At 33.6% G+C, this 144,179-nt stretch overlaps 8 protein-coding genes, 1 long non-coding RNA gene and 3 other non-coding genes across 21 annotated transcripts in view; 6 read left to right on the top strand and 6 right to left on the bottom strand.

Moving 5' to 3' along the window:
• Window positions 1-333, top strand: part of LOC131622859 (uncharacterized) — a 1,794-nt gene extending 1,461 nt beyond the window's left edge. The window contains exon 3 of the mRNA XM_058893880.1: window positions 1-333. This exon is cut by the window's left edge and continues 211 nt beyond it. Coding sequence (XP_058749863.1) covers window positions 1-333 — 333 coding nt within the window.
• Window positions 334-7,918: 7,585 nt separating this feature from the next.
• Window positions 7,919-9,338, top strand: LOC131622858 (uncharacterized). The gene is made up of 4 exons (XM_058893879.1): window positions 7,919-8,244; window positions 8,362-8,444; window positions 9,009-9,136; window positions 9,282-9,338. The coding sequence occupies exons 1-4, from the start codon at window positions 7,919-7,921 to the stop codon at window positions 9,336-9,338; spliced, it is 594 nt and encodes a 197-aa protein (XP_058749862.1).
• Window positions 9,339-12,053: 2,715 nt separating this feature from the next.
• Window positions 12,054-13,053, bottom strand: LOC131622895 (gibberellin-regulated protein 13-like). The gene is made up of 4 exons (XM_058893910.1): window positions 12,896-13,053; window positions 12,727-12,804; window positions 12,591-12,624; window positions 12,054-12,509 (listed from the first exon to the last, which is right to left on the bottom strand). The coding sequence occupies exons 1-4, from the start codon at window positions 12,962-12,964 to the stop codon at window positions 12,328-12,330; spliced, it is 363 nt and encodes a 120-aa protein (XP_058749893.1). The 5' UTR covers window positions 12,965-13,053; the 3' UTR covers window positions 12,054-12,327.
• Window positions 13,054-30,461: 17,408 nt separating this feature from the next.
• LOC131622929 (uncharacterized) lies at window positions 30,462-38,032 on the bottom strand. 2 transcript variants are annotated; one of them, XM_058893941.1, is made up of 10 exons: window positions 37,899-38,032; window positions 36,819-37,037; window positions 35,839-36,222; window positions 35,589-35,729; window positions 35,400-35,503; window positions 35,102-35,326; window positions 33,365-33,856; window positions 32,074-32,501; window positions 31,515-31,608; window positions 30,462-31,392 (listed from the first exon to the last, which is right to left on the bottom strand). In XM_058893941.1, exons 2-10 carry the CDS (start codon window positions 36,993-36,995, stop codon window positions 31,278-31,280), a joined length of 2,160 nt encoding a protein of 719 aa, XP_058749924.1. In that variant the 5' UTR covers window positions 36,996-37,037; window positions 37,899-38,032; the 3' UTR covers window positions 30,462-31,277. The 2 variants fall into 2 exon arrangements, with proteins under 2 accessions (XP_058749924.1, XP_058749923.1); XM_058893940.1 differs by having other exon boundaries at window positions 30,463-31,392; window positions 36,819-37,042.
• Window positions 38,033-72,699: 34,667 nt separating this feature from the next.
• Window positions 72,700-74,063, top strand: LOC131622928 (protein EARLY RESPONSIVE TO DEHYDRATION 15-like). The gene is made up of 2 exons (XM_058893939.1): window positions 72,700-72,928; window positions 73,418-74,063. The coding sequence occupies exon 2, from the start codon at window positions 73,437-73,439 to the stop codon at window positions 73,773-73,775; it is 339 nt and encodes a 112-aa protein (XP_058749922.1). The 5' UTR covers window positions 72,700-72,928; window positions 73,418-73,436; the 3' UTR covers window positions 73,776-74,063.
• A 1,360-nt stretch (window positions 74,064-75,423) lies between these two features.
• On the bottom strand, window positions 75,424-79,208 carry LOC131622927 (GTP-binding protein BRASSINAZOLE INSENSITIVE PALE GREEN 2, chloroplastic-like). Its single transcript, XM_058893938.1, has 4 exons — window positions 79,007-79,208; window positions 77,673-78,934; window positions 77,018-77,185; window positions 75,424-76,146 (listed from the first exon to the last, which is right to left on the bottom strand). The coding sequence occupies exons 1-4, from the start codon at window positions 79,110-79,112 to the stop codon at window positions 75,778-75,780; spliced, it is 1,905 nt and encodes a 634-aa protein (XP_058749921.1). The 5' UTR covers window positions 79,113-79,208; the 3' UTR covers window positions 75,424-75,777.
• On the bottom strand, window positions 76,756-76,828 carry TRNAK-CUU (transfer RNA lysine (anticodon CUU)). Its single transcript has one exon. It is a non-coding gene; the product is annotated as a tRNA-Lys (tRNA).
• Window positions 79,209-83,755: 4,547 nt separating the features above from the next.
• On the top strand, window positions 83,756-90,010 carry LOC131622894 (uncharacterized). 2 transcript variants are annotated; one of them, XM_058893909.1, is made up of 14 exons: window positions 83,756-83,859; window positions 83,955-84,056; window positions 84,149-84,202; window positions 84,291-84,352; window positions 84,498-84,595; window positions 84,821-84,872; window positions 85,378-85,470; window positions 85,809-85,919; window positions 86,417-86,756; window positions 86,927-87,303; window positions 87,519-87,628; window positions 88,868-88,926; window positions 89,036-89,223; window positions 89,607-90,010. In XM_058893909.1, exons 1-14 carry the CDS (start codon window positions 83,823-83,825, stop codon window positions 89,793-89,795), a joined length of 1,872 nt encoding a protein of 623 aa, XP_058749892.1. In that variant the 5' UTR covers window positions 83,756-83,822; the 3' UTR covers window positions 89,796-90,010. The 2 variants fall into 2 exon arrangements, with proteins under 2 accessions (XP_058749892.1, XP_058749891.1); XM_058893908.1 differs by having other exon boundaries at window positions 84,146-84,202.
• Window positions 90,011-99,401: 9,391 nt separating this feature from the next.
• On the bottom strand, window positions 99,402-103,348 carry LOC131622926 (uncharacterized). 8 transcript variants are annotated; one of them, XR_009290045.1, is made up of 5 exons: window positions 103,084-103,348; window positions 102,652-102,769; window positions 100,315-102,566; window positions 99,944-100,030; window positions 99,402-99,651 (listed from the first exon to the last, which is right to left on the bottom strand). It is a non-coding gene; the product is annotated as an uncharacterized LOC131622926 (long non-coding RNA). The 8 variants fall into 8 exon arrangements; XR_009290047.1 differs by having other exon boundaries at window positions 99,944-100,021; XR_009290048.1 differs by having other exon boundaries at window positions 99,402-99,633; window positions 103,084-103,347.
• Window positions 103,349-106,383: 3,035 nt separating this feature from the next.
• Window positions 106,384-136,236, bottom strand: LOC131622857 (disease resistance protein RUN1-like). The gene is made up of 10 exons (XM_058893878.1): window positions 136,068-136,236; window positions 134,539-134,685; window positions 132,966-133,042; window positions 130,059-130,198; window positions 129,835-129,913; window positions 129,731-129,735; window positions 110,461-111,553; window positions 110,094-110,378; window positions 108,865-109,890; window positions 106,384-108,779 (listed from the first exon to the last, which is right to left on the bottom strand). The coding sequence occupies exons 1-10, from the start codon at window positions 136,234-136,236 to the stop codon at window positions 107,265-107,267; spliced, it is 4,536 nt and encodes a 1,511-aa protein (XP_058749861.1). The 3' UTR covers window positions 106,384-107,264.
• On the top strand, window positions 107,032-107,105 carry TRNAI-AAU (transfer RNA isoleucine (anticodon AAU)). The gene has a single exon. It is a non-coding gene; the product is annotated as a tRNA-Ile (tRNA).
• LOC131622943 (small nucleolar RNA U3) lies at window positions 112,684-112,908 on the top strand. Its single transcript, XR_009290052.1, has one exon. It is a non-coding gene; the product is annotated as a small nucleolar RNA U3 (small nucleolar RNA).
• Window positions 136,237-144,179: the final 7,943 nt, after the last annotated feature.

Here is a 144,179-nt window from a genome sequence, read left to right as displayed (position 1 = left end):
ATTCCTAGGACGGATAATCCGCAAGACATTGATGAGTTTAGGCCTATTTGTCTTGTGGGTTGTTTGTATCGTCTCATTTCTAAGCTTTTGGTAGCTAGATTAAAAGTGGTTATTAAGAAGTTGGTTTCTCCTTCTCAAACGGCATTCATTGAAGGGAGGCAAATGGTGGATGGGGTTTTGGTTTTGAATGAGGTGTTGGATTATGCTAAAAGGTTCAAGAAGGAATGTTTAGTGGTGAAGGTGGACTTTGAAAAGGATTTTGATTGTGTGTCTTGGGATTACTTGTGTTACATTCTTTCTATAATGGGTTTTGGTCTTAAGTGGTTGTTCTAAATGGAAGCGACGATTTTTTCTAGTTTGTTATCGGTTTTGGTGAATGGTAGTTCTACGGGTGATTTTATGGCATCTAGAGGTGTAACACCCCTCTAATACCCCACGGTAATTAACAAAATTAAATCAGAGTAAACATGCAAAGGGTGTCACAATTCAAAAATAAAAGAAAACATACGTTCGGCATATGCCATGCATTCACTGAAACATCTGAATTATAACTCATTATATAAAAATCATGTTTACACAGCGGAATCAAATCATCAAGTCAACATTACATTGTTAATGTATTAGACTTCAAATAAAATAAACAATAGAGTTAAAATCGAAACTCAAAACATCGCGTTCCCAGTGTTACATCTATCAGAGCATGACACCGACACAACAACTAAACCGACTTATGAGCTAATCCTCACCAAGTCGAAAGCAGCTATCCTCAATCTGAAAATGTCAACAGTAAGGGTGAGTCTCATCACAGTTAACAAATGTTATTGCATCTTAAATAACAACACATCATAGTTATATTATTCACCCAATTTCATCATATTCAGATTATCAGGAACATCTATCATTTACACAAACGTCAACAAAACACATCTTTCAAACAGACAATCATACTCAACATTAATTCAACAAAACATACAACCAACACGTCATCAATATTTATAACACTGGAATACTTCCAATCATGTTATAAAAGTATGCATATGTATGAACTGACACTATGCATGTGGTACCAACCTCATCAAATGGGAATAACCCATGACCGATCCAACATCATCAAGATACGGCCCTGCCAGCACAGATTCCACACAATGGGAATCATGCCCTTCACTGATCCAACACACCCTTATGGATACAGTATCATCAATGCACATGAATGAATGCAACATATACAACATACTTATACCATCGTCAAGTCTAATGAGTAACATCATCAAATACTCATTTCATCATCATCATTAACATCATCATCATCATCAAAGTATGTTTATATACATTAGCATCATTCAATACAATCAATCATCATCATCATCATCATCATTATTAAAGAACACACATGTACCCACATCATTCCAAAACAAATCAATCAACATCATACAATTCTCTACAAATCATCACATCATAATATTTTCAAAACAACATCTTATATTGTCACATTTCATCATATATGTCAACAATACATCGTCCAATCAAACAAATCGTCACATGATTAATATTTCAACATAGCATGTATTTAACACATCTCATCACATATATGTACAATACATCATTCATCAAGAAATAAAATCATATTTAAAAATTATTGAATTCACACCTCATTTCATCATTTAAACACGTAGGCTATCTTATAAGATTCATCGTGCTCGAAACGGCACTAAAAACGGACCTACGGTTCGAAAGTTACACATCATTTAACTCTTCCAAGAAAACAACTAACGCTACAGCACGCGGCGCAACCAAAGCTCGCGGCGCGACCTGAACCACAAAAACACGTTCGCGGTGCCAACCTATGCACGCGGCGCGGAACGAGAAAAAGTTACGCCTTCGCGGCGCCAACACGAGGACGCGGCGCGAACTGGCGATTTCGCAGACTATCGGGTCTGCGTCAGATCCTGCGATCTGACTCAATCTGAGTCCAAAACTGACTCTAAACATCATATGCAGGCAGTTAATCATCAATTGCATCACTATTCATCATCACACACCAAAACAACACATAATCAACCAATAATCCATGCAATTTTCATCAATTCATAACCTCCTTAAACCTAACATATGATCCAATTGACTCAACAACATCCCTAATCAATATTATTATCTAAAAACACGATAATAGATGATAACCAGAGAGTCCCCCCTTACCTTAGCCAAGAGTTCTTGATCTTTGGTCCTCTTCCTCTTTGGTTCCTCTTTACGTTCCTCATCCCTTCTCTTCCACTTCTCATTTTTCACGTTCTGACTCCTTTTCTCATTTCTCAATTTTCCTTATTTTATGAAGCATAACATTTTAATTAGTAAAGGCTTTACTAACATAGTACCCCCTCTTTACTAACACCACACTTGGCCCAATAGCCTATCTCATATTTCTTTCCAAATAATTCCACAAAATACTGAATAATTCTAAATAATAATTTAATTTCCAATTAAATTAAATTTAGAAAATATGGGGTGTTACAACTCTCCCCCACTAAAAGAGTTTTCGTCCTCGAAAACATACCTCAAGTAACCAGCTCGTATAAGAGTCCTTCACCTGACTCTCCAGCTCCCAATTAACAGTACCATCAGTCAAACCTCAAAATCCATCCAACATAACCAACAGGAAACATGTTTCATACATTCCAATCCCAGTTCTTACGTCACATTTGACCATCCCAAAAGTATACCACTCGATATAGCTCCAAAAGGTTAACAACAACAGAACATTGAGATACAACCTATACAATACGCTCAACAGCCGATTAATACAATTTCACAATCTATAGTATGATCACACTGATCAACACTGCAGTAATGCATACCATCTACCAAACACACCAACCTTAGGCATACTCTTCCATTTGAGCGATAAAATAATACTTACACTTTTCACCAACCGCTTCCTTCAAGAAACTCAATACTCATATTCCTATACCATTGAATTCCAATTATCTGTCTCCTCTTAAGTCACACCAGCAATTATCCAACTCGTTGCATTCCGCTTTTTCCGCACTACTCTGATTACTCATCACAATCATCTATACCAAATAGATTTCTGAGTTTCACCCGATTCCGACTCTCCCTTTACTAATTCGTTCAAGAATCATTCTTCATCATTCATGGTACCAATTTACCACTTAGCAATACTTACTCGTACTCAAAAACAAATTCTTGAATTACTACATCTATCAAAACATTCTAACCATCAGAACGAGTATACACAAGCAATTATAATCACACTCATCAGCTTCAATACACGATTTCTTACAAAACAACTCAAATTGAGTTTCGCTCTTTTCTAAGAATCAAATCAACTTCGTCCTTCATAGAGTGTAATTACTCATTATATCTGGAATCTACAATAACCCCTTAACAACAACACAAAATTATTACAACGTCATATAGCATCAACTCTTCGTTTTAATTTCGCCGAATACATACTCGTTAACTACGTACAACCGTAATAACATATTCATCATCTCGACAATTATTCAAAAGAGTCATAATTCTTCGACACGACATCCTTACATCCATTGGATTTTAATTCCAGCAGATAGATCAATACATATTCTCTATGTAGGCTTCCGACATATTAATTCCTTACTTCCCGCGAGTAGTACTCATAACACTACTTCACATCACACTTTCGCTGCGCGACCCTGATTACCCATCTTAAGTCATCATCCACCATGTTGCACTCTTTCCTATTCACTTCTTCATAAGTTCACACAACATAGTGAGTGATTATTCTCACGGCTTAGTATTCATCACATCTTAAACCATTAAGGTAACAAAACAAGCTTATCTCTTCTATATGATTCCATCTACTACCAACAAGAGATTTAGGGTGATCAAGTCCTAAATTTGTCAATATTAGTTGAAAATCATATTTAAGCATAAACCGTCGTTACTACATAATAGTGTCCATTTCCGAGTTTGCACCCAAACTCATTAACATCGTCATAGTTCAATAATCCACTACGGTGTCCTTCTTCTAGAATATTCTTCCGAAGTTCGAACATCAGTCACACAAATCCAATCACTCAACCTCATTAAATTATTCCCGTCGATTCTGAATCCACCGCCTTTACCTTGGTAATTCAAAGTCAACCTATCGATCGACTCAACATCATATTTCTGACCTCCTCTAATCTCGTCAAGAACACCACTAGTCATCTTCTAGCATACCCAATCTAACATTGTTACGAGTGCCTCCACATACCAACTCAAGTCTGAAAATTGTCTAATTAATTCCAACTCATTCATCATTAGCACCGACATATTTGAAGACTCCCTACGCAACACAGTAGCACAACATTTTCCTTACCAGGATGGTAATTCAAACCAAAATTACAATCCTAGAAAAATACTCTAATCATCTCTGCCGCCTCATATTAGGCCCTTTATGATCAAGAGGTACTTCAACTCTTATAATCCCAAAACACTTCGAATCTTAAACCATACAATTAACCTGCAAGACCAAGAAACATTCATAACTCGTGGTCCTACTCCAAATCCTATGACATCCTTCGTGCTCAAATACCATCCCACTCGACATTTCAACAAAGTCTTCCTTAACCGACTCCACAATATCTCCTTATAGGATCAATCTACTGTATTTATAACTCTCCCAATAGGTAGAACATAATTACACCTCTTCGTAGGTTCAAACGGCACATTAATCCGACACTCGGAACTCAAGATATGAATTTTCCAGTCGTTGCCGGAAAAATGCAACACCGACATCATGCAGCGACACTCTATACGACATATCCAAAACTCTTCAAATGCTACATTCAATTCATAAGATTACTCTTCAACAAACCTTCTAATTATTCCTTCGATCCATTCAACACTGACACTGACATCCCGTGCAGCACCAATAAACAAGTCTAGTTATAAGAACAAGAGTAACCGTAACTTCACCTCTTTCCAACGTCATCCTGTCACAATGGATTATGTTACAGCTGCTGCAACCTTTTTTATAACAAAGTTCATCTCGTTAGCTTTCCGACGCTTCAAACGGAACTCAAATCGGATGCCCGGAACTCCAGTTATGAATTTTCGAAGTTCTGGAGCTATTCAGCAATTTTCCTGCGTTTTGCTTACGAAAATCTCACTCCAAAACTCATTTTCTTCAACTCGATCACATTCCAAACAGCTCCTTATCATATCTCTTCACTCCCAAACATTCTTACAACTTGAGCAACACATCCTATCGCCGAAGTGCGATTTCCAGAACATTACGACAGTAATCCTCTTCGCAAACTTGCAACTCATTCTCTTCCAAGACCCAAGACTACTCAACTGACAACTTCGCAGCACATCAGCAGAGCTGACGCATCGCAAATTTCCAATTTTCCTCTCCTACAAATGATCACCAAATACCTCTAATCATCTTCCTTCAAGATGTTCCAACTCAATTACCAGTCAAATCTTAATTCCAAGTCACCTTCGATGCGGAAACAACAATCTCCAACAACGCTCGCACTGTTGCCAACAACAGCCTACTGAATCAATCTTCTTACAACTGAAGCATAACCGATAAGCCAAGATTCTTCCCCACTTGTCTCAATCCAACACCGTAACAAACAACCAAGTACCGACAGTGATTCACTCACATGTCGCATACCAAGGAATAAAAATGCCGACAGTATTCAACCGTCGTGCAACTCAACTGACTCAACAATTGGCCGGACGGACCGACCTGCTCTGATACCACTATTGTAACACCCCTCTAATACCCCACGGTAATTAACAAAATTAAATCAGAGTAAACATGCAAAGGGTGTCACAATTCAAAAATAAAAGAAAACATACGTTCGGCATATGTCATGCATTCACTGAAACATCTGAATTATAACTCATTATATAAAAATCATGTTTACACAGCGGAATCAAATCATCAAGTCAACATTACATTGTTAATGTATTAGACTTCAAATAAAATAAACAATAGAGTTAAAATCGAAACTCAAAACATCGCGTTCCCAGTGTTACATCTATCAGAGCATGACACCGACACAACAACTAAACCGACTTATGAGCTAATCCTCACCAAGTCGAAAGCAGCTATCCTCAATCTGAAAATGTCAACAGTAAGGGTGAGTCTCATCACAGTTAACAAATGTTATTGCATCTTAAATAACAACACATCATAGTTATATTATTCACCCAATTTCATCATATTCAGATTATCAGGAACATCTATCATTTACACAAACGTCAACAAAACACATCTTTCAAACAGACAATCATACTCAACATTAATTCAACAAAACATACAACCAACACGTCATCAATATTTATAACACTGGAATACTTCCAATCATGTTATAAAAGTATGCATATGTATGAACTGACACTATGCATGTGGTACCAACCTCATCAAATGGGAATAACCCATGACCGATCCAACATCATCAAGATACGGCCCTGCCAGCACAGATTCCACACAATGGGAATCATGCCCTTCACTGATCCAACACACCCTTATGGATACAGTATCATCAATGCACATGAATGAATGCAACATATACAACATACTTATACCATCGTCAAGTCTAATGAGTAAAATCATCAAATACTCATTTCATCATCATCATTAACATCATCATCATCATCAAAGTATGTTTATATACATTAGCATCATTCAATACAATCAATCATCATCATCATCATTATTAAAGAACACACATGTACCCACATCATTCCAAAACAAATCAATCAACATCATACAATTCTCTACAAATCATCACATCATAATATTTTCAAAACAACATCTTATATTGTCACATTTCATCATATATGTCAACAATACATCGTCCAATCAAACAAATCGTCACATGATTAATATTTCAACATAGCATGTATTTAACACATCTCATCACATATATGTACAATACATCATTCATCAAGAAATAAAATCATATTTAAAAATTATTAAATTCACACCTCATTTCATCATTTAAACACGTAGGCTATCTTATAAGATTCATCGTGCTCGAAACGGCACTAAAAACGGACCTACGGTTCGAAAGTTACACATCATTTAACTCTTCCAAGAAAACAACTAACGCTACAGCACGCGGCGCAACCAAAGCTCGCGGCGCGACCTGAACCACAAAAACACGTTCGCGGCGCCAACCTATGCACGCGGCGCGGAACGAGAAAAAGTTACGCCTTCGCGGCGCCAACACGAGGACGCGGCGCGAACTGGCGATTTCGCAGACTATCGGGTCTGCGTCAGATCCTGCGATCTGACTCAATCTGAGTCCAAAACTGACTCTAAACATCATATGCAGGCAGTTAATCATCAATTGCATCACTATTCATCATCACACACCAAAACAACACATAATCAACCAATAATCCATGCAATTTTCATCAATTCATAACCTCCTTAAACCTAACATATGATCCAATTGACTCAACAACATCCCTAATCAATATTATTATCTAAAAACACGATAATAGATGATAACCAGAGAGTCCCCCCTTACCTTAGCCAAGAGTTCTTGATCTTTGGTCCTCTTCCTCTTTGGTTCCTCTTTACGTTCCTCATCCCTTCTCTTCCACTTCTCATTTTTCACGTTCTGACTCCTTTTCTCATTTCTCAATTTTCCTTATTTTATGAAGCATAACATTTTAATTAGTAAAGGCTTTACTAACATAGTACCCCCTCTTTACTAACACCACACTTGGCCCAATAGCCTATCTCATATTTCTTTCCAAATAATTCCACAAAATACTGAATAATTCTAAATAATAATTTAATTTCCAATTAAATTAAATTTAGAAAATATGGGGTGTTACCAGAGGGATTAGACAAGGTGATATGTTATCTCCATTTTTATTCTTGCTAGTGGCGGAGGGGTTGGCAGGGTTAATGAGGAATGCGTGTGAGTGTGGGAGTTTTAGAGGTTTTCATTTCAAAGATCTTATTCACTTTGAAATGTTACAATTTGCAGATGATACTGTGCTTATTTGTGACGGTTCGTGGTCGAATTTATGGTGCATTAACGAAATTCTTCGAGGTTTTAAGTTTGCATCTGGTTTATGTATTAATTTGTGCAAGAGTAGTATATTTGGTTTGAATTTGAAAGACGCCTTTCTTGATGCCGCTTCGGGTGTTTTGACTCCTGAAATCAGAAAAGTGTTGTTTCTTTTTCTCGGTATTCCGGTGGGAACTAATCATAGACGCAAAGCTACTTGGTATTTAGTGATTTCCAAATTGAGGAGTAGGATCTCTTCATGAAATGGGAAGAACCTTTATTTGGGTGGCAAGGCAACGCTCTTGAATTCTACTCTTAATAACATTCTCATCTTTAGGTTTTCCTTTCACAAAGCGCCCTTATGCATTTTGGAGGAGATTATGAGTATTCAAAGAAACTTTTTATGGGGGAATGGTGATGGTAAGAGAAATATGTGTTAGGTTAGTTGGGATAAAGTGTGTTTGTCTAAAGAGGAGGGGGGTTTGGGAGTTAAAAGTGTGGTGAATTTTAATCTTTCGTTGATGTATAAATGGGGGTGGCGGTTGATGTCGAAAAAGGAAGCTTTATGGTCTAATATTCTAAAGTTTAGATATGGGAGTTATTTTGTCAATCTTCTCTGGGGAAAGGTTCACCATAATGTTTTGAAATATTCGCTTTGGTGGAGGGATGTGGTTGGAGTATGCAATCTTTGGGTAGGAGAGGAGGCTTAGTTTCACAAGAACTTTTCTTGTAAGTTAGGGAATGGGGTGCAAATTAATTTTTGGGATCATTGTTGGTTGGGCCCGAGGCCCTTGAAGGAGCTTTTTTCAAACGTCTATGAAGTTTATGAGCCGTGTAGGAGTAAGGTGGGTGAGGTGGGGTTTTGATTGGACAGTGTTTGGCATTGGGATGTGGGGGTGGTTGATTTTCATATTTCCGAGGATTTTAGGGAGGAATGGATGGAGTTGTTATCCATTTAACATGACATTTAACCTAATATGGAAGAGTTGGATAAAGTGGCGTGGTGGAGGAATGTGGATGGCTTTTCGGTGAAAATTAGTTTTAAGCGGCTTTATGAGTTAAAAGCTCATAATTCGATTGTGAGTGATAGGTGTCTTCTTGAATTGGGTGAGGTTTGGAAAGCACTTGTCTCAAGTAAAGTCAAACTTTTTGGTTGAGAGGTATGTCTAACCCTTTGTTGAATAATTTGTGTTTGTTGTGTGCTTATTTTGAAGAATATAGTGGGCATTTGCATTTTTATTCTTGCCTTTTTTCTAGTTCAGTGTAGTAAGCAGTGTTTCGTTGGTTGGGAGTGGTGATAGGGGAGGCTTTTAAGGTTGGTGGTGTGGTGGATGCTTTATTGACGATTGACTTTTTGTTGAATCTTAAGGATATGTTTCGTGGTTTCATTCTTACTTCCTTTTATTCTTTTCTTTGGTTGCTTGTTTATTGGAGCTTGTGGTTATTTAGAAACTAAGTGGTGTTCAATGCAAAAGTTTGGAAGTGTGATGAAGTTTTATCTTTTATTAAAAATCTTGGTTGGGATTGGTTGTTTTTTTATAAATAAAGGGTGATTGAGTTTTGCTAAGGAGGTTTGGTTTTCCACTCCTTGGGTGTATGTTGGTTTGTAGTACTTGTTGGTTGGGTGGGCTTTTTTTCTTTGTTGTTGGATAGTTTTGGTGTTGTTTTGGATTCCTTTGTTCTTCTTGTATTTTTTTGCACTTTTTGTGCTTATTAATACATGTTGCTTATAAAAAAACCAGAATAGCCAACCTTACACACCTTATATATGCAAAGTAGGCAATCCTCATCTCAAGCCCTTTAAGAGTAAGAGTTGTTCATCAAATTTCCATATATTCACATCTCTGGTTAGCATTTAACAATAGTCACTCCTTGCTCAACATTCAACATTTTTTAGAAAAAGAATAAAGTTATTACGGGCCTTACAGATATACTATATAACTTAATACCATATCATAATCAAACCAATCTTAGATCTTTTTAATCACATTGACTAAATATTATACAAAATATCTAAGGAAAAACAAGTCGAAAACAAATAGTGTGTTGATTATATCTGAGTTGCAAAAAACACAGTAGAAAGCATTTGGGTCAATGATTACTCTTTGACTAAATAAATTTAATCTCTATTGAGTAGAAGTTCAATTGAGGAGAAAAGTGACGCACTTTCTATGACATCCTTCATTATCTCTACCATCAAACTAAGGTAAAACTCCTTTTTCAACCGGGGTAAAAACCTAAGCATTTGGATCTTACTAAGGAAGAGATTTAATCGTGAAATGTACATATTATATTGTTGATAAAAAAGAAAGAATATTTTTTTAGTTTAGATTTATGTGAACCATATTATATTCAGTTCTACTAATGAGTCTTTGTGTAGAGAATTTCTAGCATAATGCAGGGTGAATTTAAGATACCTCTGAAGGGAGAACTCAATTAATTTTTGGGCTTAAAAATAAATAAAAAATTAATAAAGGTGCATTCATTCATTAGCCAAACAAAATACACAAAATAATGCTTGAAGTTGCTATAAAAGTATGACATGAACCAAGTGCTTGGGCTCGAGTGGCAAACGAGTCTCTGCGAAGGACGATATTCAGGGAATACCGAGTTCGATTCCTGGCAGAAACAACGCTTGGCCAGTGCACGTGCCTCCGTAGCACGAGCCGGATTAGTCGATCTACTAAGTAGGTCGGAACCGGTGCGAAAGCAAAAAAAAAAGTATGACATGAAATATTTAAAATATATCTCTACCGAATGGCTTCAAGTCTTCAAATTTGATAAGGATGAATAATGATTGGAGATTGATATTACAAAATGCAAAGGTATTATAGAATCTTTACTTTATTTAATTGTAAGTCGACCAAATATAACGTTTAGTATGTGTATGTGCACTCGATTTCAAGCTTTTCCGAAGAAATCTCATTGTAAACCTGCTAAACACATTTTAATATATCTTAACGAAACCTCAAACCATAGTCTTTGCAGGCTACCAAAATTTTCAAGATTATGTGAAAAATCTGATAATCTCTAGCGTGTTTGAAAAAGAGTGATAAATCTTTACTCGCATCGATTTTGTAAAAAAATGGTTAAAAAGCATTCTAAATTTTATTATTGACCCACTAAAAATGGTTAAAATGCATTCAATTAATTGGGAAAATCTCAAATTAATTTCTCAATTAATTGAGAAAATCTCAAGTTCCGTACATGCATCTACGGAACACTCTATTTTCAAACCCTATCAAACCTTTCCGTAGATGTATATACAGAACATTCTGATTTTCCTAATTAATTGGGAAAATCTCACGTTTCACTATGTTTTAAGGGATTCCGTAAATGCATCTAAAAACATTTTTTTTAAAATGGTGTTTCTGGAGATACATTTACGGAAGCACGGAGACAGTTTTATCAATTCGGTGGTACGCCAAATACCTATGAGGTGGGGTACCCCAAATACCTACGGGTGGGGTGAGAAATTTTAAATTTTAATGGTGAGAGGACCAATCTACCCTTTACGAAATTGATGTGTATGTTAACCCACCCTACATCTAAAGTTTCTATGCATTATCCAAGCCCCACGCCCCCACCACCTCCTCTCTCAACCAACATTTGTTGTATATACTATTCTATGTTTTATTAAATATTAAATTTGTTATTTATTTTAAGAGTCTCTTTTTAACATTTCCCTTATTAAAGAAAATCTATGTTTTTCGGTATTTTTCATGTAAATATTTTTTTATTTTTTAGGGTGAACACTCAGTATTTTGAATTCAGTTAGATATCGACACCTTCAAACAATTAAATATTATAACTTAATGCCATGTTATTTTTTAATTTAATTTTATTTTAAAATAATTTAAAATTTTAAAACATTTTGTAATAAAGGTATATCCAACTTAACTTTATGGGTATCAAAAAACTTCCCTTTTTTTTTTATTATTATTGAATCACTTAAAGGCTATTGTGATTTTGTTAGGGTGCATCATACATTAAAAGCTAAAAATTGTAAGGAAACAAAGAGAAACATAATAAAATTAAGTGTTTTTTAAATATCATGGATATATAATAATATATTATAGTGCATGTACATACATTGAGTGGTAGTAACTAGTAAGACATTTTTTATCAATAGTACTCAAGCTCCATGCTCTAGACTTTACAATATTTTTCCATAAATGCGATCGGGAGGAGGCTGAATCCACTTAATGTTGGAACTGACTCCGAACCAGAAGAAAAGAAAAGAAAAAAAAACAAAAAAGAGTTTACAATATTTATCATATAGACTTAGACAATATTACAACTTTTAAGGGCATTTGGGTCCTCCTCTTTTGGTCTTCCAATTGTTATAGCAAGGACAAACCTGCTTATTTCCATAAGTTCCAGGAGGCACACACAAACATTTAGCACAACACTTTTGACAGAAGAACAAACATGGTTTCTTGTATTGTGTGTTTGAGCATCTATCACTGCAACGTGGTCCACATTCTGAAAATTCATGCATTAAAACATTAACAACATGTTTCAATATTAACTTAATCATCAAAATTCTATTAGATCATTTGTTACCTTGTGGTTGAAGACTTCCTTCAGTGATTCCTTGCTGAAATTCATAAAAGCAAGCAAGAAATTAACATTAATTTTTTATTTTAATTTTGGAAAAAAAACTGAAAATTTTCAAGTTGAGTCCAAAATATGAACTAACATTGGGAAATTGAGTAGTGTTACTGTTTTTGCTAGGTTGTGGAGCTGGAACCTCAACAGTGGATACAATAATCTCTGCCTGAAAGCATGATGTCAAAAACAATAGTTACAACAACTACTAAAGCTTAGAAAAAATGAGGAAAAGAGTTATAAGACATTGTTTGGCTTACATGGTTTTGTAGAGGAAGAAGTAGCATTTGAACTAGGAAGAGTAAAACAATGCACATTTTTGTTGCCATTGCTCAAAAGAGAAGAAGATATCACAAGTGTGGTCTTCAAGTTATGAGATTTATGTCTTTTTATAGATGAAATGTAGGGCATTGTAATTTGTAGCTAAGTTGGATTTTATTTTAGATTGTAAAAAAAATCTAATTTTTGTCTTCCCCAAGAAAGAGACATAAAGTTATATACAAGACAATTGCATGTTACTAGTTTGTCCTTCCCTAACCGTTTACATCATTAGCGTAGTTTGGCCTTCCCCGAGAGAGTTGGTCAGTTGGTGAAATTTTAATATTTACGAGTGTGTTTCTCGATCAAGATTTTAATTTAGAATTTTGTAAGTGAACTTTGCATTGATTTTAATTAAACCTCTATTATCAGACGATAGAATTGATCTATTGGACTATAAATTCTAGAATCAGATATCGAGTTTTCCAAAAGAAATAATCTTAAGAATAAGAATTATTTTCATATGACCACAAAAAAATCTTCCTCTAAATATGATTGTATACTAAAGAATTTTTTTCAGTCCATTTCTTTAACTCTCTCGAGTCTCGATTCACTAAAATTAGGTATAATTGATCATGTGATTTTGATTCAACGACTATTGTTTGTAAGAGAATTAAGTTAAAGATTAAAGAATTAAAAGGATGATACTGAATATTTGATCAATCTTAAAACTATTCTTCATGTGATTGAGAATTGTTATAATGAAAATGACATGTGGCCACCTCACATGTGCATTCCCATGTGAATTCTTTGGAGTAACTAACTTAGAGAGTGACAAAAGAACATTGAAACACCATACACTAACCTATCATCCTAGCTCTTAATTGTCTTTTACACACACTATGCAGTATTGTATAGTATACATTCCCGTGAACTCGTTCATATATCTTTTATTTATTTTGCTCTTTAATCTCAAAAGTGTTTCAAATTTTCACACTTTTTATATGGAATACATATTAGTATTTGATATGATGCATAGAAAATGGGGGAGAGGAGTTAGCCGTCCATTTCAGCCAGTGAGAAAGAATGTGTTCAGTTAATTCAGTTGGATTTGATTGCTCCCGTGAAGAAAGTATTTGTTTGTATTCAGCACGGTTCCTAATGTTTTGACTTATGCCCAAATATGTCACAAGATTTCATTTCTTAATTAATGCTTTAAATAATGCAATCACAAATTTGGCACCTAACTTATTACATACAAGAACAACAAATTTTACACCTTGTTGTTTTAAGATCTGTGCACTGTGCTATATTTACACAAGATTTCTACACCTATCCAATTTACATAGTAAGAATACAATGGATTGCTTTACACAGATTTCAAAGTAGAAGAGAAAATTATTTAAAAAATGAAGAGTATTTATTTATGGTATAAAATACAATGTAAATGTAAGTTTGCGTGTCAAAGAAGCATTTCTCTTGTTTTACTCCATAATGGTAGAGAATTTCGCTCTGTATATTTATTCACTTTTGTGAGAGTAAAAAATAATTTTAATTTTTAACAATAAGTCACTTTAAGTGGTAGCTCTGAAGATTCATCTGATATAACAAGTTTGAATATTTAACATTCTATTTAACTTTGATTATTAGGTTATTAGAAAAAGTAAACTTAATTCTTTGATATGTTTAGAATTTTTTATTAGAAATAATTATGTTGCTGGAAATTATTCTAACTCCAAGTGACATGTTGCTTCTTAGTACGCCAAGATTTTGTTGCATCATTGTACTTGAACACATACTTTAAAGTGTCCCTGCTATCAATTAGGTTTCCACATTAGTTGGAATTTGATTTACATAACCATGGTTAATAATAACAAACCAAGCTTCATAGCGTCTTTTATGTATCTAAGATTCCTCTTTGCATTTGATAAATAAGGTTTCCTAAGTTTATTCATAAATCTACTAATGATGCTTTCTGCTTAGGAGATGTCGGGTATGCTATTGCATAATTATTTTAATGAACATATAATCTTCTTGAACATGGTTTCCTCTACATTCTATTGATCCCTACATTCACGAAGCTTTGCAATTGTTTCCGGTGGGTAAGCGATTATGTTATAATTAGTCATTTGAAACCTACCTATAGTAACTCCTTTATATAGTTTAATTTATTCATCAGTATGTCTTCCTTGACTTTCACAAATTCCGTGCCAAAAAAGTATGAAAGCTTACCTAAGTCAGTCACCTCAAAATTCAGCCTTCACTTTTCCTTCTAAGGTCTTAATCCCAGTTGAATTGTTGCTAGTGATGAGCAAGTCACGCATATACAAACTTATCATCATTATGCTCGAGTTGCTTGAACTTTGAACTTTGAACATAGACATCAATACTCAACTGTACATTTTTAAATCCAATATGGATTAAAGACTAGGCAATCCTTTTGTTCCATGTTCTAGGGGCTTGCTTTAACCCATATAAAGTTTTGTAAAACTTGTACACCATGTGTTCTTTTCCTTTCACTTCAAATTTAGGTGGTTCATTAAAAATACCATTTCTTCTAATGGTCCATTTAAAAAGGCAAACTTGACATCTAAGTGATCATAGAACCAATTCCTACTACTACCTAGTGTCGCAACTAGCCTTACTGTCTCAAGTCTTGCCACAATGAAATACAATTCACTATAATTAATTACATATCTCTACAAGAATCCTCTAGACACTAATCTTTCCTTATGTTTTGTGATAGTACTATATTCTTCTTTACCTTAAAATCCACTTTACAAAAATGGTTTTCTTCTTTTCAAATAAATCAACCAACTATAAAGTGTGATTACTTTATATTGATATGAGTGCATCAATAATAGCCCTCCTTCACACACCATTCTTCATTGCATCTTTGTAATTGATTAGATCAACATCAACTAATAATGAAAAGTGAATGATTTCTCCGTCATCAATCACTATGATATTAAGTAACACCTTGTTGATAAGTGTCAAGGTGTAGTTATTCTTGTATATAGTTTTACGGCACTTATCATCTCTTTTTTCTCAACTTGTGCGTGAATGCATACATTTTCGTTATATTTGTATATATTATGTATTCTTGGAGTTTTCAATTCATTTATGTACCATTTGATAGTTTTCTATTTATTTTGTAGGTATTAATGCGTATTTGGAGAATGAGCAATAAAGTGTCAAAGATACCGCTTCAAATACGCGATTTTGAGCAATTCATCAACAAAAAGGCTCAAAACAAATATGATAAAAATCATAAATATTTTATATATTTAGTCATTTTTAGATAGGAAATTGAATAAGCTTTCCAACGCTTCGAACCGAACGCAAATCAGAGTTACGGTTCTCAAGTTATGGCAAAAACACGAGTGCTGATTTTTTCATGACAGCATAAACCGCGCGAAGCGCACTTTGAAGACGCGAAGCATGGCCTGCAACTTTGGAATTCAATAAATAGGGGAAAGATCAGATTTTTTAGGTATGGGTAGGTATTTTTGAGTCCAACACCATCACAACCATTTTTTAGTAGAGATAGCTTGAAAACAACAATGGAGCTTTCATTTTGATGATCCGGAGTCAGATTGCTCATCAATCGGAGTTAACAAACCAGGAGATTTGTGATTCTTCTTCTCTTATCTCTATGTATTCTCCATTTGTTTGGTTTTTTTGTAAGTTTACTCTGAACCTATGTATATTTGTTACTCTATTGTTGTATAAAGTTTACTTTACAAATCTTTATCGGTGTTTACTTGATCTTTTTGCTTAAATGCTTTGGATTTGTATTGTTATAGACATATAGCTCATGAATCTTGATTAGGGGGATATCTTTTAGCTTTAGATTCTATAGATAGGTTTGGGATTAACATCCACATAATATTGGAGTTTAATACCTATGTGTTGTTCGACCGGTTGAGACATCGTCGAAAGAGCAATATGGTTGAACTCTCAACGGTGTTTTAGAAATGGACATTGATGTGAGGGATATGTGGTGATTCTGACGAGTATTGTAAGTTGAGTGCAACGGAGTGATAGGTTTAAGTTTATGACAAGTAGTTTACATTTGTGCCTAATTAGTTTCTCCTCTCGAAAGTGCATTTATTTTCTGTTTATAATTTACTTTTATGCACTTTACGTTAAAACTCATTTAACCCGAACTCAAGAACTAAGAATCCGTCGAAGGACAATTATTTCCATCCAGTCCCTGTGGAGACAATAATATCCCAAATAAATATTTCCAAATCTTTTGTTACTTGCGGCTTTACCGCTTCAGCACTTATACTCTGCAACTGTGATAAGAACTTGCTTTATTTAATGTGGCCTAGAATGTGTTCTAATGTCTTCTAGTCTATCATGACTACTTTAGTACCTTTTGCATCATTATTTTTATCTAACTATTTACTTTGATTGGGTTCAACGAAATTGGTTGAGATCACTTCTTTTCTCTAGTGTATCCTACCATGACTCATTGACAATTACATATATGCTAATATGCACCTTTTAAGTTATAGGATTGTATATCTTATAGGCTTATATTGAATGGTATCTTATGAACATCACGATTTCAATTTTATATTTAAGTTTACTCCTTCTAGCATTGGGTATATGTTTGGAACATAGTGAGCCAAGCACTTTTTGGTGTTTCACACTTGATTTTATTTCACTTCATGCTTCTTCTTGCCCTTTCATATTCAATTTCTTGGCATAATGCTTATAAGAATATAGGAAGATTTGTTGACTGACTCTGTTCAAAACCTATGTGACACATTCTTATACTTTAGCATGCTTCTGGCCACATCAAGTATGGTTTTGTTTCTTATTTATGCTAAATCATTGTGTTGAGGAGTGTAAGGTGAGGTGACTTCATGAATTATGCCTTTATTTGCACAAAATGGATTAAACTCTTTTGGTTTAATCTCTCCTCCACCATTAATTCCAAAAATCTTAATTGATTTTCTACTCTTTTCCCAAATGATGATTTTGAATTTCTTGAACACATTAAGAGTCGCACTTATAGGTTTGATGGTATATAGCCACAAAATTATGGTATGCTCATCAACAAATGTGATAAAGTACTTGTTTCCACCTAGCCATGGTACTTCAAATGGTCTTAATATATGAGATTATAGAACTTCATGTGCAACATATCTGAGGAAAATGACAATCAACTTTGTTTGCCTCTCAAACATGCTTCACATGACACATCTTTGTTTGAATTCAGTTTTGGTAGGCTCGATACTAAATTTTTAGACGTCAATTAACTTAAGCTTCTAAAGCTCACTTAGGATTCACCACAGGCTTTCATTTGATTCACCACAAAAAATAGCTTAGAGAAGTAATCATTTATATCTTCTAAACTTCTTCCATCAAAACTTCTTCCATCAGCATCACCTCATGTTTTCTTCTCAAAGATTGAAGCTTTAGTTGTTTCAACTTCTCTCCACCATCATGATAATTCTCCAAGATATAGATATCTCATGCCTCCTTTGATATTTCTCAAAATGATGAGAATACAATTTTGTTTAATGCATAACAAATTTTTGCAATCAATTTTGTCTGAATCTTTGAAGGTTGCCTTTTGTGTATCTATTGAATTTTCCCCTAAATCCTCATAGTCATCCTGAACGGTTTCCAGCACTTCTGAAGCACCAAAAATCAATTTCATAAAAGCACTTCATTATCAATTTGCTTCCATCAATAACTAAGATGTTTGATGGAAAACCATCATATTTATATTCATGATTGCTTAGCAAGAACACTACACCCTACTCAGTGTTTCTTAATTATTTACCTCATCACTTTTCTCTAGCATTTATCAATGATTTAGCCCCTCATTTTCTCTTGCATTTCCCAAAATCAAAATTAAACTCTTGATGTCAATTGTTAGTACATCAATTGATTTTTTGTTTTACAAGCAATCTATGAACACTCATACTAAAAGAATGGTATTCTACTTCATTTCATCTATTTATCAACAATTCAAACAACTTAATGAAAACTTGTTTCATTATGTATCATTTCATTCTATTCCATCTATCTAAATATTATTTTAGGAATTTAATTGGACCTTACGGCAAATTGTTAATATATTTAAATCATTTTCAGGACTTGAATCTTGTACCTACAATTTCTTTTAACGTTTACTCAATTGTTTTAAGCCAGTTGAACTACTCTTCTCACCCATAGACCTCAATTTTTATTATTATTTAATATTAGGTATTAATATCTTGTGAAAAAAGTCACTTGTGTGACTATGAAGAAAGAAATACTAATTTTGGTGACAATAATTAGGTTTTACTATTCTGCTATTTTCTCATTTAGTTTTGAATATAATAATTTTGTTATATCTTCATATATATATATATATATATATATTACTTATTAAAAAAAACGAATATCTACATATAGTAATTTAATAAATAATAATTTATAACATAGAAAAAATTTTAAAAAATAAATAAATAAAAATTTATAACTTTACTAAATTACTATTAATTTTAGTTACATTTTTATTTAAAAATAATAGAATTAAAATCAATTTTAACAACTGTAAAACCGAACATTTGAGTTAAAAATTGAGGGTGATAGAACACGTTGTGGCCAATAATGATGGCTATTTTATTTGGCCATATTCTCGTTTCAGGCAAAAGGAAACAGAAGAATAGATAAGTGAAGAGATAAAGAGATAAACATTAAGTGATTGGCAATAAACTACTAGAGTGGCATGCCAATAACACCAACTTGTTATCTTTAAAGCATCAAGTGATGTTGTTTACTTATACCAACATCATTTTCGTCCCTGCAACTTCTTAAAGGGTCCAAAATTATGAGGGTGTTCCCTCACATGGTTTAAGTTCTTCCTTCAAAAATAGCATCACTATTTGACAATTGACACAAGCTTGTGATTGACATTGAGATAATACAAAATGAGGCAAAGGTAATTTGAGATAAAAACTTGTTATTCTAACTTACAAAGACTAAGAATAATATTCTTTTCTTGGTTGGTAACTTGATACCCAACTTACAACGACTAAGTTTTCTTAGTTGATAACGGTGTTACAATGATACAGTTAGTTAATTATATAATAGTATACTTTTAGGCTTTGTTTGCAAGTTTGGAGAAGAATAGAGGGGAAGATTTTAGAAAATAGGAAAGATTGGGTGAAAAGAATAAAAACATTTCGAGTAGGAGGATTTTTTGAGGGTTTGATTTTATTTATAACACCAAAAACCCACTAAAATGAGGGAACTCAAAAATTATATTGAATGAGGGTTTTGAAGGATTTTGAAGGATTTTGGAGGGTTTATATAAATTTTTCAAAAATCTTTTAGGTTGTTATAGTATTCTGAAAATTAAAATTTTAGTAATGATACTGACTCTTTTATCATTCTAAACGAAATCATTTTTTCAAAAAATATCAAATATTTTTCTATATTTTTTAAAAATTTTGTTTGCGAAAACCTTCCGCTCCCATCCCCTCCAAACTCGCAAACAAAGTCTTAAGATAGAAGAGAAATTGGTAAAAATAATGAACAAATTGATAAAGAATAAAACTATAAAATAAAATAAATCAGTGAAACTTCGATAAAAGAAACTTTTCAAGAAAATTTTGTAAAAGAATGTGGAAGATTATATATTTGATATCATCTTACTATTCTTGATCCAGAATAAAACTTTATTTTCCACACGTTGTTGGTGAAGGAAAATCTAGTGAGAAACTTTGGAACAATCTTTTGCTCTAGTTCGACGGCGGTGGAGTACCTATAAACACTCTAATACTCAAGTCAGTGACGATCGTAAATGTAATTTTTTATATTAGAATTTTGTGTAGCTAAGACTAATTCACCAATAATTTGTTTATAATGAGGTCTATGGTTTTAGATGACTTAAAACCTCTTTTTTTCACAATCTTTTCATATAACAGAAGTCAAGAGATCCCCTGAAGTATGATCTGACTATTATTATCCTCTTGCCAACTATAGTCATGTATATGTAACACCCGAGACTAACAAGGGCGGGGAATGGTTGTCTGTGCATGAAGTATGACAATGAGACACGCCCGAGGTATAAGAGGGCGAGGATTGGTCGTCGAATTCACATCGGAATGAGAGGGATCCTAAGGCTATGCAAGTATAGGATTGCATGGTTGAAGGAAGGCTTATAAGGATTGATTGGTACTACCTATACCAGCAAGATGCATCCTCTTTTTGGTAGCCTAACAGATAAGAACTCCATAGTTAAGCATGCTTTACTTGGAGTAGTATTTGGATGGGTGACCTTCTGGGAAGTTTCCAAGAAAGAAAGCAGTCTGGGGCATTATAGTATACGTCTAGGACATGTCCATGTCAAGGTTTTGTAGTGATTGAACCTTTTTTGTGGGTACATGCATTAGAGGACTAATGTTAGTAGGTCTAACTATCTTCCCGATCTAATAGTCCTTCGGCGCTTGGTTGGTCTATATCCAATATGATAATTGGTTGGCCTATACCAGCAAGATGCATCTTCTTTTCGGTAGCCTAACATATAGGAACTCCATAGTTAAGCATGTTTTACTTGGAGTAGTATTTGGATGGGTGACCTTCTGGGAAAATTTTCAAGAAAGCATGTGAGTAAGGATAAAGTATGCTAAAAAGAATCAAGTGAAAGCAGTCTGGGCATCACATTATACGTCTAGGACATTTCCATCTCAAGGTTCTGTAGTGCTTGAACCTATTTTGTGGGTACATGCATTAGAGGACTGATGTTAGTAGGTCTAACTATCTTCCAAATGTAATAGTCCTTGGGCGCTTGGTTGGCCTATATCTAGTATGATATTTGGTTGGCCTATACCAGCAAGATGCGTCTTCTTTTCGGTAGCCTAACAGATAAGAACTTCATAGTTAAGCATGCTTTACTTGGAATAGTATTTGGATGAGTGACCTTCTGGGAAGTTTCCAAGAAAGCATGTGAGTGAGGACAAAGCATGCTAAAAAGACTGATGTGAAAGTAGTCTAGGGCATTACAGTATACGTCTAAGACATGTCCATCTCAAGGTTTTGTAGTGCTTAAACCTTTTGTGTGGGTACATGCATTAGAGGAGTGATGTTAGTAGGTCTAACTATCTTCCAGATCTAATAGTCCTTGGGCGCTTGGTTGGCCTATATCCAGTATGATACTTGGTTTGCATATACCAGCAAGATGCATCTTCTTTTCGATAGTCTAACAGATAAGAACTCCATAGTTAAGCATGCTTTACTTGGAGTAGTATTTGGATTGGTGACCTTCTGAGAAGTTTCCAAGAAAGCATGTGAGTGAGGACAAAGCATGCTAAAAAGACTCATGTGAAAGTAGTTTGGGGCATTACAGTATACGTCTAGGACATGTCCATCTCAAGGTTTTGTAGTGCTTGAACCTTTTTGTGGGTACATGCATTAGAGGATTGATGTTAGTAGGTCTAACTATCTTCCAGATCTAATAGTCCTTGGGCGCTTGGTTGGTCTAGATCGAGTATGATACTAGGGCACGATCATTTTTGTGGACTTATGGACCTTAAGTAGTCCATCGAATATGGATGTTGAGCAAGTGTCTCTTAGGAGCGTTTATTATATCTCATAGTTTAGGTACTTAGGTGTTTACTAGATGTTAGTTTTTGTTTGGAAACATGTGGATTGTGCCTTATCCAGAACCAAAATATCCCTACCAGTGTATTCTGCATATATTGGCTTATGAATACAAGGTTTAATTCAAAATGTAAATTGCTACATTACCTATGATTCATATTTAATTGTAACAAATGTAATATACTTCCTCTTAAATGTTGCAACATCTAACAATTATTGGAATCCAAGTGTTACAACACTTCTACTTAAGACTTGGATCATCTGTTGTAGTTGCTTCCCCAAATTTTATGTAGTAGGTAATCCCAGTCGTACATATGTAATTCAATGGTCCTACTTTACTCTAAGATAACTTCCTACTTTAAAGTTCAGTTGACCTCCTCCTAGTTGGATATTCTCGCCCTCACAGCATACAATGGTGAGATAGTCAATAAGACTCAGGGTTAGCTTCACCTCTCCTAGGCTATTTTTAAATATTTGCTCTAGAGAAAATGTGTATGCGTCTTTTGATATTAAGTGGGTTTAGTCCCTTAGAGACATATTGGTCCACAGTTCTTCAAGCATGAGGCATATAAAAACGAAGTGATTAAGTAAAATATACGGCGATTCACAATTTCTCAAGCATGAGGCTTGCAATGGCAACATGATTAAGTAAAATATTTTATGATTCATAGTCCCTCAGGCACGAGGCTTGTGGGGATAAGTGATTAAATAAGAAATTTTATAGTTCTCAGTCTCTCAAGCATGAGGCATAGAGGGATGAAGGGATTGTGGAAGTTGAGTTTACAAGATTGTTGGTCTTATAAGAATAAAGACATGGTCAATATAAATCTTCTAATTCAAGAGAGATTATTTAATTTAGTAAGTGAAAATATTTGGAAAACCATTTGAACTTCATATAAGGTAGTGGTGGTAAAGTTTATCTTGGTAATGACCACTCGATCTTGTCCATTCATTAATATGCATGTCTGCAAGTCGAGTCATTGATGTTCTATCATGATAATGATGACTACTAAGCTAGAGGAGTGTACTTATGATTTATAAATATTAACAAAATGGGTTAAATATATCAGTTCCCCTGTAATGTTAGCGAGTTTTGTTAATCTCCCTCTTGCAATATTCAGATTCCTTCAAATACCCCCTAACTGCCACAATGCAACAAAGATTCTCTCTAGCTGCCTACGTGGCAGTCTACGTGGTATTTTCTTTTATTTTTTAATTCCACGTGGAATAAATATTTTTTAATTTTTAAAAAAAAAGAGTGAAGGTCCATTTTAGTCCCTCACAAAAACTGCAGAGGTCAGATTAGTCCCTGATAAAAAAAGTCTCTATTAAATCCCTTACAAAATTTAACCGAGCCATGTTAGCCCCTCTATTAATATGTTTTTCAAACTCATTTTTTCTTACTTTTGAACCATGACTGCACTGTCAATGAAGACTCATTTTAGTCCCTCACAAAAATGAGAGAGTCAAAATCAGTCCCTAAGAAAAAATGTCCCTATTTAATCCCTTACAAAATTTAACTGAGTCATGTTAGTCTCTCTTTTAATATTTTTTTCAAATGATTTTTTTCCTATTTTTAAACCGTGACTGGACTTGACAAGATATATCTGCTTTCAGAAATTGAGCACGGGTCAGAGGTTAAGTTCCTTTGCACATTGTCTTCAGAGTCTGAGTTTCCACCGGAAACTGGGTTACATAGTTGTGAAACATCAAAATCTTATCATTCAGAATTTGAGTCATCAGATTCTAATATTTCATAATCTGAGTCTCAAGATTCTCTTCATATGTTCCAATCAAAGTCAGAGCCCGATAAATTCTTCGACTAATGATCCTGCACACTTGAACATATGTTAGTACACCTAATTGTTCATTAAATACTTTATTATCATCAAAACCTAAGGAATATGGTATAAACCTATTTTCTTCCAACATTTCATGTGTATTATTTTTGCCACAAGTATTATTTACAAAAGTAAGAAATTAGCCTAAATCACTCCTGTAGTAGAACTAAACCTTCCTAAAAGATCATTAACAACTGAAACAATAATAACACCTAATACACAAGAATACATAACAAGAAAAATCGTAGTCACCCATCCATAAGCCTGATAATAAACCTAACAAAAAATAAAATCATGGTATCGCGATGATTTATCTACAATCCCTTCACAGATAATTTCAAATCAACGGTCTTAAAATAAGAGTTTAGTCACGGTTTAAAAATAAGAAAAAATCGTTTGAAAAAATATAAAAAGAGGAACTAACATGCTTCAATTAAATTTTGTAAGGGATTAAGTAAGGTTTTTTTTTCAGGGACTAATTTGGACTCTCTCTTTTTTGTGAGGGACTAAAATGGATCTTCACTGGCAGTCCAGTCACGGTTCAAAAGTAAGAAAAAAAATCAGTTTGAAAAAAATATTAGAAGAAAGACTAATATGACTCAGTTAAATTTTGTTAGGGATTTAATAGGGACTTTTTTTTCTTAAGGACTAATATGACCTCTGCAGTTTTTGTGAGGGACTAAAAAGGACTTTCACTCTAACATTATAAAAAAAATTCAAGAAAAAAGTTTAAAATTAAAAAGTTAAAAAAATATTTTTTAAAAAAATAAATATTTCCGCGTGAATTTAAAAAATAAATAAAAATTAAAAGAAAATGCCACGTAGACAGCAAGAGAGAATCTTTGCTGCAATGTGGCAGTCAAGGGGTATTTGAAGGAATATGGAAATTGCAAGGGAGAGATTACAAAAAAAACTTTACCATAGACTAAAAACAAAACTCGCTAACATTATAGAAGGAATTTGTATATTTAACCCTAAAAAATTTATCTCCGTTTTCACCATTCACTTTTATAATAACTGCTTCCTTTTTAAACCATTACCCCTTATTATTAGTTCATATTTACAAGTTCAATTTCCTTTATGTACTCACAAAAGCCTAACTACAAGTATGCCCTTCTTCCATGTCTTTATATTTTCTATTTCATATTAATAGGATGGTATTCATTAGGCATTATGAGACTAGCAGTAAAGTAGTTGAGCCAAATACTCACAAAGAGAGATGAGAGTTATGACACAATTGATAGTTTGAGGCAAGTATGGGTAAAGTGGATTGGAAATTTGATGAAATGGAGATGTTAGGGAGTTACGATTATAACTATATTAGTTATTATACCGGAAAAAGTAGATATACTGACGTTGTTTTGGAATCTTCTTATCCAAGATCGACGAGATCTTTTGAGGAGACTTCGGATAGAAGTACGGATGCCTTTTTGTAAAGCGGTTGTAAACAATAACTCTTTTGTGAGGGCTCCAATAAGATATCTTCTTCATATCTCTCTCTCTCTCTCTCTCTATATATATATATATATATATATATATATATATATATATATATATATATATATATATATATATATATATATATATATATATATATGGAGCATATCAAGTGAGAGCATTTTATAATGAGAGATGAGAGAAATAAATATTAACCATTGGATTCATCAAGAGAGAGAATGTTAATACATTAATGTGGCTATTAATTTCTCTCTCTTAATGAATCAAATTGTTGATATTTATTCCTCTCATCTCTCATTTAAAAATGCTCTCACTTGATATGCTCCATATATATATATATATATATATATATATATATATATATATATATATATATATATATATATATATATATATATATATATATATATATATATATATATATATATAGAGAGAGAGAGAGAGAGAGAGAGAGAGACGAAGAAGATATCTTATTGGAGCCTTGCATGGAAGGCGAGAAAGCATGTATGATGCGGCCTCCAAAAGTGGAGAAGGAGAAAGCCATAAGAGGTGAAGTGGGGGATCGTAACTAGAAAAGAGACCTTATTGGTGTGTTAACTAGAGTTTCCAAGAAGAGGAAGGTAGAGGCAGATATTTTTGGCATCCATGCCACACGCGTCTTTGTTGTGAAGCCATCCCCACCCTCTCCCAAGGCCAAAAAGCACAAGGTTGATTTGGGGATGGTTCCAATTGACTTGAAGGCAACTGCCTCAATATATTAAGAGGGAATAACTTTTCTTGAAGGTGGTATGGCGGGTTCCTCCCATGGTGTTTCTTCTATAGTTCCTTGAGAAGATTAGTAAGAGCTCTCTTTCTAAGGTAAAAACTTTGATGGAATGGATTTTGTTTATGACAACTTGGAAACGCCCAGTAATGCATAGAGGGTAAAAAATATAAGTATAAAGGAGATGTTTCAAATTCTAGGGACCTATATGATAAGAAGTGATGGGCTAGGCAAGGCAATGTTCAAAGAGTTTAACTTTGTGAAGAAGAATAAGGAACGTTAGAAATCCGACCTCGTCAAAATGAAGGATGGTTTTGAGTTGAGTCAAACCCTACTAATTTCAGAAAATGAGAGTTTGTCTTCTCTTGAGAAGAAATATAAAAAATACTTAGCTTTTAATATTTGGAAAAGTAGAAGTAGAAAATGCAGGAGGAAAAGAAACAATGGAGGAAACTTATAAAAAATAAGGTGATGCACTGTCTTGGCTAAGGTTGAACTATAAAGTCTCAAGGAGGCATCTAAAAGTCATACCTCTACTGTGGAAACGCTTAGGGTGTTTGTTGGTGCAGTTCGATCTGCGAACCCACAGATCCAAACTGAACCAACCTACAAATTACATGAACCCCATTTATTTACTGGTATACCCGATCCAACATGCATAGTTTTGATTCGATTATCGGGTTTGAGTTTCTCAACTTGTGGGCCCGTTGAATTGACATTACTGATTTCCTATTTTTTTTAGGCTTAACTATAGTCTTAGTCTCTCTATTTTAACTTATTCATGAAATTAGTCTCTGTTTTTTAAATTCAACCAGGTTTGATCTCCCTCTTACATTTTTGCACTTAGATTTGACGATATGTCCATTTTTAAATGATGTGTAACTTGTGAAAATAGACAACTCGTGATATAGAAACATTTTGTGAAACTTTATTGATAAAAAATATAAGTTAAAAAATGGATGCATCGTCGATTTTCAGAGTAAAAAGTGAGAGGGGACCAAAATTGTTTCAATTTTAAAATAGAATGACAAATTTCATGAACCAGATAGGGGGATCATATGGGTAATTAAGCATATTTTTTATTATTATTTTAAATGAAATACAAAAGTAATATATCACTACAAACTATTATTCTTCCCAAATATTTTATTCTCCACCAATACTACTACTAGACGAATGAGTTTATTTAATTTTAAGACTAAGTGTTGTTTCTTATTTTATTTTGTATCATTTTCAACTAACGTATTTTATAAAAATTATTTGTTTTGTGGGTTTTTTTTAATCTTATTAAGTGCTATGGGTGAATTTTATTAGACAATATATGATGCATTTCATCAAATTTAAGTGTTGGAAATATGTGTAAGTGTATTGAATTATATTACAATTTTCTATAGTTGAAAGAAATTATCAAAAAATAGTTTTTAATTTGAAATACAACTCGTGAACACAACTCAACTCAATTCATAAATGAACGGGTCAGTTTAGTTCGATTTTGGCTAAGAAATTATGGGTTGGGCGATGAATCCAACCGATTGAAATTTGAACGGGTTAGGTCAAATCCAATTCAACACAACTCGTGTACACCTCTAGAAATATTGCAAGCCGACTTTGAGGAATTACGCATGGAATCTCTTCTTTCTTCTAACCAATCCTTCGAAAAAGCAAATGACCAAGTGCTATGAAAATTATTAGACAATCCTTCGAAATGGCAAATGACCAAGTGCTATGGAATATCTTCTTTCTTCTAACCAATCCTTCGAAAAGGCAAATGACTAACGTATTTTATAGAAATTATTTGTTTTGTGGGATCTTTTTAATCTTATTAAGTGCTATGGATGAATTTTATTAGACAAATGCATTTCATCAAATTTAAGTGTTGGAAATATGTGCAATTGTATTGAATTATATTACAATTTTTTATAGTTGAAAGAAATTATCAAAAAATAGTTTTTAATTTGAAATACAACTCGTGCACGCAACTCAACCCAATCCATAAATGAACGGGTCAGTTTAATTTAAAATACAACTCGTGCACGCAACTCAACCCAATCCATAAATAAACTGGTCAGTTTAGTTTGATTTTGGCTGAGAAATTGTGGGTTTGGCAATGAACCCAACCGATTGAAATTTGAACAGGTTAGGTCAAATCCAATTTAACACAACATGTGTACACCTCTATAAATATTGCAAGCCAACTTTGAGGAATTACGCATGGAATCTCTTCTTTCTTTTAACCAATCCTTCGAAAAGGAAAATGACCAAGTCTTTTTCTTGTACCCCGACCTCGACCTTGATAAGATTAGGTTATTCAAGATTATCTAGGGGAAGCTAGCGGAGGAACTTCACGAGAAGGATAATGAGAAGTTTGTTCCAATGTATGAAGTGAATAACCCCAACAAAGAAATGATGTCATCTCCAAAAATTAACGCTAACTCCATGTCAGATAGAGTGATCATTCCTATAGGTCAGAAAATCGATATTGTTGTGTATTATTTGATTATGTGATTGCTTTAATTTTTTTTGTATTTTTTATTATTCTTGTAATTGCACCCTTTTAAGGGTTTTTTAATGATTTTTTGTCATGTTCACCCCTAAATTATGTTTGCCCAAATTTGGAGATTGCATATTTTTGTTTTTGGAAGGTTAGTTTCATGTTTACACATTGATTGTTTTAGGAGAGATATTCATCTAAATTTTAAGGTTCCATTGAGGGTGTAGTGATACCTCGAAGGGTGCAACGAACCCCTAAAGGAAAATAATACTCTCAAAGGATACAATAATACTCCGAAAAGTGCAATGATTACACGAATGATGCAATAATATCCTAGAGGATGCAATAATATCCTAGAGGATGTAACTTGGATACTTCAAAACAAAAAGAGATAATTTTAATAAATAAAGTGTCTCCTTAAAAACCCTTGTCTTTGGTGGGAAAAAGATTGTCACCTTATCATTTTATTAATATTGATGAGTCAAGAATACAACTTTAAATACATCGTTGAAAGATTAATATGAAAAGACAACATTAATAAACCTATCAAAATTATTATCCATATTTTTGTATTGATATAGGTTATACGCATACATACACTTATCAAACTCAACAAAAAAAAAGGTCTAGTTTAATCTCAACTCAAGATATAAGTGAAATATCTCATGTCCGGAGATTAATATCCTAATGGGATATGCAAATAACACTGCAGACAGTTGTAAACCATACTTTGCAGACTCCCGAATCTTAAATTTTTTTTTTTTTTTTAAGTAAGATGGAATTAAAAGAGAACTAAGAGTTCTCAAAGCCTGTTTACACAATATGGCGGACACATACAAAAAAAAACCCGCCGAAAAGAAATTACAAACCAAATACAGTTATGAGAGAAAATACAAAAGATCTTTTGTAAACTCATAAAAACTATATATTGGGTGCGTAATTTCTCCAAAAAACGACCACTTCCATAACAAATCTTAACCTCTAAATCAAACAAAATCAAAAGAAAATTAATTCAGAAACTAAAAATGTCGTAGATGAAATATAATGTATAGTAATTCAAAACTAAAAAAACATTATTATATCATATTAATGTTTTGAAATGGATTAACGTAGTTTGAATGAATAAGAGTATGAATTAAGAGATTTTGATGCACAAAGAGGAGAGTTAGAGTATTTGGTCTTTGTCTTTAAACGTTTCTGAAGGGGTGGGAAAATGAACTGTGTATTTTTAAGGTGTCTTTATATTTAACTATCTTGATGGTTAGTCTAAATGTTAATATTTGAACTCACTCATTTAATCATTTGATTTGATGCGTATTAAACACAATGGTATACACTATATAATTAATATGTCCAGACTGTATTAACAGCAAAAGGGTCATTTTAAAATTTCATAGAATTTATGAGAAATACTAATGGTGTATTTTTTATAAAAAAAAAATAAAAGCTGAAATTTTAGTAATCATCTTTCAAAGAATTTATTGTTTTTAATGACATGCGTACAGAAGTTACAAAGCGCACACCCCATGCGTAAAGCTTTCAGCTTTAATTTTACTTTAGATTTGCATTATTTCTGCTACGTAGTTTATGCATAGTAGTTGAGCAGAATATGTATATGGAAGTGGATTTGACGCAGTTCTATAGGTTTTAAACAACATATAGCAATGCAGGTTCTTAAAAATATATTGCACCAATACTACTGGTTCCAGACCTGAGATTTTACTCCAATTTAAGATGCATTAAGAGTATTTGACCCCAAAATAACGATACAGTTACAGTAAAGAAGATGCAGTAGCAGTAAGAAAGCTATAATTTTCATCCCAATAACAAGCAAAATAAATAATGGCCAGTGACTCAATCAAAAAATCAATGGATAGTAACACTTATATGCTCAGCATGAAAGATCGTTAATACATTTACAAAAAACGCTACTTTTTTCTAGTAGAATAAAAATGCTACTTTTATGGAGCTGGGACTGGGATCATACTCAATATGGGTGGGGCAAACCCCCTGGAAAAAGAAAAAAAAACAAGCCACTCCTATAACGAAGAATTCTCAATATTACCCGTTGAAAAGAGTAAAAGTCACCATTTGTCTAAAAAAAAAGACTAAAAGCCACCAACATGAGAGAAAGGCAAGTTGGATGAAATCTGTGGGGGAAATAAATCCCAGAACTAATGCCTGATTGTACACCACCAAAAAAATCCGATCTAAAGCGACTATGATCTGAAGCAGGCAATAACTGAATCATGACAGAGGCGCCAATACTCTTTGTAGGGCAGGGACATCCATGGCATTGGTGAAGGAAGAAGAGTTCCATGGATATATGGCATTCTGGCAATGAGGAAATAAAAGCAAAATTGAAAAAAGAAATGGAAAAGAGTAATTAAATTAAAACAACTGAAGAATCATAAAAATTACAAGAGAAACTAGCACTAGTCACTACAATATCTTACCTTTGCCCAATGAGAATTCCATAAGCTACTGTGGAGATGGATGACCCAGAAACTCCCAAAAATGCATTTCTGAAGTGAGGCAAAACAACTTCTCCTGAAATATAATCCATTGAAGTAAGCACGTAATGTTCTCCCTTGCAAACACAGCGGCACATAATGCAAATTCATACTGCTCCCATATCAGTTATCACAATTGATATTTCAATCAAGCCTTCAAATTCATTTTCAATAAATGTTTGAAAATATTGTTGTCTCTCATTTATATATATGTTTATTTTCAATAAAAAAACAATTAAAAATATCACTGCCTGGTTTACTAACGTACAGATCGACAAGGATAATTCACAAAAATATTATACATCCAAATTCTTCCAGTAAAAGCAAAAGCCTAAGACATTAATAGAGAAAATCTACAGAGATAGAACATATTTTCGGATTCACCACATAAAGTGTTAAATTTCATTACTTTACCAACATATAGACATATTTTGATAACCAAAAGGAAAAAACCAAATAGAAGAATCAATCTGAACCCTAACGTAATAGTTTCAGGCCTCACCTATGCTCAAATAGTTGCTGTGGAGAATTGAAACCAACGTACTAGATTTTTCTCTATTGAAATCCTTTGGATGCAATGATTCCTTAGATGAGTTTATTTTATCAGTAAAATCCTGATTTGTAGATGCGGTATGATTACTCTGACAACCGAAAATTTCAAGCCATATTCCACAAGGGAATCTTCCTCGTCTCATCAACCAAAGTAATATCTTGATATAAGGTGTAGCATAAATTACCGAAATAGCAACTTCAATAAGTATGCAGATGAGGTTAATGGTCGTGTCAACAATACTAAAGAATATGTAGAAAACCGAAGTAGTTGGTAACAGAAGTAAAAGTGGTGTGAATATAAGTGATCCAACAATATGCTGCTTCACAGTGTAGTCAAAGCTATCCAACCTCTGGCGAAGAGGATTCCACTTTCGACCCCTGCCAAAACATTTAGCAACTTATAATTTAAAAATATGAGAAAGCAAAGCAAGTATTATGCAAAATGTTTGTGCATCTATGACAAATATTCTTTAAAGGGATGCTGAATCACAAATGAAGTAGTTCAGCAAATATAAAGGCTTTCAAAAAATATAACAGATATAATGATCCACATTTCTAAAGTAAGTTATCTTCATTTTTTACAAATCCCTCGAGTTCTTAACAGCTAACAATAATTGGCTCTTGCTCCCGCAATTCACTGTCAATGTTCAGACATTATTAGTTTAACAAATCAAGGATTATCAACATATCATAGTAAAAAGGACAAATATGACATACGAGGCCAGTAAATATTCAAAACAAATATTTGGTTTAAAACGAATAGTGCTAGGTCTCAACTCACTGTCACTGTTCTTATTTTGGTGAGTATAATATGTCTTTGCACCTTTTAATTGTTTCAAAACAAATAGTGCCAAACAGTCAAAGACCCATAGGTTAACAACTTATAAAATTTACAAAACAAACTATAAATATAATACTAGAATGTTCCATTTATGAAACAAATACTAGATTACGATGTTCAGTTCTCATTCAAATCAATGCCTTACTTTCAGCCTATCATGTCAAAGAGAACCAATATTGTTACTCCCCGCACCCCATCTCATTATAATTGTCTCTTTAGCAATATTTATATCTCAAATTATTTGTCACTTTCGAATATCAAGATAATATTTATTAATTTATTCCATTAAATACTCTTATTTATTGTATCTCAATTCACCTAATCATTTTATCACTGAAATCAACACAACTAATCATTTTCCTAAAAATTGTGCACAACTCAAATGAGAAGGAGGAAGAACCTGAAAAGCCGCCACAAAGCTGCTAGTGCCTGTATTTGTGATGAATATACTAGCGAAATAAACCAATGAAGAGTTGAAACATGCAAGGTTCCCAACACAATCATATCTATGATCAAAGAAGCGGGTATAGTAAATCCACAAAGAATTCCTAATATAGAAAGGCCTCGAATAAAATATTTGAAGATGAAACCCACAAAGATCCAGAGTGTTGACCATACTTGAATTGCATTCAAAGAAAGTAAACCAAGTACACTTGCCAGTTCGGCATTCAATTTGAAGCCCGCAGGGTTTCCCATTAACCAAACACACCCGGAGCGCAAAAAAGTAGCAAACCAATGAATAAAGTTCAAACCAGACAAGCAAATTGATTCTTCGTGATATAACAGTGACCAGCCAACCAAGTTTCCCAGGAGAATATCAACAACCAAAGATGACCACATAGAATGTCTATGCATTGCAGCTTTCTCTGCATATTCAACACATGTTTGAGACCTAGCACACAAGAACAGTGTTAAACATAGAGGAATATTCAATCAATATCAAAATTCACAGATTGTTATGAACAGTGAATAATTGAACATCAAAAAAAAATTAAAGCATTTAATTTTATAACTTAAATTTATGTTACATATATAAAAAATATCTCTAACGTAAGTTGAAAGAAGAAAAGATACTAAGTGATAACAACAAAATGTCAAATATCATTTTCAACTTCAACCAAAGAAAAATTGTTTAAAAGTAAACATTAGTGTATTGAAAACTAGGGTGTTCCTGGTCAAGTTCAGTTTGACAACTTGTTATGTTCAGCTGCAAGGTTAACCTTTCTTCACAGCTCACAAATTTAAAAAACGAGACCAAACAACGGGTTCTCAAGGCATTACATGAATAAAAACACTGTTCAAAAATTGTTAGATTCAAACCATAGTTCATTGGTGTTTCTGGTCACACGAGTATCTTATTATTTCTTAATACACTCATTTTAAAAACAATAAACATAAATCTAATATTTCAATATAAATAAGCAACATTAAGCAAGCAACTCCAATATTATATTTGTAATATAAAATAAAACCATGTGTTTCTAACATATTGATGAGAAGCAAATTATAAGAGAAGAATGTGGGAAAAGCAAAGTGGAAGAAACTAACAAGGGAAGTAGACTTGGAGAGAGAAAACACAATAGCGTTTCTCAATTCAATCACAGATTCAAATCAATAAATTTCCCATTATGTAACAATCCTGAAGTAGGCAAACCAAACTTGACAAACAATTAGACGACTATCCTAAATTTCTAAAAACCTAAAATACGATTTTATAAAAATACTTCACCCAAAAGACACTGAAAGTCAAAAAATTACAATAAGTTTTCAATACATATTTCTCTAGACTGCACTTAACTGTGGAAATACCAATATTCTATATTATGTTATTCTAATCCCATAATATCAGGTGAAATTTCTATATACAAGATTACTGAGCCCATCTGGTTCAATCTAACCTCTCATATTTATTTTGGGTATACAGTACAGTAAAGAAGCTGAACTGAATTACAGTTGGATTTCATTTAACCATGTTAGTTAGATTTGTTTTCTTGAACACCCTTGACAAAATATCTCCTTTATATGAAACTGAAGTGTATGAATTGCATATATTTACACATGTGATATGTCCAAATTATGAAACAAGCCACAAATCATATAGCTCAAATTAATACTTTACCAAAAAAAATCTTATTACCTAAGGTCATTCTCCTGAAGAAGAATTGGCCAATACAATATCTGACAACAACGGATTCGGATGTTTATCCATGCCGTCTTCTTGAATACATTTTCTGATGTCACATACAACCATGATTCTGATTCATGATTAAAATGTGATTGGAAAAACTGAAGAACAATATAGAACATGGTGGAGAACGAAGCCAAAAACTTGCAAAACAGATGCCCTATGATAACAAAAAACCTGAAAAATCACAAAATCGTCAAAGCTTGAATAAGAGAGCACGAGATGGTTCATTGGTATTTGAAGTGTGTACATTGAAAATAGGGATAGCTGGCCCAAGAATCTTCTTGGGAGCACATGTCTGTCAAATATTCTTTTAGCAGCAGATGTGCAATTAATTGCCAGAATAACTGTATCCTGAGGTGAAATTCAAAAGGCGCGTTATGTTAGCATATAGAACAAAATCTGCATACATAAATATGAATAAGGCAAAAGTTATTACCAAATCTGTGAATTTCTGCTTTTTATGAAGCTCATCAACCCACTTAGGATTCTTAATGGGTGCTTTCACTTGCTCATTTGAACCAAAACGACATAACGAGAAATGATGAGCACCATAAGAAGGTGTTTCATAAACTATTACCTACAATTGTACAAATATGATACATCTCTATTAGAGAAATGGAAAAGGTTTAGACAACAGCTACAAGCAGAAAGGCAAGATGTAAAAGAAGAAATTGTGACTTACATACGTGAACATCATGTTCTGACAGAGTTAGTCCATTGCAATGAATGTGGTGCAATTTAGGAAGCCTGTAAATTCCTACATCATTCTGTTTAGAAGAATCAAACATCAGCACGACCCAATTACTTTTTCCAATAAAAGATTGGGTACTTTTCCTCAATGATCCATCTAACTGGAGGAAACTGCAACTCCTACAGTTATTATTTTTGTGTACACTTGTACTTCCCTCTGCCCATGCATTGCCACAATCAGAGAACTTTTTTTTATCAGCTTTTGCTTCAGCTGTCGAACTATTGCTAGTACTGTCAGTGATACACAGACCAAGTACAGAGAACACAGACCTATCCTGAAGAATTGCGGGCATGCTCCCGTGTGTGTCATGAACGATCCCCTGATACAAAGCAGCAGTTCATGATGTTAGTTATTCTCTTTACACCATACCATTTCAGAAACCATATGGGATAACTTGTATTGAAGAATCATTAGAAGACTTGACAGCAGGATTTATCCCACAACTACCACAAATGTGAAGCAGTCAAAGAACCGAGATTTTTACGACTAACAAAAAAAAATCAGTAAAACAACATTTCATGTAGGAAATGTACCCAAGAGCACATCCTAATCAATTTCTTGTCCCAACAAACATTATCTATTTTTCTCGACAAATTTCCAATAAGCTGGCATAAATTACATTTGTACCTTATATTTAGGTGAGAATCTTTCAAGATTTAAGAAAATGATTCCTTACTAAATATCCTAAAATTTTTAATCTTTATTCAAACATGACATTGACAGCTATTGCAAGATCTTGTATAGTATAAAATTTATAAATATCACAAAAAAGGAAAGCAAAATTTCATCCGCAATTAATGGTTGCAAAAAAAGAAAGACATATAATCAATTCATTGCTTTGATTGTTATTTTAGTTTTTTCGCTCTAAACTGCATGCAAGAGATTGTGAAGTCGAATATATTAATATTGATATACCTCAATGGCAGGACTAGAACTAGAAATCAAAGCTTCACTAGAAGTAAAGGCTACAACAATGTCAATGGATGACGGTGAACAGGTGACAAACCACCCGAATAAAATACTGGAAGAGGATTCTTGGTTTGATAAGAGCTGCCTTGGCCACCAAAGTCTACAATGTTTTTTCATCTTCATCTTATGATCTTCATGTAAACTAAACTACTAATCATGAAGTCCCTGCACTGTCGGAAAAAAGCATGATTTCACTTGATTATAAATTCTCAGACAAAATATTGATGCAAAATAAAAATAAGAAGATTTACATGGAAAAATAAAATGACAGAATTAAAAACCAGAGCCATAAATCCATAAGTCATCAACAGGTAGAATTAAAAACATATAAACAACCAATCCGCAGTTTCCAATTACGACATACTTACTTATTACGTACTCTCCAATCCCTACATTTCCATTCTAAACCAACATCAGCTTAATTTGCCGGATATGCGACCGTTAGAGTGTTCAAATTGAACTTGATCTTAATTTATTTTTTTTAAAATTATTGCGTAGCATTTTTCTTTAACCGGTAAGCTCATTTGAGAGTACATACGGGTGATATTACTGTCGCGCAGAATAAGCTATGATATTTGTTACTTAAAATTAAATACTCTCAGAAAAAGAGGTCAAAATTTTTTCATACCTATTCAACAGCATATCCATCCAAATCGAAATAACCTTATGCGTGTTAACCTTCTTTGAATATAATATAATGACAAACCTATGAGTTTCTAATTACTTTATAGCATCATCAATTCCTAATTAAAACATAGTTAACTAAAAAAGTTTGAATAATTGAACAGAACTAGGGTAATTAGTAATTACTGAAGCTGTGTTAGTTAAAACTCGACGAAGGATCTGCAATTTTCCTATTTAGGGTTTGGAGATTCATAATTGAAGTCGATAGTAGCGAAGCAAGAGGATATGCGTTTCCCACTACTCATAGATGAACCTTAAACACAGAAAGAAAAGGCAAAATCTCTATAACATCGACTAAACATAGAGAAGAGAGAGGGAGAGAGATTAGTTGCGAAGATGTACCGGCGGCGGAGATGGCGAAGCAACGATCGACGGCAGCGAAGGCGATGACGTGCGAAGGGCGACTAGCGCGAGGCAGAGTGAGAGTGTAAGAGACGAACATTCGAAGACACAGGTGAAAAGTTAAAGCTAAATGAGTGTGCTGTCAAAATGGTATTTATTTTATTTTTTTGCATTTCGAATTTTATATACTATTTTTTTACTCAACTCAAATTTTTTATTTTTTATTTTATATAAAACACAAATATATATATATTTTTTCTCTATATTAAAGTAAAGTAAATAAAATTAATATATATATATATATATATATATATATATATATATATATATATATATATATTAAATCCTAATAAATAATTATTCCAAAACCCTAATTAACATAAATTTTAAAATTTCTTTTTTGACCTGCTTATTGGTTTTCACAACAATTTTAAATTAAATTGAATTCTTCTATAATATAAAATTATTTGCTATTAATATATGAATTTAATTGATATACACAGATGGTGCAGAGTAGTTTTTCACCGTCATTTAATTGTAACTGTCCGATTTTTATAACTATTTGATTTTTGTTTTAATCACATCTAAAGTATTATATATAAATGATTGTGATGCATTAATGGTGTAAAAAAATTTACACTAACAGTCCATATCAATTAATCTCTCAATATATTAAAATATCATTTTACTTTTATTGTTTATTGAATTTCTATTAATTTAATTTATATTTTTTTCATTATTTCTTTCTCTTTCAAACTATTTACACATATTGTACTTTAAATTATTTAAATAATTTATTTATAATACTTTAAAAAATTAATTAAATCTATAAAAATTTCATTTCTTCATTATTTTTTTTATTTCATATAATAAATTTATATTCATATTTTTTATCAAATATATGTTATTATAAAATTATTTAATTTTAATAGAAATATCATCTAAATACAATAATATATTGTGACTATATTAAAAATGTCATTTAATTATAATAATATATCATGACTAAGAATAAATTTTAATTAATGTATTTATTGTTCAATTTTTGGCAAAAATTTACATTAATATTTATCTTTTAATTACAACTTTTTATTATTAATTACTAATAATACCTTACTTTAAGTTATATTTAAATTTTTTTAAATCTAATTTGATAATCTTACAATAAAACACAAAAAATATTACAGATAAAAATTACAATTTTATTGTTCTAAGAGTGAAGGTTCATTTTAGTCCCTCATAAAAACTGCAGAAATCATATTAGTCCCTGAGAAAAAAAATCCTTATTAAATCTCTTACAAAATTTAACAGAGTCATGTTAGTCCCCTATATGCATAAACTGACAAATAAAAAGCCAAAGTATTAAGTACTAAAAATTGAAAGGAATTTAATTTGTTTAAACATTTCAGAAAACAAAACCAACGTATAAGATATATATATATATATATATATATATATATATATATATATATATATATATATATATATATATATATATAGGACGACTCAAGCGAGAACAGTTGGTTATTATGAGGAAATGAGAACAATGAATCACGACCATCAAATTTGTATTTATTGATTATAATGGACTGGATTGGCTTCTCTTTCTATGATCCTTAATAAAAATTTAATGGCCGTGATTCATTATTCTCATTTCCTCATAATAACCAACTGTTCTCACTTGAGTCGTCCTATATATATATATATATATATATATATATATATATATATATATATATGAGAATGTGAGAATAAATACTTACTCTTGGAGTAAATATATCCCTCCTAATAAAGAGGAGGATATATTTACTCCAAGAGTAAGTGTTAAAGACTTACTTCAAATCTTAACCATTGGTTAACATTAATTTAACAGTTTTAATTGATCATTTAATCTAATTATTTTTAGAAATATTTTTCTATATAAAAAATTAATTAAAGTCGTTAGATTAATGTTAATCAATGGTTAAGATTTGGAGTAAGTCTTTAACACTTACTCTGGGAGTAAATATATTCCTCCTCATATATATATATATATATATATATATATATATATATATATATATATATATATATATATATATATATATATATATATATATATATATATATATATATATATATATATATATATATATATATATATATATATTGATAATGTACTGAATATGATTGTCTCTAGTAAATGTTCCCTATAAAATATCAAAAGTATAAAACTCTATCACTTTCATGTTAAAAAAAAAGTGAATTTAATTTTTTTTAGAAATTGCTCTAAAAATTGTGAAAAAAATCAGCATATTAGATACTATGCACATATAAAAAAGTGAATTTAATTTATTTTTATGAGAAAGCATTAAACATTATTATCCTCAATATGATTATATCATATAAATGTAATATACAAAATATAAAAATGGCTAAATTACAATTTTAGTCTTCCTATTTTTGTTTTTTCATCATTTTAATCTTTTGTTTTGTTTTTAAATATTTTTGGTCCACTACCCCCACTTTAGTTAAAAAAAATGTTTATGTGTCACATTTTAAAATACATTTTTTTTGTCTCCACTCTCATTTTTGGTTCCCCATCCCCACTTGAGGAGGAGCTTCATATTTTAAAAAGTGACACATAGGCATTTTTTGTAGTTGATAGACCAAAAGTGTTTAAAAACAAAATAAAATGACTAAAATCGTGAAAACACAAAAATAGAATAATCAAAACTATAATTTAACCTACAAAAATTCATTATATTAGATATTATGTGCATAAAAAGTGAATTTAATTTATTTTATACAATGTATTAAACAACATTTTTTCCTAACTACGATTATCTCCAATAAAATAATTTACAAAAAACAAAAAAAGAAATATAACAGTTCTACATATTTTTCTGTGATTTAAATATATATTTTCCCTTTATGTATAATATACTATCTTTTTTATAAAAAATATTTTTATTTTATTTTAAACTTCAATACAAAAGAATTAGTATACACCCACATATTACATGGCCATAGTCTAGTTTATGATAATAAAATATAAGTATTTGATTATAATTTTTTTGTCTACATAGTTTTTTTAAAGGTTAATAAGTTGAATGTCACGTATTCAAATAAACTTTAAAAATATTATATAGATTAAAATAGAATTAAAAAAAGTAGTTATAGCTACTAACATTTTATTTAAACAATAATTAATAGAGGCTAGTTTGATAAATATGACAAGGTAAAACTTTTTGTGAATCATTAATGGGAAGAAATAAAAAGAGAAATATATAAAATTAAATAATTAGTTAAATCGCCAAACATATTTCACTTTATTATATTTTTATATATTTATATAAGATTTTTGGGTTTTGGCTAATATGCATAAGGATTTACTTATGCACCATGCATAAGCCTACATAAGTCATTGGATCATGTTTTTAATTCAGTATTGAGTATTGAATATTGAGTATTGAGTGGTGAGTATTGAGTTTTAAGTAATAATAATTGATGTCTAGAATTTAATCCAAGGGTCTATAATAATCTATGCATGGTGCATAGATTTTTATCTATGCACGGTAACTGCACCCAGATTTTTGTATTTAATCTATCTATTTAGTATATTTGTATATGAAATTAGTTTCTTTGATGATTTAAATATAAAGTTTTAAGTTTTTTATTTTACTATTTACTGAGAGATTTGAAATTATCAATGAATGGAAATGTTATTTTAATTTTCTGAGATAGTTTTAGTGTTTATCTCATTTTTACCGATTGTGAAACAAGATACTCACTGCTCGAGAAAACTTGTTGTGCCTTGGCATGGGCGGCTCGCCGACTAAGACAGTATATGCTAAACCATACCACTTTGCTGATCTCCAAAATGGATCCTATCAAATATGTGTTGCTCTCTCTGGAAGAATAGCAAGATGGCAAATGATCTTAACAGAGTATGACATCAAGTACACTTCGCAAAAGGCAATCAAAGGAAGTGTGGTAGCTAATCATCTGGCTCATCAAGCAGTGGATGATTATCAAGCGTTGAACTTTGACTTCCCAGATGAAGACATTATGCTAGTTACTGACTACGAACAACCCGGACCAGAGGAAGGACCCGAGCCAGGGTCCCGATGGACTATGGTTTTTGATGGAGCCTCTAATGCGCTTGGCAATGGCATCGGAGTTGTGATCATTTCTCCTGCAGGAGGACATACACCATTCGTGCCAGACTATGTTTCGACTGCACTAACAATATAGCCGAGTACGAAGCATGTATTTTGGGTCTCAAAGCTGCAATCGATCTGAGAATCAAGTTCCTGGAGGTATACGGGGACTCGGCCCTTGTAATTTATCAAGTTAAAGGAGAATGGGACACAAAGCACCCGAATCTAATTCCTTACAAAAAACATGTGCTGAGTTTGATTCCTTACTTCGAAGAAATCACTTTTGAACATATCCCGCGCGAAGAAAATCAACTGGCTAATGCTTTAGCTACCATGTCATCTATGTTCAAAGTCAGGTGGGACAATGAGGCGCCTATGATCACCATTTACAGACAGGATGAACCAGCCTATTGCAACGAGATCAATACCGAAGGAGTGGAAGAAAAACCATGGTTCCATGAAGTAAAAAGATATCTCGAAGCTCAGGAGTATCCTGAAGGGGCATCCATTAATGACAGAAAGTTTCTAAGAAGATTTGCTGCCAAATTCTTTCTAAGTAATGGAACCCTGTACAAACGCAATCATGACTCGACTCTGCTTCGTTGTGTGAACAAGAAGGAAGCGGAACAGATTATGGAAGATATACACGACGGTACCTTTGGTACTCATTCAAGTGGACATACAATGGCTAAAAAGATTTTGAGAGCAGGTTACTATTGGTCTACCATGGAGACAGACTGTCATCATCACTCCAGAACTTGTCACAAATGCCAGATATACGCCGACAAAGTACATGTACCTCCAGTCCCATTAAACGTTCTGACGGCTCCTTGGCCTTTTGTAATGTGGGGCATCGATATGATTGGAGAAATCAAGCCTACGACTTCCAACGGACATCGTTTTATCCTGGTCGCTATTGATTACTTCACCAAATGGGTAGAGGCAGCCTCGTTTGCTTCTGTCACCAAGAATGTTGTGGCCCAATTTATCAAGCACAATCTCATTTGTCGGTATGGCATCCCTGAAAGGATCATCACAGACAATGGCACAAATTTAAACAACAGGATGATTACTGAACTCTGCACGCAGTTCAAGATTAAACATCATAATTCCTCCCATATCGGCTAAAGATGAATGGTGTCGTGGAAGCTGCCAACAAGAACATCAAGAAGATCATACAGAAGATGACAGTAACCTACAAAGACTGCCATGAGATGTTACCTTTTGCTCTTCACGGTTATCGCACTTCAACACGTACCTCAACAGGGGCAACTCCATTCTCCTTAGTCTATGGTATGGAGGCAGTTCTTCCAATTGAAATTCAGATTCCTTCCCTAAGGATTATGAAAGAAGCCGATCTAGACGAAGACGATTGGATTCATACTCGGTTGGACTAGATAAACTTGATTGATGAGAAGAGGCTTACGGCTATTTGTCATGGTCAGTTGTACCAGAAACGTATGATCAAAGCTTTCAACAGAAAAGTCAAAAGTCAAGCATATCAAACCGTTAATTTGGTTGTCAAACGTATCATCATACCACAGGGTGATCCCAGGGGCAAGTGGACTCCCACTTATGAGGGACCATTTGTAATCAAGAAAGTATTCTCCGGCGGAGCCATGTTGCTTACCACTATGGATGGCAAGGATTTCCCACACCCTGTGAATGCGGACATAGTCAAAAGGTACTTCGCTTAAAGAAATAAAAGCTCGCTAAGTTGAAAACCCGAAAGGGCGACTTAGGCAAAAAATGGGCGTCTCGGTGGATTGAAAACCTGAAAGGGCGATCCAGACAAAAATTAGAGACTAAAAAAATATTTAAAAATTATCCCGGTAGGCTGAAAACCTGAAAAGGCGGCCTAGGCAAAAGTTAGGGAATAAAGCGTACGACTATGTCCCATTTGACTACTGATTCACATTCAAGGTTCAACACATCAAATTCCGAAAGGCACCAATCAGTCCAATCATTTTCTTCCAACAAGTGAGGGATGAGATACTCGAAGACAGATTGGCAATAGCACAGTTGAAACTTGACGGGATTGTTTTCACATAGCTATTTTCCTTTATAAATGCTTTTCAAAAGATTTATGACAACTTCCTACTACTAGGATTTTTGTCTCCTTGTACTAATCAGCCTATTACGGCTATCTTTCAAATCAATACAATTCACGCTCAAAATCAATGTTTTTTACTTTCTCTGTTTTGAATGCGTAAACGTCCCAATGATAATTTTGAATGAACATATGCATTTAAATATGATTGATGTTTATCAAAAACATGAAAACAGGAATAACATTCAGGTAATGTCCCAATCATCCGGACGTTATCCCGAAACCGGCAACATGGGAATATCCCCCACAAAGCAATCTTCAAGAGGTCAGCTCCAGATAAGCAGGGCCTAATTAATTCCCCAACGGAGTGTTTCATCTTCGACACTGAGTACGAGCATCAGAAGATTATAAGCGAGTTTTCAACGCTTGTAGTGTGCATTCACGATGATCACACTGTCAAAATAAATCCTCTAATATGTTTCATCTGTCAACGGAAGCACTTCTCCAACAGAGATACATTCCTCAGCAAGAACCTCGACATGATTCTTTTCTCCAACAACATTATTCAAGGGACCCAATCCCCAAGCTCGGACAAGATGTTACATCGAAGGATTGTTCATCTCCTTCACCCCCCCAGCAGGGCTGTTCAAGATCACTATCTCCAGAAGGTCGAATCCTCCACAAAAACCTGATCAAATAGTGCATTGGAGGATTATCCATCTCTCTCATCCTCAATCAGGGTGCATCAAGATTAGATCCTTCAAGTTAATCTCATCCCCAAGTGGTAATCAATAATCCTCAACGGAACATCCTGGTTCGTAAGGAAGATTCCCCAGCTGGGTACGCTCTAACAAGATAGCAAAGATCATCAACGGTCATAATGCCATCATCTCCAAGCAGCATACAGAGATTTACTTTCTCAAAATTGATAGACAAAATCATTGACACGCTTCCATCACATAGTCGTATCCATACATCATACAATTGCATACATGTTCATACATAATACATAATGTATCGCGACAAATGCGTACATAACATGAAAGGTTCTCATTTATTTTGAGAATCCCGTCACATAAACGCATTACATGCATCATGACATTGCATGTCACTAACTTGGCTTTTCAGGTGGACGAATATCCTAAGCAAGTTATTCTCAATCACATGCAATGTTCTCCCGGGTTCTGTCCGGACAAGCATTCCTCTCAGATATAATCGAACCAAAGATTTCTTCTGAAGAGTTCTCCCTTTCCAAATAACTTATCAACTCTAAACAAGCAAAACAGATATGGTCTAATGGTGACTCATTCTGACATTTCCAGGCTATCCCACAGTCAAATAAAGAACTTCAAACCCTTCACATCTAAGTCGATACCTTGGACGGTTCCTTAATGATCTACCTTCGGATCTAAGTCGATACCTTGGACGGTTCCTTAATGATCTACCTTCGGATTTAAGTCGATACCTCAGACGGTTCCTTAAACGATCAACATTCAAAATCTAAAGCGGAAACCTCGGACGGTTCCGTAACGATCAACATTCAAAATCTAAAACGGAAACCTCGGACGGTTCCGTAACGATCAACATTCAAAATCTAAAACAGAAACCTCGGACGGTTCCGTGACGATCAACCTTCAAGATTTAAAGCGGAAACCTCGGACGGTTCCGTAACGATCAAACATTCAAAATCTAAAGCGGACACCTCGGACGGTTCCATAACGATCAATTTTCAAAAATCTAAAAGCGGTAACCTCGGACGGTTCCGTAACGGTCAACACAGAAGTTTAAATCCTTCATCAAGATATAATCAATGGATTTATTCTGATGAACAAACCATCAACACATCCACTAGATGACATCTGAAAGCCCGTCTCAGGTAATGTCTTGATTCGCCAAACGGTATTTCTCAAGCCGCACTCAATACAATTTCCAACATCACTTCTGGTGGAGGTAAGTGCAAATTTCAGGGCATCTAAATATTCAATCATCTTCTACCTTCAGATTCCAATCGGCCTCTTCAGGTTTAAGAAGATTGAGTAGGGCAATTGTTATACCCCAAAATTTGCCTGCGTCTTTTTTTCAAAGAGAAGTCAATAGACTTCTGTCTAAAAATTTGGAGTTTTATACAATCTTGGATTTTTATTTCATAAATATCCTGATTTTATGAATACTCAATTTTTAGAATTTTTTATACAGTATTTTGGTTCGCTGTTGAATTTATTCTTACATAAACGTCAAATACTGTTTATCACTTCATACACTGTTTATTTGAGATTTATTTTCAGATAAATAATGCTGACACAGTTGGTACATAATTAAAATTTGCAGGCGCAGAGTTCGGGGTTTCAGATTATACTGGTAACAATTAAATTATTATTGTTTTGTTTCCCACTAATTTTTATTTTATACTATATTATTTTTCAAAATCTCTTTCTTTCTTTTCAAATATCTTCTTTTCTTTTCAAATCTCCTTCTTTCAAATCAAATCTTAACTTTATTCTATACCTCTTTTTTCAAAACCTACCATATTTTTTTCAAATCCTACTACTATTCAAATTTTCCCTTTTTACGGTGCCACTCTATTCCCCAACGTCTCTATCTCTCTTTTCACTCTATAGATACTCCTCATTTTTTCCGTAATTTCTCACATCAAATTTCACCCATCTCCCAAATTTCTATCATATTATCTCCTAATCATTTTCTCTTCTTCCTCGGCAAAAAAAATGGCAAAGTGGGTGGATACGTTTCTTCTTGTGGTCATCACTGTTTTTGTGGTGATCATGTCCTTTTTCTGTCCGCATAGTCCTGAAAAATGCGGACCTGGGATGTTTACACTCCCGTACATCTATATACTGTTGTTTATAGCATGGATCTTTAATCGTCATACTTAAAGTTTGTCGTATCTGTCGCTTTCAAATAATGTACCGTTCATTATATTTGTCGTACTGTTCGTTATATTTTTTGTTATGTAATATTTGTATTGTCAGTATTAAATATTGTATTATCTGTTGTACCGTCGTTTAATTATTGAGATGATATTATGCGTGTTTATTGCTAGTTAAATTTTTATTTCTATGCATTAAATCCTTTTCAATGTTATTATCGATAATTTTATTCGCGTACAGTATATATTTTTATGTTTTTGTTTTTCTAACAAACCATGTAAATAATTTTTCACCATTAACACAACAAAAACAAAAAGAAAAATTAACTTTAACTGTTAAGTTTTCACTTTAACTGTTACGTTAATACCCGGACAGCCAGTTACCAATCAAACCCGCTATCAGCGCAATTCTCCGTGTTTGTACCATCAGTCAAATCAATCTTTCGCACTTCAAATTTCCAAGATTTTTGTTCTAGAAGTCTTCTGATAATCACGTGATCAACAGAGACTCAACACTGCACAAAAATCAGGTACGCCTAACTGTCTCCTACACAAATAGTCCCTAACTAGGGTTTTTGTTTTTTTTCAGGAGAACGAGTTTTTGAGACCTCAAATGGATTTCATGGATCTCCATATGTCTCAAAGTACCACCAGACAAATTTTCAAACTTCGATTCGCTCGGACGCACAGTCAACAGCTCAAACAGTCAACAGACGACCAGTTTGACCAAAAAGTCAACAGACAGTCAAAAATACAACTTTTTGTCAACATCCATATTTTTTCAAAAGATTCATCATTTGATCAATGGTTGATCATAATTCATCAAGAAAAGTTCAGAAATCGACAAAATTCCAAGTTTCAAAATTAGGGCTCTCTCCTAAAAAGTCAACTCAACTTTGACCGGCCATAACTCTCTCCTCGTTCATTGGATTTACCATTTGGGAGATATGGGCCAAGACATTACAGGTTATTTTCAAAGTCAACAAAAAGCAGTTTTTTGTCAAAACCCATAACATCAAGATAACTTCTCCAAATGCAAAAAAGCTTCCAAAGTGGCTTGTAGAGGACATCTTGAGGATTCTAAAAAGTACACGAACTCCTTCATATGATCAAAATTGAGAGAGTTATTCCTTGTTGAAGTTGGCCATTTTTTGGGAAAATACATGAAACCAACATTGACCAAACTTGTTTTTTTCCAAAAGGGCCCAATCTTTTGTGATCCAAACATGTTTCTAAGATTGCTTAAGGCCATCCACGACCAATCTTAGGCCCATGACCTTTTTATTTCATTTTTGATTTAATTTTATTTCATTTAAAATTAAATTAAAAAAGAAATAATCAAAGATATTATCTAAGGCTCTTGTTTCTAGTGTGAGTTGCCAAGATTGATTCAAAGATGGTGCAGAGAGTACAGAGTGACTTATTGGCAAGAGTGGTTGAAGAAATTTGGAGCCATGGCCATTTTTTTCAAAGTTCCATCCATGAAAGTCAAAGTACTCAAGTATGCAAGACTAGGCTTGTTTGCTTGAGTTTATCTGCTTCAAATCATTGCTTATATATACATAAGCTTATCAGCATCAAAGGAGGACGAATTCAGAGCCAAAGGGATACCATTTTCACACTTGAAATTTTCAAAGAAACTCAAAATTCGAATTCTGAGTTTAAGCTCAATTCAAGTCCAAATAAATATCCAAACACGATCCTTAAACATCATTGAACCTATCCCGACCATAATCAAGCATTGAAACACCCTAAACTAAGCTATATTGCTCACGGTTTGTTCAAACAAAAACTGACAAAAATCCATTTGTACATGCATATTTAACACGATGTAATTGTATATTTAAGTTTGGTTTGATGTTCTGATCATTTCTGGAAGTTTAATTGATGTTTGGACTCTTGTACGAGCACTTACCATTTTAGGGTTCTTGAGCTCAAAAATAGGGCTTCATGATTTAGGTAAAATTGCAGGGTTTAATTGGTACCATCGCACTCGTATGAACGAGACGAATCGATTTGTGGCCTCGCGCCAAATTTATGTTGCGTTTTACCCTTATTCGCGAAGCACAAGTGTAATAGAGTGGAAGTTTTTACAGCTCTCTATAAAAGAGCATTGTAAAAAGCTTCTTGATGAAGAAGATGAAGACGTGGCTCCCTCCCATTGGCCGGAGGGACGCGCGCGTTTTGGTTTCAAATCCTTGGATCCTGTGCTTTGCAGTCCAAGCTCTTGCCATGTGCCTCACTCCATTCACCATCAGATGCATCTGATCCTCCATCCAACACACGTGAGCATGCAGTCCACCATGCTCCCTCAGAGGAGCACCACACAGGATCCTTTTATTTAATTTTTCTATATTTCTTTTAATTAATTTAATTTCTCTTTTAAATTGATTAAAAATAGTTTTAAAAATCAGAAAATTATTTTAATTTCAATTTTAGGTTGATAAAATGTTTAATTAATTTTTTACATGAAAATATTTTATTTTTCTTCACAATTAATTTATTTTAATTAATTAATTAGTAATTATGTAAATATTTGCTATTAATTAATTTTCAGCCAATCAAAAACTCAAAACAATAATTTTCTCTTTTATATTTAGGTTTAGATCTTTATAATCTAATTTTTGGACATAATAAAGCATATTTTTCTTATTAGGTTAATTATTTGTATAATTATTTGTTTAATTAACTTAAAAACAATTTCAAAAATCACAAAAATTAATTTTATTTTAAAATTAATTAACAAACAATTTGGACATATTTTAGACTTAATTTTTTAGGTTTAAATTTTATTTCAAATTGTTGACCTTTTAATTAGATTAATTATGCCTTTAATTTTAATTAAAACACCATCCAAAAAATCCAAAAAAAAAAACCTTTTCCCTTTAACTTATTGCAATTTAAATTCTTAGATAAGTGTATTAGGTTTCAAATTTCATGTAAATAGCGTAGTTTACATTTCTCGCACAATCGATGTAATAGCGTAGATTTACTTTCCGCACTTTACATTCCGCATTTTAATTCCTGTACATATAAAACTGCGTGTATAACAAGAATAAAACTGAAGCGCTAGATCACTAATCTCAAAGATAATATATCTGAAAACAAAACACAATCACACTTGCACCTCTTAGGGTAATCCCTCTAATACTCTTTTCAAATTACCTGATTACAAATTCAAATTCCTGTTTGTATCCAGTTAGAGAAAATTTTATAAAAGAAATGGGAAAGGACCTTACAAATTTAGGGTAGACCTCCTAATTGCTTGCTCAAACAAAACAAAACAACAAATGTTTCACACACCACTGTTTTTCCAAAACAAACTTTCAAAAGACTATACTTTGTATATATCCAAACAAGGATTATTACGAAGTTAAAAAATCTTTTTTTCAAACCATCAAAACATCTTTCAAAAGATAAACACTTTGCATACATCCGCAAAAGGATCATTACAAAGTTAATTCTTTACAAAAGGTTTTAAAACTACATACAAGCATTTCAAGCAAATCAAACGATTCAAACAAGTGAGCTAAGCAATTAAGAGCTCATGGATAACCATGGATACAAAGGGTGTTAACACCTTCCCTTTGTATAACCTACCCCCCGAACCCAAAATCTCTTTAAGGTCTTTTTCTGTTTCTAAACCTTTCCTTAATTGGATAAAATAAAAGTCGGTGGCGACTCTCTGCTTTTTGCAATTCAAAAAATAAAAAGAAGAGTCCGTTCACGTCCAAAAACCGAGGTGACAGATACCTAGTTGTTGCTATATTCCTTTTCTTTGACAAAAGTTAAGAGTCTATAACTGCATTCATAAGTTGGTATTGTTGTTATTCGTGGTGGTTGTTCAAAGGCAACCTTGTTCAACATTGGAATATCATCAAAGCCATTTAATATTCCTTTAATAGTGAGGACAATATTACTTTCTGAGGTATTGGTAACAATATGACAAGAGTGCAAAAAACATTGTTGGAGGAGAAGATACGCAAGATATTTACTATATTATTTTTGCATCACTATATGAAATTAACCCCAATATTATAATGTCATTCATTGAATAACTCAGCGCATGGATCGTATCATACCCATCACTTTTTCTCAACTTCTTACTTGAAATATCTTCGGTGGATGCTGAATGACAAAAATGTTGGTGTAAGAAAGACTTCAATATAAACACTACAAAATCCTTATGATATGCATGATAATGTACTGACATTTAATATATTTATTGAGATATTTTTTGGCTGGAGGATTGAGCTTGCTAATGACATTGATGTCGTTATGGTTGTTTCGGTCATAGGCCTTGTCAAACAATTGTTTAAACATTAAGTTAATCCTAAAGATGATTTAGTTCCTTTATATGATTTCTTGATTGAAGATCCTCCAAAAATTATGCTTGTCATTAAAGAATTAGTATATGATCACTTGATTGCTCAAAAGTTTAATAGCTTAAATCATGATTAAAAGGTGAAAATGACAATCTTTTGAGATCCATCTTAACAGAATATTGTAAATTTTGGATGAGTTTCCACCCTTTCCAATTTTGAAAAATTATGTTATTGATAACATGTGCAATTACATGAAAGCTATGAAGGATTTGAAGTGCATCATATACATGCTCCTTGATGAAAAATCATCAATCTTTGAGAAAAGTGCAACAAACTTTGTTTGAATTTTGTATGCATTAATAAAAAGGTTGTAGGAAATAACATAAAGTAGTATTACAACAAAGCCCCTAAAGAAGTATTTGAAAATATTAAATAAGATATAATTGTTGCCAAGATGAAGAGTTACCCATCACTCTTATAGAAATTTGTTTCAACCAAAGTTAAAGTGTCATTACTGGTTGAGATTGTTTTGCCTATGAACCGTGAGTTTTAATGTCTTTTATCTTATGAAAGAGACACTTCTCAATCATGGTGACATGGACCCTCTACGAGCATGTGTGAAGGTAATTAATTTTTGTTGCATAGAAAATTAAGGGGGAATTGCAAGATTTTGCTCAAAGTAAGTTAATGGAACTTAAAGATGAATTATTTTTTAGTTGGACTATGCAATTAAAGAAGTAGTGGATAAAGGGTGATAAATATTCTCTTGTATATTTGAGAAGGTTGTGTGAATTCTAATTGTATAGATATGTGCCTATTGATGATATATATATATATGAAGAAATTGTAATTGTGTTATGTGATTTTAAGAATATGGAGGATGAGTCTGTTGGTTTCCTTCTTCAGATCATGTATTTTTCTCTGATTTGGTGATTGCATTCCATAATAGGTGGAGAAAGTATTTCAGCAACATCGGTAACTTCTCTTTTGTCTAAGTGTGATACATAGTTGGAAGAAATTTGTTGGATCACATCAAAGGAATGAATGTTAATGGTAACACAATTTATTGTGAGCACTACCCTTGCTTGCACAATTATTGGAGAATTTAGTGTGGGATGTCCATCTATTACAATTAATGCATCAAGTTTTGCTAATTTGATAAATTCATTTGAACTTGTAATGTTTCTCGTTGTTGATGGTAGTGAATATTGTGAAAGGTGAAAATTTAGTGTTTAAAGTCCATAATAGGTGGAAGAAATTATGCATTTTTCACCTATGGTGAGAATTTGAATTTTTCTAAAGTAATTAAATGGTCCTCTTCTAAATAATGGGATCCAAGGAGATTTATTTAAGAGTGTGAATTTAATGAGTAAACCATAAGGACGGGGTTCAACGTGAATCGGACGACAATGAAAGAGTATGTAATTAATTTTTAAACAATTTAAATATCTAAGTTAGAAGGAGGATTTATCTTAGTTGAACTTTTAATTTAAATATTGTTTAGTTGGACTTTTTAGCTTTTCAAAATTTTTATTTTACTATTTACTAGTAACACCATATATGTACTCTCATCTAGAGATTTGAGATTATCAATGAATGAAAATTTTATTTCAACTCTCTTAGATAGTTTTAGCGTTCTTCTTATTTTTAATATAGAAACTCTAATTTCATTTGGTAGGAAAAACTTCATACCCCATTCATTTTATATTAAAAACAGAGAATATTTTAACTTAAGTATATCGATGTTTTAGATTAGGCCTTTTTTGGCATTCTCAATATCGATTGACACTTTAATTTTGCTCAATAATTATGGAGATATCTCTGTATAACGAGTTAGCAAATAAGTTAATTTAATCTAAACCATTGAAATCATTAATTATTACATGGCAAAGATCTATTAAAGAAACTAGATTAAATGAAAGCTAAGCAAATGGAAGGGATACATACTCTTGTATTACTACCTCCATCCTTTAATATAAAAATCTATAGAGAAAGTTATAAGAATTAAAAAAGTTGGTTGAAGTAATGAATTTGTTGACTATTTGTATAATTTTACAAATATATCTTTAGGAGAGAGAATCATTTAATATTTATATAAGAATATTTAGTGTGAATTGTAGAAAAAAATGCAACTTTATAAGGGATATATGGATAGAAAAGTCATTAATGCAGCTTAAAATTTAAAGAGAGTCTTATAAAAAGATATCAAGAAAAAAAATATAAAAGGGTATTATATCTAGAGACAAATTAGTATTATTTTGTTCAACAAAATATTGTACTTCATTTGGTCTTAAATATAAACAAAACTAACTAATTGCACATTAAAGTAATGGCATTCAACAAATTACTATTTCTTTTTATTTAATTTTGTATTGAAATTAGTTCCATTAAAAGATTTTTTAGAATAATATTATTAATTAAGTTGAATGTAGTTAATTTTTACTTATATTTTGAATAATAAAATATGATTTTATTTTTATTTTAATTAAAACTGAAGTGATTGAAGTTGCATGACTCTTATATATTATGGGAGAGAACCCCAATACATTTTGTTACTTGTCTCATAAGCTTTCATTTTGTTTATTATTGAGTCTCATTTTTCAATTGCATGTCTTTGAATTAAATTTTGAATTCATTCGTTTTAGAATGCATAATTAAAGTGTTTGTATTTGAGTATGACCGTTATGTTATAAGTCAATTGCTTGTTAAGGGAACAAGAACCGTATTAGGTGTTGGTTATAGTTATGTGATAAGTGAAATCTCAAACTATTTTGAAAATTTGAGATTTATTGTGTGTGATTCGAGTCACTCACAATCTATGACTCGAATCAAATCAAATAGATGAGAACAAGAAAATTTTGGTTTCAGTTACTCCAATCATAGTTTACACATGATTCAAATCATGCAACCTTGTGACTCAAATCAAAGATTGCACAAGATTCAAATCACACAACTCCTGTTAGCCACTGTCTCATTTGACTTAAATCACACTCTATACATGACTCGAATCACAAAGTTGTTCATGTTTCCTGTTTGGTTCTGACCAATTTCATTCGAATCAAGCTTTGTACATGACTTGAATCATGAGCCTTTACGACTCAAATTAGAATTACAACATGACTCGAGTCATGGGAAATGGGTCACTTTTCTATATGTCGATCTTATTCTATTGTACTTGCTCATTTGACTCAAATCAACAAATGCTCATGAGTCGAATATAACATCCTTTTTTCCACCTATTTTTGTGCATAATCTCCAACACATATAAATTCGTTTTATCATTTCATTCCCCATAAGCAACATAACATTAATCAAAGTGATTGTGTAAAATCAACAACCTCTCATTTTTGAGACGTGTCTTGAAACTAACATTCCTTGAAGGTTTGGTAAAGATTTTCAAGAAGCTTGCAAGATTGTGGTTGTTGTGACTTGTGGTGACTAATTCCAGTGAAAAAAAGGGAGGTTCTTCTCTCCAAGTTGACCTTGGTAGTGCTGTGTGGAAGCCTATAGACTGGGTAGAAGTCCTTCTCAATCTTCGGACAATTCAACGCTCAAGAAATAGGTGGGATCAAGGGTGATTGCCACACATGAAGACTTGGAGCAGATTGGTGAAGCTGGAAGATTCAAGAAGCGAGAATCGAGTAAAGATTTCTTAGAGTTTGGCATAAAGGCTGTATACGAGTCAATCTCTAGATAGGAGATTTATTTTTCTCAATATTATTGTGGATTGGTAATTGTATGAAATCGTGTAATATTTGTCGAAACATAGTGGGAGGAAAAATTTCAATGGGAAACCATTTTAGAGTGGAGAAGGCGCATGCAAGGACGATAGAGCCAGACCACCATACTCCCACTCCTCTCTCTCTCTCTCTCTCTTGCATTTTAATTTTCGTAGATTATTGTATGTTTAGATAACATTACCTCTAATTTCTGTTGGTATATATTTATCACATAAGTTTAAGTTTTGTTAGAAGTGGAACCTAATTGTGTTTTCATGTTGATTTAAATCTGCGGACTAGTGATATTAGAATCATGTAGCAGTTGTCAGTTTTTAAAGAACACATCTTGTGTAATTTATGAATGGTCAATTCTATGTAATTTATAACTCTTTGATTATAATCTCTAATTGATCTAAGATATTTGTGAATTATGTAAATTATATTCGTGATTGATTTCCAATACAAGCATAAAGTATCTATTTTCGCTTTAAAACTTCCGCATTTGAAAAACTCTGATATTTTTATTTGGAAATCGGTCAATTTTTAAAAAGGGTATATTCACCCCATCTAGATTGTTCCCCTACTTCATATTTCTATCCAACAATTTGCCTCAGAGCTGGTCTTTTAATCGGGTCTAAACAACTCAAAAGTTTGGGAATATGGCTTATGATGACAATCCAAATAAAACATATAATAAAGTACCAACTTTTAAAATCGAGAATTATGCTTATTTGAAGAAAAAAACATGTACGTACATTTACTATTAGTTGACAAAAATCTATGGGTTGCGGTTATCGATGGACCTTTTATTCCTAAAGGTAAGGAAGATGCTATTAAATGTTAGATTAATTATTTTAATTAATCAAATATGGATTGACACAATTAATTATTAGTAAATTATATTATGGTCAATGGATATTAAACACTAATTGTATATGAATTATTTAATTGGGCTTTATGCCTTAATGGACCGTGATGGGTTGGACCATTCAGTTAAGCCCAATGAGAGGTCCCTGCCCTCAACCGCTTAGCTATTTAAGCGTTGCCCCATTAGACGATTAATATACAGTGAAAACCATATACGGCAATGAGGGTAGTAATCCTTTCATACTCACTATTTGACGGCAATCTCATCAATCCTACAAGGTACACCGTTCTTCTTATTATTCTTAATAATTGATTGATGAAATAATATGCTATAATTTGTATCTATTCGATTAAGCCAATTTTTTTGTCTTCCTTTATTATATGATAAATCTATTTTTTTTTAATTTCAATCTTGAACCTATTACAATGAAACTGAATATATTTTGAGGGAATACTTGAAAAGTTGTTCGATCACACACACACACACACGCACGCACGCACGCACGCACGCACGCACGCACGCACGCACGCACGCACGCACGCACGCACGCACGCACACACACACACACACACACACACAGATATATATATATATATATATATATATATATATATATATATATATATATATATATATATATATATATATATATATATATATATATATATATATATATAATTCTGGGATCGCATACATTAATTTTTTATTGAGTTTCATAAAAGGTCTTCATAATTTGCCGAATAATAGTCAACTATTATCCGAAAATTTTGGAGCTGAATTTAAAAAAAAAAATTGTATTTGATTGTATAATGTGATTCAAATGGGTCATGTTGTGGAAATCACTAATTTTTCACAATCGTTTTTAATAATGATATTGTAATTATATTATATTGATTTATTTTAAGAATAAATTGTATTTTAATATCACATTCTCAAAATTGTGTCAAATGTTTTGTAGAGATTTTTTACTCTTATTGTGACATCTTGATATTATGTGTCATTAAAGATATCAATTTATTTTGATTATATAATAAATCGATTTGATATTTCATTTTATTTATGGAATAAAATTATGATTTTATTTATGACCGGAATATCTTTTCAATTATCAGTAATTTAAAATTGAGATAAGGGGGTTGAAAAATTACTCTACCACACTTATAACATATGCATTGTTGTGTACATCTGACATTTAATTAGATTGTGCACATAAAAATCAGTTATACTCGACAACTATTTTTTGGTATGTTATAATAGAAATTGGTGTTATTCCATGTTGATACATTAATTTAATATACTAATATTATTTAAAATAAAATAAAATTATGATTTATTGATAATCTGGATATAATATCCTTGTATTGTATGAATTTTTTATTATCATAATTTATTTTGTTATTATGGTTTGTATTGATATGTGGACCATTTGAGATGATATTGTAATTCTTTAAAAATCATCAAAAAGTCATTAAAGTTTACTAATTCTATTTACAAGAATAAATGTCACATTCTCGTTGAGGTTAGTCATGATTTGATTTTGAATCTCTTATTACTTATTATACAATTGCATTTAAGGAGAAATTTGTTTTTAATATTATCTACTCCTTTGAAAATAATAAAATGTGTATTTATATAAAGTTATTATTTTTCTAGAATATTATGAAAATTAAAACTCTCTATTTACTATCATAAATTGATTTTTTTTTATACTCAAATAAGTAAAATTTAATCTTATGAGTATATTTGAAATCTTATTAATTTGAGAGTTTTATTCTAGAAAATATCACTTCATTTATATAATTGTAATCTCACCTATCGTGGATACAATTATACAAATTTTTCTATTTTGAATAAAATATAATCAATATTAATTTACATGATTGTAACTCACCTATCGTGGGTACAATTGTATAAATTTTGTTTACTAAAATAATTAAAATTATTTTAATTTTAATTATAATAAATATTATATTTATTATATTTATATCCTATTGGATTTGTTATTATTAATATAATTTATTTTATTCAATGTACTTGTGATTTATGATTATGTAAGTTATGGTTCGAATACCCTATCGGTATTAGAATTTTGGTGACATAATATTTGTATATTGTTGTTATATTTCCTTTTAAAGACATATAATATTTTGATTTATGAAATTCAATAATTTATTTTAAATTTTTTTATTCAAATGAATTTCAATTTTTTTTTGTATTATGTAAGTGATGGATATACTCTATCGGTATGACGCTGCTTGACATGATAATTGTGTGATAGATAAAATAGTTGAATATATGTTTAAAACATTTTATAAACTCTTGAGTTAACAATTCAACTATTATTATCTATCAAGTGGGAGAATTTAACATGTCAATTGTATAGAAATGAAAAACAAATATTATTTTATAGAGACTTATATATATTATAGTCTTGTATTAGTAATATAAATTTATGACTACTTGTGTTATATCCTCAATATTAATTGAATTAAAGTCTCGTATCTTTCCGTTGCGTATAACATAATATGTTTCTCGAATGTGTGTAGTTATATTTGTAGTATTTGAGTTTTGAGTGAGTGATTAAGATGTTGTATATAATCCTATATTTAAAATTATAGGGATTTGATGTCACTCAAATGATGGTAAACCTTTTATATGGCCATCATACTATACTGTTTCATGTGAAATTATATCTCTAATGATATATTCTGTTTACATGCAAAATATGTGGTTGAGTTTGTTAAACTCTAATGATGATATATTATACAACCACTTCCCTCTCTTTAGTTTTACACTAAAACTAAAAATAAAATTAGTATCCCATTGTAAAATCAAAGTATTTAATACTAGTAGACTCTGATAAATCTTTATCCTATTTATTCATGTTGGATCAATGGGAGTGCATGTGTACACAATTACAAAATCTGAAAAAATTTAGATTATTATTCTCATATTGTCATATATTCTTGTGCGCACTGTAAATTGACATATTCTAAGAAGACTTCAAAATATACAATAACTCTAAGAAGTCTTATTCTAGTATATTGAGATATATATTATTCTCTTCATCTCGGGAAACATCAAAACTTGATGTTTAGGTCGCTATTGAAAATACACAATAATTCTTTGACATGCAATAATATTGTGTTATTCTATCTTCAATAATCCACTTTTGTCAGGTCATAATATGAAAGTACAAGTAAATATCAATACTCCTATCGAGTATGATATTGTATTATGAAGGTACTTATGGTTAAATGTAATTACTCTTGTAATAGGATATGCCTATATGTAATTACTATTCGTAGACCTATGTGGATATTCTATGACCTATAATTTAAAACTCATTAGTATAATCACTACCCAAAGACTTATACACATGAGTAAGTTTTATGATATTTTGGGTTAGTGGGAGTTTATTATTAGCATATTCATATGCTTGGGCCATTCTTTATAACATATTTTTCTTGACTTAAATATGTTATTCTAAATTCATCATTGTTTAAATAAATTTGAGTCTTTAATATGTATAATTTGTTTTCCCTATCGGATACAATTTCTGCACTGTTGAAGCTTATTTATCTTTTTGATTGATTAGTGTTTTAACCATTATTGATATTCTAATATTGAAATTAATATTAGAATAATTAATTAGTGTCATCCAAATGGGAGATTGTTAGATCAATTATTTTAATTAATCAAATATGGATTGACACAATTAATTATTAGTAAATTATATTATGGTCAATTGATATTAAACACTAATTGTATATGAATTATTTAATTGGACTTTATGCCTGAATGGACCGTGATGGGTTGGACCATTCAGTTAAGCCCAATGAGAGGTCTCTGCCCTCAACCGTTTAGCTATTTAAGCGTTGCCCCATTAGACGATTAATATACAGTGAAAACCCTATACGGCAATCAGAATACTAATCCTTCCATACTCACTATTTGACGACAATCTCATCAATCCTACAAGGTACACCGTTCTTATTATTCTTAATAATTGATTGATGAAATAATATGCTATAATTTGTATCTATTCGATTCAGTTAAATCTATTATTAAACACCAAAAGGATAGATAGATGATGAAACCAAAAAGACTTCATATAATATGAAAGCAAGGAACATGCATATCTCAGCTTTAAGCGTGAAGGTATTCTACTCAACTTTACATCATAAGAGAGCACAAGCTATGTGGAACGCTCTTTAGACCCTTTATAAGGGAACTGAAGATGTTAAGGATTCTAAAATCAACATGTTAATAGAGGAGTTTGAACTTTTCCGTATGGAACAAGGAGAATTTGTGGATTCCATGCAGATTCAGTTCCTCCACTTAATTAACAAACTAAACAACTTAAAAAATTTATTTTCTAACAAAAATTGTGCTAACAAAAAATTATAGTTTCTGGTGTCTTTTCTTTTAATTTTTAATGAAAGGATATAGAAATCGTCATATTTTTTAAAAAATAACAACTATCTGACTTATTTAAATACAATTATAAGAAGTTAATTTCACATTCATTTCTTTTATTTATAATACTGTATCATTTTCTGGACAAACATTGTATATGAATAACGTAATATTATACTTTGATTCTAAATATAGAATTCTCTAAAAAAATCTTAGCTATTTTTATGAGATATACTTTCTATTTTAAAGTTCATTAATTATTTTTATTAAGATATTCATAATTATATTATATTTTTTATAATAATTTATAATAAATATTTTTATATAAATATTAATTAATTTTCTCATTAGATATAAATTTGTAAGATTTTAATATTGCAAATAGGTTTAAATTTTTATAATTTATTCCAAAAAAAATTATAGTTATGAGCGGGTGGAATATTTTTTTCAATTTTCTAAGAGCAACTACAAATGAAACTACTTAGTTTATTTTAAACTCCACATCAAAAGATGAAAATTTCTTTAGCCACCTCACTATGGGGTCACCCCCAGCGAAAATCCCAAAATATCCCTGCTTCGGAAATGAACTTCCGAAGCGCTTTTTTTTTAAAAAAAATTTCCATAATTCGGAAGTTCATCTCCGAAAACACCTCATGGGGGGTGTCTTCGGAGATGAACTTCCGAAAACACCTCATGGGTGAATTCGAAAGTTTATTTTCGAATTATGCAGAAACTGTGTTTTTTTTTTATGTTATTTCTTAAACAGTCTCGCATTTTAATTAAACGCAAACGCCAAATAAAATAAGCAACAGATAAACAGAAAATACTAATACGATAAATAAAATCCAAATAATATATACAAGCCGAACCAAATAGTAATAGTGTGCGCAATATACAATCCGAAAACAAAAAATAAATAAAGCCGACCACTACTGGGTGTGCCTAACCCTCTCACCCTGAGCCCTCCTCTGCCGCCTGTACCCCGCCGCACGGCCCGCATCAGTGACGATCGCCTCCATCACGGCGACTGCATCTGGACCGCCCTGAAGAACGACACCCCGATCCAAAGCGTCCCGCCCAAGCATCTCTATCCGCTGGCAGATCGGCAGGAGATCAATGGCGTGGTCATCCTCGGCCTGCTGGTTCTCCAGGATCTCCTCATGTGCTGGCCTAGGAGCGCCGGGAACGTCGGGTCTCAGTAGAGGATGGGACACCCGGTAGAACCATGTGACGTACCCCTCCTCACTGTGCCAGTCCTGTGTGACCCGAGTGAGACGGTACTCCTGCGGTACCACATGATGCTGCCAGTCCTCCCATATGGCAGTGAGCTGCACTCGGGTCACTGTGTCGGGAGCTGCCTCAAAGGGTGACCTGGGTATCCGCTGCACGAATCCGAACTGACGCATGCACCGCTCAGGGAGATACCGGACCATGATGTCGGTCCCGCATGCCAACCAGCCTGAATATAGAGCAATGTCGTCAAAGGGGACAATCTGAGCGTAGTCGACGAACGGCCTCCAGGTGACGTCGTCGTGCATCGTGCGGTCCAAGTACAGACGGTATGGTCCCACCGCATCGTTCCCCCTCTAGAGAGCGTATCTGGCGGCCCTGGGCATGGCGTCCACGTACGCAGGATCGATGTGAAAGCCGTGGATGCGGGAGAAGTAGGAGATGATCCAGCTCTGAAACAGAAACACGATAATGTATTAGAAATAAATACGAAACATAAATAAATAAATAAATACGATAATGTATTAAAATAAAACGTACCGTAAGCAGTGTGCAGGATCCGACCAACTGCCTCGTCCTCTAGTTGGAGGCCTCATTCAGCTTCTGGTAGAGATATGCCAGAGTAGCTGCCCCCCAGTTCCACTGGTGAACGGTATCCAGGTCCATGAAGTAGCGGAGGTAGGTCACGTCGACGTACCTGACACTCTTATCCACAAAGCATGCAGCGCCTACCACATGCATGTACCAACACCAGAGAGCGCAGCCGCGGTGATACTCTGTGAACAGCTGGTTACCCTCACCCTCAGCATCGGCAGCCGCGTCCAGATGGTGGTCAAAATAAGTGCTCAGTGTGGTGAACCGGACATGAGGCCCAGAAGTCGTGGCGCACTCATAGTGAGCAACCTCGTGCTCCATGCCCAAGTAAAGCATCATCCACTCAATGGCCTCCACCCTCTGGATCTTGGAGTGGGTCAACAGCGACCCCCTAATCGGCAGGTGGAGAAGACACTGCACGTCGTGCAAGGTGATCGTCATCTCCCCAACCGGCAAGTGGAAAGAGGACGTCTCCTTGTGCCAGCGCTCCACAAATGCCCCCTGCATGCCGGTGCTGATCGTGGTGTACCCCGTCATGCAGAGCCCGCTGAGCCCTGAACCTCGCACATGATCGTTAAACCACTCAGCTGCTGGTTTAAACAGACCGAAAATCTTGCGGGCGTGGTTGACCATTTTCAGCGGCTCTCTCTCCTGTTACAAAAAAAAAACAAATAAGCGACATATATTAAATAAGCGGACATATATTAAATAAGCGACAAATAAACGGTTAGATTATAAAAAATGGTGACAAATAAACGGTTAAATTAAAAAAATACCTCTCCCTCCCAGATCCGCCGAGCGACGTGATCGTGGTAGTGAATCAGCACGGAAGTGTCAAAGGACCCTCCCGGATAGCCATCCTCCTGCTCATCCTCCTCTCCGGCTGGAGGGTCAACATCCGGTACACCCTCCGGCTCGTGGTATGGCACTGGCACCTCCTTCTCCTCCTCCTCTCGCTGGCGGGAAGAAGATACCCGAGCCAGCCGACTCCTAGATCCTGAAGCAGATGTACCCTCTCCCACGTCCACAGGAACTCGCACGGCGTCCCCGGTCCTGCCCCCGTCCCTGGGTCGACGCCAGCTGCGCCGCCGCCCGCTCGCGTCTAGCCGACGCAGTCTGAGACTCTCTCCCCTGTCTGATGCGTGCTGGTTGGTTGCCTGACATGTTCCTGTAAACAATTGAAATCGATTAATATGCGAGACAAAAGAAGAAACAAAAATAATTGAAATTCTGATACAGTTCGGAAGTTCATTTCCGAAAACTAGGATGGAGGTGTTTTCGGAAATGAACTTTCGAAACACCCCTGCGATGGAGTTTTCTGCAACTCCCTTGGCAGACCCCAAAACCAAACATCAAACCTATGTCTACACATTCTAAACATCCTAAATATCAGTATAAACCTAACCTAATACATTTTTTGCTATTTGTAAACACCCTAATATACATTTTAATCATAGATCTTAAAATCAAAATGCTTACCGATTGAATGGATTTGAGGACTTTTGAATGTAATAGAGCAAGTAGTTGGAGCCTTTGAGGTAGCTTGGAACTGGTTTGCACAAAAATCTCTTGGGGTGTGAGTTTGGAAGAAGATTAGGGTAAATGATTAGGGGGAGGGGGCTGTTTTGCTTAATCTGCAAAACGCGCAGTATTTCGGAAATGAACTTCCGAAATGGTGTTTTCGGAAGTGCATTTCCGAAATAAGTCAAATTTTTTTAAAAAAAAAAGCGCTTTCGGAGATGCATCTCCGAAAACACCTTTTTCTTGCATTTCGGAAGTTCATTTCCGAAGTCAGGGGTATTCTAGGTTTTTCACCAGAGGTGAGCTAGAAGGTTGGGAGGTGGCCAAAGAAATTCTCCAAAAGATTGATAATTGAACGACATGTGCATATTTATGATATTTGTAAGCATAACATTTATAGTTTGTTTAAATATCTATATTATAATTGTTTTTTTAATATTATAATTGTCGAGAATGACATATTGTTTGATCATGGTGTCTAAGTGTCTTAATTTGGTGGCCAAGAGCAACATGGCATGTGCAATGAACAAATTATTAGGAGATTTTGGATCGATGCTTCCCAATTGTTCCCACATAATCAAGACATAGAATTAACTTAGTTGAGCATTCGTAACATCAAATATAATTGAACATGTAATAAGATATTAAGAAACAAGTAATTGAAGGTGTCTTTCAATACTTATCAATTAAAGAAACTCTTATAAGAAACATTTTTGGCTTAATTATAACTTTGGTCCCCTTATTTTGTCTTTTTCTTGATTTTGATCCCTCCATTTTAAAAACCATTATTTTAGTCCCCTTTTGAATTTTCTGTTGAAAAAGAGACTAAAATAGGGACTAAAATTGCAGAAAAAACCAGAATAGAGGGATGAAAATTGCACAAAACACTTAATAAGGGGACTAAAATAGTGATTTATAAAATGGAGGGATCAAAATCAAGAAAAAGACAAAACATGAGGACCGAAGTTGCAATTAAGCCAACATTTTATTATTGAAAAATAATGATTTTTTATTTGGGCCGACCAAATATCCAATAAAATAAAAACTTAATATCAGTTCAAGACTATTCTGCCAATGCCAAAACGAGGAATGTATAGTCCAAGCATGATGCAAAGTCTCACACCTGATTCAGACCATGAATATCATATCACTGTTGGATATAATTTAATGGTCTCCTGCATTTTAAGTCGTGAAGCATGAGATACATGAACTAATTTTTAATATAAGGTGTCCCACGTGAAGTGAAAAGTATGATTCTAACCATAACTCATTATGTTTTTTGAGCTCATCAAGATTTTAATTTTAGAAATTTTCCACCATTATCAGAGAAAAGAGAGACAATAGGCAAGTTAAACTTTTTTCAACAATGGACTAATTAAATTGAACAAAGATGGTAAAGACATCTGATTTATGTTTCATTGGATACAACCAAACATATTTGGAAAAATAATCTACAATGATTAAATAGTACAATTAACCATCAAAAGACCTAACGGGAGCTGGTCCCCAAACATCAGAGTACAAAAGTTCCAATGGTTTTCTACTTGTGAGATGGTGATTTGAGAAAGGAAGTTTGTGACTTTTTGCACAATGACATGAACTACACTCATGAGATGTTGGAAGCTTTATTGGTAGATGATGATTGTTAATCAGATGCTTTATTATTTTGAAAGAAGGATGATCTAACTTATGATGCCATGTAGATGCAGAGTAGATGCTTGTATGCAGTGCTTGAGGTGGACGTGATGACATGATAGCGGCACGTAGTTGATTGATATCTTGTTTAAGTGGACCTTGGAGTAGTGCTTGACCGGAATTCAAGTCCTTAACAACAAAATCGTTTGGAAAAAATTCAACAGAACAAGAATTAGATTGACATAGTTTGGAAAAAGATAATAAATTGGACTGAATTTTAGGAACACACAGGACTTGTTTGAGATAAAGGGGCTTAACAAGGGTGTGAATGATAGAGTTACCAGTATGAGTAATTTTCAAACCTGTTTCATTGCCGACAATGACCTGATCTTCTCCAGGATATGAATAAGCTAATGTAACTTGTTGTAGATCTTGTGAAATATGATAAGTTGCTCCAATATCCATGATCCAGCTGGGCCGCTGATTCTGAGCCAAGTTTGCAGTCGGTTTTGTGACATTCCTTTTTGGAAAGCCCTTACTTTTGTAGCAGTTCTTCGCAACATGTCCTGGCTTGTCACAAAACTAACATATACTTTTTTTCACCATTGCGTTAAGTAGGGGAAGAGTCGCAGTTGTTGTTGGTCCTATATTGATATCCTTTATTTCTTGTCATAACATTAGCTGTGGAAACAATATCAGCAGCCGTTTGATTTGCACGAAGATGAATGGTTTCAAAGTCCATAAGCTTCTCATGTAGTTTAGCAAAATTTCACGATACTCATAGGGTAGCCGAAATTTCACGATACTCATCGGGCAAGCCATTAAGCGTGTGAATCACAAGATCAATCTCATCAAAGGGGTGATCTATGATTGATAATTCATTTGAGATGACTTTAATTCCTTAAAGGTATTTAGCTATAGATTGATTTCCTTTTGTGAAATTGGAAATCTTTTGTTTGAGTGCCATTATACGCACGCGAGAGCGACCAACATACATAGTTTTCAGAATCTCCCACGCTTGATTGGAGGTTTTGACGGTGCCTAAGTGTGTGACCACTGTTGCAGCCACAGAGGAAGTGATGTTGTGTAGAATGAGTTGATCTTGTCTAACCCAATGCGTAAAGACCGGATTAACAGTTGTAGTATTGTTCTCCAATACTTTTGATGTACATGGTTTACTTCCATCAACATAGCCCATGAGATCATAGCCTATTAAAAGAGCCATGAACTGAATTCTCCATGCGGAATAATTGTCTCCATCAAGCTTGATGCAGAGTTGAGAACCAGCATTCAAAATAATTAACTTGTCAGTCGGTGATGACATAATGGGTGTCCCTTGGGGAGTTTCGACATCAGAATCTGGTGATGCCATGAATGAAGGATCGAGAAAAAAAGCTTTTAAGTTAATTTGCTCTAATACCATGAAAGGGATGATCGTTTGATGATTATAATTGCTCGTACCCATTTTTTGAGTTTTTATCCTATTTGTTGTAGATAATTTTTTACGGGTATCCACTGAAAATGGGTCAAGTTATCCTCCCTACTTTGTGATTTATCCATATTAGCATGGCATAAGGTTTTTAGGTATCTAGGTTGGGAGTTGGTCATGGAACTTGTCATGTTTAGTTTTCTCTGTTTTTGTTTCTTTAGTGAGGGCTAGTCATTGTTAAGAAATGTGGTTGGGCCTAACTCAATCCTACAAAACCTGCTAGTAGGGTGAGGATTGTCCCTACTTATAAGCATATGTTCAGGCCATATATTATCTGATGTGAGACCCTTAACACACATCCCTCACGTCCTGGACTAGACAATTGGAGCGTAGAAATAAGTGATGGGTGACCCGATATCGAAAACCTGATAGTAGGTGGTCAACCAGATCTTAAACAAGACTCTGATACCATGTTAAGAAATGTGGTTGGGCCTAACTCAATCCTACAAAACCGGCTAATAAGATGGGGATTGCCCCCCTTATAAACACATGTTCAGACCATATATTATCTGATGTGAGACTCTTAATCGTGATAAACAAGGATGGTCAATGTTTTGGTATTAAGTTGTGTTGTCATGTTTAGAAGCACCATTCCAATTTTTATATTTTTTAATCAATTTCGAATATAGAGTTCAAAATATCAAAATAACTTTTGTTTATATTTTTAAATACTATTTAAAAATTACTAATCCAAAACATGCATTCGGAATCATGATTGGTTGGCTTATTCTATGACATATGTAACAACATAATAGTATGTCGTAAACTATTTTAATTATTGATAAAGCTAATTTATATCGTTATATTATTTAGAAAATATGAAAACCTATAAATTTGTAAAAAAGAAATGTTAGAAAATTTTCTTGACTTACGATAATTAGATTATTTAGAGGTTTCTAAGATATTTAGTTTAATTTTGGAGGAAAATGTATAAATAAATACTAATAAAAGTTTATATTCATATATTTGAGCGTATACATTCTCCTTGGACTAGCTTTGACTTGAGTTAAAAATTCAAAATTGATCGTTTATTCTTTTTTATAAGAGGAAACTCATTTTTTAGGTTTATTGAATAATCAATATATCTAGTTTATAAATCAATCAAATACATTAATTATTCAATAAATTTAAAAAATAAATAAATTATCTCTTATATAAAAGAAACAAAAATAATATATTACATGTTATTTTTATTGTAAATCAACATTAAGGTTAGCGATCTCTCTAATCTCTATCTTTACGTGGAGTGTGCATAACATAAATTTTATTATTAATATATATATATATATATATATATATATATATATATATATATATATATATATATATATATATATATATATATATATATATATATATATATATATATATATATATATATATATATATATATATATATATATATATATATATATATATAAAATATGGAAATGCACACAACTATACTCGAAACGTTGACAACATTTAAAAATATATGTGATTTTCAAGTATATGAAAACACTCACATAAAAATGTTCATGTTACAATAATTTATTCCTTAAACTAGTCCTTATCGTAAATATTCATATTCAAGTGATTTGTTTTGGGAAGTAATTCGGTGGACATTGATTGTTTTACCTCTACAAATAACAATTTGAACTTCCTTTATTAAAATTCTTCCAATTCTTCTCCTTCAATCCATATTGATTCACCCGTGCAAGCCTACTTGATAGTTGATGATGGCTATGGAGAAATGGAGATGATCACAAGCAAGTTGGACTTGCAATCACTCCATATTATTCCTTTGTCTTTTTTCTTGGCGAGGAGGGTGGGGAAGGAGAGAGAAAATGAGAGAACATAAAGGTGTGGAGAAAGAAGAGAGGGAGTGGATGCATTTTTTATATGAGATTGTGAGAATGAATCTGAACCATTAGATTTTAAAATAAATGGTGGAGATTATGTGTGAATCCTTTTTTTCCTCTCGTTCAACTAGTAAGATCAATGGCGCTGTCTGTGGGAAGTTATGTTCTCCCCATCTTTTTTTCCCCGAAAACCAAAGATCGAAACACTTTTTCAAGATTTCAACCATAGCCAGTCACAACAACGACTGCAATGTTCACCCCTCCATCATCTCCCCGAGCACCGGACCAACTTCGGCGGCATGGATCCCTTTCTGGAGGATGTAGTTCCCCGGAAAAGGGACGAAGCCACCGCATCCCCCTCTCCGAACGACGCACATGATCTTGGCGCTCAATTTGCTGACACTGGCAAGATCAAGAAAGTTCTGAAGGATGCGCCTGAAACATCCCAGCAGATTCCTGTCCCGACCAACGCTGACCATATCCTAGCAATCTTGGTCGAAGCACTCAACAAGACAAACTCTCTGATCCTCCAACAGAACGAGAGGATCAGGGCGTCGGAGAAAGAACTCCTTTCAAGATCTTCTCCGCGGAGGCATCAAAGAGAATCCCGAAATCCCAAGCTAGGCTTTGCCAAGTCTGAGCCTGGCCTGCTAAAAATTACAAAGCCTAAGTCTGGCCTGTGGCTTATCATATGCTTATTTTTAGGCTTGAGACTGACCTTTTCGAAGGCCTGTTTGGCCCATTAGCCTACATAAAAGCCTATTTTATTTGAACATTTATAAATAAGTAATTCAACTAATGTTTAAATAGACTAACAAATTAAAATATCAATGAGAATAAATGTTTATTTGCATTTACTTATTCAAGTTTACCTATTAATATAAGTTTTACGATAGTATTCGTTTAAGAGAACTTATGAAAACAACTAATGACATTGTTCATAAGCTTTTTCAACCCAAGATAACCAAGATTTATTTTTGTATTTTATTTCAAAGTACAAATAAAATATAATAATAATAAATTTATTCTTATTTATTTAAATAGGCCGATCTATTAGACTTTAAAGGCTTTTTTACGGCCCGTAGTCTAGCCTTTTTAACTATATGGGCTTATAAAAAAGCTTAGGTCTTTTCTATTAAAAAAAGTCTGGCCTGACATGAGCCTGTGTAGGTTAGGCCGTAGGACCTTGTTAGTCGGCCTGACCTATTTCCACCCCTACTCCTATATGCGAGCATATACTCTTTTGTTCTCTTTAAATACCTCATAACCTTTTTGGTTCCTTTCAAATAACCCATTCTTAGACTGCTCTACTATTTTCCTAACACCCCAACTATGAACGCAATATCAGGACGCATACAAACTTGGACATACATTAGACTCCCTATAGCTGACGTGTAAGGAATATTATGCATTTCTTGAATTTCTAAGTTTCTTTTTGGGCACTGATTGAGACTAAATTTGTCTCCCTTAGCAATTGGAGTTTCCCCCGCTTTACACTCTTGCATGCCAAACCTTTTAAGTACCTTTTTGATATAGCTTCTATGTGGTAATCCTATAATACCTCGAGATCAGTCTCGGTGTATCTGAATTCCTAATACGAAGGAGGCGTCACCAATATCTTTCATTTTGAATTTTTTTGATAGGAATTTCTTGGTTTCGTGAATCATGCCAATATCATTGGCGACAAGCAATATGTCATCAAAATACAAGATCAAGAATATGTACTTGCTCCCACTGGATTTGTGATACACACAATCTTCAACAACATCCACCTCAAAACCAAATGAGAGAATTACTTCATGAAACTTGTGGTACCATTAACGATTCGTCTACTTTAGTCCATAAATAGATTTTATCAATTTGCAAACCATATTATTTGACTCTCCCAACACAAAGTTTTATGGTTACACCATATAGATTGTTTCATCAACATTGCCATTGAGAAATGTCGTCTTGATATCCATTTGATGGAGTTCATAATCATAATGTGCAATAAGAGCCATGATTGGCCTAAAAGATTATTTCGATGAAACCGGAAAGAAATTGTCTTTAAATTCAATCCCTTTCTTTTGAGTATAACCCTTAGCCACAAGACGAGCCTTATACCTCTCCATATTACAATTATAATCCCACTTGGTCTTAAAAATTCATTTGCAACCAATGGTTTTCACACCTTTTGGTAACGGTACAAGTTCCCAAACTTTACTGTCTTGCATGGACTTATACTCATCCTTCATTGCTTTAATCCACGTTTTTAGAGTTGGAATACTGCATGGCTTGGCATAATTTGATTGGATCATCTTCATCATACCATTATTCTCCTCGTGTTCTTGGATAAAGACTATGTAATCATCCAGAATAGCATTTTTCCTTTCTCTAGTGGATCTCCGTAAAGGTATTGGTTCTTGTAACACTTGTTCTTGAGGATTTTGAGTTTGTTATTCATGAATTACAAAATCATCTCGAGTTGGAGAAAATTCAATAATGTCTTTTGGAGGTTCCATACTTACTTGATCAAAAGCAATTGTATGAATTGATTATGGAATTGTTATTAATTCTTCCTCTAAAACAAAGTCTCCAACCTTATTGTTCCCCTAAACTCAATATCCTCAAAGAATGTGGTTGTGTCCATTTCAAAAATTAAGTTTAATTCGGGATTGTAAAATTTGTAGCCCCTAGGTCTTCCAGAATAACCAATAAAGTAGTTGCTCACTATTCAGGACAATTTATTTTCATTTGGCCTATAAGGCCTTGGCTCAGCTAGAAATCCCCATACGTGAAAATGTTTCAGACTAGGTTTTCATTCAATCTAAAGCTCATAAGGTATTTTGGCATCTGCCTTTGTTGGTACTCTATTTAGAATGTAAGTTGCAGTATTTAGTGTCTCTCCCCCGAGTGACTATGGCAAGGTAGAATGACAAATCATACTCCTTACCATATCATTTATCCTAGGTGACCTTGTTGTGGTGTACTCTGGGTTGATTCCACATTCTTCTAGGTAAAGACCCCTCTTAGGGGCCAAATTGTTTCAAAAGTCAAGGAATCAACCTTGTTGCTTGTTCATCTTTCTTGTGAATCAAGCTACCATGTTTATGGATAGCTAAACTCTTAATGTCCGGATTGGATGTAGTCGATCTTGATCGTATATATTTTTTTTATCCTTATTTTGTGAACTAGTTATGAATTAATATAGATGTTAATCTTTGTTTTCATGTTAATTTTATGGTTTGATTTACTATTGACAAATATGTAATTTTCTTCTACAAGTAATACATTTCTTTTTATAAGTAATATATAATTTATTCTAATAATCAAAGCACCCTACACATTATTGTTAATTTTGTTATTCATAAACATATAAAATACTCATAAACATATAAAATACTCGAAGATTGATTGTTACCACACCCGAAAAAGAAATCCAGCTAATTTGATGAGGTTGATTTTATCGTTTAATTTCCAAATTTAAAATGATAAATGTCTATCATATTCTAGTTATATCACTCGCATTTCTAGCATTCTTTCACACTCATTGAAATTCAGTGTTACTTTTTCAGTGTTACCCATTCATACATTTATATACCTTCTAGACATTTTACTCATCCCCTTTTCATACCAAACTAGTTCACTCACAACCCATGTTCAATAATTATCCATGGGAAACATAGAACATGCATCACACTATGTGGGATCCAAAACGGACACGCATGCATGTGTATTTTCTAATTAAGACATATCATTCTCTTTTTTTAATACCTTAGCTTATACAATTATTATTTTTCAAAATCAAAACAAAAACATAATTACTAAAAAAAACTAATAAATCATAATTCAAACACTAAAATAAGGTTGATAACAATAATCTATGGATGGCATAATGAATGACGAGTTGAGTTATGAATGTTAATCACTCCTCTCATGTTTAATTTAGCTAATGTTTATAAAGCATTAGATAATAAACCAGTTTAGTAAATTACATGCTAAATTTTGGGAAATAACCTTTAATTAACCTAGAAGCAATTAATAACCATAGAACAAGAAACGCAAACGAGAAATTTATGAATATTAAAGATTTGAAAATGGTCAAGAAATCAATAAGATAACGCGCACAGTTACATTGACTTTAGAAAGAAGCCACCACCACGTTGCGTCCGAACCAAGACGCACACTGGACGGTGTTTTCACCTAACCTAACGGTGGGTCCCATTTCATTCCCGAACCGAATTAGGTTCGGAGTTCGCTTTCCCCTTCTATAAATTCACGTTTGCGATTTCGTTCAACGCGTAACTCTCTCGCTAAAGAAAATTTCTCAGGTGAGTAATCCCTTTTTCTTCGTTCTTTCGTAAATTTGATTAGTTTCTGTTCTTTGTAGTTGCGTGAAAATTGAATTTGTGATTTGTTGAATTAATCGCTTAATTTCATAATCGATTATCAGAAACTATTCGAATTCAACTTTTCATGTTTGAATTTTAAGATTCGCGATTTTTTATTTGTGATTATTTTATTGCTTGAATTTAACCGATTTTTACTCCGATAAGTCAAAAGAGAGAGGAATTTGAACTTTTATATCTCAGATCTAGCTTTTTTGTGATCTAATTTTAATCACAATTTTCGATTATAATCGGTGAATCATCAAGATTTTTGAAATTAACGGAAATTGAATGATGATGATGATCTTGACATAAATTTTATCTAACAATTTGTTCATAATCAATGATTATGATTGAAATTTGGTGTTGTTTTGTTAGGTTTGATTTTTAGGGTTCTTGATTGTTTATTAACATTGTTGATTTGTGGTGCAGACAAAGGAACAAGATCAAGATGGCATTAGTTTCTGGAGGAAGATCAACCCTAAACCCCAATGCACCTCTTTACATTCCGGCTGCTTTTCGTCAAGTGGAGGATTTTTCTCCGGAATGGTGGCAGCTGGTGACAACACTGACATGGTACCATGACTACTGGCTTAACCAGCAGCATGATGATGAAGGATTCTACGCCGAAGAAGATGAATTTGATGGAAATGATGTGGTTGATTTGCTTCCTGATGCATTTGATCTTGATGTGGATGATGATGATCTTTCTATTGAAGCTCAGCTTGAAGAGTTTATCAAGTCTTCTGAAGCTCAAGAAGAAGCTTATGCGAAGAAATTTACTGGATGAGGCGAAGATGGAGGTTCCAACATTTCTAGTACCAAAGAGGCTGAATGCGTTTGGCTTTCGGTCATTTAGATAATGTACCATGTCAGTTTTAACTTTCTGTAACTTTTGTATAGGCAAAGTTTCGACGTTCCTTCTTTAGTTACCCAAATCTATGGTAAAATAGAGAGAAGGAAAAGAGAGAGAAAAATGTAAAAAATATTTCAAGTATTGTTGTAAGTGCTGCTATTAGTAATATGACAAAATGAAAAGAAAAAAAAAATCAAAAATGAAATCTGGATTTGTTATTCACTTATAATTTTTTCTTGTTTCAAATTTCGTTTGACTGCACCATACCAGCTATGTCTAGAAGCAATCAATTGACCAATAATAATTCGATACAGATCATAGGGACTCAAACATAATATTGTATTATTGAACCCTTGCTATTATGTATCAAGAAGCTGCTTGGGCAAATTGTGTAATTTTTATTATCATATATAAAAATAAAGCCATAAATATTAAAATTATAAGAATTTAATGTATCATCTAACTTGTAGAGAGAATTATATTAATGTTCCTTTGAGACCAAAAAAAAAGAGTGTTTAATAGCTATGCACTACATCCATTCAAATGAGAGCAGATCCTCTTATCCTTGTGTGTGAGAAACACTCTCAATTAGACACAAGACCAATGTCAATTACAGCTTTGCTGAATGATTTCTCGCGAGCAAAGGCGGAAACAGTTTCTAAAATCTCCAAATTTATCCAATTCTCGAAATACCTTTATCAGCCTTCTTGGCTGAATTTGATATGATAACCATGATTATTTTTATGTTGCGAATGAGTGCAGGTACGACGTGGTAAGCAGGTGATTTTAGAACCTCTAAAAAGTTGAACAAAGGCCAAAGAAAATTTTGGAATTCATAACTTAGAGGAAAGAGCCACCAAACATGCAAGACCAACACCAATCCACAAAATCGGCTGAATTTGATCTTACATTTGAACAAAAAACATTTTCAAAAAAGAATGAAAAAAGAAGCAAAAATATTTTGAAGATAAAATGACGCTTTAGAAACCGTATATATCATATTTCAGAATCGCAGAACATAAGATCACCCGCACAAACCTTATATATCATATTTGAGAATCGCAGACCATAAGATCACCCGCACTATCAACTATTGAGCACTCTAAATTAAGAGAGACGTCTTGACCAGCACAATGAGATAAATTAATCATGCCTAACACCACAATACATCTTGATAGAAAACCATTTAACGTGCTCATTTTTTAGAGCGATGACGTTCTATCAATGTCCTCCACGTCCTCAAAACCCTTGGCTGTACACAAGCATTTTTTAGAGCGATGACGTTCTATCAATGTCCTCCACGTCCTCAAAACCCTTGGCTGTACACAAGCACATGCTGCAAACCTCGCCCACAAAGCAAAGACGGAGACTTGAGGGACATTTGTTTAGGGTTGCTCATAATGCTCAAAGATACAAAAACCCAATAACAGCATGGAGAAAGTTCAGCAAAGAGCCTCTTCTCCCTCCAAACAAACAATATCAAAGACATGTCTCAAACTTTACTTTCAGTCGAAATATTTCAAAATGAAAACTTGAGCAGAGAGTACAAAATTTTAAAGATCATAATGGGACCTCAAAAAAATATTTTTAAAAACCTACAATTAAAACGAACTATAGTGAGTAAAATACACTACATCCTAAAGTCTAGGCGTTACTTTACCACTATAACTGTACATGAAAGACATAACAAGTCTTATAACTCATCCCAAAACTGCATACAGTCACAGACTGTGACATCTAAACAACAATGAGTGTATTCATTCTCTATTCTCTTTGCATACGTTGGAGGACTCAATCACATTCACACCAACTTGGTGGAAAAAAATGGACACAAAACCCTCCAATTGCAAACAAATTATTGCCTCTACAACAAGTCACAGTTCAGTTACAGCTTCTACCATCCTTTTCAATGAAAGCTATATGAAACCAATTCAATTCATTTTGATGCAGATATCTCTGTCCTTGCCCCTATGTATTCTTCATCTTCGTCTTCAAGCTTTTTCTTTCTTTGAGCTTCAAGTTTAGTTTGGTTGCCAATAGCTTCAGATAGAGTTTTTGGTAACCAAAAACCTGGTTTCTCCAAAGACGGGGCCCGGTCAAGGACCAATGGTTCTCTTAAAGTTATTTCAATTCCATCATAGGTCGATAATTTCATGGTTGCTTCACCTTGGATACATACAGAGAACCAACCTAAACCAGATATTGCTATGTCAATGCAGTTGACATCCCAACTAGATCCAGATACTTTTATTTCTCTTTCTTTCCATGTACCTAGTTCAGCTCCGCGCTCATTACCAATGGGAGGCTGAAATAATAACAAAATGAAAACAAAATTAGGGAAAACATAGCATTGGAGTAGAAAACCTGGCTCTAAAGTAAATAAATGAATAAACGCACAGAAGACACAAACAACTGATCATGAAGTTTGGTCAAATGTGACTATGTAGTAGAGTGATTGCTGTCATTTTTTATTATGAAATGCTTATAGTGATTGCGGTCTCAATTGCAGGCAGAACACTGCTTACGCTCGAGCACTAGCCATACTCAATCTATAGATGAATTTAATTTCAGAATAGAGAAATAATTTGTTTTATTCCACGCAAGCTTGGCACAAATTTGCTAAGCAATGCATATATGCCTTAAAACCAAGTCAGCCTACATCTCCATCAATGAATCACAGATACATCAAAATCTCTGCTGTATGATATTCAGTTCGAGCATGTCAATCAAATGGATTGACAGAAGACTTTGTGTAGACTTTGTTCATTTTCTAAATTATGTATAAAACATAAAATTAATTGATAAGTATGTCATTTTTGAAAATAAAATAAAAAGTGTAACGCTAGAAGTCCGCGTCTTCAAATTTCCCGTTGAATTAAGGAAAAAAAATATGCAATGAAAGATTAAAAAACAACGCCCACCGTGGGGCTCGAACCCACGACCACAAGGTTAAGAGCCTTGCGCTCTACCAACTGAGCTAGACGGGCATCTTGCCCTGGCATCTCAACGGCAACATTATATTCTTATAACTCTTTTCAGCCTTTGGTCTCACGAGCATCTTTTATTGCTAACTTTACCATAATATAATTTTATAATAAAACAAAATATGACTGCATAAAACTATTGATACTGATGGAAGAATATTTAGTTTTGTATGAGAACAGGAAAAGGCTTACCTGCAGCCTGACGCCAACGTGATTATTCCAAATCTCATTAGCATTTTCTGTCTTTCCCATGTGTAAAGAAACATTTGGTGAAGCCCAGACTGTGACATATAGTGTTGTAATGTTGGCTTCAATGAGGTCAAGTCTTGCCAACCCACCAACATGTATAGCTTGTCCAGCCTGCAAATTAAAACCAGCATATAAGATTCAAATAGCATCTTTTTGAAACATATATTAGTGTTGTCGATCATAGATTGCAAAAATATATCTTAGTGTTGTCAATCACGGATCCGCTACGCTACAATGCTATAGTATATAGTGCCGCTATTTGACAAACTTTGTGCTAAAAAGCATATCACTGAACTATGGCAATTTGTACAAAACTACGCTACATTGTAGCCGATATTTGACAACACTTATTTACATACTAATGCACATAAAACCTAACAATCTCATCTCATTTCAATTCAATACAAATATCCATGGTTCATAATCTCCAAAAAGCAAAAACCATAATTGCTCGAGTTTTTAAGCAGTAAACGAAACAAAACACTTAAATAAGAACTATACTCATTTGTTTGCTATTAACCGATGGGCATGCAAAAAAAAAAACACATATAAATGTATAATCCAGGCAAGAGAATGACAGTAGCAAAAAATAACTCACCTTAATTCTATAGGACCGAGGACGAAGTTCCTTCCGTATCTCAACCATCTTTTGTTCCTCCCGATTCAATCTCATTGACAACAAATATGGATGCAATAGCCCTGGTGTATCAAACATCTTAGCCTTAGCCGACAAAATTCCTGCAATCCTCAAGATCCCAAGTGTTGTTCCAGGAACCGGAGCTTCCGTGAGCTTCGTAACTTTAGCTCCTTCTTTCTTCGCAAACGCATTGATTAAAGTAGACTTCCCAGCATTTTGAGCCCCAATCACCCAAACATTCCCACGAGGACCAGCCAAAGTCTTCACAAAGGACAACACATTCCTCACACCTAAATCCTTCCGAGAACTAACCAAATAAACCGCGCTTAACTTAGGCGCTCCTCCAGCACTCGCACGATGTCGAACCCATCTGTCCAACCTCGTAGGAGAAACCTGAGACGGAAGAAGATCAACCTTCGTAGCCACAAGAACAAGCTTCGGCAGTTTCTTACCCTTCTTCGAATTCTCCTGCATTCCCTCCAACGCCTTAAACAACGACTTCACAGCCGTTCTCGGGAACGAACCGTCAAAATCAACACAATCCACAACCATGACAACAACAGTAGCACTGCCACTACCAGCAGGATTCATTAACCTAGTAGAAATCAACCTATCGAAATCAAAATCCGGTATCAAATTCTCAGCCGAGTGATTCTTCACCTGCCCATAGTTTCTCAAGGAATGACACCTAGCACAAACAGTAACCTCTTCTTTCACCTTCTCAGCTTCCCTAGCCATTCTCTTCTTCTCCGCCTTCGAAACCTTCTTCCTCTTCGCCCTCTCCAAAACCTCTTCAGTAATATTACCATATCCAACCCCTGGAAGTGTAAACCCATTCAAATCAACCTTATCATCCTTTTCTTCACCAAGTAACATAGCTTCTAACTCATCAGAATCCAAATCAAACTCATTAGCTTCTTCAACATCATCATTTTCTTCATCTTCTTCATCATCCTCATCCTCATCAACCCCATAATCCTCTTCTGTAAAAATCTCAACTTTAACCTCTCTTTGTTGGTAAAACCCAGGAAGATTCTGATCTTTATCTTGCATGAAAATTCCACAACCAGGGCAAATGGGTCCAAGAGCTTCATCTTCATCTCTCCCTTCACTCAAAAGCGGGTTTCTACTATCTCTTCTGGGAGTGGTTTTTCTAATGGCGGGTTTACCATTCACGGCAAAAGCAATAAAGGATGAACCTTTGTGAAACCGTATAGCAGTATCTATAATGGAATCATGTTAAAACATTAATGGGTATGAGAAAAAAAAAAGAAGAAAAATAGAAAAGGAGTTACCTGAGAAATGGCGGAGAGCGTGATAATGGGGAGTGTTGTTGAAGATGGGGAATTTGGAAGTGAGGTTAGTGGAAGGAAGTGGAATTGTAGAGAACAGAATAGACATGGCTTTGATGTGTAGGGAGAATGAATGAGATAAAGTGGTTCGGGGCAGAGCAGAGGCACCAACACAGTGTGCTAATTAGCGGTTGTCTCTAATGTAATTGAGTAAGGTTGTCTTCAATGGAAAAATTCATTAAATTTCATTAAGTAAAAAAACATTTAGTTTAACTCAAAATAAAATAAAAAATTAGGTAAATTTTTATGTTTAGTTTAACTAAAATAAAATAAAATGAACTAAAAAATAAGATAAATTCTTAAGTAAATGTATTAAAAAAATTTAATTTTTAAAATAAATTATCATAAAAAAAATTGACATTTCATAAAAGAATCATATTTTATATTAAAAGAAAACTGAGTTTCGAAACGCTAACATTCAACTTCAAAACCAAAGACTAAGTTGTTAGGTTGGACATAATGAAGTATTTATTATTTTCGCTAATATACATTTTAGTATTTTAGTATTATAATTTCTTTAGGCCCTAGGTTGTGGACTTGCTTGTCTGGGTCCAGGGTCAGCCATGATAGTTATGTTATTAGCAACAACTTTTGAATAATAGAGAAGTTTTTGCATGGAGTCTTTTGTTTTCGTCGCTTCCACACCGTTGTCGATGGTCCCCACCGGATTGAGGTGCATCTAAGCCTCTTAGACAAACATTTTAGGATATTTTCGCAGAAGGGCAAGAAGCCATTATTGTAACGAAGAGAGTGAACTTAATTGAAAATAGACTTATAAATGTCTCTTTTGAAGAAGAAAATTGATTGCTGCCAAAAGTCGCGATCAATGAAGAGCTTTTTCAGAAACTTTGCAATCCTTGGAAGGAGGTGCTAGTCATAAAACTCTTTGGAAAGAATGTGAATTATCATTTGGTGAAGGATATGTTGAAGAAGATGTGGAAACTTACCGGAGCTAACTTGTGATTTTATTGATAGGATGGCTAGAATTTTTTTGTCGAAAGGTAATTTAAACTCTAGTGTGCATCTCGTTGGCTGAAATAAAATCACTAAGTCCGAAAAGTTGAGTGGTCTTGGGATTCAAAAAGCAAGAGATATAATACTTTTATATTGGATAAGCGGATTTGGGGTCTCCATCAAAGTTGTAATTCTCTACGACTTTGTTTAGGAGTTTAGGGGAAATGGAAATGTAGGATTTTGAAAAATCATTTTTTTTAATAATATAAAAAACTTTAATAATTATGAGAAAACAAAATTGATATAGAATGATAAGATAATACTTATCATCAACTTATTTTTAATTTCTCTAAATTAAAATTTTTTATACTATTAATAAAAACAAATCATCTACAACTCACTCAACCAAAATTCTTATATTTTTTTACTAAAAAAACTAATTTAATAACTATTTACTACTCTCTCTAATAAGAAAGTTAATTTTTTAAATCATTCAATAATTAAACGTGGTTGGCTGACAGCGATATCAAAGCAAAAGTGATTCGCTGACAGCGATAGAAACACTAAATTTTACCATATCAAAGCGGTGCAAAGACGGTGGAGAAAGATCATTCGGTGCATAAAAAATGAGCAAGGTGTGTGGGCTGAAGATGCAGAGGAAATCAAGAGCATTTTTAAGAATTTCTTCTGCAACCTTTACACTACTAAAACTGAAGTTGCTAACTGGACTCCCACAGTATGCACTTATTCAGCCCTTGAAGATAGTGTCGTGCATAATCTGTCAAAGGAGCTAAATGATGAGGAGATTAAGCAAGCGTTTCTGGACATGGCACCATGGAAATCACCAGGACCAGATGGCTATCCTGCTGGATTTTACCAAAAATCTTGGAAGGTGGTGGGAGAAAGCACCTGTCACTTTATTCGACAACTATGGAATCAACCAGACAGGATAGAGGAGATTAAACAAACCGAACTATGCCTTATTCCTAAAGTCCCAATTCCTGAACATGTCAGTCAATTTAGGCCCATAGCCCTATGCAACACCATCTACAAAGCTATTGGCAGAATCATAGTTAACAAGATGAAAGCGTGTATGAACAAGGTTGTCACGCCAAATCAGACTGGCTTTATCCCAAACAAGAACATTCATGAAAACATTGTGGTGGACCAAGAAACTCTCCACAGTATACATAAACTTAAAGGCAAGAAAGGTTGTTTCGCCATTAAAGTGGACTTAGCCGAATCCTATGACAAAATGAGCTGGCAATTTGTTGAAAAAGTACTTACAGAACTTAGACTGCCGCAAAACTTGAAATAGGTTATTCTGGCAAACATCATGACAATACACATGAGAACCGTATGGAAAGGTAAAAAAGGCGAGTACTTTAGATGCAAGAAAGTACTTAGGCAAGGTGATCCTCTATCACCCTACCTCTTTGTCCTGTGCATAGACAAACTATCTCACGTGATCATGGATGCAATAAACAACAAGGATTGGGTGGGTGTGAAGATGGGGAGGAAAAGGCCTCGAATTTCCCACCTCATGTTTGCAGATGACCTGTTACTGTTTGGTGAAGCCAGTCTCCAGCAAATCAATAACATCATCAAAATTTTAACCATGTTCTATGATGCATCTGGACAAAGGGTAAGTGTTGAAAAATCCAGTATCTTGTTCTCAAAAAATACTCCAAATCACATCAGGGGCCAAATTATTCAAGCTTCTGGACTTAAAGAGACATAGGATCTTGGAATGTATCTAGGTGTGCCACTAACAGGTCAACAAACTAAAGCCAAGTACTATCACTATCTGATTGACAAGGTAAGATCCAAACTTACTAGTTGGAAAAGTAATCAATTATCATTCGCTGGAAGAGTCACCTTGACAAAATCAGTTTTGGAGGCCCTTCCCACTTATGCAATGATGAGCAACAAGATCCCCACCATTTGCCTAAAGGAAATACAGAAGGTCCAACAAAAATTCATTTGGGGGCATAATGAAGAGGACAAGAAAATGCATACCGTCAGTTGGAAAGAGATCACTAAACCTAAGAAGAATGGTGGCTTGGGGCTGCATAAACTTAAAGATATGAACAAAGCTTGTATAGCCAAACTCGGCTGGCAGATAAAAACTGGTGATGAGGCTCTGTGGTGCAAAGTGATGCGTGGCAAATATGACAGAAAGAACCTAAGTAAGAATGAAGTCCAACATCAAATATATGATTCAAGCTTGTGGAAACAAATTATGAAACTATGGCCTATCGTCGATCAAATGACAGTGGGAAGTAGGAAATGGCCAAAATATCAATGTATGGTTGGATTGTTGGATAGAACCTGGTATCAAACTCATTGACTATCTGGACTCGAATACTGTCAATATGGAAAATACCACTCAGAAAAGTATAATGACAGATTATGGAAAATGGAATTGGGCTTTGCTGCGAAATAACCTTCCTCATGAACTAGTGGAAAGAATACGCGCTATTAATCCTCCTAACTTGGACAGTACCGAACCAGACTTGTGCACATGGGGAGGAACCAATTCAGGATACTTCACCATTTCTACTGTCTATGATATCTGTGCAGGTACGGCAACACCGGACAACACAGAACCTTGGCGAGAGATCTGGAAATTGAGGGTGCCTGAGAGAATTCGTAGTCTAATATGGATGATGCAACACGAAGGACTCAAAACCAACAAATATCTTAGCCGGCTTAACATAACCGATCCTTTTTGTGCAAACTGTTATAGAGAAGAAGAGAGAATTATTCATGTTATGAGGGACTGTCAACAATCAAAGTGCGTGTGGCTGCAACTACTATCTTCTACCGCAAGCAACTCCTTCTTTGATGTGCAGATCCAGGACTGGATAAATCTAAACTTGAGAATGTAGGTTGATGGTGTGGAGAACTGGCAGTCAACTTGGGCCACCGCTTGCCATCAACTATGGTACTGGAGAAACCAAAGGCGGTTCGTGCTAGAGTTTGTTGCTCAGAGAAATCTTACTGAAGACATCAAACATCTAGTGAAGGATTACAACCAAAGCATGGCTTTGCAACATATGGTGATTAGCACAGGAAACAACACAAGTGCGACAACTTGGAATGGCCTGAGAAAGACTGGATCTGTCTCAACACTTATGGTGCCGTAGCTAGGAACGCCAAAGTAGGATGCGGTGGGCTGCTAAGGAATAGCGAGGGACATTGGGAGGGAGGTTTCGCCAATCATGTGGGGAAGTGTAACGTCCTAACTGCGAAGTTGTGGGGTATCCGGGAAGGTTTACGCTTGGCCCAAACAAAAGGCTACACTCAGGTAGAACTCCAGGTGGATAATCATGAGGCTGTTAACATTATAAAGGGCAAGAAGGTTAAGCTAAAGGACATGAACTTAATTCGCAAGTGAGAACATTTTTAAATGAGAGATGAGAGAAAAAAATATCAACCATTGAATTCATCAAGAGAGAGAATGTTACTACATTAATGAGACTATTAATTTTTCTCTCTTGATGAATCCAATGGTTGATATTTCTTCCTCCCACCTCTCATTTAAAAATGCTCTCACTTGATATGCTCTCATATATATATATATATATATATATATATATATATATATATATATATATATATATATATATATATATATATATATGTATATATATATATAAAACAAAACTCTAAAAGATAAAATTCCTACTAGAGGGAGTAATATTCACCCATAAAGAATAACTTAAACAAAAAAAAAATAAAACCCTCCCGCTTCTATAAAGTTGAACAAGCAAACCCAAATTAACACCAAAAACAAAAAAACATGGCGCCAAAAAGAAAACATTCCTCAATCTTCATCGGTGAATCTTCAAACCCTAACAATCCTTCATCACCCGCTTCTTGATTCACGACTCAAGTCCTAATATCTAGTTTCTGTATTCTTCTCATTTTACAGGTAATTGTGAGGTTACTGTCGAAGCCAGCACTTTCACATGCAATTCCAGTTCCAACAACCTCTTAATCTCTCTTCCTCAAAGCGGAAATATTAAAGTATCTGGTAAATTATTTTCAACAAATAACTCTTCTCTTTGAGTTCACTTTATTCGATTTACAATTAACCGTTTTACTATGTTTCTTTGATTCCAGTAGCGGCACAGGACATTTCTGCAAACCACAAAAACACTTCTGAGTCTGAAAAAACAGGTAAAACCTCACGCGATTTGATATATCATTCATTTTAGTGTTGGCTATTGTGATTATAATGCTTGCTCATTGGTTAATATATTTGTAGAACACGAGTTCCAGCTGCTTAATCCGAAAGATGTTGACGATATTAGCAAATCCTACCTCCAGGTAACACCCATTGGTTTGGAAAAATTCATGCTTGTATAAATGTAGAAATTTCTGTTGGTTTGGTACTACGAAGATATTTAATCCTTATATAAATTGTAGGCATTTTAAATAACTAATGTTTGAGTGTAAATTGTTCGGTTTACAGGAAGTATTGCAGATGTATATGACAGAGCTACCTGGAATGAATTATGCTGCAAATACTGGAAAGCAATCAAAGTTTCTTGAGAGATGTGTGACTAATGGGTATTAGATACTTACTTTTCAATTTCTTTGCTTCTCCTGTGTGATAATTATCTGCAACAAGATAGCCCACTAACTATGGTGATTTTGGTATATTATTTACTTACAGTCTTTTTGTGTGAATATTGTTTGATCATATTTTACCGTAGGTTTCATTTTGTATTGGTACTTTTGTGGCTACTTAAAATTTGTAAGAAGCTTTGATTTATTCGTTGGTTAATCCTGCAGGAAATATCGAACACTACTTCTGAAATCCAGTTTGGCTAGAGATTCAGGAAAGGTATTTGTTCAATGACTATACTTCTGTCACAAATCGAAAGGCTCCTCTTGTATTGGTCTTTTATTTGTATAACTTAATTTTTACCGTGCTGCCATAAGCAACGTATGCTGTACTATTGTATAAGTTAGTTCTTAGGACAATGCTTTTAGTCACAGTGCATTTCCAAATTAAGCAGGGCTTGTGCCTATTTCTTAAACTGAAAACCTAACATTTTTAGCCCCAAGATATTTAAGCCCTTTTGACTGTGTATAAAATTACAACATGTATTTAGTCATCATTTGATGGAGTGATAGTTTTACAAGTGGGTCGATATTGTGTCTATAATAGTATTGGTTGCTCTCTTTTTTCATCTATGACCATCTGGTTTAGAAATAAAAGAAAGTTATAATTTTGTGCTGTCATATCATTTTCAATACAACAATGCATAGGAGTGGAAATTAAATAAATATAATAACAATGTGCATTACAACATCTTAAATTACAATTCACTTTCATCATTTTACAGGTTATAGCTGCAATCACTTATCAAATCATCCCTGCAGATACAGAATATGCAGAGATCCCACTTGCAGCTGTCAATGCAATCTATCAACGGAAGGTCTGCATATATTTTTAAATGATCCTTTTTATTCCAGTTTAAAGTTTTTTTTACTAGTAAATGTCACATTTTAATCCAATTTCAAGAAATAAACTTGCAAATGTTAATCACGGTAACATTTTTTTGGTTTTATTTATAAGATTTTATATAAATCTTATGCTTTAGATTCAATTATTTTGAGCTGCAACTACTTATACGAAATGTTAAGCCTTTCCAAATTCTCCTACTCATGTAATTTGTTGTCCTTTTGTGTATATTTTTAGGTGCTCACGATAAATAACTATTATTTACGCTCTTAAATAAGGTTTCTTAGTTGATTATTGGTTAATATCCCGCAGGGTTTTGGTCATCTATTGTTTATAGAGCTGAAGAGGAGACTTCAAAATGTTGGCATTCGCTCTATTTTCTGTTGGGGAGACAAAGAATCTGAAGGATTTTGGCTTAAACAGGTAACTTTTAAACCAAAATTAAACCAAAATTCTTTGGAGTCTTGAATAGATCATATAATTACTACAAGTATAGAAGCTGAGGGAATTCATAGTGTAGATCTGAAAATCTTCTATGTATTGACATAATGAAAGGAATCTGCTGGGTGGGTGGGGTAGCTCAACTGACACTTGTTAGTTGAGTTAAGGGTGTTGTTGGTCCAGGGCTCAATACCGATCCTTGGGCTCCGCACAACTCGCCCTCTACCACACAACCGAATCTATATTACAAACAATACAATGTATTCCTAATACATAGCTTTGATTATGGTTGTTTATTATATGCATGATTGTCATTCATTTTTGAGTTTAGAATATTCTACAAATTTGTGAACACCCTTCAATTTACATTTGTGCAAAGAGGCAATTAATATAGTAAGATAAATATTCAATGATATTAGTTTGCGAATAAAAGAAGCTTCTTTAGTTCTGATGCTACAACTTTTCCCCCACAAATGTAGGGTTTTTCATCAATAGCAGAGGTGGATACCAGAGGTAGAGCCCGCAGGTTACCTATAAAAGCTGATATTCGCAAAACATTATGCTTACCCGGTGGTTCAACACTGATGGTTTGCCACTTAAAGAAGGAATTGCTAGATGACAATACTAACTCTGGGAAGCGTCTCCTCTCACAGCCTCATCAGAACTCATCTCCACCTGCAATTATTGAAAATGAGCAGTGTGAAGTTTCAGATGAGCTACTCATTGATTTTATATCATCCCATAGAAGAGACACAGCTCAAAGTAAACCTAAGGCTTTGGCAAAAGACGGATCTTCACGGGGACATGGAAAACTGAGTGGTAATCTGTCAATCTGTCTTCTCCCATACTCCCAATTAAGATTATTTTCAAAATTTTAAATTTTTTTTCTGGAATTAGGAAAAGGTAAATAAAATATTTTATAAAAACTATTTGTTATTTTATTGTATATTTATTGTGAGTTGTGATCTCTTGCACAATGGATTTTGAAGGCCACAACTCTAAGAGCTGCTGCAATGACACTGTTCCCTCTAACACAACAAATTGTTCTCAATCTACAAAAGTTGAGAAGAGGGCCTGGGAAGCCTCTTTATCCTCGTTGAAGTCAAAGAGAGTGAAGGGAAGCCAGTTAGTTGACTGTCGATCAGATTCTAGCTGGGGTTTTATGCCGGAGGCTGAAAGGGCCAATCCTTGTTATGTAGAAGCCTCTCATGGTGATACTTTAATTACAAAGAAGTCTGAAAAATGTATTGGAGACCATATGCATTTTGAAGCTCCGATCAACCTAGAACCGCCATCAACTAAACAATGCTTTAGAATCATGTTGATGAATATCAATGATGATGCTAAGAAAACACAGCTTGCAAAGGTTTGTTTAATTACCCATGCATTTTATAAATCCTTTAGTAAACTGATGAGTAACATTTTTTTTAATTGTAACTTTTTATTTAGAGACCCAGTCTCTACTTTTTGAATGTAACACTGTTTGTTTATACGGTTTGGTGTATTACAAATTGTAGGAAAAATAATAGGGGTCTAATTTTGTGCTTCATAGTTTTTCTCAGACATTTGTGTTACGTATAGGTGATTGAAGACCTTGGTGGAACTGTTGCCGCTGATGGAAGCACAACCACACATGTTGTCACAGGAAAAGTGAGAAAAACTCTGAATTTCTGCACCGCTCTCTGTTCAGGGTAGGTTCAAAACTTCCAAAATGTCAGCAAGCCTAATTTTAAAATTGCAATTTTATTTGTAGCTGAAATCAAGTTAATTGTCTACAAATTTGCAGTTAATTGAAATCTTGTCATCTCTTGGTTAAATAATTTTTTTGAAGTGCATTTCCCAAATCTCTTGAGTGTTACGAATTTTACTCACGTTTCTCTACTACTACTGCCACATGTGCTCATCTTCTTTCACTTTCTCTTTCTATATTATTTGTAATTTATAAAGAATATTATTTTTGTGCCATTAAAACCTAACTAACTCACCATCTTTGCCAGAGTCATTATTTATTGCTAACCTTCATATTTTTGAACTATCCGTTTTTCTCCAAATTTCAGTTGTATTCAATCTGTCAAACTCTTGATTTTTAAGCAGATAAATTTTGGTCATTTGAGAATTCATTTGAAGTTGGGAAAAATATTATACCAGTTTAATATTATACGAGTTTTTGAATTTCAAATTTATTGTTGGAATGTCCCGTAGGTAAGTGGTTCATACTTAGAATTGAAGATGTTCTTTAGTGTTGCTGGTTCCATAGGACGTGATTAGTGTAAGTATAGTACTATTTTTACTGTCTAATTCAACAGGATTGATGTCATCTACCAATTTATCACATTTGGTATCCATTACTCCTTTTATCCAAGTTGAATAAGTAAAATCAAGTATCACTAGTGGAGGTTGTAACTTGGAGTATTGGTCATTAGATGGAAACTATCGGCTAGTTGTATTCTTTGGAGTGTCCAGCTATTGAGGGATGGGGTGATGGTGCAGTGCATGTGCTAACAGATGGAATAAGTAACTAGTGAAGACCATTTATAACTTTATGTTGAGCTAGGGTGCATGACAATGAAGTAGGAAGAGGGATACTTACATAAAGCTTAACCTTTTTTCTAGTGTTACTAATGGCTGCTTTCAAATGAATCCTTTTTCTGGGGTGGTATCTTGTGTTCATTTTCCACTAACCATGAAATTATTTCATATGAAACACCACACCAACTCCGTGAAATGCAGACACATCATCCTTTGGATGATTAGTTGATCCTTTCAGTGGGGAAGTATATCAGAGCACAATGCAACTAAGTAGTCTTAATGCATTTTAAAAATATTTTAGTATCATGCTTGTGTTATTGTTTATTAATGGCTGCTTTCAAATAAATGCATTGTGGTGATTATTTATAATTTATAACAAGGAGATATTGTTAACTACGCAGTGCCTGGGTGGTCTCATCAAGTTGGTTAAAAGAGAGTTTTCGTACAGGCAGATTTGTTGGTAAGATGGACCGCACTATCTTTGTGTATATTGATTGAATTATTATTCAGGATATCGCTTACACAATCTTAAAAATATTGCTTACACAATCTTAAAAATGAATATGCAGATGAATCGCCTCACATACTGAATGATGAGGATTATTTGTTGAAGTACAAATTGGATTTAAGAAGTGCAGTTTTCCGAGCAAAAGCTTGTCCCCATGCTTTATTCAAGGGGTATAATATTTGTATTGCAGCTAATGTTCAAACTCCTGCAGAAACTCTGTCTGCTATTGTTAGCTCTGCTGGTGGTAATGTAAGTTCCATTATTTTACTTGAATTTAAACTTCTAGCACCCCTTTAATAAGAATCCAAGAGATTAACATTTTCAATTTTTTGTTCTTCATTATTTGTCAAAAAACTTATCAATTTTTGTATTATAAATATCATAACTATCTCTGGTGTTTGGTCAAAGTATTGTAATACAAGTGACTAAATGCTTTTAAGAGTGCCTAATTTCAAGATAGATATATATATATATATATATATATATATATATATATATATATATATATATATATATATATATATATATGTTATTCACATCACTGTTAATACTTCTATGAACATTCTGCTTTCTATTTTCCTTCTGAGGAACTGAACCTTGCTGTTAACAAATTTCACTATTTCTTGTATTAGGTTATTAGTGGACTTGAAAAAGTAACTGAAGTATCAACAACGATCTTTGTGACATGTGAAGAAGATATAAACGAAGCAATGATGGCTTCAAAGAAAGGTATAAGAACTTTCAATAGTGAGTGGTTTATGAACTGTGTCATGAGACAAGAGCTTGACTTGGAAGCCCCTCAATTTGTAGAGTCCTTATAAGTATGTTTACATGCCTTTTTGATATTTGGTATATGGGTATATCTGTATTTAACAGTTTATATTTCATTTCTATAAATGACTAATTTTAAGACTTACCGATCTAAATCTCAAACGAGGCTTCAAAAGATATTGTAATTATGCATATGTTGGCTACAGCCTACAGCAGTGATTTTAGGAATTACTTGCAAAGGTGTTCTTTTTATTTGGTGCAAATATTAGGCTTTTCTATGTGTTTTTGATCATTCTTTGCAATTTCACTTTTTTTTTTTTTTGTTTATTGAAAAAATGACAATTATCTTAGACTCTCAACATAGATATTTATCGGTTAAAAAAGGGTAATAATTAATAGACATAAAAAAGCTGTGAGTAGTTATGAAAAGTTGAAGCAATTTTTCATAGTTTTATATAAAGTCCATTTTTATTTAGAACATTGTTGCACTGAATATTTATGGCTATTGCTAACTTGTGGCACATGCTAAGAAATCGAATATGAAATATTCAATTTAAAAATCATGCATTCAATTATTAAAAAATAAAGAATATTAAATTATTCAATATTAACATTTTTACTTTTAAATTTTTTAAATGTGTTTTTAACACATAATTTAACATAACTAAAAATTTATTTATTTGCAAGTTAATTGTAATATTAACATAATAATATGTAGTATTGTCTTTAACAGTCCGCTAATATGTTGTACATAAAATTAAATAAATTTTGTGTTCAGATATGAAAGATTTTTTTTTCTTATTTTATGATTAAATATAATATATTTTTAATTTTCTCTTTCAAGTATCTAGTAAATGATACACACATTCAATATGAATTTGGCTTAAGCGAAATTTGAATTTGAATGACTTTGTAACTTACTCTCTACAAAAAAATTAATCAGTATCTCTTAACAAATAATTTATTTTAATTATTTTTTTCATCTCTCAAATACAGTCAAATATACTAAAGTTACAAAGTCAACATAAAAGCAAAATCATTCATTTCTCTTCCAAATTGATTTTATTTTTTACAAATTAAGTGACAATGAAATATTCATGTTTAAATTTTATAGAACTTATATTCAATTGGCTAATACGTTGACAAACATGGATAGATTTGATGACTTGAAGAAATTTATTAGAATGGAGAGATTTTTTTTTGACTAAATAAAATATTCATACATTCCAATCGTTAGAGTACATTGTTGCAATACAAATTAAAAATCGCCAAAAATAAAAAAGGATGAATCTGCAAACAAACTCACAACATCCATGTTAATAGCATAAAACGGCAAATTGCATATGCCTACGAATATAACTATGACTATATTGAAATGTCTGAAATATTCATGCCTCCAGATCTGTAGCGTTATTGGCACCAAAGTCATAGATAGGATCTGCACTAGATCGAAACTCATCTTTCAACCTGAAACAAATGAACACTGCGCACAACGACAGAAAAACAAAATACACCGCACAAAGACGGAAAATCAAAACAAACAACGACGCACTAAAATGACGAAATCACAAAAAAAAACACTAAATATATGTGAAAACCACTTATTTAACTAATAGAGAAACAAGAACGATTTAGGAGGTGATTTTGGATCAAAATCGATCCTAAATCACCCCTCTATAAGGGATAAAGAAGAAGAAAAGTGACGACGGCTTGATTTTTTTAATATACCAAATACACTAGAATGGAGAGACTTTTAAACAGGAATGAAATGGTGTACTATTGTAATTATTTTTTGAAAAATCATAACTAATTAAGTGTTGGATAATAACTTTGATTGGAACGTTTATAACTAACTGTGTTGAGTTGTAGTTTTCCTCTCAAAATTTATAAATGTGCGTTGAATTAAAATTTAATCAAAAAGTTTGTGATTAATTTTGTGTTCGGCATTGACTTTAATTTGAAAGTTAGTAACTAGGGCTTGTAGAAAGTAAGTTATTTGACTTAATTAGATTTTGTTGAAAAACTTGGTATACAAGTTATATGTATCTTATATATAAATGCAAGGTTGTCATGATGGTAACCCTAGCCACATGTCAACCTGATAACAACTCTAAGCACAAACCCTAATTTCAATTTTACTAATTTGACCTTACACTTTATTTTAATTTTACTAATTTAACCCTACATTAAGAATAAATATAATAATAATATTAAAACCAATAATAATAAATAAAATAATAATAGCATAAACCCTAATTTCAATTTTACTATTTTGACCTTACCTTTAATTTTAATTTTACTAATTTAACCCTATATTAAAAATAAATATAATAATAATATCAAAACTGATAATAATAATAATAATAATATAAATAATAAATAATATTATAAATAAGTATTCAGTGTTATTTTTTTCATTATAGATAATGTCAGATTTAATTCACTTTATATTTTATATTTTTGTCTTCAAACTTCTAATTACATTTTTTAATTTCAATTTTGGAAATTAATTTTTTTTTACAGTTTTACAAGTCTTAACGTGTTTGATTGCATGAATTGCAAATAAATTTGTTTGTTCAATTGATTTATTACAAATTATATTTAATTAAATTATTTTTTTATATTATTATTATTATTATTATTATTATTATTATTAATATTTTGTCAGGTGTCTATGCAAGTGTGCTGAAGAAATTGTTTCATGTTTTATCATTTTGCCTCGACTTATCTTTATGATATTTAACTTCATAATAGTTATTTTCTTTTTGTATTTTTGTCTTCAACTTATAATTGCACTTATGTTATCAATTTTGAGAACTAAAATACTTTCTTTCCTTTTTTTTATTTATAAATTTTGCAAACATTTGATTTATCTGATTGCACATAAGCAAAATGAATTTCTTAGTTCAATCAAGGGTTAGAGGGGTTATATTCAATTAATTTATTTTTTATATTATTTTTGTTAATTTTTTAAGGTAGATAGTTTTTTAATTCTTATCATTCATTCAAGACTATGTCTCCTATCATTCATTTAAGATTTTATAATCGATAATATTTGTTCTTTAAGACAATGTTTATAAAGTCTGAAATTTTAATCAAAACCATCGTAACCTTTGTGCTCTATAAAAATATTATATTTTTATTTATTTACAAGTTTATTATGTGATTGAATAAAATCAATTAGTAGAGATCCAAATAATTGAAATTTAATTGTACTTATATCTACTTAATCTAAATGCAAGGTTGTCATGATGACAACTTTTGCAACAACCCTAGACCTAAAAATGATGTGTCATTCTAATATAACACTAATGCTGAGGTGTCAATCTCTTAAAATTTCTAATATTAATTAACTATTTGTATTATAATATTTTGGAATAGAAAAAATAATAATAATAATAATAATATTCTATAAATCCACCTCTTAAGTAACCTACGTAACCTCTCCTATAGTAACCCCTTCCCAAATATATCCTTCTAATGAATTAATAACTTTAAGTAAATTCCTATAAACCCACCTTTTAATATACGTAACTTCTCCAATTAATTAAATGATAATGATAAATAGCATAATTAAAATAATAATAATATTCTATAAATCCACCTCTTAAGTAACCTACGTAACCTCTCCTATAGTAACCCCTTCCCAAATATATCATTCTATGAATTAATAACTTTAAGTAAATTCCTATAAATCTACCTCTTAATATACGTAACTTCTCCAATTAATTAAATGATAATGATAAATAGTATAATTAAATGATAATGATAAATAGCAACAATAATTCATTAATTAATTAATTATATATAAATTCACCTTTTCAGATAACTTCCACGTATAAACTCCTCCAAAATATATCTGTCTAATGAATAAAATATTATTATTTATTAATTATTTATAATTAATCAAAATAATTAAAGAGATTGGGTTTAGTGGAAAATTATTAATAAATAGGTTTAGTAAAAGGTTAGTAGGATACATAGCAATGGTACTAACAAATTGGAATCTCTTATACTTTATAAATGACTTACTTGATAAAAGAATAAGAGATGCTCTCATTTCCTCTTAATTTTACACTCTTCTCATTTGCTTTATTTTTTATTTATAATTATTAACTTGAAAGTTTTTCATGTCTTTAAATTCATCTATATATTTCATACATTTTAACAGGAAATGATTGTACTTTTGATGCAGAGAAATGAAGACATGGAAAATAAAGACATGTTAGCACAATACTATAGTATTTAATAGTTTATTGTTTATTCTCTTTTGTTTTACTTTATTTAGAACAAGTAGTTTATTGTAGAATCAATCTCACACTTCCACTATTTTCAATCTTCCAGCCACTTTTGAGGCTCTTAACTATCTATTATAAAACCAATGAACATATTTTTCTTAACAAAGAGATTGTAATTGATAAAACATGTCATGAAACACCAAAAATATATGTTCCATTAACAAACATATATGTTCCTCTCTCTTTCTCTTATTTTTATTTATTCACATATTTTTATGTATTATTTTAATTAAAAATCTAATTCATCAATTTAATTTATTAATTTTATATTGCAGGTATCTTCATTTTAATGATCGAAGAATTTCACACAAAATTAAGATCTTCACTATACATGTTTTTTATACTTTACAATTAATTATAATATTGTTTTATTTTCTTTTTTAAAATAATTCAGAAAAACTTACTCATGCCTACCATGTCTTCTACTAAATATTCTCCTCAAAATTAATAATAATAATTTATTTTAATGATATTATTAATTAATATCAAAATCATTAATTCAAAATAATATTTAATTCATTAAATCAATATAATTAATTAAATTAAATTGAAACACTTTCTTTTTTATTTATTTAAGGCACCTTAATTGCATACCAACTATCATGTCATTATCCACTAATACATTATATAAAATATTTATTTTTTCATTATTTAATAAATCGATAATTTATAATTTATCTTAACGTAATCAATTAACAAATAATATATTCACTCTTTTATGTAATGGTGAGTTTCTTATTTTATGTTTTTATTTTGCATATAAATACTTAAAAAAATAATATTTCTAAATTTATAATTTATATTTTTTCACTCAATTTTTAATTTTTATTATGATTAGTTTTTCTTCTATCTCAATTTCATAACTCTACTTATTTTTCATTTCAATTATTAATTTGGCATTATTTGTAAGTGGTTTATTTTATTTATTTATTTATACTATATAGTTTTATTTTAAATAATTAAACAATAATATAAAACATCAAATACAATTCACTTATATTGTATATTAGAGATACAGTTGATATAAAATTATTCATATTAATATATCTTAAATTATTATAATTACCAATAATATTATCTTAAATTATTATAATTACCAATAATATTTAAATAAAAAATATCCGTACATCGCACGGGTGTAGGTCTAATAGCTTAAATTGTTAAATACTTGTATACAATAACTAGTAAAAAACCCGTGCGTTCGCACGGGTTCTGGTACGGGACGCGCATTTGTTTTAAATGTATATTTTTTAATAGAAAAATATCTGGTACCTGTGAAAAAATAATAATTGAATGTATAGAAAAATGTCTGGTGCCCGTGAAAAAATAATAATTGAATGTATAGAAAAATGTCTGGTACCTGTGAAAAAAAATAATAATTGAATGCATAGAAAAATTTTCGGTACCCGTTAAAAAATAATAATTGAATGTTTTGAAAAATGTCTGGTACCCGTGAAAAAATAATAATTGAATGTTTAAAAAAATGTCTGGTACCCGTAAAAAAATAATATTTGAATGTATAGAAAAATGTCTAGTACCAGTGAAAAAAATAATAATTGAATGTTTAGAAAAATGTCTGGTACCCGTGAAAAAATAATAATTGAATATATAGAAAAATGTTCGGTACCCGTAAAAAAATAATAATTGAATGTTTAGAAAAATGTCTGGTACCCGTGAAAAAATAATAATCTAAATATATAGAAAAATGTCTGGTACCCGTAAAAAAATAATAATTAAATGTATAGAAAAATGCCTGGTACCCGTAAAAATATTTAGATCAATAAGATTTTTTAATAGAAAATATTATTTTATTATAATATATGTGAATAATAGAAGCTAAAGAAATGTAATAAAAAAATAGAAAAAAGCAAATATTAGAAGCAAATAGAAACTAAATATTTGTCTTTCCAAGATGGAAGATTTTTAATATTTTAGATAATATTTGTCTTTCCAACAAATAATTTTTAGATTTTCTAGTATTAGTGATATCATAAACAAAGATTGACCAAAGAAAAAAAGAAATCATAAATATTGAGATTCTGTAACAGTGAAATCATAAATTTTAATTAAACATTATAGAATTAAATCATAAATTATATAAATTTTCAGTTTCTTGTACTAAAAGTCATTGATTGCATGTAATCCAATAGTATCAGCACGTAAACAAATATTATAATATGTATGAAGTATATTCACTGATTTTGAATATACACACTTCTATACAAGTATCTTTTCATCTCAAAAATTGGTAAAAAAAATAGTTTTTTATGCAAATTTTTTGAAAATCTAAAAATACAATTTTTTTTTGCTAAATGAATGTGTATTATCGTATATTAATGCAAAACTATCAATTTGACTATATAAACATAAAAGCTTTCATAATGTTAGTGTATCACTCATTTTCTCTTATATTAATAACATTGTTTATTTTTTATGTATATTTTCTATTTATTTAATAAGGGAAGGTAAGATTTTTATTTTTATTTCTATCACAAAATGATTCGATCTTTTTCTCTCAAGATATATATATATATATATATATATATATATATATATATATATATATATATATATATATATATATATATATATATATATATATATATATCATTTTTCTTTAAAACTTAATATTTGTAAATATTGTTTTAACTCTATAAATAATAATAATAATTAATAATTAATTAGTGTTTATTTTATAATAATAATCATTAAAGACCGTGTTTAAAATTTATAATTGGAGAAAAAATTGTGTAAACTATTATCAAAACATTTGATTTACTCATGATCAATAGCAAGATACCAATTCATTATAGTCTTTTTTTCAAAAGATAACACTTCTTTACAATATAAATATATTGTAAAAATTAAGCTTTTTTAAAAGTGAAATTTTTAAAAACTGTATATTAAAAATTATTAATTGTGAAAACATTTTTTTTTGGTAACTAATTGTGAAAACATTTAATAGTGAAGAGTAATTGAAAATTTTCAATTCAATTAATTATAATATTCAACATTAACAAAATAAGATCAAATCATTAAATCAAAAATATTTTGATTTTTATTAATAATTCCACTAACAGATATTTGATAAAAAAATCAACATGAATCCAATGCAAACACCATTATCAAATAGACACTTACTTCTCCACCTTAACCATTGCCAATGCTATTTCTGGAAATAGAATAAAAGACCTCACTGATACATCTCTAATTTGATTATTATAATATTCTACCCACAAAATATTGCAAGGATGGTAGAGAGATAGGAAGTGAGTTGAGTAAAAGTAGCTTCTCTTTCCAATGAAAACATCTTTAATTACATTGATATGTTTTACAATGATTTAACTGATGACTGGTTCCATCAGAAGGGTAGTAGTTATCATTATAGTACCTTTTTAAAAATTGTGATAATAAAATACCAATAGATGTCATAACAAAGTAATATAGACTTCTAGAGTAAAAGAGTTGATGTAATATTAGACTATTTGAAGCTTTAGTTTTAAGATCACAAAAGAAAATGTGTGTGGCGTAGAAAATTAATAGCTATTTTAAATGATCCACAAACTTTTCCACCTAACTCCTCCATCTCTCATAGTCAAAATTTTGTATAACTTTTTTCTAAGAATACCTAACTCCTCCATCTCACATAATCAATTTTTTTTTAATATTTTTTCAAAGAATCTTATAGCATGAAGTAACAAAATTTTATTTTTCATCCACCACACATAATTTTTCATTCCAATATATACTTACCAAAATTAATTAAAATCTCATTAAAATTATCTCACAAAAAATAGACATTTCATAGAAAAAAATCAACAAAAATATAATTAGAAATCTAAAAAATTAAAAGAAATAAAATAATTCCATCAAATTTATTTTGTCCTTAAACAAAAACGTAGACCAAAGCTTATGAATTCAAATAAAACTTAATTTTTTTTTACACTTCAAGAATCCTATATTGTAGTACTCCCTTGCAATCAATTATATTGGGATGCTTTGACAAAAATTGTGACAAATCACATATTATATATATATATATATATATATATATATATATATATATATATATATATATATATATATATAGCAACAAAGTAAATGATAAATAATATTTTATACTAATAATGATAATAATAAATGATTATTATTGACTAATCTAATTATCAATCATGTGTCAAACCACAATGAATTTTTTCTTAAATGCTTACCAAATTCACACTATTCAATTTAAATACAGACCAAATTTTCTAATAAATTTGAAAATCAATTTAAGCTGAAAACATGTTGCACCAATATTATGATAAAAGAACCAAGCGGTTGAGCTCCATTGGCAAGGAGCCCCGTCCAAGGACGTACTCGGGGAATACCGAGTTCGATTCCCAGACGGAACAATCTTGCTTGGCCAGTGCGCATGCCTCTCCGCACGAGCCGGATTAGTGGCCCACCTGTGGTGGGTCGACACCGGTGCAAATAGCAAAAAAAAAAAAAAATATTATGATAAAAGAAATGACTTGAGAAATAATTAAAAAAAAATTAATAAAGGGATATTTTTGAAAATAAAAAATAAAATTATTTATTAAAAGAAAATAATGTAAAAGCAATTTAAAATTATTTATTTTAAATTTAATAATTTTAATCCTACATTTTAATTTTTAAAATTGAAAAATATTATTTATAAAATAGAGAGAAATAAAAGTTAGGGATGTCTTTTATTTTTTATTTTTTATTTTTTAGGCTCTAGAGTACATAAAAGTTAGGTTATTGTGGTAACATATTATACGGTCCTATCAAAATTATATATATGGTCTAGTCTAGTTCATATAAATTTACTATTTCATGCTGTGGTAACATACAATCTAGTTTATAAATTAGATTTAATCTATTTAATAGTCATATTTGTGACACATCTATTCCCTAGTTTCTTGAGACCACAAATGGTCAGAAAATTATGTGACACATCTATTCATAATTTCTTGAGACCACAAATGAGAGACATGTCAGACAAATTATTCAAAGTCTATTAGTATTTTTTATTTTTTTATAAGCTATTCAAAGTCTATTGCTTAAATCATGATCCTTGCCTAATGGTTATACATTTATGACAGCTTTTCATTTATATTTATTTATTATAATAATAAATGTTCATCATTTTTTTCCTTAAAAATTAAAACCAGAGTTTTGAAGAACCATTAGAAGGCCATTGCATTTTTTATGCATGTCTCTTTCTCTTTGAAGCACGATAACAAATTACAGAAGTACAAAATAAAAATCAACCATTTGACAATCTTGCAAATAATATTCACTCAATGACATAAAATGCTTTAAGAAAAACTTGTTTAAATGGAGAAATGCTCATCAAGCTAACTTTTTTTTTAAGTATTTGGAGAAGCAGATTTTTTGGTGGATGAAGAATGAAAAATGAAATCTAATGAAGAAGTTAATAGATCTGCAAGTTAAAAAAAATTAAAAAGAAATCATAAAAGTGTAGATGATACACATTTCAGTCAATAAAATATAACAACCATTTCAAATCCGACCACAACCACACTTGGCGCCGGAAACGTTCTGCTGCCACCACAGATTCACACTGCAAAACTATACATCACTGTAAAAAAAACAACAAATAATAACATAAAGACGAAACAGAAAAATCAACATAAAGACTAACGATGATAAAAATGTTAATTTTTTTCAAAACAATAACTATAAAAATGATAACTTTTTATGAAACAATAACCATAAAAATGATAACTTTTTCTGTTAACCTCATCAAACCATAATATAAAACTCAAAAGCATCACATATTAACTATGAAAAAGATGAATAAAATGTTGATGAAGATGAATGAGTAGAAGCAGGGAGGTTGTGGGTAAAAACATATCTGAAAAAAATATTACCTCCATTAAAAGGTCAAGAAGGTTGTAATGGATCCAAAAAAATTGTTCTTCTTCTCCATTGTTTGTCCTTGCATTAACCTGCAAATCCTAAATACAAAAGGTTCAAATTAGACAATAAAAAGAGGGATGAAATAAAAAGAGAAAAAGAGAGAGAGTTGGAAGAAAGAAGAAGATAGAGGTAGAAGATAGAGACTTTGAGTTTGAGAAAAGAAGATTGTAGTTGTTAAAAGAAGAGAGAGAGAGAAGTCTCATGATAGCTTTAGTAGGGAGAAGAAGGTTGTAGCCTTTTGAAAAAGTAGCCTTTAGTCTTTAGAAGATAGAGAGTTTTAGTTTGAGAAAAATAAATAAATTAATGTAAAAAATTGCATTACACGCTTCAAATTGGAATGGTAGAGCTGAAGGTGGCAATAAAACATCCCACGTGGCAGCACAAAAAATCAGCAGGGACAATTTGGAACTTTCCAGACCATCTTATTTTCTTATATTGTAGATTACCTAAATCAATCAATAAAAATAATTTCAATTATTAGAAAATCATTCTCCTTTATTTTGCATAGATTTTTCAAGCTCGTAAAGTGTAGTAGCTTGAGTCACAATAGCAAATAGTTCCAATAGTTATCAATCCATTTTCAATATATAAAAGCCATAAATAGATTCATAACAATACTCTGGAAAAGCTGAACCATGTTTGGAACTTCATTCAGAAAACCTTGAAACTCACCTTTTCAGTGCTTCTAAGTTCTATCAACGTTGTTAAATAGCAACTATAGTAAGCTATGGGAATATGATGTAGCAGAATTTGAACACGCTAGTTCTTGACAATCTCCCGGATAAAAATCCTCGGAGCATTATAAAAAGAAAAGAGAAAGACCGGAATTGCATTTAGGACCGCGCCCAGGAGCACTACGCGAGCCCCTATATACAGAAATTTTCCCTTCCAACCAGACAAACGAGAGCAAGCTTAGACAACAGAGGAGACCATATTTCCTTCCTGCGCGTACTAGCGCCGATTAGGATACCAAGGAATAAAAACGGAATAAAGCTCAACCTGCAAGAGAGAAAAGATGAAGCAGCAAACAAGAAACTATCATTCAAATTAATTCCAATAACTTCGATTTTACATAAGTTAACACATAAACCCGATGGCAACTTAAAACCACATAATATCGCTTTAATGCTCCACAAGTTGTGCACCGAACCTTCCTCTAACAAAACCTTATCGTCTGTGAATTGAAGGATGTCAAAAGAAACCTGATCTGAAACTATGAATGGAAGAAACTTACCTAACCAGACAGCGTTACACATCAACCCAGCAAGGCCTTCAGCAGCAATGATAAACAATAAAGGAGACAGGATCCACTTGGCGAAGAACCCTTTGAGCTAGAAAATCCTTAGTAGGACTGCCGTTCACTAGAACTGATAAAGAACTTGAAAAAATCCAGGCATTGATCCAATTCATCCACCTACACCCCAAACCCATTCTTCCCATGATATAACGCAGATAACCCCAAAAGACCGAATCATACGCTTTTTCGAAGTCAACCTTGAAGAGAAAACACTCTTTCTAATTCCTTCTCGGCTTCTCGCATAATCAACCAATTCAATGAGAACCAAGATACCAATCACTTTTTTCAAGCGCCTTGCCAATAGCTTAAGCAAGAATTTTGTACAAACTTCCCCACAAGGCATAGGGGCCTAAATTCACTTATATGTTGAGGATTCTGAACTTTGGGAATTAAAGCCACAAAAGCTTCAGTGTAGGCCTTGGGCAACGAAGCACACACATAGAATTCTTTAACACAAGCAAAGAGATCACTTTTGATAATGTCCCAACACCTTTTAAAGAAGCCCAAGTTAAAGCCGCCCGGTCCTGGACTCTTCCTGCCATCGCACAACCATACTGCCTCCTTAATTTCTTCTTAAGATAATGGTTCCTTTAGACTAAGGCAATCAACAACTGAAAGGTGCTTAAAGTCTACCCCCTCCAAATTTGGTCCGAGAGCCTTGGGTTCTTAGAATCTACTTTCGAAATGACTCAGAACTTCAACCTGCTCAAGCAAACCCCTCTCTGACTTAAGAGCTAAAATACTATTTCTTCTATATCTCTTCTTCATGGTTGCCTGAAAAAACTTTGAATTAGAGTCTCCCGCATTTAACCACTTAAATATAGATTAGTCCCCACAAGCTTTCAAATCTTTCCAAAGCTTTCTTTTATAAAGTAAATGACAAGAAGAATAAATCTTAACCAAATACAAAGCCATTCCTTTCCACTCCAAATTAGTCCCCACAAAAGCATCCCCTGATAAACTGAAGTTGACCTGAGTTATTGTGCAGCCACAACCAAAGTTGTCACGTAATGATTGTTCATGTTGGAAAGGTTGATCCCGCACTGAGACAGACAGTTGTTTGGTTGAATTCTTGGACAAATTTTTGAGCTACACGTGCCAAACATCTTTTTTTAAGAAGGTTATCGTAACATGAACATCCTCTTGAGTTCTTGACTCGGTAGGGTATTCCCTCCATTCAACAAGATTGCACATCTTTGCAAAAATTTCAGGGTTACAACTTGCTTCAAACGGGCTTCAGATAGATTTAGAACCAAAGCTTGAGTGGAATCACTTGCCTTTAACAACATGATAATGAAAACAACATAAATAATAATAAAAGTAGATTCCAAATTCAGCATAAATTTAATAAAAAAAACTTACTTTATCATTTCTCAGTACTTGATCAATTTCTTTGAAAGACCTCAACCTACTCCACTTACTGGCGTCATTACAATATTCGTGGATAACAATATTTCTTGAAGCAAAAGTCTTGCATCCCCTAATGCCACGCCCACCCATCATAAGTTAATAATGATTTTTCAATATTTTTGTAACTCTGTTACATGATCTTTGAAGCTCCCTTTGAAAAAACAAGCAATATCTATAAATTTAACTTTTTCTATATCCCTTAATCCCATAATAAAGTGATAGTTGTGATGCTACCTAACTACTATTCCTGACAAAATATAATATAGAATTAGAAACTAACAACCAGAAGAAACACAAGTTATAACTACTGTTCAGGAATGTGAACCTTGATTCCGTTCACAATTCACAATTTTTCCCAAATTAAACAAGTTTTTTTTAATTTACCTTGATTCCGGAACAGAACATGGTAGGAAGTTGAAATCTCATCCCTTCTTCCGTGATCGGTCCATGAATGTCCTTCTTTGAGCTGAGCTTTATGGTGTCATCATCTCCCTTCTCTTGCCTCTTCTCCCCCCAAAGATTGTTCATACCTTCATCACTTGACTTGCTTTACTAAAACAAAACCGAGCCTTTAGTTTAGAAACAGATATATCTAACTTTTGGCTTTTTGTCTACTTTGTTTCTCTTGTAAAGCTCCTTCAGTTTCCACGTAATAGAATTGTGACACGTTTTCTTATCATATCGGACTTTCTCACCATCTATCTATATAATTTATTAAATAAAATTCATTATTTCATCCATCAAAAATAATAATTACTTTTGTTTCAATTTTTTTTTTCAAAATTGATTATTGTGTCACGTTCTCTTATTTAATGGACTTTTTTAATTTTGAAGTTGAAATAGCATGACGAATCCGATAGACTCGCCGTGATCGAAGTTGACTTTTCTGAAGCTCATCAAATACAAGAAGTAATTATGATGAATTAAACAAGCAAACCACCAATACAATGTCATGTCATTCGACCAGAAGAAATTTGAGACAAAGTATTAAAGACTGATGAACAAAGTCTTTTAAGATGAGATAGACGAAACATTAGAAGTGTATATGAACGACATGATTGTTAATTTAAGTGAAGAAGAATTGCATGACCAACATCTCACCCACGTCTTTCGAAGAGTCCGACAACATAATATGAGGCTAAATCCTAAAAAATGCACGTTTGGGGTGAGAACCGGGAAGTTCCTGGGCTTCAGAATTGGGGGGGGGGGGGGAGATAGAAGAAAACTCGGACAAGCAAAGCAGTGATGCGGATGAATGCACCTATATCAAAGAAAAAGTGATAAAGTTGGAAGAGATGCTAACAGCCGATTCATTTAAAAGTCAACACAACATGCACTCCCATTATATAAACTTTTGAAGAAAGAGAGCCATTTTGAATGGAAGTTCCTTTCTTCTTGCTTGCAGATCTTTATGCCATTCTTTGTTCATGAGATTCAAGCATCCTTGAAGCTCTTCTTTTGTCATGCTTGACAAGTCATTCGATTCTTCTATGGTTAGTATCACGTGATCAAATTTTTGAAGCAGTGGCCTCAAGATCTTTGCAACTATCGATTTTGATGTCAACACTTCTCCACACATTTTGATTTGATTCACTATTCTCATTACTCTAGTGAAAAAATCAGCCACATTTTCAGTTTCTTTCATCTGAAGCAACTCATACGCTCTTTTGTGAGTTTGTAACCTCATCTCTTTCACATTCTCAACACCTCTAAAAGATTTCTCCAAGATGTTCCATGCTTCCTTCGATGAGTCTACATCACCAAATTTCTCAAAGTTGTTTGGATCAATGCATTTATGGATTATAAAGAGAGCTTTATAATCATTCTTATTTAGATCTTTATGTGCATCCTTTTGTTCATCGATAGCATTCTCGCTAATTGACGTTACTCCATTCTTCACAAGATCCCAAACACTTTGATAGCAGAAGACAAACTTCACCTGCTTACACTAATTATCATAATTCTTGTCATTCAAGATGAGAAGATTTGTTGGAAAATGCCGTTTGGATGAGAAGTCATTGCTCTATGCTTCTCAAGAATCGCAACCAATGCTCTAGATACCAGATGTTGGAATCAATCTTAACGAAACAAGATTCAATCACTTTCTTGATTGATTCAAGATTTTTGTTCTTCACTCTTCACTTGAGTGAGTCAACCACACTTTGATTACAAGACGATTCCCTCATACAAAGATTTGAGAAGAGAGAAGATAACTTGAAGGAGAAAAGGGGAAGAGAAGATGAAATTAGATTTTTGAGAGAAGAGAAGAAGAATAATATTATTGTTTCTAATTGAATAGAGAGCTTCTTTCTATCTAAGTTCACAATTGTGAATTCTCTCTATTTCATCTCATAACAAACAATAGGTGCCCTCCTATTTATAATGAGATTATTTGTACATCAAACAGTCTCAAGCTAATTAACTGACTTACTAACTTTGATAGACTGTATTCAACTCTCTATCAAATACACACATCTTCTACTTGTTGTATTTAACTTTCAATTGAATAGACACAACTTGACTACTACAAGCTGTGTTTAACCTTATGTCGAATACATACAGATTCAACTACTATGAACTAAATTCTATTCTATCAACTACATACTACTTCGACTCTGTCGAATTTACAAGTATTGCTTAACAAAAAGAATTATATTCTTAACAGATATGAGTTTTGTTTTGCTGGAGAGAAACTATTCGGTCATGTCATGGCTTCTAAATGAAATTTTCCTAAAATTTCTACCAGTCTTATATTTAAGACATCGGCTAAACAGATATGGTCTAAAGGAGCTAGAATCCTTAAAGGCTATTCTTGACCGATTCCCTTCCGAAGGCTGCACCACCAACTTAGTCGCACGACTCAGGCCAGAGAAGTCTCAAAATCACCAACCACATGAGCCTGATCATGTCATGATCTATGCCATCCTGTGGTCTTGTTGTAAGAAGCCCCTACCACATAAAGTGATGCACTCGATTGGCATCACCGTGCCTCTTGAACATCTAGAGGTATTTTCATACCACTCTTCATTTAATTTCCACTTGCATGTAAAACAATGTATATAATACTATTATTTGTGCAATGCATAGGTGTTGGAGGAGAGCTTGGACTGGGAAGATATACAATGGTCGGAAGATATACAATGGTCGCAAGCAAGTGTTTGGATTGCAGGAAAGGAATATACCCCTGCAAGGGTGAATTTCTTGTCAAAGAATACATTTTCTTTTGTTGGGATAGTATTTATGTTTTTCATGTCATGGTGAGATGAAATAATCAATGTAATGTATGTGTACTTATGTGGAAAGTTATTTGAAGCAGTTTAGTTTATCTAGCATGCCTAAGTTGTCTTGAGACCGATAAAAATTGATGTTATGTTGTCAATATTTTTTTAAACCATGCTGATTGCTAGGGGCTTGGCTCATTCGATTGTTTCTTTAATCTAGATTGCATATTCAACAATCAATCAAGTACTAGCACATTATTTACATATTTTATATTAGTAGTAATCAGTTTTTCATATAGCAAAAAAGCAATACAAGAACCTCTAGTGTACAATGTAAAAGAAACGCATTAAGCTATAGAATATGCATTATCAAATACAAAATCCACCCATAATTTTGAGATAAGTAAAACAAACTGAGGAACCTGTGACAACAGTTGTTATGTATTACACCACTCCAAGGTAATGAACACTGATACTGACAGATACATTACAAATTTAACCAAAGCATCCTTTATACATTTCAATGTAGAGATTTCCTGACAAAATAAATGCAGTGTACACAAAATTTCATGTTTTCTTTACTACTTGTAAATGAAAAGGACAAATAATGTATCCAAAACAATATCTTCAGTCATTGCAGCATGTAGATATGAAATCTTTAGGAATTTGAGAGAAAATAAGATCTTGGTAATTGTGAGTCTGAAGCAGACCAACCAAGTTGGATAGTATAATCAGCAGCTCAAATGTGCAAGCTGGCAACTCATGATTGTAGCAAGCAGCAGATGTATCAAGTTCCATCCCGTCCATTTCAAGGTCAACTGCACCAGCCTGACCAGTGCATCAGTAAAGACAAACCTCGACAAAAACCAAGGATACATTATCTCGTAAAACAACAATCCAAGCAACAGAATTGACAAAATACTCCATTAGCATTCAAAAATTTGAAATCTATATTTGACTGTACAAAAAGTTATGAGACCTATTCAACATGATAATCAACAGGAATTCCGCAATCAATCTCAACTAAATGGAACACCACACTTGCTCTGCAAACATGGCAATCTCAATTAAATTGGTAATATAATGTTAATTTGTGACAACTCTAACAACTGGCCCATTAGCTCAGTTGGTTAGAGCGTCGTGCTAATAACGCGAAGGTCGCAGGTTCGAGACCTGCATGGGCCATTTATTATTATTTTCGTTCATTTATTTTTTTCTCCAAATAAAAAATCACCATCCTTACAAAGAACTAGAAAAGGAAATCCTTGAAACATTTTTTTGTCAAGCAGAAAAGGAAAATGAAATAACAAAGAACTTGACAAAGGAAAATGAAATAACAAAGAACTACATGGAAGGAAGTTGAACACGGAGGGCATCGGCAATCAATGCCCGCTGAAGCTGTTGTGGTGGATAAGCATGGAAGCAATAGACCTCGTGCTGCTCAGCTCCAAGTCTCGATAAAATATCTGCACAAGCATTATCTTCTCTGAGAGAATGGACCAAATTTAGGGACCAATTTCTTTTCATGAGAGAGCGTATGTCAGCCACCAAGCTACGATAGGCATCATGCTCAATATTGGCCTCTTCAATGTGATTGATAGCTTCCAAAGAATCAGTTTCAACTAACATATTTTTGTAACCCAAATCCCAAGCAGTGATCAAACCTTGACAAATGGCATAAAGCTCAGCTTTCATGTTAGTTGCAAAGCCCAGAGAGCCATAGAACCCACCAAGCCAATTCCCCTCCACATCACGAAAGAGACCCCCATAACCAGCATTTCTAGGATTTTCCATGCAACAACTGTCCACATTCAACTTAATAAAATGCCTGGTAGGTGAGGTGTGTTCTTGTACTAGAGACTTGATCATAGAATACAAACCATTATCTGTTAGAGAATCTCCCTCAGGGATGGAATTATTTCCATCCTTCCAGAGAAGAAAAGTGGTGACTGAAAACCTCAAGCAGTCAGCATCATAGTCTTCACAGTTATTTGGCAACCAGGACTTCTGAAGGAACCTATGCATCCAATCATGAAGAGAAATTGAAAAAAACTCTTCACGCACTTGAGGAGGAACCATTTGAACCCAAATTGCACAAGCTCGCCTACAGTCTCTTAAAACATGGATAGTAGTAGTCGCTTCCATGGTACAGAACCTGCACTTTGCAATAGTAGGCAAGCGTTCACATAGGACTGCCAACAGGAAAGTCTTGAAACATCGGGGAACCTTGAGATGGCTTATCCATCTCCAAGATGTTAAAGGAGAAGATAAGCAATTTCCTCGTGAGACACATTGGTTGGCAGAAGAAGTGCTGCATTCAGGCAGACTTTTGCGCATGAGTTGTGCATCTTCCTTACATAATACGCGCCACCCACATTTCTTTATAACTAACTTACTCTTAAGACTAGAGCTGAAAAATATTAACTGAAACTTGTCTTGAACATAACACCAACGGGAAGAAGGAACAGGAATATACAAAACCAATAGATGAGGGTGCTTGGAATTTGGTACCCCAGAAATGAAACCATGCTCCAACAACTTTTGACATAGCTGACCCAAAATATTATTTGTAGTAGCAGGAACTTTTGAAATCCAACCGACACGATAGTCCTGGGAAGGTGTAGAAGAAGCCACATCTTCTACGACAAGACAGACTAACATTCCCCACCATTCACTTCTATCATACCGTTGACAAAGCTGAGCTATATCCGTTGATATTGACACAGTAGAATCAGCCCATATGTAGTTATCTTTTAAATATTGTATGTCCCGATCAAAATAATTTTGATAGAAAAATGTCGACGGAATTTCGTTTCCAGGACTTACCAATAAAGTTTTAATTGGACTTGCATCTTGCAACTGTTACAGGGAAATCAGAATGTTAAAAAGTGAACTACAAACTGTGTTATAAAAGAAAGAGATGCATGGTTATAGTGTAGTGTACCTTGTCAAAGGCAAATGATGCCAAGTGACCCCATATCTCTTGTGGATTTGATAAGGGTTCCATTGAACCACAATCACTTGCATTTACAAAATGTACATTTGGTGGTAACTTAGGCAATGATTGCAGGTTTTGGCAACTCTTCAACTCAAGTCTTTCTAGCTTTGATAGTTTAGATATGCAGCCATCACGAAGGTTCACAAAATTGTTCCCACTTAAATCTAATGTTACCAATGATGATAAACAGCCAAGATCATCCGGAATTGATTCATCATAGAGATTGCAATAGCTTAAATCTAGTTTCTTCAATGAGGATAAACCAGAAAAAGAAGGTAAGATCAATTTCTTGGGCATTGTATGAGTACCAAACCTGAAAAACTTACCCAAAGGGAGGCGGGAGCTCTCTGAGGTCCATGCAATTCCTTTGCATCCATGAAATAAAAGTAATACAAGATTTTTCAAATGGACAATGGATGGAGGAACTTCTCTTATAGCACTGTCACTCACATTAAGACACTCCAAAGCCTCATTTTCATGCAAATTATCAGGAAGCTTGGAAAATTTTGAGCAACCAGATAGGTTGAGCCTTTTGAGAGATTTCAACTTAGAAAAGGTATTTGGAAGGGAAACAATATTTTTACATTCCCGTAAAACCAAGCTATGAAGACCTGTCAAGTAACCAATAGTTGGAGGTAGTTCAGCTATGGAAATCTCATCCAAAGCAAGTATGGATAGATTTGTCATGCTTTCCCCAAAATCAGGAAGCTTTCTAACTGCTGTGCAGCCTGATAGAATGAGAAGCTTCAAAGAATTCATTTCCAATTTTCCCGGAAGGCTTTTAAGATTTTTGCAATCTTCTAATGTCACATATGAAAGCTTTTTAAGAAGTCCAAGAGAAGCATGAACCTCAACCAGGTTTATGCAGCCTTCAAGATCCAATTTTTCAAGATTTGGAATTCCAGTGAAATCTGGAGTTTGATGTAGATTTTTGGAATTTCTCAAATTAATGGTCTTCAAATTTTCCAGAAGCTGAAAATATATAAATTAATACATTATCTACATTTTCCTACGGAAAGATCTTGCATTGACTACATGTATGTATGACTAAAGTAGTCCTTATATAAGGCTTGGGGTTGGGGAATCATTACTGCCCATATATGTATACACACACATGCGTACATGTTATCTCTTAAAATTTAATAGGATGTTGAGATTAAATGTAAGAATGTTACCTTCATTCCTCTCCAAAGGTGCTTTATTTTGCTATGACACATATCAAGGTCAACAAGTTCATTCGATTGGTCTCCAACTGGCAATGACTCAAGAGGATATTCCCTCCACACAAGCACTTTTAACCCACTGGGAAGACATTTGAGACCAAGTGGAAGTTGCAATTTATTTAGTATCATGAGCAATCTAAGATTACCCATCTTTGCAAAAGCTTCAGGGTTCCAACTTGCTTCGAATGCTTCAGGATCAGGAAGACTTAGAACTACAGCTTGAGTGGATTCAGTTCCCTTTAACATATGACAATAAAAACAACATAAGTAACAATGAGAGTAAGTTATAAATTCAGTACAATTTTATTAAAAATCTTACCTTATTACTTCTCAATACTTGATCAATGTCCTTGACAGACCACAACCTACTCCGCTTACTGGCATCATTAAGAGATTCATGCAGAACAATATTTCTACCCATTTCTTGCAGCAAATCGTGCATCCTCAAATGCCACCCATCATCAGTTATCAATGATTTTTCAATAAGAACATCTATAGCTATCAATGGATTAAGACCACATTTTTTCAATATTTGTGTTACATGATCCTTGGGCTTCCCTTTGAAAAAACAAGCAATATCTAAGAATATTGCCTTTTCCATATCCCGCAATCCATCGTAACTTATTCTTAATGTCTTGTAAACATCATTTTGCAGATCCTGCTGCAACATTTTCAACGCATCTTCCCATACAGATGCCCTTCGTCCACAAAGGAATGAACCCAACACTTTGAGTGCCAAGGGAATACCTCCAGCATATTGAACCACCCGTTTTGACAACTCAATGAAATCTTCTTTAGGTTTTGCTCTTCTAAAAGCTTTTTGACAAAAAAGTTGAAGGGATTCATCTCTGTTTAAGATTTGAGCATCATAAGTTTCACACACGCCTAGTGATACTAGGAGATGCCTGTCTCTAGTTGTTATTATTACCCTGCTTCTAGGACCAAACCATTCTTGCTTTCCAGCTAAATTCTCTAGTTGGATATCAGAACTTAGGTCATCAAGGACAAGGAGAACTTTTTTGTTGAATAAAAGATTCCGTATTGTCTCCTTTCCTTGGTCCAAACTTTCAATTCTCAAGCTGCTTATTTTTAGATTTGAAAGCAATTTTCTTTGTAAGCAAAGCAGACCATCTCTTTCGCTAGAAACCTCTCTAACATTCTCAAGAAAGCAACTGAAATCAAATTGGTTATGGATTTTCTTATACACAAGTTTGGCTAGAGTTGTCTTTCCTATGCCGCCCATGCCCCATATCCCCGCAAAGCGAATTTCCTGAGACTCTGTCCTTAAAAGTGAACACATGGTGTTTATCCTCGAATCAATTCCAACCAATTCATCATCATACTGTGGCAATTTAGGTTGTAACCTTTTCCATACTTCGGCAACAATTTCTTTAATGAGTTCTGTTTCACGTCTGTAATGAATAAATTTGAAATGAGTTTTTTTTTACTCAAATAATCTAAAAGCATTCATTATAATAGAAGAAATACAATCACAAATGTATGGAAAATTATTGCGAGGAGCATAAGAAATAGATGCCCTAACTAAAGAGTAAGCACTACTATTTGTTGATCACCTAGAAAAAACAATTTGATAGTTGCTGTACAATTGTAAGCACTACTATCTGTATTCTGTGTGAATAGATTTAGTCTTGAGCATATCATGAACTAGTGTCTTGCAATCCATGTAAAGAGTTGCAAGTGCATGGCCCAGAGAAATCATTCATTGAATTGCTTGAAAGAGACCCCAAGCTTCCCCTTCCATGGCTTTCATTTTCAGAGGTTTCCTATTTGTTTCAGCTGCCAACACTCGGTCCTCATGATTTTGCAAGCAGAGCTTGACACCTGTGCTCCGCCCCGGTCTTTAAAAATAGCTACATCAAGGTTGCATTTAACATAACCATACACTAGAGCAACCACGACCACCTAAGGCTGCTGCTGCAGCTGAGTTTAAAAATCACCATTCCGCTGTCTGTTAGCAGCCTGTTAGCAGCCGTCTCATGTACCACTCGCTCAACCGGATTACAGATGTCCTCCCATAACAACTGGTTTCCCTTCTTCCACAAACTCCATCAGCTTTGATTTGGAAACAAGAGCGTTTATGTGAAAGATGATGCAAATGCTCAGCCGGGGCACTTAACGGGTTTCTATGGTATTCTTAACCGTAGACAGAGAAAAAAATCCTTGGAGCATCCTAGATTTCTTGGCATCCTAATCATCACTTCCATGGTGCATATTAGGAGATTTTAATGATTTACTTTAGCATGATTATAAGAGACCTACTACCCATCTTAAGTGGTTGCATAGTGGTTTTTAGGAAGATACTCTAAAGCGAGCAATTCAGAAAGGATTATTAACTTTTGATCAACAAATCGGTTGTGGTATTAGATGCACAACGCATAAAAGGAATTTGCGGTAAGTAAACCATAGTTTGTTATAAAGCTTGAATCCAAATCTGAAAAAAATAAATGAAGAATATAGTCCCACACCGCTAAAGTTCGGAGAAAATAGTAAGTTTATATAAGCCACGCGTAGAGCGATGGTCACGACCTTACTTGAACAGGATCTGTTCTATAGGCTCGTACTACTGTGTCCTTGATTTCAAAGGAGACAGGAACATAAATCTGGCGGATGAACTATTACCGTGCGATCAGAGCGTGATTAACGGCCCTGATGATCTCAGTTTGAGCAATCATCCTGAGGCTGTAGATGATCGTTCTCGGCAGTGTGAAAACACTATCGGGGTGGTCGCACGGTGTTCTGACAGATTAACCCTTTTTTTGTCTCATACAACTTCCATTCACAATTTTTTTATCAAACACACCCAGAATACATACTACTAATAGTAAACAAGTGGTTTTTTTATTTACCTTGATTCTGGAACAGAACATGGTAGGAAGTTGAAATCTCATCCCTTCCTCCATGAATGTCCTTCTTTGAGCTGAGCTTTATGGTGTCATCATCTCCCTTCCCTTGCCTCTTCTCCCCCCCAAAGATTGATCATACCTTCATCACTTGACTTGCTTTACTAACCACTAAGTAAGAAAATGAAGCATTTAGTTTGGATTCAACTAAGAAAACTTTTGGCTTTTTGTTAAACCTCCTCGATTTGCCACGTAATACAATTGTGACACGTTTTTTAATCATCATCTTTTTATATATTTATTTCAAATAAAATTGATTATTTGACCCATCAAATATAATTATTATCTCATTGTTTCATTTTTTTTTCAAAATTATTCTTCCATTATTAAATAATGGTTTTATTTTAATGGACTTTTTTTAGTTTTGAAGTTGAAAGTAGACCTATCGTGATTAAAGTTGACCTTCTTAGAACTCGTTAGAGAAGACATAATGAATTGTTTAAGAGCTAACACCGATCTTTTCGTTGTTTTTCCTACAAGATGTATGAGATAGATCTCAGCGTGGCTCGTAACCAGCTGAACGTGATGCCAGTGCTCGATACGTATCATAGAGACGATCGAGGCAATTAACCGAGAAGGCGAAGGCAACTGTGAAGACGGTCCAAGGGTTACTAGATTCTAATTTCATCTTAGAACTCAAGTATACTTAGTGGTTGTCTAATGTAGTGATAGTCAAGATAACTTTTAGGAAATGGAGAATGTGTGTTGACTATACTGTCTTGAACAATGATTCTTATTTGCTTCCTAACATAGACAAGTTGGTCGACATTTCTGTCGGATACAAACTTCTGTCCTTCACGGACGTATACTCTAGCTATACCCAAATATCGGTGTATGAGTCAGACTACCTTTATGACCAAACACGCAAACCACCAGTATAATGTCATGTCATTCTGCTTGAAGAATGTCAAGGCAACTTATCAAAGAATGATGAACAAAGTCTTTCAATCATGCGGAGGAATACACCTACGTCAAAGATAAAAATTATGAAGTTGAACGAGATGCTAACAACTCTGAACTAATTCATTTAAAATTCAGCACAACATGCCATCCCCTTATATAAAATGTTGAAGAAAGAGGTCCATTTTGAATGAATGCCACAATGTCAGCAAGCATTCACTTCCTTGAAAGAAGCTTTATCCACCCCAACCAATCTTAACTAGGCTCTTGCTAGGAGAATCCTTGTTTCTCTACTTTGTTGTCTCTCAATAAAAGGTTAGCACCGTCCGCGTCATGGAACCAGATAGTCAACAGCACTCGGTGTATTTCATTTCAAAATTTCTAGCCGGACCATAAACACAATTTCAAAAGAATGTATAATTACTCGTACTAAAATAATATAAAACATAACTAGAATGCATAATAGAAAATGGATAAATATATAGTAAAATAAATATTTTGAATATGTAGAAAGATACTTGTAAAGTATTTTTCTCAGGATTTTTTTTGGAAAAAACTTTTAAAAAAAAATTTTAAAAAAAATTAATTTTCAACAAAATATTATTTTTAGGAAAAAAATAATTAATTTTTTTTATGGTGCAATGCAGTTCAATTTAAGTATACAATTCAATTAATCATATTTTTGAACACCCCTAGTAGGGATCCCTCGTAGGGATCCAACAATTTGATTGCCTTAGAGGGCAACAAGGATCCCTCGTATGAATCCGGCGTTTTAATCTCCTTGGAGGGCAGTAAAGATACCTCGTAAGGATCCAACAATTTAATTGCCTCATAGGGCGGCAAGGATCCCTAGTAGGGATCCAACATTTTGATCGCCTCGGAGGGTGAAAGGATCCCTCGTAGAGGTCCATCGTTTTGATTGCCTTTGAGAGCGGTCTTCTTTAATACCCTTAGGTTTCTTGTAGAGAGAAAAAGAGGATAGCAACGCAAACAATTAAGAAATAATTTCATGAGGAGCCTCGTTAAAAACCCTCGCCCCATACGAGGCATAGAGGGAAAATAGTATGTCCTCAAAAAAGCAACATGTCATTACAAGCGTCAAAGATATGGTACTCACCTAATAAGAAATAGCAGCAAAGCAAATTAAAATGGTAAATAAAATAAACACCTGAAGGGCATTCATGCCCAGGATTCTGTCCCATATCTTCTCTATCTTTTGAGGGGGAGCCCCTTCATCTTTGCGAGCTTCTTTTGGCGGCTTGATTCCCGAGCCGACCTTCCTGATATTCACGCCCAGGTGTCGCACACTCACGAAAATAAACAGAGTCGCCACTAACATATCTATCCTAAAAGGAAAGGAACGTCAGCAAACCTAAGATGAATAAGAACGAGGTCTTTCGACCAGAGATAGGGTACGGGAGTCGGTTACGCAAGGGGAAGGTACTATCACCCCTCACGCCCATCGTACTCGATGATATCCACCTATGTTTGTTACTATCTAAAGGGTGTGTACTATAAATCTAAAGCTTAATGCTCAGGGAATGCATGCAAAATAAAGAAAAGGAAATACGGAGAAAAAAAGGTTTATAAATAGGTGTGCTCGCTTAGGCCCCGCGACCTAATGCCTACGTATCCTTTTCAGGAATCAGAGCGCCGTAGTTCGGCTCACATGTTTTTGCTTGTTTTTGTATTTTTTAGTGGACGGAGTTACATTCGCAATCTAGCATCAGGATAGCAGCTCGTTGAATGGAGTCTTATGCGTTACCAGTCTGCGATCGAAAGGAAGCAACATGTCCGATTAAGGGAAAGAACGCCCTGAAGGCAAGAGAGAGAAAAGAGAAGATTGGTTTGTATTTTTTATGTAACTTTATGATGAACAAAACCCAATACAAGGCTTCGCACCACTTCATTACTTTGTTTAGGTCTGAGCCTTTATTAAGTGTTTTAGATGTTTTTTGATTGGTGTTTTTTAAAGGGGAATTAATCTGCGAGTTGAATCACATAAGAGTGTATAATAGTAGAGAAACAGATTAGGGAATGAATCCCACTCATTTCTCTCCCATTATATAGTGATCGAGAAACAGATTAGGGAATGAATCCCACTCATTTCTCTCCCACTAAGTGATTGAGAAACAGATTAGGGAATAAATCCCACTCATTTCTCTACCACTATTAGTAAAATGTGATCCGCCTCTTCCTTTATTAAATGTTTTAAAGTTGAAAAGAAAAAGGAAAAGAAAACTAGCCTAAAATAAAGTAACTAGCCTAAGTGTTTAAAAAGGAATTTCTAGATCCTAATGTTATCATGGTTTCTACCTAAAGTTAGGAAATAGAGAGACATGAAAATAAAGTCACATTATAAGCAAAAATTGAGAATGGCGGAACGGTACAAAATCACACATAAGCATGAAATATCAAGTCAAAAATATAGTACAAAAATGAAATAAAATACTACTATTTTTATATGGTTTTTATGAAGGAAATTGAATTCTAATTAACCAAAAAAAGAATTAAAAGAGATAGCCTAAACTAATATTTTTTATGACTATTTTCTATGTCAAGATTTAATGTATTAAAAGTCTAAAAAGAAAAAGTGAAGATTAGTGTTTTTATTACCTAAAAGAAATAGGAAAAAATCTAATTAAAACCTAAATTTATACTAATGGAAACAGGGGTACAAATAGCAAGGCGCTGGGCCCATTGAGTCTGGCCCAACAGCACTGTTATTGTTTCAGAATTCAAATGCAAAAAACGAGAGATGGGCCCTGTGGGGGATGAGAATAGAATCAGGCCCAGAGAAAGTTTGTTTAGCCAAAAATGGCGCATGGGCCTTCAGAGGGGTGTGAGTCAGAACTTCGCTAGGCCCAATGATGATTTCGTTTTGCTCCAAGAACAGATTGCTATTATTATTATGATTCAGAGATAAAACAAATAAAAAATATTATTTGAATAAAACAAAAGGAAATTAAATTAGGAATTAGGGTTATCATGTGTGACGCTCCCAATCCCACTCTCTCGGATTCTCTCTTCTCACTCCCGCTCTTGCGAACGACGCACCTCCAACGGGGATCATCGGCGCGCCACCGTGAACCTACACGAGGTCTCGTCTTCCTCGCTCGTTTCTCCTATCTTGCAACTCGGTTATCAGCTTAACCACAAATCTAACTCACAATACTCTACCAAAATTCAAAATCAAAAACTGAATTGAAATGGAACATGGAATAGCAGAACGAGAAAGATTAGAGAATTCCAGAGGAGCTTCCCAATCGGAGTTGACAAAAGATCGAAGCTTTCTATTAGAGTTGATACGGAATAGGAGTTTTCAATCAAAGTCGACGCGAAATAAACGCGAGCACGGAGGAGAAGATGATGATTCAGGTAATGCTCCTTTTTCGTTTTTTAGATTCCTCAGTTTCTTCTTCTTCTACTTTTTGTTCTTCTATTTTCTTTGATTTTTCTGTTGAACTGTTTTGTTGTTGTGCGTGAGATTGAGGGATGAAGGTGGCAGAGAGTTGTGATTGAAGGTTCAGAAAGTTGGTGGAGATGAAGTTATAAAGATGGTGAGGTTGCAGAGAGACTGAAGTGTGAACTGAGATAACGTGTGATGTGGATGATTCTGGAGAAATGGTGAAGATGATTGGATGATGATTCAATGGAGTTTCTCTCCGAAAATGAGAGAGAAAGCTCTCAGATTTTGGATGATTTTGGTGAAGTGTGGATGAAAAAAAAACGGTGAAGTGAGAGGGAGAGTGGTTTATATGGTTGCTGAAGGAGAGAAAGCAGTTAGAGGTGAAGAGATGTGAGCCCTTAGATTGAGGGAGGAAGTTATAAGATCAAGGGTGAGATCTAGGCGGTTATGAGTTGTTGAGAGTTTGTTAAATTTCTGTTATGTCAGTTATAGGTTTCACTTGATAGAAGTTAGTTATGTGTTGAAAGTTGGTTAGGTTTTTTATTGTTTGGTTTTCTGTTATTGGGTTAGAGGTTAGGGAATTCTGTTATGGTAGTTATAATTGGTTAGGACAGGTGGTTAAAATTTTGTTTGATGTTAGTTTAGAAGTTAGGTTAATTAGTAACTGTTTTTGCACTGTATGGGATCATGAATGATGCTTTGTTCTGTTACAGACTGGGTGAGTAGGTTTTACAGTGCATCTTTTGTAAATTGAAGTGATATTGCCATGGTTTATATAATGTCACCTAAGCATAGCTTAATTAGATTGAAGGTAACCTGGACATGGATGTGGTGATGAATGGTAATATATTTTTTATTTTGGTAATAGCTGTATGGTTTAAAGTCTGCATAGAATTGAATGAATGGCATGATTTGAAATGTGTTTGTTTATAGGTTATGTTGTTTGTAGGTTATGAATTGGTTGAAAAAGTTGTGGGATTCTGACTTATGCAGGTCCATTTTGAATGAATGCCACAATGTCAGCAAGCATTCACTTCCTTGAAAGAAGCTTTATCCACCCCAACCAATCTTAACTAGGCTCTTGCTAGGAGAATCCTTGTTTCTCTACTTTGTTCTCTCAAGAAAAGGTTAGCACCGTCCGCGTCATGGAACCAGATAGTCAACAGCACTCGGTGTATTTCATTTCAAAATTTCTAGCCGGACCATAAACACTATTTCAAAAGAATGTATAATTACTCGTACTAAAATAATATAAAACATAACTAGAATGCATAATAGAAAATGGATAAATATATAGTAAAATAAATATTTTGAATATGTAGAAAGATACTTGTAAAGTATTTTTCTCAGGATTTTTTTTTTGGAAAAAACTTTTAAAAAAAAATTTTGAAAAAAAATTTAAAAAAAATTTAATTTTCAACAAAATATTATTTTTAGGAAAAAAATAATTAATTTTTTTATGGTGCAATGCAGTTCAGTTTAAGTATACAATTCAATTAACCATATTTTTGAACACCCTTAGTAGGGATCCCTCGTAGGGATCCAACAATTTGATTGCCTTAGAGGGCAACAAGGATCCCTCGTATGAATCCGGCGTTTTAATCTCCTTGGAGGGCAGCAAAGATACCTCGTAAGGATCCAACAATTTAATTGCCTCATAGGGCGGCAAGGATCCCTAGTAGGGATCCAACATTTTGATCGCCTCGGAGGGTGAAAGGATCCCTCGTAGAGGTCCATCATTTTGATTGCCTTTGAGGGCGGTCTTCTTCAATACCCTCATGTTACTTGTAGAGAGAAAAAGAGGATAGCAACGCAAACAATTAAGAAAGAATTTCATACGAGGCATAAAGGGAAAATAGTATGTCCTCAAAAAAGCAACATGTCATTACAAGCGTCAAAGATATGGTACTCACCTAATAAGAATTAGCAGCAAAGCAAATTAAAATGGTAAATAAAATAAACACCTGGAGGGCATTCCTTCCCAGAATTCAGTCTCCTATCTTCTCTATCTTTTGAGGGGGAGCCCCTTCATCTTTGCGGGCTTCTTTTGGCGGCTTGATTCCCGAGCCGACCTTCCTGGTATTCACGCCCAGGGTTCGAACTCTTTTAAGCTTAAGACTCTCTATATAACATTTCTAGGAAATTTCCTAGTCTTCTTGGATGACTCCAACCCACCCATCAGAGAGCGGGTATTTCATGCCTAAATACAAAATAGACAAGGTGGCACCAATTGGTTAAAATTTGGATGCCCTATAATAATGTTATAAGAATTGAGCGCGCTTAGCCTGCTGCCACTTATTACAAAAATATTTGGCTTAGGAAACTAGACCGCGCTAAGCGGGAATAGCGCGCTTGTGAAGTTGGCTCTGCCTCTGCTAGGAAAATTGTAGCGCGCTAGAGACGTAGCTTAGCGGACTTAGACATAATTTTCTCCAAAATTTGTATTCTTGAAGCCATGTTTTCGGCACTTTATTGCTCGAGGCTTCAATATGCACCAATACTTGTAAAATGTATGAAAAACTATCAAACGGTATATAAATAAATCAAAAACTCAAATAATACATATTATGTACAAATATGATGAAAACGTACGCATTCTCGCATAAGTTGAGGGAAAAAAGTTGATAAGTGCCGAAAAACTATAGTAAAAAATAACTACAATTTGACACTTGTCAAACACTCCCCAACTTAAAGAAACAAAAATAATAAACTAAAGAATCAGAAATTAACAAGTTTCGAAAAACAAAAACAAATGTATGGTTCAACACAAAAATGCACAAACAAAGTAATACTAACCACAATCCTACAACGACAACATGTAAATGAAACAAATCCTAAGTACAAAAATCATACCAAGCATTCTAAAACTATACAAGCTTAATCATGAATCACGCCTAGGAAAAATTCATGAGGGATGCAAAACACACAAAAGTGAGGGACTTTGACACTCATCCAACAATCCTTCAAACAAAAGACTAAATTATGCATTCATCCAAAAATAATATTGAAAATACAAAAGCGAGAATCACAAGGACTTTTCAAGGTTGTAATATGACTTAGTTAACAAACAAGAGGCAATTTCTAAAGCTAATTGAAACAAAAAATTTTCTAAACCTAAGGGAGTGATCAATCCAAAGTTTCAAACAACAAAATCTCAATCAAATTTTTTTCTGCATTCCCACATTGTCACACCAAACACAATACTTATTTAGCACAATTATTTGATTTTTTTCTTTTCTTTTTCACAACTTTTCTCTTTTTTCTTTCTTTTTCACATTTTTTTTCTTTTCTTTTCTTTTAAACATCATAGAAACAACCAAATAAGTAGCAAAAATTTCTCTCCCCAACTTGATTTTAACCAACATCAAAGTATGAATACTCCATACTTTCTAAGGCAAGATAAAAGTTCAAATAAAAAATCATGGTTGATGGTTCAAGAAAATAAGAAAAATCAACATCCATACAAAACAGAGAACTAACTACTCATAGACAAGCATCAAGTTCAAATGAAAAATGGGTATTGATAATAGCTCAAAGGGGTTAACAAATGATCACACACTTACAAGGTGAATTGACTATTTAGTTAGGGTGGTTATGCTCAAAATGAAACAAATGCCTTGATCATTTTCATGCTTTCATATAATCAACATAAATAACAGATTAAACATAATAAAATCTTGTTAAAACAAAGATTGTGGCCTCCAACATATATGAACAATGGAAAACTTCCTCTCGTTTGGGGTTTGGTAACTAAAGTGATTTAATCAACAAGCAAGCAATGCAAAAGAATGAATGACATGATAATTGTACAAATGAAAATTTTCCTTAACATGTTATGCTATAGGAGGCGATAAACTAGTATCATGAATGATACAACTTCAAAAATATCATTACCATACATCCGTAGGTTGAAACACTCAATCTTGGAAAATCACCTCAAAAATCTTTGATTTAACAAACCAAAATTTGAGTCCAAACAACCAACAAAAGAATTAGAAAAAAATAATACTATTATCCACTACTAAATAGCCTGGTGAAAGTGGAAAAAAGGAGGGCCAAGGGAATCCACTGGCACAGAGCAAAGAGGTTAAAATTTCCTGAGCGCACTAAGCGGGCTAGACCGAGCTTAGCGGCAACAGGAAAACTCAGAAAAATTAGACAGAGTCTGATTCTTCAGCCTACCTCCACTAACACTTATTTGTCTTAGATGCAAAAATTACAAAACTTACAATCGTTGGGGTGCCTCCCAACAAGCGCTTGTTCTACGTCGTTAGCTCGATGCCTCTATTGTTTTGGTACTTGGCAAGTAGCTTCCTCTCGCCATGCCAGGTGATGTCTCACCGTGCAAACCTTAAAAAAGTGCCCTAACCAAAACAATTAACAAATGTTAGGGTACAAATATATACAACACTTGCACGAACATAAAAGAAGAAAAATAGATGAATGTTGGATACGCAAGTTGAAAAGTGAAGATTTAAATTTAAGAACTGATCCAATTTCAACTTGTTTAGCCAACATTCACCAATAATGTATATTCATGTGTAAACATATACAAGTGAACATATATAATATATACAATATATATATATATATATATATATATATATATATATATATATATATATATATATATATATATATATCTCAAAACCATAGGAACTATTGCGATGCAATTCTAACACAAAACACCATTCTCCGGTAGCGGCGCCATTTTGTTGACACATTAAAGTGGCAAGAAAAAGATCGGAAATATTTTGGGATTTATCGTGTCCACAGAGAATGGTGGAAGGGAAAATGTCATTCAACGCTTTCCGCGTTTTTGAGCTTGGGTTAAAATGAATTAAAAGTAAAAAGATATAAACAGGAAAATAAATACATTCTTTGGAGAGAAGATAACTCTCGGGATTGAATTTCATCTACTTGTCAAATACTTAAACCTACTGATCAATTGTACTCAACCTAAATTACTCATCAACATAAATCGGTCATAACAGAGGTTATGTCTAACATAGAGTTGAGATGTCAATCGTATTGTTTCCTTGTGGATGTCTCACACAACTAAATAACACAAAGCATTAAGAGTCGACACTCACAGTGAATATTAAACCTAAATCTATGTCTAGAGTTTAGAACCTAACAAATATTCATCCAAGAACAAGATCAGAGAAGTATATGTCTATAACAACTTAAATCCTAACAATAAAGCAAAAACAAGGATAAACACCGATAAAGATTTATAAAAGAGATTTCATACAATGCCATGATCAGTACATATACATACAAGACAAATAAATTACATACAATCCTCAATAAATGAAAAATACATAGATAAGAGAGAAGAGAAACAAACACAAAAGTCCATTTATCCAACAAAAGTGCACATCCTACTCCCAATCATCAAGATGCATCATCCATTGTTGATTTCCTAAGCCTAATCTAACCTAAGAATGTTAGTGATGAAATGTGGAGATAAAATGCCCAAAACCATTAACCCTAACTATGCTTAAATGAGAATGATATAGGCAAAATTTACGCAGGCCCGCTAAGCGGGCTCACTGGGCTTAGCGCGCTGCCACTTATTACAAAAATATTTGGCTCCAGAAACTGGACCACGCTAAGCAGGAATAACCGCTTAACGGGCTTGCGAAGTTGGCTCTGCCTCTTCCCAAAAAGCTGTAGTGTGCTATAGACGGGGCTTAGCGTGCTCAGACATTATTTTCTCCAAAATTTGCATTCTTGAAGGCGTGTCTTTGGCACTTTTTTGCTCGAGGCTCCAATATGCACCAATACCTATAAAATGTATGAAAAACTATTAAACGGTACATAAATGAATCAAAAACTCAAATAATTATTTACATATATGATGAAAACATGCGCATTCACGCCCAAGTTGAGAAAAAAAGAGTCAATAAGTGCCGCAAAACTATATACAAAAAATAACTATAATTTGGCACTCATCACCCTCTCATTTCCAATCACCGCAGCGATGTCTCACAGTCTCAATTACTGATATTGACAGCCTTTCACCTAAGATTTCAAATACAAAGCAATACTAGGTTAAGAAACCTCTTAATCAAAAACAATTCTTGATCTTGCTTAAAAGCTTCGATCAAGAACAATAACTTGATAAACAAGCAACACACACTCAACTCAATGCATCAAAAGATACATGAGTGATACAAAATCATTCAATACTTAAAAAGCTTATGAATGAATGATAGAACTTACAATATAATAGAAACAATCCTACTCTTATATCAAGATGGTATTAGAGAGGCTCACAATTAACACACACAAATCCTAGCAAAATACAACGTATGTTCCACCTAAAACTAGGTTAGTGACAATCTATTTAAAGCACACATCTGGATTGGATTTCGGCTTCAAAAACGCAACAAGGAAACTACTAAAAATCTGCAAAAGCTTCTCCATAAAAATTTGTCTTCAATCATTAGTTTCCTAAATAATCTCCATATTTAGAAACTAAGAATACATCTTGAAAACAAATCAAATCTTTTATCCTTAAATTAAGCGCCACATAGGATTGTATAATATTCCTAAGATATTCGGCATTTGCAACAAACTAACATAATCCAAACTGTAAATAGTAACAAACACGATGTCGAAGGATCAGGATAGGACATCTTGTAAAACATGGTTTCTTCAAGTTAGAATATCCTATTTAACATGTTGTTGCCTAATTTGTTTTACTAAAATCAATTTCAATCATAAATTGAGAATTAACACTTCACTTCTATCTCACTAGGCTTGATAAGGCATCTTGATATATACCATCATCAGAGATATTTCTTGGGTGAAGATCATAAGCGATTCCACCAAATACGACTTAACATTAGGTATTATCCTTAGGAGTTTAGCTTGGATTTCTTGATCTCCCAGGCATAACAATTTGATCACCAGTTCATATGAAGAATTCACTTCATACATGTAGCGATATATTTATGTGGGCCCGAAATAGGGCGATATATGTCCTTCACTGGGCGTCCGCTGTAACACCTTAAAAAGCCCATGCGTAAATAATACAAATTTAAACAACACACATAGGGTGTCACTAGACACAACAAAAACGTGCTCCGTAACACGGATTAATAAGTATCATGCAATAATTTAACACATGTCACCACGTACTCGCCTTTACTTAGGTTGATCGCCGCAGAATTATTCAAATAAAATAGTTCAACCAATAATTAACTCTCATAATACTTTATTTTCAAAATAAAACTTAGTTATGGCAAAATATTTTCCAACTTAAGCAACACATAACATAACAACTTTAATTCTCGCAACATCAAAATCAAAGTAAAAAATAAGAAAACATAATTGTTCGCTCACCCAGTGTTACAAATCAAAGCAACACAAATAAAAATAATCACAAAAATAACATGAAAGAAGAACATCCTCAACGCCATCCTTCATCTTTTAAGCATCTACTTATTTACCTGCTCGTCAGTACTCTACAGGAGTACATACACCACTACAAACAAAAGGGGTGAGAATACACTCAATTTAAGTTAGGGGTACAAAACAAAGCAATGGTAGCATGATTACACAATCATCACATACACTCGCTAATCGCAACCAATATCAATCACAACAAGTATTCTCAAACAGTCAACAATACCATGAATAATTAATCAAATATGCAAACATATATGCAAATGTACTCTGCAACTAAATATGTATGCATGCGGTGCCATTATAGATCACACAGGTCCATCTCACTCTTGAATCCACACCATCGGACCAGACCATGAAAAATCGCTACTAACACCTTTAGTAACGGTTCACCAATTCCCATCTAGAACGAGCTAATTGCTCCTGAATCCACATCATCGGACAAGAGCCCACCAAACTGAACCGAAGTTCGTACACCATGATGCATGATATTCAACAACATGCAAATACACATATGCACTTCTGGTTCCTCATTTGACCATGCATACCACCAATAATGCCAACACACAATCATAATAGGCATACAATCAAACATGCAATATCACCAAATTTATCACCATTCATAAGTTGCATATCATGTACACACCAACAATTCTTAATTAATTAACGCTTCACCAATAATATCACAACAAATAACATGCACATAACTTAAGTGCAACATCAGTATAATTCAACAATAATCATAATTTTGCACATAATACACATACCAATATAATCCATTATTTAATCATGAAATAATTGATTCATCATCACCTATGATTAATATTTTCTCACCCATTATCACCCAACAATAATTCAACATTGCCTACGCTCAAAAATAGACCCGAAAAGCCAAATTGCAAGCTCAAAACGAGTCACCGAGGTGATGGCGTCATTTCTGGGCCCGTGACAACCTGGTTGTCACCAACCTTACACTTAACCTGTCACCCTGGTGACGGTTGGCTTGAGAAAACAAGCATGGGGTCCATGACGAATCGCCCGTCAGGATGACGACGCCTGTCATCGGTCCAAAGCGCATTACAACCTCGTCGTCATGCTAGTGACGCCCGTCACCCAATCGTCAAGTGAACTCTAATTTGACTCCGTGTTACTCCAAAATCATCCAGCAAATTACAGCATACATACTATATAGTAAAAATAATGAATTAATTCATCAATATAACACATGTACTTAACGAATTTCATTACTTTACAATTATGCATAAAACCTTCAAAATCCAAACAATGGCAAAAGCATAAAAGTGACTCAAAATAGAATTAGTAGCACATATTAATACACAATTCATTCATTGAAATCATCATACAACATCAAAACAACACAGATTCTACATATTTCATCTCCAATACACAAAATATTATTTGATGTTAAGGACTCCTCTTCTACCCCTCATGTAATACACCCTTAAAGAAGTAGTTTCTCCCCCTTACATTGGTTTCCTAGCAGCAATAGAATTCTGAATTGATTGGTGTTCTTCCCTCTCCCAAGGCTCTGAGTTCCAATGGCAACTCTTTCCTATTGTCTCTTTCTACGTTTTGACACTTCCTTTCTCCAAAAACTAGGTTAACTATTAACCTTTTATAATTAAGGTAATTACTCTAATATTTAAAATTTTAATTTCCTCCCCCACTTACATTCATTTTTTCTTTATTCCATATATTCCTTCTAATTCTCATTCTAAGCCCAATTCTATTATTTTCTTATTTTATTAATTAATCAAAATACTTTTATCTTGATCATCAAGCTAATTCTAAATCAATTCTATCAACCTCTAACTCTCTCTTCACACCCCAATCTCGAGGACACATATTCCTACGGTTCGTATTTATTTAATTGCAACTACATTGTAATTAAATAAATCATACAAAAATCATGAATAAATAAATTAAAATAATTTAATCAAAATTGGGGTATTACACCCGCCCCATAAGGCGTCGCCCAGGGAGTATGCTTTACGTGGTATATGGACTCGCCCTAAGGGGAAACATGGATAATAACGTCTAACTGCATGTGCAAAGTCATGCCCATAACTCCATATGAAATAGGCAGTCAATAACTTCCCCCTAGTCAAGAGGAAACGATTACCACTTCTTGGGGGTTCCCTAAACTATAGGCCCATAAGCCCCTATAAATACCTCAACTTTAAGGTTTAAGAGGATAGATCGTAGGAACACACGATATACCCCTAAAACTCACAGAGTTTCTCACCTCACATGAGCTTGCTCTCTCTTCACTATAAATTCCACCAAGAAGGGCCTCTCGCCGATGTAGGAAAGCTCTTAACCACCATAAAACTACTAAGGGCTCTGGTCAACCCTACCAACATAAGGGTATCATGCACTGTGTATTTCTTACAAGTACAGTGGGGTCCACCATAGGGCATCGATAAATTTAAATTGGGCCACACCTTTTATTGCCATCGCCACTTTAATACTCACTAAAACCTCCATTCCTAGACCTAATTGTTCTCAATCATGGTTGCTTTGAGAATACAATCTCCCACACCACACGACATAATATGTTGTAGTGATTCTGATTCCTAAAGGAGATTTGTGTCGTCATGTACGAATTACAATGCCAAAATATCCACAACATCCAACAAGAGGCCACCCCCACAAAGAAGATGGAAGTGTTGACCACTTTTAGACAAAATATGAGAATCGCCTGTCCCCAAAGGTTTCAAGCCTCCCTCCTTGGAGAAGTTTGATGGTGTAGAAATCCTTATGAGCATGTCGCCGTTATCAACAAACAGATGGATATCATCGAAGCACCTGAATCCCTAAAGTGTAAGTTGTTGTATGAAACTTTCAGAGACGCGACCTTGCGATGGTATATGGGCCTACCACGAGCTTCCGTCGCTAATTATTAGAAGCCAGTGAAGAAACTTGTACACCAATTTGCAACCAATCAACACAAGAATAAGACCTCCACTAGCCTGTTTAACATACGATAGGGCCCCTCAGAGTCACTAAGGGAATACCACGCGTGTTTCAATGAAGCCACCATAATGGTCGTCCACCTAAACCAATAAATTTTCATGAGGGCACTCCAAAATGGTCTCAAATGAGGACACTTCAACTAGTCTCTCGCCCAAAGGCCAACATCTTTATTGGCATAAGTAGTCACAAAGGTGAAATGACTATGATCTCCTTTTTAGAAACTATGATCTCCTTTTTAGAAAAAAGAGGGAGTAGACATCCATCCTCATAATGACGACCTCATGATCATCATTTCTAGGTGCAATGACTGGAAAATCGGAAGATTTCCCGTGGACCAAGGGAGCTCCACGATCCTTTACTAGCATGTATTTGAGAGGCTCAGCCTTGACCCATATGGTTTAAAATCTTTAAAGGGATCACTCGTTGGATTCTCTAGGGACCAAGTGCAAGTGAAAGGATGAATAACTATGAGGACCACCTTTGGACTGGGAGAAAAAGCCAAGAAGATCAAAGTCATGTATCTATTTATAGACGCCCCTTATTCTTATAACATTATTATAGGGCATCCAAATTTTAACCAATTGGGTGCCACCATGTCTATTTTATATTTAGGCATGAAATATCCGCTCTCTGATGGGCGGGTTGGAGTCATCCAAGAAGACTAGAAAATTTCCTAGAAATGTTATATGGAGAGTCTTAAGCTTAAAAGAGTTCGAACCCTGGTGTTGCACCCTAAATTTTGCCCATCTAATTATTCTTAATTGGCTTACATATCTCATTCATTTACATCTTAGGTCATCTAACACATCATGCATTCATTCATCAAGAATAATATTGGTTCATCAAATCAGTGGTAATAGGTTGAGGGCATCAATTTGATCAGGGTTTGTTTCCATATTCATTTAACCAAGAAAATTTTCTTATGGAGTTTGGATACAATTATGTAGTGCATCGCTTGAATTATGGTGTGATACTTGGTGAATTCATTTGGTTATTGGCGCATATTAAGTGAGAGAAAGCCTCGAGAAACAAGTCACTTGGAACTAGAGGAAAATGGCATGTACAAGGATATTTAAACATCTTGGAAAGCATGTTCATTCGTCAAGAATTAACTCTAGCTTGCTAGAAACAAAAAGATTCATATGCTTTTCTTGGAGTATCCGATAAGCTTTCAACATAGTTCAAGTTTGTGGTTCTATTTTGGTATATTGGTCTTATGCATACGCCTTGCGTAATCATGTAAGAGTGCTTCAATTCTAAATTCAATGACGTCAATTCAAGTTCATTCAAAGTCTATGAGGATCCATTCCATTTTGGAAGACCAGGCATTAAAAGAAAAATTGAGACAATCATCTTGACTCCAAGTCCATTCAACATCCAATATATTACATGTTCATTATTCTTGTTCAAAGGCTATTACAACATGAATTGCAAAAGAAAATCCTTTACAAAATATACTTATCCAAGAGCCCAAATGTCATTTTGTCACATTACAAACAAAAATCTAAACATGAGAGATATTATGTTGTTGAACTTCATGTCACGGTCTAGATACAAGTCGCCTCAATTCCGCCTACGCTCTTACAAGTCCTTCATCTCCAAACATTCACCACATAGCCCTCCATTCATCTACAACACCATTCAAGCCCTGCATTTTTACAAATATATACCCTGCATAAGTCAGAATCCCACAGCTTTTTCAACCAATTCATAACCTACAAACAACATAACCTATAAACAAACACATTTCAAATCATGCCATTCATTCAATTCTATGCAAACTTTAAACCATACAGCCATTACCAAAATAAAAAATATATTACCATTCATCACCACATCCATGTCCAGGTTACCTTCAATCTAATTAAGCTATGCATAGGTGACATTATATAAACCATGGCAATATCACTTCAATTTACAAAAGATGCACTGTAAAACCTACTCACCCAGTCTGTAACAGAACAAAGCATCATTCATGATCCCATACAGTGCAAAAACAGTTACTAATTAACCTAACTTCTAAACTAACATCAAACAAAATTTTAACCACCTGTCCTAACCAATTATAACTACCATAACAGAATTCCCTAACCTCTAACCCAATAACAGAAAACCAAACAATCAAAAACCTAACAAACTTTCAACACATAACGAACTTCTATCAAGTGAAACCTATAACTGACATAACAGAAATTTAACAAACTCTCAACAACTCATAACCGCCTAAATCTCACCCTTGATCTTATAACTTCCTCCCTCAATCTAAGGGCTCACATCTCTTCAACTCTAACTGCTTTCTCTCCTTCAGCAACCATATAAACCACTCTCCCTCTCACTTCACCGTTTTTTTTCATCCACACTTCACCAAAATCATCCAAAATCTGAGAGCTTTCTCTCTCATTTTCAGAGAGAAACTGTTGGATCACGATTTTAACAATTTTGCCACCAAAGAAATTACCGGGTCGAGTCACGGATCGGTACGCTTTCTTTAAGACGTTTCGCGGTACTACTAAAATTATGCAAAGCAGCTCTTAATAACCACGACGCCTCCAGGATAAAACAGCCCAGTTCTATACTATACGATTACTACTTGCACGGTAGATAATCGGTCTAGAAATACACCCACAGATGGTACTAGGACCATTCAAATATGGTATACATACCATCTTAGTATCTGGTATAACGACCAGTCGTAGTAATTTCTCAAACCAAGAGAAATTTCAATAATTCTCTAAAGAGAATCCAAGAAAAATTAGACTTGATAATTTCTCAACTTAAACGAGGAGAAATTAACATTATTCTCTAAGGAGAATTCAAGAAAATACTCGGAAAATTCAACAAGTAGAAAGAAAGGGGGAGAAGTTGGCGCTTCGACAATTCGAAAGACGCAGAGTTATGAGAGTGAGGAAGGAAAAACTCAAAATAAGTTTTTGGTATTTTTTGAAATGAAACAAGTGACTTCCTTATATAATGAAGTAAATTAGCCAAGATTTCTAATCTAGGCGATGTGGGACTAAGGAATTTTTCCAACTAACATACAATGTGGGACTTGACTTAATGAATTTTTTCAATTCATCTCTCTATATTGGAATATATACATATTGTTCCAACAATCCCCCACTTGAATTTAAAAAATGTATTTCAGAAATAACGTCAGACGTTTCTAAGATTGCGCATAAGCAGAGGTGTCTACGACTTGAACCTTTGCGTATCAAGTAGGATTCCGATTCAACAAGAGTGACACAATTGTCTTGAACTCTATCTCAAACATCATACTCGCACACAACCTTTTCTTAAGGTGTATTCTAATAGCCCGTGCTTTAATGGCCCTGCACGTGTATCCCGGTTTAGTGAAGGCTCTAGGAATTCTGCCTCGAAATTCCATAGGAACCGGCCTCAGTTCCACAATCACATAGGTGAGTCTATCAAGAGTACTCATGTAGTCTAGGTACTCCCTCATACAAAGTATAGATCTCATTAAGAGTTTCTATTATCTCATCCTCTTATTACTTCAGGATTCATGCTTCTTTTATTTACTCTAGCATGATCGCCTCATATTACTCACAACTTGTTATTACCCATTGAACCTATTTCTTGGGATCTCCAGTCATTTAGGTCGGGTTACCATCATGAGCAACTCATTTATGTACATGCATTAGTCCCATCTTTTTGGATGTATTATGGACTTTCTCTCTAGCTAATCCTTTCGTCAAAGGATCTGCTAAGTTTTCATTAGTGCGTACATGATCCACTCTTACAGCTCCTTTAGAGATACAATCTCTAAAGGCGTTTTGCTTTCTTCTTATTTGACGTCTTTTACCATTATAATAACGGTTCTCAATCTTTGCAATAGCCGCGGTACTATCACAGTGGATCAACACAACTGGCATTGGTTTTTCCCATAAGGAATCTCAGCTAGCAAGCATCTTAACCAACTTGCTTATTCACTAGCATTTGCTAATGCTATCATTTCAGACTCCATCGTGGACTGAGCCAGGATAGTCTGTTTCTTTAATTTCCAAGATACAGCTCCTCCAACCATGTTGAATACATAGCCACTAGTAGCTTTGGAATCACCTAACAAGGTATTCCAATCTGCATCACTGTATCCTTCAAGTACAACAGGAAATTTCTGATAATGCGGGCCGAGATCTATGGTCCTTTTAAGGTACCTCATGACTCGCTCAATAGCTTGTCATTGCTCGTTACTCGGTCTACTCGTAAATATGCATAACAATCTTACGACATACATAATGTCGGGTCTAATACAATCAGTGACATATCTAAGGCTGCCAGTGATGCTCGCATACTCTGTTTGTCTTACACTTTCACAAGTGTTCTTAAACAATTTCACACTTGGATCATATGGTGTGCACACAGGTTTACAATCAAAGTATTTATATTTCTTTAAGATCTTCTCCACATAGTATGATTGATCTAAAGAAATTCCTAGCTCGGATCTAGTGATCTTGATACCAAGAATCACACTTGTTTTTCCGAGGTCTTTCATATCAAAATTGTTGCACAATAATGATTTCATAGCATTAACGGCATGAATGTTTGATCCAAATATGAGCAGATCGTCTACGTATAGACATATGATAGTGCATATGCGATTCTCAGATTTATAATAAACGCATTTGTCACTTTCATTCACTTTGTATCCATTCGATATCATTAAGTTATCAAACTTTTCATGCCATTGCTTAGGAGCTTGTTTTAGTCCATACAGAGACTTATCTAACTTACAGACCTTGTTTTCTTGTCCATGGATCACAAACCCTTCTGGTTGTTCCATATAGAGACTTATCTAACTTACAGACCTTGTTTTCTTGTCAATGGATGACAAACCCTTCTGGTTGTTCCATATAGATTTCTTGTTCTAAGTCACCATTTAAAAAGGCAGTTTTAACATCCATTTGGTGTACTATTAAATTATAAATAGCAGCAATTGAAACAAGTACTCTAATGGATGTAATTCTAGTGACTGGAGAGAAGGTATCGAAGAAATCTACATTTTTCTCTTTGTTTAAAACCTTTGGCTACAAGGCGAGCCTTGTATTTATCAATAGTTCCATCAGGTTTTAGTTTCTTTTTCAAAACCCATTTACAACTGATTGGTTTGCATCCAGGAGGCAAGTCTACTAAGTTCCAGGTCTTGTTAGACTCTATAGATTCTACCTCATTGTTTATAGCTTCTTGCCATAAATATGCATCCATAGATGACAAGGCTTCTTGAAGATTTACTAGATCTTCTTCTACATTATAAGCCGCATAATCAGGCTCATAGTATTTAGAAACTCTTACTCTTTTACTTTGTCGAAGTTTTGTTTCTACATTGTTGTTGCTTTCTGTGCTTCTTATCACAGGAATATGACTCGATTGAGTGCCCCCACTATTTCTCGATTTGAAGGGAAATTTGTCTTCATAGAAATCAACATCATTTGATTCTATGATCACTTTTTCATTTAGGTCATAAAACTTATATGCCTTACTGTTTGCTGCATACCCAATGAGTACACATTCATATGCTCTACTAGCGAGTTTAACTCGTTTTAGCCAGAATTTTGACATAAGCTAGACATCCCCAAGTTCTCAAATAAGACAAGTTTGGTTGTCTTTTCTTTAATATCTCATAAGGACAGATATTACTTTTTGACTTGGGAACTCTATTCAGGACATAACAAATAGTCAATAAAATTTCCCCCACTAGTGAGGTGCAGCACCAGAATTCATCATAATTGCAACAAAAAGTTCAGTAAGAGTTCTATTCTTTGTTTTTGCTTTACCATTCATTTCAGGGGAATATGGAGCAGTCGTTTCAAGTACAATTTCATGTAGTTTATAAAAATTATTAAATAAACTAGAATCATACATATTACCTATCACTACAAATTCTTACTAAATCATTTTCAATTTCTGTACAAAGTTTTAAAAACTTATCAATTTCATTCACAAAAAATATCATTCTTTGTGATGATGGTGTACAAATCTACCCCAATAAACTAACTAAATCTTGCCTTATTTAGAAGAAGGAAAAAAACATAAACATGATTCTTTATTATCCCGGAAGCATACATGACATCCTTCAAGATTGAAGTCTTTTCACAGGTGGACCTTGTTCCACTTCTCCAATATCGACAACATTAGTGGTGTGGATATCTCCCAACAACACTTTCTTATCTTTAGTATTCGTGTATGTTTTAAACATAACACGATCATAACAAACACGACGAGAGACGCCTGTGTTTATCCACCAACCATCAGATCTATCAACCATGTTGATTTCAATGATCATATGAATAAATTTTCCATTAGCCAGGTTAACCCGTGCATTACGGGCTACACCAAGTTCAAACATTACATGCTACATCTCTTAGCCATATGACTTAGTTTTCCACAGTTGAAACAAAAGGAAAACAACGTCATTTCTTTGAGGTGGTGGTTGTTGTCTAGTTGGAGCAATTGGGGCCATAGAAGGGTTCCCATTCTTAATTCGGTTTACAATATTGCAGTTCTAATTCTATAATGATTTGCCATATGGCTTTAGAATCACACCGAATTTATTTTTGTTGTTTAAAACAACCAAGACTTTTCTATTTAATCATGTCTCTGATATTCTTCTTTAATGAGAATAATCAGTCTCTAAATAAAAATTATTTTATTTTGTAACAAAACATAATTCTTAAAAACTTTCAAACTAGGGGCAGTTTGTCAATAATAAAAGAAATTCAAATTGCTTATAAATACATACCTTCAATGATTATCTCGAGCAATTTTTGAAGTTCGTGACTTTGGGTTTCCACTGACCTTTCATCTACCATCTGATACTTCACATAGCTGCTAAAATCATTCTTCTGTTCTCTAGCTTCCTCAATGTCATACTTGTTTTTCAAGTTCTCTTAAATATATTTTGAAGTATCGCAATTACTATAATAGTCATACAGATCATTTGCGATTTCATTCAGAATGTTATAATCATTCTTTCTATAAGGTGATTTCTTTTCTGACCTGTAAATTATTCGCTTTAATCTGTGCAACAGATTCAACTTCAACACTATTACGTGTTCCTTTTTTAATCCTCAGATTTCTTACCGTTAGTTTGTTCGGTTGACCCAAAGGAAGCAACAAAATGTCCTCGGTCAAAATGTTAGCTATCTTTTTCAACATTAAGAAGAAAATTATTTGTAGCCAACATTTGAAGTGACAAGTCTCAAACATGAACGGTTTGTCAAAGAATGTATCCGCAGAAGTACCAATAATTTCTTCAGTAGCCATGGCAATTCGAAACGTCTTAAAATTGTTGGATCACGATTTTAACAATTTTGCCACCAAAGAAATTACCGGGTCGAGTCACGGATCGGTACGCTTTCTTTAAGACGTTTCGCGGTACTACTAAAATTATGCAAAGCAGCTCTTAATAACCACGACGCCTCCAGGATAAAACATCCCAGTTCTATACTATACGATTACTACTTGCACGGTAGATAAACGGTCTAGAAATACACCCACAGATGGTACTAGGACCATTCAAATATGGTATACATACCATCTTAGTATCTGGTATAACGACCAGTCGTAGTAATTTCTCAAACCAAGAGAAATTTCAATAATTCTCTAAAGAGAATCCAAGAAAAATTAGACTTGATAATTTCTCAACTCAAACGAGGAGAAATTAACATTATTCTCTAAGGAGAATTCAAGAAAATACTCGGAAAATTCAACAAGTAGAAAGAAAGGGGGAGAAGTTGGCGCTTCGACAATTCGAAAGACGCAGAGTTATGAGAGTGAGGAAGGAAAAACTCAAAATAAGTTTTTGGTATTTTTTGAAATGAAACAAGTGACTTCCTTATATAATGAAGTAAATTAGCCAAGATTTCTAATCTAGGCGATGTGGGACTAAGGAATTTTTCCAACTAACATACAATGTGGGACTTGACTTAATGAATTTTTTCAATTCATCTCTCTATATTGGAATATATACATATTGTTCCAACAGAAACTCCATTGAATCATCATCCAATCATCTTCACCATTTCTCCAGAATCATCCACATCACACGTTATCTCAGTTCACACTTCAGTCTCTCTGGAACCTCACCATCTTTATAACTTCATCTCCACCAACTTTCTGAACCTTCAATCACAACTCTCTGCCACCTTTATCCCTCAATCTCACGCACAACAACAAAACAGTTCAACAGAAAAATCAAAGAAAATAGAAGAACAAAAAGTAGAAGAAGAAGAAACTGAGGAATCTAAAAAACGAAGAAAGGAGCATTACCTGAATCATCATCTTCTCCTCCGTGCTCGCGTTTATTTCGCGTCGACTTTGATTGAAAACTCCTATTCAGTATCAACTCTAATAGAAAGCTTCGATCTTTTGTCAACTCCGATTGGGAAGCTCCTCTGGAATTCTCTAATCTTTCTCGTTCTGCTATTCCAGGTTCCATTTCAATTCAGTTTTTGATTTTGAATTTTGGTAGAGTATTGTGAGTTAGATTTGTGGTTAAGCTGATAACCGAGTTGCAAGATAGGAGAAACGAGCGAGGAAGATGAGACCTCGTGTAGGTTCACGGTGGCGCGCCGATGATCCCCGTTGGAGGTGCGCCGTTCGGAAGCAGAGCGAGAGTGAGAAGAGAGAATCTGAGAGAGTGGGATTGGGAGCGTCACACATGATAACCCTAATTCCTAATTTAATTTCCTTTTCTTTTATTCAAATAATATTTTTTATTTGTTTTATCTCTGAATCATAATAATAATAGTAATCTGTTCTTGGAGCAAAACGAAATCATCATTGGGCCTAGCGAAGTTCTGACTCACACCCCTCTGAAGGCCCATGCGCCATTTTTGGCTAAACAAACTTTCTCTGGGCCTGATTCTATTCTCATCCCCCACAGGGCCCATCTCTCATTTTTTGCATTTGAATTCTGAAACAATAACAGTGCTGTTGGGCCAGACTCAATGGGCCTAGCGCCTTGCTATTTGTACCCCTGTTTCCATTAGTATAAATTTAGGTTTTAATTAGATTTTTTCCTATTTCTTTTAGGTAATAAAAACACTAATCTTCACTTTTTCTTTTTATACTTTTAATACATTAAATCTTGACATAGAAAATAGTCATAAAAAATATTAGTTTAGGCTATCTCTTTTAATTCTTTTTTTGGTTAATTAGAATTCAATTTCCTTCATAAAAACCATATAAAAATAGTAGTATTTTATTTCATTTTTGTACTATATTTTTGACTTGATATTTCATGCTTATGTGTGATTTTGTACCGTTCCGCCATTCTCAATTTTTGCTTCTAATGTGACTTTATTTTCATGTCTCTCTATTTCCTAACTTTAGGTAGAAACCATGATAACATTAGGATCTAGAAATTCCTTTTTAAACACTTAGTCTAGTTACTTTATTTTAGGCTAGTTTTCTTTTCCTTTTTCTTTTCAACTTTAAAACATTTAATAAAGGAAGAGGCGGATCACACTTTACTAATAGTGGTAGAGAAATGAGTGGGATTTATTCCCTAATCTGTTTCTCAATCACTTAGTGGGAGAGAAATGAGTGGGATTCATTCCCTAATCTGTTTCTCGATCACTATATAATGGGAGAGAAATGAGTGGGATTCATTCCCTAATCTGTTTCTCTACCATTATACACTCTTATGTGATTCAACTCGCAGATTAATTCCCCTTTAAAAAACACCAATCAAAAAACATCTAAAACACTTAATAAAGGCTCAGACCTAAACAAAGTAATGAAGTGGTGCGAAGCCTTGTATTGGGTTTTGTTCATCATGAAGTTACATAAAAAATACAAACCAATCTTCTCTCTTCTCTCTCTTGCCTTCAGGGCGTTCTTTCCCTTAATCGGACATGTTGCTTCCTTTCGATCGCAGATTGGTAACGCATAAGACTCCATTCAATGACATGTGAGCCGAACTACGACGCTCTGATTCCTAAAAAGGATACGTAGGCATTAGGTCGCGGGGCCTAAGCGAGCACAACTATTTATAAACCTTTTTTTCTCCGTATTTCCTTTTCTTTATTTTGCATGCATTCCCTAAGCATTAAGCTTTAGATTTATAGTACACGACCTTTAGATAGTAACAAACATAGGTGGATATCATCGAGTACGATGGGCGTGAGGGGTGATAGTACCTTCCCCTTGCGTAACCGACTCCCGTACCCTATCTCTGGTCGAAAGACCTCGTTCTTATTCATCTTAGGTTTGCTGACGTTCCTTTCCTTTTAGGATAGATATGTTAGTGGCGACTCTGTTTATTTTCGTGGGCGTGCGACACCTGGGCGTGAATATCAGGAAGGTCGGCTCGGGAATCAAGCCGCCAAAAGAAGCTCGCAAAGATGAAGGGGCTCCCCCTCAAAAGATAGAGAAGATATGAGACAGAATCCTGGGCATGAATGCCCTCCAGGTGTTTATTTTATTTACCATTTTAATTTGCTTTGCTGCTATTTCTTATTAGGTGAGTACCATATCTTTGACGCTTGTAATGACATGTTGCTTTTTTGAGGACATACTATTTTCCCTCTATGCCTTGTATGGGGCGAGGGTTTTTAACGAGGCTCCTCATGAAATTATTTCTTAATTGTTTGCGTTGCTATCCTCTTTTTCTCTCTACAAGAAACCTAAGGGTATTAAAGAAGACCGCCCTCAAAGGCAATCAAAACGATGGACCTCTACGAGGGATCCTTTCACCCTCCGAGGCGATCAAAATGTTGGATCCCTACTAGGGATCCTTGCCGCCCAATGAGGCAATTAAATTGTTGGATCCTTACGAGGTATCTTTGCTGCCCTCCAAGGAGATTAAAACGCCGGATTCATACGAGGGATCCTTGTTGTCCTCTAAGGCAATCAAATTGTTGGATCCCTACTAGGGGTGTTCAAAAATATGATTAATTGAATTGTATACTTAAACTGAACTGCATTGCACCATAAAAAAATTAATTATTTTTTTCCTAAAAATAATATTTTGTTGAAAATTAATTTTTTTTAAATTTTTTTTTCAAAACTTTTTTTTAAAAGTTTTTTCCAAAAAAAAAATCCTGAGAAAAATACTTTACAAGTATCTTTCTACATATTCAAAATATTTATTTTACTATATATTTATCTATTTTCTATTATGCATTCTAGTTATGTTTTATATTATTTTAGTACGAGTAATTATACATTCTTTTGAAACTGTGTTTATGGTCCGGCTAGAAATTTTGAAATGAAATACACCGAGTGTTGTTGACTATCTGGTTCCATGACGCGGACGGTGCTAACCTTTTCTTGAGAGACAACAAAGTAGAGAAACAAGGATTCTCCTAGCAAGAGCCTAGTTAAGATTGGTTGGGGTGGATAAAGCTTCTTTCAAGGAAGTGAATGCTTGCTGACATTGTGGCATTCATTCAAAATGGACCTCTTTCTTCAACATTTTATATAAGGGGATGGCATGTTGTGCTGAATTTTAAATGAATTAGTTCGGAGTTGTTAGCATCTCGTTCAACTTCATAATTTTTTTCTTTGACGTAGGTGCATTCCTCCGCATGATTGAAAGACTTTGTTCATCATTCTTTAATAAGTTGCCTTGTGTAATACGGTGAACTGACTTTTAAAGAAATGTCGCGGTAAGAAAGAGTCGCCACCAACTTTTATTTTATCCAAATTAAATCAGAAAGGCTAAAAGAACAGGAAAAATCTTTTAAATAAAAACTGAGTTCGGGGGGTAATTATGCAAAGGGAAGGTGTAAGGCACCCTTTGCATCCATGGTTTTCCATGGGCTCTTAATTGCTTTGCTCTTTTGAAGGAAAAAAGTGTAGAAAAGAAATAAGACTTTAGCTTGTAAATAAGCGTAGCTTTTTGAAGGTTTATGAGAAAGAATATGAAAAAGGTTTTAGAGCAAGGCAAAACAATTAGGGGCAATTACCTTATAGTTTAAAAACGTTCTTTTAGCCTTTTAGGGTGAAAGGGTCTATCCATGCCATAAGAGGGAAGGAAGCTTTCATTTGGAGGTTGAAGGGTCGTCGCAACGTCGTTCGCCATAAGACTGTACCATGCCATAGAGAGGCAGGTAGTCTAAGGGAAGGACCAGAATAGCCTTTCGTAGGCAGCCAGAGGATACCTCAGCCTTTTGTAGGCAACTTCCGAGGGTCGAGGTCATATTGGTGTATCGAAGGCAGCATCATTTGGGGACTTTATGACCTTTGTATTTACCGAGGCAACATGGCTGAGGTATCCTCGTATTCGAGGAACAATGGCTATTCTGCAAAAAAACACAAGGTAACAGGCAACAAGGCAACAGGCAACAGAGAGATTACCCCAAAAGTGTGCATGGGTGCAACAATCACGTGATTAAATTCAGTTATTTATCTTGTAATTAGTTATCCTAATTCAGTTCAAGACTTGCACTCCCTAAGATTACTAACCACAACAGAAAGTATAAAGCAGTTTAAAGCAGTAATGGGGGGAGGGAAAATGAAACCAGCGGGGGAAAGGGAAAATGAAACCAGCGGGATAATAAGCTATAGGTCTAACACAAGTAATAATTAAGATCAGGGTTTAGGGTTACCGACTATTCGAAGCTTTGGCATTTGGCAAACCCTGAAAGGTGGGAAAAGGAAAAAATACGAAGGGGTGAGTGTATTATCAATTCAAATGACAATTAGGGTTAACCCTAATTAAATAAAAAAAACAAAATAAAATAGAATAGATATTTAAAATAAGTATAAAATAGAACTTAGCTCTTGATTTGATCTGATATGGTTTGTAGTCGGGAGTAGCCTCGAGGTTAACCCTGAAAAAAGGGCAAAAGGGATAAAATGCGTGAGTGTAAAAGAGTCCATTCTCTCGAGGTTTTAGCCCTAATGACAATTTTATAATGCAAATAAATATTTAAAGGAAAATAAAATCAGAACTTAGCTTCGTAAAAGGCGTGGCGCACAGTCGGGAGAAACCCTGTTGCTAACCCTGAAAAGATGCACAAAGAAATATTTTCAGTGTAGGCGCGATCTTCGCAAACCCTGATTAGGGCACAAGTTAACCTTGATTAATAGAATGAATAAAGTTGAATTAATTAATTATTGGTTTTCAACCTAATTAATTAAATCGGTGAAACTAAGGTTTCGATTAAATATCCTAACCCTAATATATTTTTATCAATTAATAAATAATAATAAAAAAAGAAAAGTAATTAAATATATAATTTAAACAATTTAAATCAAATAAAACTATTAATTTAAAATAAACATTTTTTATTTTTTGATATTTTTTTATGAAAAGAAATTTAAGAAGTAAGTTTTTATACAAAAGGAATTTTTAATGAGGGTTTGAAAACAAATAAAATAAAAAGGCAATTAAATTATATAATTAAAACAAAAAGAAATTAGAGAATACTCAGCTTCGATTCGGTGTGGCAAGTCCTTGGAGTATATAATGGATCCTCAATCCTGGTGCGTTGGATTTACTGGATGTTGGATCCAATGGTGATTGCGTGAGGACATACCATGGGCTGGCATGCGTTAGATCTTCCAGAGAATAGGAATACACATATTATTAAAAACAAATAGTCCGTATGGGAATCGAACCAGGGACGCTTGGGATCACATGAAAAACACGTAACCAACGCCGCTGCATGTTACGGATGTTAGTATGACGGATAGCGTAATATAGGGTTAAATATATAAACCCCCCTGTAATATTAGCGAGATTCTCTTTAGGCCCCTGTAAAATTTTTTTTTTTAAAACCCCCCTCGTAATTTTCAGATTCCGTCAAATAGGCCCCTGATTGCCAGATTGCAGCAAAGATTCTTTAATTTTGAAAGTGTGGCAGTCCACGTCACATTTTTTTATTTTTTAATTCCACCTGGAATTTTTTTATTATTATTTTTTTAATTTCATTTTTTTACTTTTTTAAATACATAATATATTTTCTTGCAAATAATATTTTTTATGAACTATTATTTTAGTTTTTATTAATATTTTTTATAAATTATTATTTTAAAGAGTATTAAAAATTGTTATTTTGAACCTAAAGCCCAATTTATCTTACATAGCAACCCAACAACTGATCATTTGAAATGTGTTGTGAAAATCAAGTTTATAAACACTTTTATTTTCTTTTAAACTTTCGATGTGGGACTTTCATGCATAAGAACACCCACATGAACCACTGTGTATTTATTCTATCATAAAGAGGAACTAGTGAGCCATTGATATGAAAAGCCAAAACTGTATCCATAGAACCAACCAATTTGCCACCAATGAAAACAACAGAAAGTTGCCAACCAACTTGAGAGTCAAAGATGCATGCATGCTTCCTTCATCCAACTTGGTTTAATCACTATCATCATCATTAACAGCAACAACAGAAAGTGTGATATATGCATGCATGCTGCTTTCACTTTGCAGAACTTGTTCATGTGTTATACAAAGTGTGAGTAAATAATCCATGCATGGTATGGCTATTTTTCTCCCATTCAACATGCATCAACAACAACAATAATTTCAACATCCTTATCTTCCTCGGGAGAACCAGGTCAGTGGGCAAATCCATGAATATTAAAGATTGGTTGGATTATAATATGCATCATAGCATAAGCAAGATAAGTAGCAGCAACGTATTTTTAACACTATTAACCAGGTCAGCCGGAACAATCTTGTGGTACTATACATGCACTTATATAACACTATTAATTGCTATGGATTGAAGTAACAGCAACGTATCAACCGACACATCTTGGTCTTCACCACAAACACGTGTAGCACCACAATCTAATTATCATGAATGGAGGAAAATATTCCGAAACTGACTTGTTTCAAGATTTTTGCTTCTGATCGATATGGAGACCATTCCAGCAACAAAGACATATTAGACCTATAATGCTCTGGGTGTTTCCAGCAACATATTAGACCAATCCAGCAACAACATCGTGACGAATAACATAACAGGAAAAATACTCGGAATAAGGCTCAGTAATATCCACCGTAATGCCAAGTTAACTACCTAAGGATCAAGTAAGGTATTATGCTCGGTATATACAATTAACCGATCCTAAAGTAATCCTTTCTTGAAAGTTAAGGAAATCAAGTAAGGTATTATTCGCTTTCTCCCTGAGTCACTGTGTTGTTCTAAATTCTAACCTTGTTATCTTATGTTTTTGATCTGATTCATTTCTTATGGTAACAGCAGGCGGAAAATTAGTAACCAAATACAGGATGTCAGATACCACCTGAAGAAAGATTCAGTTATTGAAGCATGGAGTTGTTGTTGTTGTGTAGTGAAGAAGATGGTCTACATTGATGGATGAAGAAGATGACTACCTATTGTGTTATTACATTTTTAGTCCCACATCGTTTGATAATAAAGCAGAAACAATGTTTAAATACCAATCAACTTTATAGACTAATGAATTGAAAATAGTGTGAGAGCAAGTGGGTAATTGGACAGTTATTTAATTGTAAATGGGCTTAGGCCCAAATCTATTATTTTGATAATTCAAAAAAATAATAATTTAAAAAACGTAAAAAAAAGTAAGAAATAAAAAAAAACCAACCTGGATTAAAAAATTAAACGTTAAAAACAAAAATTAAGAAAAATAAAAAAAACCTAAATTAAAAATAAAAATTGCCATGTGGTATTTTAAAATATATATAAATAATAAAAAAAATCCACCTAGACAGCCACGCTGGAACAGAAAAGGAATCTTCACTGAAATAGTGTGCACGGGGGCTATAGTGAGAGAATCTTGATATTACGAGGGATGTTTTACAAAAAAAACTTTACCAGGGGCTAAAATCAAAATTCGCTAACATTACAGGGGATTTTGTATATTTAACCCCGTAATATATGAGTAAAAATAAAGTTCGAAAATTATTTAAAATTCAAGCAACGCGCGCAGGAGCTTGATCTTCCTCTTTGCGAATTGCAGAGATATGGCAACGGTTTGGTTTCGTAGCAATAGGCCTGCAACGCCTCAACTCATGAAATACGCATGATAAATCTCAAAAGAAACCATGGTTCGCTTGCAAATCTTCTCCTGACCAACACGAACCTATCAATTTCAACCAATTTCTCATGGAATTACAAATCCCCAAATCGAAAGCCAAGAACCCTAACTATGGCGTTACCATGAACCTGTATCTAAACTCAAATTAAGCTGTCCAGAAAACTTCTAAACATCATTCCAATCACAAATATACAACCAAAACATGCTTATGATGCACAAATTTGAACATTCGATTTAAAAAAAGTGAGGTGCAAACCGTGATATATGAGACCGTGTTTCCGGTGCTTCCAGGCTCGATAATGATTGGGATTGCTTCAGAGAGTATCAGAATTGCCTGTTTGATCCTTAGAAAAGGTTGAAGATGGCTGTATCCTTGAATTCGCACATGCC

Source organism: Vicia villosa, unplaced genomic scaffold, assembly GCF_029867415.1.
Source record: "Vicia villosa cultivar HV-30 ecotype Madison, WI unplaced genomic scaffold, Vvil1.0 ctg.000045F_1_1_1, whole genome shotgun sequence".
NCBI lineage: Eukaryota > Viridiplantae > Streptophyta > Magnoliopsida > Fabales > Fabaceae > Vicia > Vicia villosa.
Note: the sequence above shows the minus strand (reverse complement) of the source record. Positions and strands in the feature narration are given on the sequence as shown.

Coding starts and splice junctions, on each gene's coding strand:
- LOC131622858 (XM_058893879.1), top strand. CDS start 7,919: ATGAGGAATGCGTGTGAGTGTGGGAGTTTTAGAGGTTTTCATTTCAAA. Junction 8,245..8,361: donor CATAGACGCAAAGCTACTTG/GTATTTAGTGAT, acceptor TCTCATCTTTAG/GTTTTCCTTTCACAAAGCGC. Junction 8,445..9,008: donor TTTATGGGGGAATGGTGATG/GTAAGAGAAATA, acceptor CTAATATGGAAG/AGTTGGATAAAGTGGCGTGG.
- LOC131622895 (XM_058893910.1), bottom strand. CDS start 12,964: ATGGCAACAAAAATGTGCATTGTTTTACTCTTCCTAGTTCAAATGCTA. Junction 12,625..12,726: donor ACACTACTCAATTTCCCAAT/GTTAGTTCATAT, acceptor TATGAATTTCAG/CAAGGAATCACTGAAGGAAG. Junction 12,510..12,590: donor AGGAAGTCTTCAACCACAAG/GTAACAAATGAT, acceptor ATGAATTTTCAG/AATGTGGACCACGTTGCAGT.
- LOC131622929 (XM_058893941.1), bottom strand. CDS start 36,995: ATGAAGATGAAAAAACATTGTAGACTTTGGTGGCCAAGGCAGCTCTTA. Junction 33,857..35,101: donor CTTCAGGAGAATGACCTTAG/GTAATAAGATTT, acceptor CTTGTGTGCTAG/GTCTCAAACATGTGTTGAAT. Junction 31,609..32,073: donor CAGCAACTATTTGAGCATAG/GTGAGGCCTGAA, acceptor ATTATATTTCAG/GAGAAGTTGTTTTGCCTCAC.
- LOC131622928 (XM_058893939.1), top strand. CDS start 73,437: ATGGCATTAGTTTCTGGAGGAAGATCAACCCTAAACCCCAATGCACCT.
- LOC131622927 (XM_058893938.1), bottom strand. CDS start 79,112: ATGTCTATTCTGTTCTCTACAATTCCACTTCCTTCCACTAACCTCACT. Junction 78,935..79,006: donor CGCTCTCCGCCATTTCTCAG/GTAACTCCTTTT, acceptor ATTCCATTATAG/ATACTGCTATACGGTTTCAC. Junction 76,147..77,017: donor ACGTTGGCGTCAGGCTGCAG/GTAAGCCTTTTC, acceptor TTATTATTTCAG/CCTCCCATTGGTAATGAGCG.
- LOC131622894 (XM_058893908.1), top strand. CDS start 83,823: ATGGCGCCAAAAAGAAAACATTCCTCAATCTTCATCG. Junction 83,860..83,954: donor ACATTCCTCAATCTTCATCG/GTGAATCTTCAA, acceptor CTCATTTTACAG/GTAATTGTGAGGTTACTGTC. Junction 84,203..84,290: donor TTCTGAGTCTGAAAAAACAG/GTAAAACCTCAC, acceptor ATATATTTGTAG/AACACGAGTTCCAGCTGCTT.
- LOC131622857 (XM_058893878.1), bottom strand. CDS start 136,236: ATGGAACCTGGAATAGCAGAACGAGAAAGATTAGAGAATTCCAGAGGA. Junction 134,686..136,067: donor AGGAGAAGATGATGATTCAG/GTAATGCTCCTT, acceptor AATATATTTAAG/AGAACTTGAAAAACAAGTAT. Junction 130,199..132,965: donor AAGAAGCTATAAACAATGAG/GTAGAATCTATA, acceptor GTGATCCAACAG/TTTCTCTCTGAAAATGAGAG.